Here is a 144179-nt window from a genome sequence, read left to right on the forward strand (position 1 = left end):
GTGGGTAATATTGTCGTAGGTATGGAAATAACAATGATAATAATATTAATAATTATAATTAACTAATAATAATTAAAGAGCCGAATCCTATAAGTGGTATTCTTCAATCATTCGACGTGAGCATGCCATAGATGGCACTTGTGCCACAGGGTTGTGTATTCTCCTGTGTAACTACTTAATGACAGTCAGAAGGTAAGACCAAAGGCTGGTGCTGATGTAGATGATTGTAAACTTAATTTTTCAAAAGACAAAAGACGATGAATATATCAATGAAAACCCCATTAAATCTATTTTGATGACCACGTTGGCAAAGTTATTGTTGCCCCTCACAAAAGCAAATTGGTGGCTATATCACGGAGGTAGGAAATATATCCTCCTGTCAAATAAGTAAAGCAAATACAGATATACAACCCATCAATTAGCATATTAGGAGTAGAAGCTCACGATCCATTGGATGGATTGTCTACATAGCCACTGTAGTGTGTGTGTGTACACACCTAGTTGTACTCACCTTGTTGTGTTTGCAGGGGTTGAGCTCTGGCTCTTTGGTCCCGCCTCTCAACCGTCAATCAACTGATGTACAGATTCCTGAGCCTACTGGGCTCTGTCATATCTACATTTCAAACTGTGTATGGAGTCAGCCTCCACCACATCACTTCTTAGTGCATTCCATTTACTAACTTCTCTGACACTGAAAAAGTTCTTTCTAATGTCTCTGTGGCTCATTTGGGTACTCAGCTTCCACCTGTGTCCCCTTGTTTGAGTCCCGCCAGTGTTGAATAGTTTATCTTTATTTACCCGGTCGATTCCCCTGAGGATTTTGAAAGGTTGTGATCATGTCTCCCCCTGCTCTTCTGTCTTCCAGTGTCGTAAGGTGCATTTACCGCAGCCTTTCCTCATAACTCATGCCTCTTAGTTCTGGGACTAGTCTAGTAGCACACCTTTGGACTTTTTCCAGCTTCGTCTTGTGCTTGACTAGGTACGGGCTCCATGCTAGGGCCGCATACTCCAGGATGGGTCTAACATATGTGGTGTACAAGATTCTGAATGATTCCTTACACAGGTTTCTGAACGCTGTTCTGATGTTAGCCAGCCTCGCATATGCCGCAGACGTTATTCTCTTTATGTGGGCTTCAGGAGACAGGTTTGGTGTAATATCAACTCCTAGATATTTCTCTCTGTCTGTTTCATTAAGTACTTCATCTCCTATTCTGTATCCTGTGTCTGGCCTCCTGTTTCCATTGCCTAGTTTCATTACTTTGCATTTACTCGGGTTGAACTTCTGCAGCCATTTGTTGGACCATTCACTCAGTCTGTCTAGGTCATCTTGTAGCCTCCTACTATCATCTTCTGTTTTAATCCTCCTCATAATTTTTGCATCGTCGGTAAACATTGAGAGGAACGAACCTATACCCTCTGGGAGATCATTTAAATATACCAGAAACAGTATAGGTCCAAGGACTGACCCCTGCGGGACTCTACTCGTAACGTCTCGCCAATCTGAGACCTCACCCCTCACAAAGACTCGTTGTCTCCTGTTGCTTAGGTACTCCTTTATCCAATGGAGTACCTTCCCTTTCACTCCAGCCTGCATCTCCAGCTTTCTCACTATCCTCTTGTGTGGCACTGTATCAAAGGCTTTCTGACAATCCAAAAATATGCAGTCTGCCCACCCTTCTCTTTCTTGCCTTATATTTGTTGCCTGGTCGTATAATTCAAGTAACCCTGTGAGGCAGGACCTGCCATCCCTGAATCCATGTTGATGCTGTGTTACAAAGTTCTTTCGCTCCAGGTGCTCCACTAGCTTTCTTCGTACAATCTTCTCCATCAGCTTGCATGGTATGCAGGTTAGGGACACTGGCCTGTAGTTCAGTGCCTCCTGTCTATCCCCTTGTATATCGGGACTACTTTAGCTGCTTTCCAAATATCTGACAGTTCCCCTGTTGCCAGTGATTTGTTATACACTATGGAGAGTGGTAGGCACAGTTCTTTTGCTCCTTCCTTTAGTATCCAAGAGGGGGGGATTCCATCTAGGCCTATAGCATTTGTCACATCCAACAATAGTAAACACTTCCTTACTTCCCCGCTGGTAATCTCAAATTCTTCCAGTGGTTCCTGGTTAGCTATTCCCTCCCTTATTCTGGAATTTCTCCTTGCTCTAAGGTGAAGACCTCCTGGAATTTTATATTCAGTTCCTCACACACTTCCTTGTCATTTGTAATAAATCCTTCCGCCCCTATCCTTAATTTCATAACCTGTTCCTTTACTGTTGTTTTTCTCCTGATGTGGCTATGCAACAATTTAAGCTGAGTCTTTGTCTTGCTTGCGCTGTCATTTTCGTGTTGTCTTTCTGCCTCTCTTCTCATCCTGACATATTCATTCCTGGCATTCTGGTATCTTTCTCTGCTCTTCAGTGTCCTGTTATTCCTATAGTTTCTCCATGCCCTTTTACTTTGCTGCTTAGCTAGCCTACATCTCTGATTAAACCATGGGTTTCTCATCTTCATTTCTGTTTTCCTTTTGGACTGGGACAAACTTGTTTGCTGCGTCTTTGCACTTCTGCGTGATGTAATCCATCATATCTTGGGCCGTCTTTCCCCTGAGCTCTTTCCCATGCTATATCTGTTAGGTATTTTCTTATCCCCTCATAGTTTCCCTTTTGGTATGCTAACCTTTTGGTTTCGGTATCCCTCCTCGAGTTCAATAACCCTTCTTCAATCAGGAACTCAAACACCAGTACACTGTGGTCGCTCATTCCTACTGGGTCCTCAAAACCGATTTCTCTTATGTCGGAGTCGTTCAGAGTGAAGACTAGGTCGAGTCTCGCTGGTTCGTTATTGCCTGTCATCCTTGTGGGTTCTCTGACATGCTGGGTTAAAAAGTTTCTTGTCACCACCTCCAATAGTTTGGCTATCCACGTATCCTCGCCTCCATGCAGTTCCTTGTTCTCCCAGTCAATCCTTCCGTGATTGAAGTCGCACATGATGAGCAGGTGGGATCTATTTCTACAGGCAGCAGCGGTTGCCCTCTCTATTATAGTGTTAACTGCCATGTTGTTGTTTTCATACTCTTGACTGGGTCTTCTGTTATTTGGTGGAGGGTTGTATATTACTGCTACTACTATTCTTGTTCCTCTCATTGTCATGATGCTTGCTACGTAGTCTCTGAACCCCTCACAGCCCGGAATGGCCATCTCCTTAAAACTCCATTCCCTTCTCATGAGTAGGGTCACTCCACCTCCTCCCCTACCTTCCCTCTCTTTCCTTATTAATGTGTCTCCTGGGGAACACGGCATTCGTTATGATTCCAGAGAGTTTTGTTTCAGTGAGTCCGATTACATCTGAGTTCACTTCTTGTGCTCTTTCCCTTAGTTTACTTATCTTGCTTGTTTTCCCATCTATATTCGAGTACATCACCCTGAAACTGACTCTCTTCTGCTTCTCCTCTGCGGGGGAGGGGACCTTTGGGATCTGGGGTGAGTGGGATCTGGCACGGGGAGACTGGTCGAGGAGGGAGGGCTGGGGGGGGGGGGAGAGGGGGAGGGTAGTGGGTGGGTAAGAGGGGGAGGGTAGGGGGGGAGAGTGAGAGGGGGAGGGTTGGGGGAGAGTGAGAGGGGGAGGATTGGGGGGGGGGGTTGGAGAGGGAGGGTTGGGGGAGCATGGGGGGAGGAGAGGCTTTGGGGGATAGGGGAGATGGGAGGGGGGCTTGGGGGGACAAAAAGGGGGGAGGGCGTGGGGGAAAAAGGAGGGCTGAGGTAGGTGAGAAAGAGGGGAGGGGTTAGGGGAGTGGTGGAGAGGAGAAGACTTAGGTGGGGTGGGGGAGAGTGGGGGCTTAGGGGGCGGGGGAGAAGGGAGGGCTTGAGGGTGGGAGAGACGGGAAGACATGTGGGAAAAGGGAGGGCTTGAGGGATCGGGGAGAAGGGAGATCCTGGTGAGAGGGGAGAGTGGGAGGAGGGGGGTGGGTGGGGAGAGGGTGCCCTAGGTGGGTACTTAGTGGGGGGCTGACAGGGCATGGGGCAGGTTGGGTGTGTGTGTGTGTACTAGTTGTGTTTTTACGGGGGTTGAGCTTTGCTCTTTCGGCCCGCCTCTCAACTGTCAATCAACTGTTTACTAACTACTAACTTACTAACTACTTTTTTTTTCCCCACACCACACACACACACCCCAGGAAGTAGCCCGTGACAGCTGACTAACTCCCAGGTACCTATTTACTGCTAGGTAACAAGGGCACTTAGGGTGAAAGAAACTTTGCCCATTTGTTTCTGCCTCGTGCGGGAATCGAACCCGCGCCACAGAATTACGAGTCCTGCGCGCTATCCACCAGGCTACGAGGCCCCTGTGAACGTGTGTGTGTGTGTGTGTGTGTGTGTGTGTGTGTGTGTGTGTGTGTGTGTGTGTGTGTGTGTGTGTGTGTGTGTGTGTGTGTGATGTTATTGAATACGACAGAAGGACCAGATCAATGATTCTCAAAATTTGTTTTCTCACTTATATATATATGGTCTGTCATTGTGATAGTCATTTCATTGATCCTGTCAACATTTTCCAAAGCAAGGTTGAAATGAATATAAGTTAGTTATGTATACGATTGCTCAAGTTAAGATGGTTGAGGAGAAGCATAGTGACCCTTGAGATAGCGAGCCTTCTGCAGATTCCTTCCTTCCTATGTTCTTATGGTAGTTGGGGCTAAGTGCTACATGTTCCTTCGTGGTCTTCAAGATGGTAGAATGTATGAGTGACAGCTGGTTGGTAACAGTAGGTTTAAGATTGTTTGAGATGAATTGCTTCGCCGATGTCTAAACTTTGATGAATTGTCTTTGTATCATTATATTTTTTTTGTTTTTTTCGGCGTTGGTGGTTCAGCCCGTCCTGTCCAGTTGTCACGAACTTCAGAAAAATTTTATACAAAATTGCCTGAACCTAACCTAACACCAAGAAGAAGACAGAGTTGATCATCTACTTGCAACATGAAGACCTCGGACTTGTTTAAGAACTCTTCCGACACCAGCTAAGCGTCTTGAAGGGGACTAATGTTGTCTATGCCTTCACAAGACCACTTGGGAGCTGTCAGTCTCCTCCCCAAAGATCTCACTTTATAAGCCAGACAAAAATCTCTCTTTCAAGACGCCTGAGAATGCAAAACATATGCTCCACAAAAACATATAATTTCTATACACAGCCAGATCGCCACCAGAGATATCCCGACACAACCTCTACTCATCGTGTTGTTATGATGTTCTTGATGTTATAACAGCTCGCAAAAATAACAGGCTGCTGGGTTTTCTTTTTATGAGTCCATCACACCATTGGTGAGGTTCCTCCCACTCCTAATACCTTTCCCCACACGTCTAAACCCTCCGCACCACTTCCACACATATACCCCACACCACCAGTACCTTGTACCACACTCTCAACACCTGCCCATGCATCCTCCTCACACTCATAACACCTTCCCTCCACACACACTCCTACACTCAAAATACCTTAACAAACCTTCCTCTCACACTCCCACAACACCTCCCCCCACACTCCCACAACACCTCCCCCCACACTCCCACAACACCTCCCCCACACTCCCACAACACCTTCCCCCACACTCCCACAACACCTTCCCCCACACTCCCACAACACCTCCCCCCACACTCCCACAACACCTCCCCCCACACTCCCACAACACCTTCCCCCACAGCGTCAACAAACCACCAATGGCTAACTGCACAAGGCTTGTAAGTCAACACACCGGCCCCAGAGCTCACAGAATTAGACAATATTAGTAATCAGCTTTTCTCCTGTTCTAATTTAGACATTTCAAGGCCATCAAGCTGCTGGGGCTAATGACTAAATATTTCTTGGGAAATGTTTACAGTGTGAGAGATTGATGTGACTACTCTGGCAGTCTCATCAATTGTCCATTCTACCCAAATATCTTCTACCATCTGGAGGGTGAAGAAACACTAGATCATTTAATCTCTCCATTTTAATAGTTCGACTTTTTGTCATCAATGTGACATCTTCAGGAGTACACTGTTGCACTATACTGAGCTTACAAGGTTGTTGTTGTTTTAGATTAAACAACTTGGAACATAACGTTCCAAGTAGCACGGGCTACGGTGAGCCCGTAGTGGACTTACTTGGCACAGGAACAGGACTGTAACTAGACACTTATAAATGTCTACATTTTTCCTTGTAAGTGTAGAGTACACCTCAAACTACGATTCACCTAACCCCCTTAATCCTATGGAGCGGCGAAGGATAGTGTGAGGATGATTGTTGCCTGACTCCGGCTTCTAGCTGTCCACCAGGTCTTACATCTTCCCTTTGGGTCAATCGGAGGACCATCAAACAGTTGTATGCTTCGAAGTCGAATTCATCTGGATGTTGATTACTGGTGTCAGCTCCTGAATGAACACAGCCTCAAGCATACGAAGCCTCCTACGATAGTCAGTGTGTGTGATTAGTTGGATCGTAGGAGGCAATCGGCAGCTGACACCAGTAATCAACATCCAGATTAATTCCACCGTGTGTAATTACCTAAGTGTAGTTACAGGATGAGAGCTACGCTCGTGGTGTCCCGTCTTCCCAGCACTCTTTGTCATATAACGCTTTGAAACTACTGACGGTCTTGGCCTCCACCACCTTCTCACCTAACTTGTTCCAACTGTCTACGACTCTGTTTGCGAAAGTGAATTTTCTTATATTTCTTCGGCATCTGTGTTTCGTTAGTTTAAATCTATGACCTCTTGTTCTTAAAGTTCCAGGTCTCAGGAAATCTTCCCTATCGATTTTATCAATTCCTGTTACTATTATGTGTGTGTTTATTTTTTGTTGCTTACAGAGAGACAGACAAATTAAGAGAGAGATAACGGAGAGAACGAGAGAAAGTAACGGACCAACTCACTCAGATATGGTGAAAACTGTTTGATGAAACAGGAAACAAATACCATTTGTTCTTAAAATTTTAGTAACAATTTCGACGACAATAATAATACCAATTTACGACGATAATAATAATTATAATAACAATAATGATACAATTATCTGAATTATATTTTTACAGGAGCAATGATAACAAACAGCAATAACCCAAATATTACTTAGTAAAGCCTTAAACTTACATAAACAAACTTACACGAGACACGCAAGTAAGTCATCAGTCAAAACACTGCCAGAAGTCCCTGATGACAAGGGCGGCGACCTGTACCGCGGGACTGACAAAATGGTCCTAATAGTGAACACTTACTGCTATGAGCTCCTGTTGGGGCTCTGGACCCCCGCCCCCCCCCCCCTAGAGGCTAGTGCTCTCTCTCTCTCTCTCTCTCTCTCTCTCTCTCTCTCTCTCACTCTCTCTCTCTCTCTCTCTCTCTCTCTCTCTCTCTCTCTCTCTCTCTCACACTCTCTCTCTCTCTCTCTCTCTCTCTCTCTCTCTCTCTCTCTCTCTCTCTCTCTCTCACGCTCTCTCTCTCTCTCTCTCTCTCTCTCTCTCTCTCTCTCTCTCTCTCTCTCTCTCTCTCTCTCTCTCTCTCACAATCTCTCTCTCATGCGGAGCGTGAAGTAACTCCAATTTTATCTTGGTGATTACAGAGCCAATCACTGATTAATATGGACACTAAGGGAGATTTTCGCACGCACACGCCACCACTTGTACACGCACATGGGACAGTACACGCACACGCTACTACGCAAGGTTAGGAGATGGTCCCATGAACGGAAGCTCAACCTTGAAAAGTATACACACACACACACACACACACACACACACACACACACACACACACACACACACACACACACACACACACACACTCAACCACATCAAGTTTATGCGAACTCTTAAAATTCAGAGGGATTATGGATCTAAACATATCCAGGGGAGGGTGTACCATGTAGGATCAGGGAGGGTGTGTATCAGGGGTGAGAGGGGGGGGTGTAGGGAGAGGGGGGTGTCAGGGGAGGGGTTGGGAGAAGTGGGGTGTCAAGGTAGGGGGGTGTCAAGGGAGGGGGAGGTGTGGTGTCGTCAGGGAAGGTGTACTGTGTTTGACGGTAATAAGCAGTGCGGGTGAGGTGATAATCCAAGGTTGTTGTCGTTTTAGACTCAGCAACTGGGAATCAAACCTTCCAAGCAGCACGGGCTATGGTGATCCCGTAGTGGGACTTACCCGGCACAGGAGCGGGGCTGTAATTCTGATGGCATAATCCAGGTGGGAAGTGAACCCTCTTACATGGTAATAAGCACTGTAGGTACACCGATAATCACAGCACATATATTAAACGTTTTAAAAACATATTAAACATTTAAACATTATCGTTTCTAAAACGTCACTACACCGTCAAGCAGGCCCGTGAGGGCTCCAGGGGACAGGAGGCGTTTAGTATCATATCAAAGTCTTACAATTAACCGATAAAACCTTTGATTTAAGGGAACAAAAGGAGAGAATCCAAAGGTAGCTTACAGTAGTGTTTACATTAATGTGAAGTGTTTGAATACATGTATATAGGAGCACTGAGCGACTGAGTTTAATATCAGCTTCGGTCTCTGTAGGTTAGGGAAGTAATTGTTCTCAAATCGGAAGCATTAACGAATCTTATCACTGAGATAGACCTTTAACACGAGAGAGAATAATCTATTCCTCTTTATATACTTTATCAAATTCTGGATACACAAATTATTGCCAACAGAACCAAAACATCTAACATAACATAACTTAGGTATAAATATGCCAAACATTATAGTTGACCAGACCACACACTAGAAGGTGAAGGGACGACGACGTTTCGGTCCGTCCTGGACCATTCTCAAGTCGACAATCGTCTTGAGAATGGTCCAGGACGGACCGACACATCGTCGTCCCTTCACCTTGAGGAACAATCAAGTCTCAAGGAACAATCTCAAGGAACAATCTCAAGGAACAGTCTCAAGGAACAGTTTCAGTCTCACGTCTGAATCAAGTTGTGTAGTGAAGTGTGGGCTGAGAGAGGGGGGAGGGGGAATGTGGGGAAATGGGGAGAGTGGGGGGGAGGGGGGGGGTTATGGCACAGGTGCTGAGACGGTCAACTGTAGTAATGGTGATGTTGCTCACCATGCAACATGGTGAAAGGTTAAATTTATCTTCACTTGTTGCAAGGGTGGACTGGGATGCTCTCTCTCTCTTTATCTCTCTCTCTCTCTCTCTCTCTCTCTCTCTCTCTCTCTCTCTCTCTCTCTCTCTCTCTCTCTCTCTCTCTCTCTCTCTCTCTCTCTTTCTCTCTCTCTCACTACTCACATGCCACAGAGGTGCACAAGACAATTATCTCCAGCTAAACTGAGCTTAGCAACAATGCTTTGATGTTTTCTATATTTTATGTAAGGCATCTTGCCAGTGTTTACCTTGTGTGTGTGTGTGTGTGTGTGTGTGTGTGTGTGTGTGTGTGTGTCTGTGTGTGTGTGTGTGTGTGTGTGTGTGTGTGTGTGTGTGTGTGTGTGTGTGTGTGTGTGTGTGTGTGTATCCCATCCGACCTTGCCCCCCCTCTCTAGTCTTCTTCCAAACACCCCTATTAGACCACACTAATTGGCTTCCCATTGTTATAACACCCCACCAACCCCCTTCTTTTCCCCCATTCTCTCTCTCTCACACCTCTCCCCCCATCACTACCTCCTATCCCTCCCCCTCTCCTTCCCCCTACCAATCAGCTCCACACTCACACCGTACACAGGAGAGGGGAGCCACGCTATTTTACCAACGTATGTACTAAGCAAACCAATTCGAGGAGCAATCATGCCACATTTTCTTGACATTTTCCGCGCCAGGAGGCAGGGCGTCCCCCAAACGAGACCATGGAGAAGTGGGCAGGAATAAACTTCATTTCATGGACACCGGTTCGAGCCTCTGGCAAGCCTAGAAGAGGCCTTTGAAGCCTGTGGCAGCGTTTGCAAGATCCCTGGCGCCTGGGGGGTATAGTGGCCCTATCCATTGCTACCTCCTGTAAGGGGGAATATTGGCCAACATACTGGGATATGTTGGCCCACCTATGTGGGGCACATGTTGGCTCGCCTATTGGCGAGGTTATCCCACATACTGGGGGGATATTGGCTCACATATTGGTGATATTGATCCACATTTTAAGGATTTTAGCAAACATGTTGGGAATATTGGCACATATTTTGGGGCATGCTGCCTCACATATTGGGAATATTGTACCCCCCACATATTGGGATTATTGCCTCACATATTAGGAATATTGTCCTGCATATCGGGTTATATATATATTGACCCACATATTGGAAATATTGGCCCACATATCGTGTTATATTTCGCATTTTTGGTTACACTGAACTTTCAGATTTTCTGGTAATAATTATAGTGACTCCCCCCCCCCTCCCCTCACACTTGTAGTGAGCCACATTCCCTTCCATTTCCTGCCCCTTTCCATCATGGTTATGTCACGTTTCCATTCCATTTCTCCTCGTAGTTCCCTTCCCTTCATAATGGGATGTTTGTCCATTTCCCTTCCCATCTCCCTTCAATCTCTTTCAGTTCTCCTAACTGCGGGGTTTAGTAAGGTAAAGAGGCACAAATAGGTTAATAGGAGGGGTTGAAAGAAATGGGTTTATTGGTTTAAAGAAATAAGGGTTATGTAGTTTAAAGAAATGGGGGGGGGGGATTATATGTAGTTTAAAGAAATAAGGGTTATGTGGTTTTAAAGAAATAGGTTGATAGTAATGAAAAAAAATTGGTTTCTGGGGTTTAATGAAATAGGCTTTATGGTGTTGAAATAAATGGGTTAATGGGACTGAAAAGAGGATTCAGTGACAGATCTTCAAAAGACTGAGTCCTTAGCGTAATTAAACACCTGTGAAGCCGTGTACTAATTAAAAGTATTTGGGTCGTATCACACAGTCGTAGACTGACCCAGCCCGGACTCTTCAGTTGTCACAACGTACAAAAAATGATGTACTAAGCTGGCAGAACCCAACCAGACCGAAACCGTTGGAAGACCTTTTGCGTAGGAAACGTGATTGTGAGCCGCTATGTTTTATAGTACATTATATTTGGCCCGATGGCGATTTTGATGTCGAAATAAGAAGGATTGGGAGGGGATTATTCAGGGGAAAGCGACAAGCCATTACGACTTTATAGCATTTGGAAGGGATCAGGACCAGGATTTGGGATGGAACGGGAGGAAGGAATGGTGCCCAACCACTTGTGGACAGTCGGGGAGGGGGGGGGGTTGAATGCCGTCCTGCATGAAGCGACACCGTCGCTCTACCGTCCAGCCCAAGTGGTTAGACAAGAGGGGATTCGGGAGGGAGGGAAAGGGAGTTCGATGTTCGTAGATGAAAGGTGTCGATGGGGCTGACTAATACATCATTCACGAATGGATGTTTGACGTTTGGATAACAAAGCACATGGATATAGGAGAATATTCCTTGTGTGTGTTTGGACTTAAACCCAAATATGCATGAAGTAGAGTGTGTGGACAGGTGTAAATATTAAGAAAGAAAGAGGAAGAGGAACACAAGAGAAGGTTTAAATTTAATTCACGTGTATTAGAGGTAGAGAGAATGGTAGACATAGGAAGCAACAACTAAAATGGAAATATAAAAATAAAATCATATATACGTAAAATTCGTGGAAACTTTTGATGGATTTTAGGATTATTCTCAATGACTCAACGTAGTAGGAAACAAAATATATATATATATATATATATATATATATATATATATATATATATATATATATATATATATATATATATATATATATATATATATATATATATATAAGCGGATAACTGGGTAAACAGAGAAACAAGCCAGAATCAAAATGTTACGGACGAATGCTATAGTGCAAATTTTCAACTCCCTTTCGTACCCATAAAAATAAACACACCAATATAACCTGAATTCCTCAGGCCAACCTGTGTGTGTGTGTGTGTGTGTGTGTGTGTGTGTGTGTGTGTGTGTGTGTGTGTGTGTGTGTGTGTGTGTGTGTGTGTGTGTGTGTGTGTTTTCACCTACTTGTACTCACCTAGTTGTGCTTGCGAGGCTTGAGCTCTGCTCTTTGGGCACACCTCTCAACTGTCAATCAACTGATTATGTTTTTTTTATTTGTGTGTGTGTGTGTGTGTGTGTGTGTGTAACAGCAACAACAGCAACAACAATAACAACAACTGTACCCGAAAATACAACAGCAGCAACCAACTAAAACAAAAAAAATTACGGAATAACATATAACAAAAACAGAGAGACAAATCAAACCAAAGCAATAAAACCCAAACAACAAATAAAGTAAAAAAGCAACGAAAACATAACAAATAAATCCAAAGCAACAAATAAAGCCAAAACAACGAAAACAATGACATCAGTAGAAGTAATAAAAGACGGAATAGCAAGAACAACAAAAAAAACATTTAAAGGAGAAGCAGTGACTGAGCACAGCTTGAGAGGCTCCTCGCAGGAGGAGAGAAGGAGGAAGAGGAAGGAAGAGGAGGAAGAGGAAGAAGAAGAGAAGGAGGCAGAACAAAAAGGAGGAAAAGGAATAGAGGGACACATCAACAGCAACACCTCGTGGCCACAATATTGGAAACATCACAAACAGAAGAAATATGGGGTATAGGAGACAGAGGAGGAGAACAAGAAGGGGAACACACGTCGTGCAAGCGAAGGAGGCAAAGGGTATAAAAGGGGGTAGAGGAGAGAGAGAGAGGAGGAGGAGGAGACAGTGAAGAAAGAGAGATGGAAAAGAGAGGAAGAGGGCAGGGAAAGAGATAGAGGGAGTTAAAGAAGAGGGACTTAAGAGATCCTGGAAGGTTCTTCGAGACATACACAAAGGAGGGAGAGTACGGGGTAGATAGAAGGATGGAAGGGGAGAGGGAAGAAGAGAGAGGGAGAGGGAGAGAGAGAGAGGGAGAGGACCAGTGGGAGAGGGTGTCGCCGTGGCCCTGCCGAGTGTGTCAGTAATGAATAATTCTTGGTTGATGCGTCTCACAGTCTTCCGGTCCCGCCTCTATTACTCCTCTTGGAGATGAGAAAAGAGGGGTGGTGAGGAGGAAGAGGCGAGTAAGAGATTCCAGTGAAGAGAGAGAGAGAGAGAGAGAGAGAGAGAGAGAGAGAGAGAGAGAGAGAGAGAGAGAGAGAGAGAGAGAGAGAGAGAGAGAGAGAGAGAGAGATAGTCTCTCTTATAGAGAGGTATATGATTCTCCTTATTTAACTACAAACTCAAAGCTGTTATCGTACAGCATCTCATCTCTCTCTCTCTCTCTCTCTCTCTCTCTCTCTCTCTCTCTCTCTCTCTCTCTCTCTCTCTCTCTCTCTCTCTCTCTCTCTCTCTCTCTCTCTCTCTCTCTCTCTCTCTCTCTCTCTCTCTCTCTCTCTCTCTCTCTCTCTCTCTCTCTCTCTCTCTTCCTTTTTCCTTCTTTCTCCCGCAAGCTCTCCCTTCCCATCGTTTCGCTCTCCCTCCCTTATCGCATCAATCATCTTTATCCATCTCACCCCCCTTCCCTTCCTCTAGCCCTTTATCTTCTCCACCTTCCCTCTATTTCACCTCTTGAACCCTCTACTTTCTGTCCTCTTTTATCACGTGTCTCTCTCTATGCTTGCTTTCTCGCTTTCTTTCTTCCTCTATTACTTTCTTCTGTTTGTTCTCTTTTTCTTGTAGTTGCTCTCCATCATTTCGTAATTCATGTTTTTATTCATTGTTTCCTGGGTATTCTCTCTTCTTTTTGTCACGCCTCTTCCACCCTTCTTCCATTCCATCTTTTTCCCTCTCCCACCTCTCACACCCAATCTCTCCCTTCCCTCCTCTCCCTTTTTCTCCATTTAATTAGACACCCCTCACCTTTCCCTACCCTCCCTCCCATCCCTCAGTCCCCATCCCTTCACCCTCTCCTCTCCCTACCTATCCAGAACCCTACCATCCCCTCACAATCTATCTATCCCACCACTTCCTTTCATATCTCCTGTCCTCTTCATCTTAATACCGTCCCATCAACCCCCCCCCCCATTAGTCCCTCTCCTATGAAGCTCCTCCCCTCCCTCCCCTCCCTCCCTCCTTGAGCCCTTCCAGCGCATCATCCCTCTTCCATCCCCCCTCCCATGGACAGCACTATGGGAGGGGGTGGGAGAGAAACAAGCACAATGAGTTATTGCCAGCATACATCGGGGCTTAAGCACCTTGGCCAGAGTAAAAATAGAGTGGCTATTGAGCAGGGGGGGAGGGGGGAGATGGGTAGGGGGGATTGGGGGAGGGCAGGGCAGGGGGGAGAGGGGAAAGAGTCAGGGGGGGTTAGTGGGGGATGGGCACAAGGGGTAATGGAACAGTAAGGGAGGGGGGTACATTGTGAGAAAGGGGGTGAGGTAAGATTGGTGGGAAAGTGAGGGGTAGTGGGGAAAGTAGGGGGGGGGGGAAGAAGTTAAAGGAGGTGTCTGTGGGGGGAGGGGAGGGAAGGTAAGATTCGGGAAGCCAAGATTGGGGAAAGGGAGATGGGTGGTGGGGAAGAGGAGGGTAGTGGGAAAGGGCATAGGCGTGGGTAGATGAGGACGGTAAATAGGTAACAGGAAAGGAGTGAGGATAAGGGAAAGTGGAGGATAGGGAGAAGGGAGGGAGGCAGGATGGAAGAGATGACAGAGAGGACTAAAGTGAAGGGACGACGACGTTTCGGTCCGTCCTTTACCATTCTCAAGTCGATTGTGGCTTTCCTTCTAAACACTTTCTCAACGTCAAAAAAAACTGTGGTACTAAAGTGCCCCCTTATCCTAACCTACCAGAGGAACCAAAACAGAAAACGAGACAGTACGTCCATTTCGCGAGCCGCTACCAGTATCTAGTACGACAATTTTTGGCCGTAGGTAGAGTGTTCGTCAAAATGTGACCTATTAGGAGGACGGGTTGGATTACAAACGACTGCTGCGAACTCAGTGAGTACTTTATTTACTCCAAGAAGGATAATATTTTCACAAAGTATATATCTTAAAAGAAATTCAGGAACACAAAGTTCGAATTCTTTCTGAAAATATAACTGTCTTCATTCAAGTAATCAAACTGGAATTTGCTTCAACAATAAATTCTGATCCACTCAATGGATTCATAACGAACGCGGAATTTTCTGGTTTTCTGGCGTTGAGAGAGAGAGAGAGAGAGAGAGAGAGAGAGAGAGAGAGAGAGAGAGAGAGAGAGAGAGAGAGAGAGAGAGAGAGAGAGAGAGAGAGAGAGAGAGAGACCAAGCAGGGTCCTCGTGTAATTTATACAGAGGAGAAAATCCATCATACAGAAACTGAGTGCCGGATCAGATTTACACACACACACACACACACATCTGAGACGGTGATCGCTTCTCCGTCGAGTGATTTATAAAATTTGTAACACAAACTTCAGATTTTCTTCTGCACCTTCAGGTCAGGTCAGGTCAGACGACATGCTGGCAAGACTAAAACGCTCACTTGGACCGAAAATCACAATATAACTTAACATTATGATAACCTATCCCCTGAGGGAGAGGGGATATGTTATCATAATATCTCAAGGGGTGGCCCGGGGGGGGGGGGGGGAGTGGGGATGATGGGGGAATAATTGTATTTTATTTCATGTTTGTTTCATTTGGTCTCTGTCAGAAGGTTTGCAACAGCTTCGGGGGGGGGGGGGCAGTGTCGTTAGCGTCAGTCTGTCAAGTTAGGCATTACTGCGTCTGGCGAGTCAATGGATTGGGTGATCTTATTATCCCCTCTCTCCACCGGCTGCTATTTACCTCTGGGAGTAACTTGATAAGAAAACCAGCTTTCATTTCTACTCAAATTTCTTCCTAGGCTCAGGAATATGTACATCGGTTGAGTGACAGTTGAGAGGCAGGACCAAAGAGCTGAAGCTCAATCCCCCCGCAAGCACAACTAGGTGAGTACACACATTCACGCACACCCACACACACACTCCCTGATCTGAGCTTTCACAGGTGTGTACATGTGGTCTTCCACAGGTGTGTACAGGTGTTCTTCCACAGGTGTGTACAGGTGTCCTTCCACAGGTGTGTACAGGTGTCCTTCCACAGGTGTGTACAGGTGTCCTTCCAACGACGCGTCATGATATCTTAAAATTAAAATTTAAGTAAACATTCGAGTTGACAAATTTCACTTTATAAGAGATGTCTTCCTCGTAGACTCTTCAGTACTTCTGTGTGTTTCTTCATAGAGGATGTGCTACGACAGCCAAGATTAATGTGAGGGAGAGTAATAAATCAGAGAGAGAGAGAGAGAGAGAGAGAGAGAGAGAGAGAACGAGGGGGGGGGAGTGTAGAGAGGGCGCCATGGGCAAGCGATGAACCATCGATACGAAACCGAAAATCACGTTTTCGAATCTCTTTCGGAGCAGAAACAGTTTCACAACCCGTGCCATCAATGCAGGGGAGAGCATTGATGGCACGGGTAGGATACGAATGAGGCTCTGATCTGTCTAATCTACTGTAGCGAAATCCATCCAGTACACCCACCCACACACACACCCTGACACACACGCACACGTAACTAGAGCCAACCAACACTGCACCTAGACAGCTCAACGCTCTCTAAAACTCACCTGTAATCCTGTAGAGGTGAGACCATACGACAAGACGGTGGAGATCACGGAGCTGGAGGTGCCTGAGTCGCCCAGAGATGGAGACGACGTCACCCTCACCTGTCGCTTCAAGCTGCACGGCAGCGGACACAACCTCTACACCGTCAACTGGTGGCGGGGCAAGGACCAGTTCTACACCTACAAGGGCACCAACTACGACCCCAAACATGCCTTCACCTTTCGCGGTATACAGGTGAAAGTGAGTAGTGCAACTTTGCTGTCTTGCCAACCATGTTGTCTTGTAACCATGCTGGCTGACAACCATGATTCTTGTAACCATGTTGGCTGGCAGCCATGCTGTCTTACAACCATGCTGTCTAGAAACTCCCTATCATCCTCCATTAAAACGACGACACTCCTTATAAACCATCACATATCGACCACATAAGGCGACTACACCCCTATAATCAACCAATAAGTTAAGAAAATACTCAGAATCTTATATATTGTTAGATAACGAGATCTGATCTCATTCCATTGCTTGCGGGGATCGCTTTCACGAAACTAATATTTAGTGTTTTGATAACACTCAATATCGCTATTATTATTCTGTTCCCAATGTTTTCCTTGATATCAGGTCATGTATTTATATACAGAAATTGAATATGCTTAATAGATAAGGCACATGTTTGTTTGTCAATAATTTAGATATACTGTCTTTCACATTCTCTCTCTCTCTGTCTCACTAGAAGGAGGAGTCGACGCGGGAGTCAGTTGTACTCAAGAATGTATCTGAAGACACTTCAGGGGTCTTCAAGTGCGAAGTGATGGGTGAGGGTCCATCCTTCAGGACAGCCGTCGAGACCAAGGTCATGAATGTCATAGGTGAGTGATGGGGGATGGAAAGGGGAGGGGGATATAGGGATGGGAAAGGTGATGATATAATGGAAGGGACAGTATATTAAAACAAATGAAACAAGAAATATGGCGCACACGACAAAACGTGTTAAAGTAGAATTATATACTTTAACAATTATATACTGCAAAATACCCACATGACCAATGGGAACACTGTTGTATAACAGTATCTTGAGAACAAAATCTCTCAATTTAAGACAATATGGCACAAAATAAGCCAACTTGGCCCTCTTCTCTAACATTGCAACATAAAATGCAATTACTAAAGGTGACCGCTTCCCCCCTATCAAAAGAAGGAAACTGAATTAATACCAACCCGGCCCCACACAGTCAAGCAGCCTCAGTCTGTGTCCCACTGGAACGACCCAATACAGCAAAATGACCGAGGGACGAGAAGCCCCTATACGGCCGGGAACTGGCCAATTCCAGAGTCCGGCTCGGCACCGACCTTGGCACTCACATACATAGTTGGCATTGTTCATTTAAGCTGGTAGATTGGCACTCAGGGCAGGCCACTCTGTGCTATGGCTATCGTTAGGCTTGGCTCCCCTGTTTCTACGTGTTTATGGAAGTCGGTCTGTACGTCTGTTTATAATGGTGTTACTGATCCGGCCGTCTGTCTGTCTGTCTCTGTCTGTCTGTCTTTGTCGCTCTGGGAGACGGGGAGGAGTTAGGCAGAGAGAAGGGCGTGAGGAAGATGACTGACGTGCAGTAAACAAAGGAAAGTGTGAGCGAGTGTTGGGAGAGTGGAGTGTGTCGGGGAGAGAGTGGAGTGTGTCAGAGACAGAGTGGAGTGTGTCAGAGAGATAGTGGAGTGAGCAGTTGGTGAGAGAATGAAATGTATCGGAGAGAGCTTGGTGTGTGTCAGTGAGAGAGAGTGAAGTGTGTCAGAGAGTTGAGTGTATCAGAAAGAGTGGAGAGTATCAGAGAAAGAGTCGAATGTGTATTAAAGAAAGAGAAAAAACATGTCGTTACTTCAGAGAAGGATAAATGTTTAGGATTAGAACCACAGAACCACGTAGGAATAAAGAGATTAATGTGTGCAGTAGTGGAGAGGGGAGTATGTGAGTGTAAATTTGTAGTGGCAGAGATTGGGGGAGAGGGAGGGGGATTACATGAGTGGGGGGGGGGGGGCAAGGGGAATACAGGTATAAGAGTGGGAGTTATAGAGGTATATAGAGTGAGGTATGTACGTGTAAGGTGAGGGGTAGAGCCCGTGGGGTATATGAGCTGGGGTGTGAAAGAGAGGTGTAAACTGACAAAAGACTGAGAGAGAGAGACAGAGAGAGAGATATTGATTGATTGATAGATTAGTTTATTAACAACTGACGTGTTCATACTCTTACAATAGCACTTAGAGGGCAAGTGCTTTCGTTTTGCCCTCTAAGGACGGAGCTGAAAACCTGCTTCACTACTTCAAGTGTTGCGGGTTAATGAGCTCTCAACCATAAATGGTAATTTAGGGCAGGATTATAAAAAGGACACTTCAGAAATAATACTAACCAGCCTATATTATTTTTATCTTTAATCCATAGACAGAATTAGTGCACTTTGGGACTCTCAACCACAGAGAGCAATAGATGTTCTTTTACAAGTTCAAGCTGTAATTGCATTTCAAATTACATGGTAAATCTTGGGTACAGCTTCAGTATATCAAGTCTTCAAGTATTCAGATGATATTTACAGAGTTCAGCATATTTCAACCCACGGGGGAGGGGGCGAAGGCGGAAGTTAGCCAATATGGGATATATTCTACGATATAATGTTCAGAACATATTTTTTTTTTAAATTTTCACAACGTTGATACTGAAAGAGAGGGATGAGGAGGATTATACAGGTGAGAGGGATATGGTGAGGGGGGGAGAGGCGACGCTGGAGAAAGGGGGGTGTAAAGTGTGAGAAGGGTGTATGGGTGTAGAGAGAGAGAAGGGTGTGTGTGTGAGTGTAGGACAAAAAAGGTCCATTGGGTGTAGAGATGGGTGTGAAGCGATAGAGAAAAGGGTGCGAGAGGCGTTGAAAGGGCCACTGTAGGAAGGTACAGAATAGTTCATCAATTAACCTCTGACTCCATAATAACAAAACGAGCAACAGCACACACACAGTACACCCAAACACGGAGATACATCACAATGAACAAATCCACAAGGGCCGTGACGAGGATTCGAACTTACGTCCGAGATCATCCCAGACGCTGCCTTAATCGACTGAGCTACGACATGGTCAAAATCTCTGTGTAACAGAGATATTCCACTCCGGGATTAATTTCCCATTCATAACCCTTACCTTGAAACCTTTATGAATGATTTTTGTTTGGGGGGGGGCATGAACATCTAGTTACACCTAAATGAATAAACTAGCATTATTATTCATCCCCCTGTTGTGTAATCTCCCATGATTATAGCTCAGTGATCTAGATAATACAACCAGCATTTCATGATAACTACTGTGTGTAGCCTCTCCGTTTATTAAGATATTTTAGCAAATTCATTTCGCAAATTAATCAAATACCAAAAGGGCCTCGTTAGCGCCCACCTAATCACCAAGAGTGCCACTGAAATCTTACCTAAACCATCAGGAATGACAGTTTAAAAACCTTGCTGTATAGCCACCTAGCCTTAAATTATCTTACCGAGCCATATGGCTGACCCCTTAAATCTTAAACCATTCATGCAGAAAGGCCTTCTAACTACCTATCCCCTTCACCCATCCATCCCCAGTGCCGCCGAAGACTGTGGAGGTACACTCCTGGGCCGACCCCGACCCGCCCACCTACCGTGCGGGTGAAACTATCCAGATTAACTGCATGGCTAGAGGCGCCAAGCCCAGAGCTCACATTATGTGGGAGATCAACGGAAGACCGGTGAGTTGTGGTGAGTTGGCGGCCATGGTTGTGGTGAGTTGGCGGGCCATGGTTGTGGTGAGTTGGTGGGCCATGGTTGTGGTGAGTTGGCGGCCATGGTTGTGGTGAGTTGCTGGCCATGGTTGTGGTGAGTTGGCGGCCATGGTTGTGGTGAGTTGGCGGGCCATGGTTGTGGTGAGTTGGCGGGTCATGGTTGTGGTGAGTTGGCGGCCATGGTTGTGGTGAGTTGGCGGGCCATGGTTGTGGTGAGTTGGTGGGCCATGGTTGTGGTGAGTTGGCGGGTCATGATTGTGGTGAGTTGGCGGCCATGGTTGTGGTGAGTTGGCGGGCCATGGTTGTGGTGAGTTGGCGGCCATGGTTGTGGTGAGTTGGCGGGCCATGGTTGTGGTGAGTTGGCGGGTCATGGTTGTGGTGAGTTGGCGGGTCATGATTGTGGTGAGTTGGTGGGCCATGGTTGTGGTGAGTTGGCGGGTCATGATTGTGGTGAGTTGGCGGCCATGGTTGTGGTGAGTTGGCGGCCATGGTTGTGGTGAGTTGGCGGGTCATGGTTGTGGTGAGTTGGCGGCCATGGTTGTGATGAGTTGGCGGGTCATGGTTGTGGTGAGTTGGCGGGTCATGGTTGTGATGAGTTGGCGGGTCATGGTTGTGGTGAGTTGGCGGGTCATGGTTGTGGTGAGTTGGCGGCCATGGTTGTGGTGAGTTGGCGGCCATGGTTGTGGTGAGTTGGCGGCCATGGTTGTGGTGAGTTGGCGGCCATGGTTGTGGTGAGTTGGCGGCCATGGTTGTGGTGAGTTGGCGGCCATGGTTGTGGTGAATGGATGGGGAAATGTAAACCGCATTGAGCGATTCGATATTGAATTCCGGTTGTTATCCATTTGGAGATTGAGTGTTATGTGTTACTCATCCTCTTCACGGTGAGTAAACATAGCAGTTTTAAAGCGTTACTCAGCCCCTTCCCTGTGATTTACTCATAGGTGAGTACCTGTGTGTGGATGATGAGAGACACATAATGTGAGTCTGTTGAGTAAATGTATTATGGAAGGACTGTGTACTCACCTAATTGTACTCACCTAATTGTGCTTGCGGGGGTTGAGCTCTGGCTCTTTGGTCCCGCCTCTCAACCGTCAATCAACTGGTGTACAGATTCCTGAGCCTATTGGGCTCTATCATATCTACATTTGAAACTGTGTATGGAGTCAGCCTCCACCACATCACTTCCTAATGCATTCCATTTACTAACTACTCTGACACTGAAAAAGTTCTTTCTAACGTCTCTGTGGCTCATTTGGGTACTCAGCTTCCATCTGTGTCCCCTTGTTCGCGTCCCACCAGTGTTGAATAGTTCATCCTTGTTTACCCGGTCGATTCCCCTGAGGATTTTGTAGGTTGTGATCATGTCCCCCCTTACTCTTCTGTCTTCCAGTGTCGTGAGGTGCATTTCCCGCAGCCTTTCCTCATAACTCATGCCTCTTAGTTCTGGGACTAGTCTAGTAGCATACCTTTGGACTTTTTCCAGCTTCGTCTTGTGCTTGACAAGGTACGGGCTCCATGCTGGGGCCGCATACTCCAGGATTGGTCTTACATATGTGGTGTACAAGATTCTGAATGATTCCTTACACAGGTTCCTGAACGCCGTTCTGATGTTAGCCAGCCTCGCATATGCCGCAGACGTTATTCTCTTTATGTGGGCTTCAGGAGACAGGTTTGGTGTGATATCAACTCCTAGATCTTTCTCTCTGTCTGTTTCATTAAGTACTTCATCTCCTATTCTGTATCCTGTGCCTGGCCTCCTGTTTCCACTGCCTAGTTTCATTACTTTGCATTTACTCGGGTTGAACTTCAACAGCCATTTGTTGGACCATTCACTCAGTCTATCCAGGTCATCTTGTAGCCTCCTACTATCATCCTCTGTTTCAATCCTCCTCATAATTTTTGCATCGTCGGCAAACATTGAGAGGAACGAATCTATACCCTCTGGGAGATCATTTACATATACCAGAAACAGTATAGGTCCAAGGACTGACCCCTGCGGGACTCCACTTGTGACGTCTCGCCAATCTGAGGCCTCACCCCTCACACAGACTCGTTGTCTCCTGTTGCTTAGGTATTCCTCTATCCACCGGAGTACCTTCCCTCTCACTCCAGCCTGCATCTCCAACTTTCGCATTAGCCTCTTGTGTGGTACTGTATCAAAGGCTTTCTGACAATCCAAAAATATGCAGTCTGCCCACCCTTCTCTTTCTTGCCTTATTTTTCTTGCCTGGTCGTAGAATTCAAGTAACCCTGTGAGGCAGGACCTGCCATCCCTGAACCCATGTTGATGCTGTGTTACAAAGTTCCTTCGCTCCAGATGCTCCACTAGTTTTTTTCGCACAATCTTCTCCATCAGCTTGCATGGTATGCAGGTTAGGGACACTGGCCTGTAGTTGAGTGCCTCCTGTCTATCCCCTTTCTTGTATATCGGGACTACGTTAGCTGCTTTCCAAATATCTGGCAGTTCCCCTGTTGCCAGTGATTTGTTATACACTATGGAGAGTGGTAGGCTCAGTTCTCTTGCTCCTTCCTTTAGAACCCAAGGGGAGATTCCATCTGGGCCTATAGCCTTCGTCACGTCCAACTCTAGTAAACACTTCCTTACTTCCCCACTGGTAATCTCAAACTCTTCCAGTGGTTCCTGGTTAGCTATTCCCTCACTTACCTCTGGAATTTCTCCTTGTTCTAAGGTGAAGACCTCCTGGAATTTCTTATTCAATTCCTCACACACTTCCTTGTCATTTGTAGTGAATCCTTCCGCCCCTATCCTTAGTCTCATAACCTGTTCCTTTACTGTTGTTTTTCTCCTAATGTGGCTATGCAACAATTTAGGCTGAGTCTTTGCCTTGCTTGCGATGTCATTTTCGTATTGTCTTTCTGCCTCTCTTCTCATCCTGACATATTCATTCCTGGCATTCTGGTATCTTTCTCTGCTCTCCAGTGTCCTGTTATTCCTATAGTTTCTCCATGCCCTTTTACTTTGCTGCTTAGCTAGCCTACATCTTTGATTAAACCATGGGTTTCTCATCTTAATTTCTCTGTTTTCCTTTTGGACTGGGACAAACTTGTTTGCTGCGTCCTTGCACTTCTGCGTGATGTAATCCATCATATCTTGGGCCGTCTTTCCCCTGAGCTCTGTTTCCCATGCTATATCTGTTAGGAATTTTCTTATCCCCTCATAGTTTCCCTTTCGGTATGCTAACCTTTTGGTTTCGGTATCCCTCCTCGAGTTCAATAACCCTTCTTCAATCAAGTACTCAAACACCAGTACACTGTGGTCGCTCATTCCTACTGGGTCCTCAAAACCGATTTCTCTTATGTCGGAGTCGTTCAGAGTGAAGACTAGGTCGAGTCTTGCTGGTTCGTCATTTCCTCTCATCCTTGTGGGTTCTCCGACATGCTGGGTTAAAAAGTTGCTTGTCACTACCTCCAATAGTTTGGCTCTCCACGTATCCTCGCCTCCATGCGGTTCCTTGTTCTCCCAGTCAATCTTTCCGTGATTGAAGTCGCCCATGATGAGCAGGTGGGATCTATTTCTACAGGCAGCAGAGGCTGCCCTCTCAATTATAGTGTTAACTGCCTTGTTGTTGTTTTCATACTCTTGACTGGGTCTCCTGTCATTTGGTGGAGGGTTGTATATTACTGCTACTACTATTCTTGGTCCTCCCATTGTTATGGTGCCTGTGTGCCTGCCTGTGTGTGTGTGTGTGTGTGTGTGTGTGTGTGTGTGTGTGTGTGTGTGTGTGTGTGTGTTTGCAACAAGTGTGAATAATATATGTAAATGAGTAAATCATGTGCTTATACACTTTATAACATTATGTCTCTCCATCCCATTGATCCTCTTAACCTTCCCACTCTCCCTTCTATCCCTCCATGACCCCCTTCCCTCTCCTCCTGTCCCTCCCCTGACCCATCCCTTCCTCACTCCTCCCTCCCTACCTCCCTACCTCAGGTGAGAGATCTCAACGTGGTGAAGTATGCAGACTTCGAGGACCACCGAGGGAGAGTGACGAGCACTCTGGGCCTCCGCTGGATGGCCCCAGAGTACTTCCACAACAACATGACCCAGGTCACATGTCGGGCAGCTGTGGCCGGCCACTCCACCACAGCATCCAAAGATATTTATCTCGACCCAGCATCCAGCGCCGCCTTCAACCATCCGTACGGCTCCGCAGGTGGGTGAGAGGTGGGTATGGGTTCCCAGGGTGGGTATGGGTTGCCAGGGTGGGTATGGGAGGAGAGTGTGTGTGTGTGTGTGCTTTGGTCCAGAGGAGAGGTGTGGAGGGTAGTCCACTGGACGGGTGGAGGCTAGCTCAGAGGGATTGAATAGGTTGACGAGGGTTGATGGATGGAGCTCTGATGGGGTTTTCACCTGGTATTGAATGTATTGTGTAGTGTGATTGGTCGTAGATACATTGCGATTGGAGGTTGCTTTACTGTGATTAAAGTTGTATTTTAATGATTAGAAGCTGTTTTACTATGATTAATTCATAGATTAATCCTAAGAAAATGTTTTACTGTGATTAGTGGTGGTTTTACTTTGGTTAAGAGGTAGTTTCACTGTGATTGGAGGTAGTTCCACTGTTACTTTAGCTAACTTTGCTGTCACTGGAGTCTGTTTTGGTGAGTTTCAATTGTTTTCTGTAGGAAATTTAAGCCTTGTGTAAGTTTAGATAATTTTTATGAGCAATATTTCCATCATTAGTGCCGTAAACATTATGTTAATACAATGACTGTAGTCACAGCTGTCAACATCATAATACAATGACTGTAGTCGCAGCTGTCAACATCATAATACAATGACTGTAGTCACAGCTGTCAACATCATAATACAATGACTGTAGTCACAGCTGTCAACATCATAATACAATGACTGTAGTCACAGCTGTCAACATCATAATACAATGACTGTACTCACAGCTGTCAACATCATAATACAATGACTGTAGTCACAGCTGTCAACATCATAATACAATGACTGTACTCACAGCTGTCAACATCATAATACAATGACTGTAGTCACAGCTTTCAACATCATAATACAATGACTGTAGTCACAGTTGTCAACATCATAATACAATGACTGTAGTCACAGCTGTCAACATCATAATACAATGACTGTAGTCACAGCTGTCAACATCATAATACAGTGACTGTAGTCACAGCTGTCAACATCATAATACAATGACTGTAGTCACAGCTGTCAACATCATAATACAATGACTGTACTCACAGCTGTCAACATCATAATACAATGACTGTAGTCACAGCTGTCAACATCATAATACAATGACTGTAGTCAAAGCTGTCAACATCATAATACAATGACTGTAGTCACAGCTGTCAACATCATAATACAATGACTGTAGTCACAGCTGTCAACATCATAATACAATGACTGTAGTCACAGCTGTCAACATCATAATACAATGACTGTAGTCACAGCTGTCAACATCATATTACAATGACTGTAGTCACAGCTGTCAACATCATAATACAATGACTGTAGTCACAGCTGTCAACATCATAATACAATGACTGTAGTTACAGTTGTCAACATCATAATACAATGACTGTAGTCACAGCTGTCAACATCATAATACGATGACTGTAGTCACAGCTGTCAACATCATAATACAATGACTGTAGTCACAGCTGTCAACATCATAATACAATGACTGTAGTCACAGCTGTCAACATCATAATACAATGACTGTAGTTACAGTTGTCAACATCATAATACAATGACTGTAGTCACAGCTGTCAACATCATATTACAATGACTGTAGTCACAGCTGTCAACATCATAATACAATGACTGTAGTCACAGCTGTCAACATCATAATACAATGACTGTAGTTACAGTTGTCAACATCATAATACATTGACTGTAGTCACAGCTGTCAACATCATAATACGATGACTGTAGTCACAACAGCCTTCACTATCATCACCTTCATGCCCATTGTCATATTCATCATTTATTGCTTCATTTCTTCGTAAATCCTTCAACACCTCTTCACTTCAACGTCAATAAACAATTGCATCACCCAGGATAGTCTAGGTGTGGCAGGTTAATTAGAGTAATCAACCCTGGGAAACGTAACGTCTCCAGGCACTGAAAATAGAGTATTTCGCTAATTACTCTCCTCCCTCCCCCTCTCCCCCCTCTCAATGTAGGCTCGCTTATTAGGTCATTATCTAGCTGGTAATTAGGCCTCACAAACACACCTCCACGTGGTTTATATCAAACGTTTTCCAGATATGCAACGAGACTTGATATGCAAAATATTATTCAAGATGCATTAATAATAATTGACGGAGTGATAACACTATTTCATCATCATGGGTGATTTCCACTATGAATAAGTAGACTGGGACGAAAGGAACACTTGTGGTGAGACTGATACATGGAGAGGAAGGCTTTTGCTGCTATTGGTTAGATTAGATGCTCCCGGACGCAGGTTCGAATCCTCGTCACGGCCCCTTGTGGATTTGTTCATTGATTAGATTGTTTTCTAAACCAATGTGTCAAAGAGGAAACAGTTGGCACTCAAGGGGTGAGAACGAATAGAGGCGTGGGTCAAGGTAAGGCAGCCTAATTATCAGGAGAAACCGCTAAGCCAGTGTGACCACATAGCACTTGGTAGGAATATAGCACATATAGAAGAGATGATATAATATCCAGTCACTCGAACCACTATATGTCACACTCGGACTCTGAACAAAAAGAAAAAAAGTAATGTCGTCGCTCTACCGACCAGTCAATGTAGATTGACAATGTTGAACTGGGTAAAGGAATTCCAATCCTTCAAGTGCAAGAGAGAAAAAAAATAGATTAGCGAAAGAGATCAGAATTGAAAGTCAACCAGAGTACTTAAGTCGTACAGTGCACGACTGAGACCTGCACCAGTCCTCTTAAATATCAAAGATTAACTGAGCAATCAAGATGCAACATGTCAATATTACTCAAAAGGCGGGAATATGATGTGATAAGTTATAACAGAAGAGTGTTACGAAGTGCTTGAGAAGGACCTGACATAACTCTAAGAGGTGGTGAAAAGTGGCTGCTTGAATCTAATCCAAGCAACTGGAAGGTGATGCGATTGGGAAAGAAAGTGAGAAGGATTTAATGACATTTCACACGATGAGGGGAGATGACTGCCTGAGGAAGACAAGGGGGGAACAAATCGAGGAACTAGCGACCTGTTCAATCCTCTAAGAACATCAGTCCTCTAACCAGAGGATCAACAAATTTACACTATAAAATTATCAGCACTCGCGAAGCTGTCGAACATTCATGGAGGTTTCAGGCACGTTGACAAGGTCCCTGAAACATAGTCCTGAATCATAGTCGTGATTCAGGACTATGTTTGAGCCACGCTAGCTAGTCTATGTCGCCCCAGCCTACAATCCTCACCATAAAACACAGGCCGGAATTATATATATATATATATATATATATATATATATATATATATATATATATATATATATATATATATATATATATTTTATACATATATTCTTAAGTAAGTCTAAGAATAATGCCTGTGGCAGGTGTGTGATGTTGGCTGACATGTGCAGGTGTGTGATGCTCACACACACCATCACACACACATAACAAACGCAGTGTTTCCACAGGGCTACTATGTAGTGAGGAAAGAGAGAGAAGGGAGAGGAGGAGGTGGTGTAGCTTTGCTACAAAGAGAAGGTTGGAGTTTCGAAGAGATGGTAATTCAGAACTGTGAAGGTTTCAGTGACTACATATCAGGCACCATAGCAACTGGAGGACAAAAAATTATAATAGTAGTCATATATAACCCACCACCGAATGTCAGAAGACCCAGACAGGAATATGATAGAAACAACTTGGCCACCATCAATATAATAGAGAGAGCAGCTTCTGTGGCTAGCAGGAACGGATCCAGGCTACTAATAATGGGAGACTTCAACCATGGAAAGATAGATTGGGGGAACAGAGACCCATATGGAGGCCCAGACACATGGAGAGCTAAGCTGCTGGATGTGGCAACAAGAAACTTTCCAAGTCAACACGTCAAGGGACCGACAAGAATGAGAGGAGGGGATGAACCAGCCTTGCTTGATCTGATATTTACCCTAAATGAGTCGGATATAAGGGAAGTTAAGTTGGAAGCCCCCTTGGGAATGAGTGATCATAGTGTATTGAGCTTAGAGTTCCTGGTTGAGCTAGGAATTATCACCCCCAAAAAAGAACTGGGAAACAAAGGGCTGGCGTACCGAGAGGGAAACTATGAGGAGATGAATAAATTCCTATGGGATATACATTGAGACACAGAACTCGGAACCAAGTCCGTACAAGACATGATGGACTATGTCACCCAAAAATGTCAGGAGGCTGTAAGCAGGTTTGTCCCAGCCCAACAGGAAAAAACAGAGAAGCAAAGGAAGAATCCGTGGTTTAATAGGGAATGTATGAAAGCAAAGGAGCTGAACAAAAGGGCATGGAGGAACTTCCGTAATAACAGAACACCAGAAAGTAGAGAGAGATACCAGAGAACCAGGAACGAGTATGTTAGTGTGAAAAGAGCAGCTGAGAAAAGGTATGAAAATGATATAGCTAATAAAGCCAAGACCGAACCAAAGCTACTACACAGTCACATCAGGAGGAAGGCAACAGTGAAGGAACAGGTGATGAAACTTAGTGTGGGCGAGGACAGGTACACAGAGAATGACAAAGAGGTGTGTGAAGAACTCAACAAAAGGTTCCAGGAGGTCTTTACAATAGAACAGGGAGAAGTCACGGCGCTAGGAGAGGTGGCAGGAAACCAGGTGACCTTGGAAAGGTTCGAAATTACAAGAAATGAGGTCAAGAAGCACCTATTGGAGCTGGATGTGAGAAACGCTGTTGGGCTGGATGGAATCTCACCATGGGTATTGAAGGAGTGTGCAGGAGCACTTTGCTTGCCACTCTTCATAGTGTATAGTAGGTCACTGGAAACGGGAGACCTACCAGAAGTATGGAAGACTGCTAATGTAGTACCAATATACAAAAAGGGAGACAGACAAGAGGCACTGAATTACAGGCCAGTGTCTTTAACTTGTATACCATGCAAGGTGATGGAGAAGATTGTGAGAAAAAACCTATTAACACATCTGGAGAGAGGAGACTTCGTGACAACCCATCAACATGGGTTCAGGGAGGGTAAATCTTGCCTTACAGGTTTGATAGAATTCTATGATCAGGTGACAAAGATTAAGCAAGAAAGAGAAGGATGGGCGGACTGCATTTTTTTGGACTGTCGGAAAGCCTTTGACACAGTACCCCATAAAAGGTTGATGCATAAGCTGGAGAAACAGGCAGGAGTAACTGGTAGGGCGCTCCAGTGGATAAGGGGGTACCTAAGCAATAGGAAGCAGAGAGATATAGTGAGGGGTGAGACCTCAGAATGGCGTGAAGTCACCAGTGGAGTCCCACAGGGCTCTGTGCTTGGACCTATCCTGTTTCTGATATACGTAAATGATCTCCCAGAGGGTATAGACTCATTCCTCTCAATGTTTGCTGACGACGCCAAAATTATGAGAAGGATTAAGACAGAGGAGGACAGCTTGAAGCTTCAAGAAGACCTGGACAAGCTGCAGGAATGGTCGAACAAATGGATGTTAGAGTTTAACCCAAGCAAATGTAATGTAATGAAGATAAGGGTAGGAAGCAGGAGACCAGATACAAGGTATCACTTGGGAGATGAAATACTTCAAGAGTCAGAGAGAGAGAAAGACGTGGGGGTTGATATCACGCCAGACCTGTCCCCTGAAGCTCATATCAAGAGGATAACATCAGCAGCATATGCCAGGTTGGCTAACATAAGAACGGCCTTTAGAAACTTGTGTAAGGAATCTTTCAGAACATTATATACCACATATGTCAGACCAATCCTGGAGTATGCGGCTCCAGCATGGAGTCCATATCTAGTCAAGCATAAGACTATACTGGAAAAGGTTCAAAGGTTTGCCACCAGACTAGAACCCGAGCTGAGAGGTATGAGCTACGAGGAGAGACTACGGGAATTGAACCTCACTTCGTTGGAAGACAGAAGAGTTAGAGGGGACATGATCACCACATTCAAGATTGTCAAGGGAATCGACAGGGTTGATAAAGACAGGCTATTTAACACAAGGGGCACACGCACTAGGGGACACAGGTGGAAACTGAGTGCCCAAATGAGCCACAGATATATTAGAAAGAACTTTTTTAGTGTCAGAGTGGTTGACAAATGGAATGCATTAGGAAGCAATGTGGTGGAGGCTGACTCCATACACAGTTTCAAGTGTTGATATGATAGAGCCCAATAGGCTCAGGAACCTGTATACCTGTTGATTGACGGTTGAGAGGCGGGACCAAAGAGCCAGAGCTCATCCCCCGCAAGCACAACTAGGTGAGTACAACTAGTTGAGTACGCACACACACACAGCTAGCTGCTCAGGCTCCAGCGCTCACCACAAACTAAAAAAAACTTATAGAACCCAAAAAATAAAAAAAATAAAAAAATAAAAACGGAACTTTGTAACATTCTTCTGTGTCTTTTATTTACCTCCTGTTTATCTGTTGTTACCTTCTGTTTACTGATAACTTAGCCCCCGAAAAAACCCACCCACCCCCCTCCGCTGTGTTTTAAATGCCGTGAGAAATGGACAAAACCAATTTATATGAGGAGCAAAAACAGGAAAAAATCTATTTGAAAACAAAATGATTTTCTTATCCACAATCTACACCAAAACGATTGTGTGACAAAGACTAAGCCTGGCCAGACAAGTTAAAACTTCAAACCAGAACTAGAAATCGCGTCACGAGACTCTAGGGTGACGTGACTTCCTGGGCAATGAACAGGCATAACGGGTGACATCCTGTCTGTCTGTGTGGCAGCCGACATCCGTCAGACTTTCCCCCCCCCCCCCCCTGTCACTTTCCTCTTTGGAGGCAGTGACCTATTGGAGGTCATTCACTACCCACGTGAGGGAGATTAGTCCCCCACTCACCTGAGGGACTAATTACTCACACCAGCTGGAGTCATTATACACCAGATTATAATCCCCAATCTCACTGATTAGGAAGAATCCGCTTTCAAAATACTGCCATTGGGTCAATTAGTCTCGCTAATGATCTTTCACGCTATTACTTCAAATAGCAATTAAGAATGTTTTCAATCATATCAAAATTAGTAATAATTCTGATTACGTTGCCGATGATAACGATGGTAATAATGAGGACACTGATAACGATGGTGATAATGCAGAAATAATTCAAAATAATTACAAGAGAAGTTAATTTTCCTTTCACAACGTCCTTAAACGGAGCATGCGCGCGCGCGCGTGTCTGTATATGTGTATGTGTGTATATGTGTCTATGTGTATGTGTGTGTATATATATATATATATATGTGTGTGTACTTATCTAGTTGTGCTTGCGGGGGTTGAGCTCTGGCTCTTTGGTCGTGTGTGTGTGTGTGTGTGTGTGTGTGTGTGTGTGCATGTGTGTTTACTAGTTGTGTTTTTACGGGGGTTGAGCTTTGCTCTTTCGGCCCGCCTCTCAACTGTCAATCAACTGTTTACTAACTACTTTTTTTTTTTTCCAAACCACACCACACACCACCACACACCACGTGTGTGTGTGTGTGTGTGTGTGTGTGTGTATGTGTGTGTGTGTGTGTGTGTGTGTGTGTGTGTGTGTGTGTGTGTGTGTGTGTGTATGTGTGTGTACTCACCTAGTTGTGTCTGCAGGTTCGAGCATTGACTCTTGGATCCCGCCTTTCGAGCATCGGTTGTTTTCAGCAATGACTCCTGTCCTATTTCCCTATCATACCTGGTTTTAAAATTATGAATAGTATTTGCTTCCACAACCTGTTCCTGAAGTGCATTCCATTTCCCCACTACTCTCACGCTAAAAGAAAACTTCCTAACATCTCTGTGACTCATCTGAGTTTCAAGCTTCCATCCATGTCCTCTCGTTCTGTTACTATTCCGTGTGAACATTTCGTCTATGTCCACTCTGTCAATTCCTCTGAGTATCTTATACGTTCCTATCATGTCCCCCCTCTCCCTTCTTCTTTCTAGTGTCGTAAGGCACAGTTCCCTCAGGCGCTCTTCATACCCCATCCCTCGTAGCTCTGGGACGAGTCTCGTTGCAAACCTCTGAACCTTTTCCAGTTTCATTATATGCTTCTTCAGATGGGGACTCCATGATGAGGCGGCATACTCTAAGACTGGCCTTACGTAGGCAGTGTAAAGCGCCCTAAATGCCTCCTTACTTAGGTTTCTGAATGATGTTCTAACTTTTGCCAGTGTAGAGTACGCTGCTGTCGTTATCCTATTAATATGTGCCTCAGGAGATAGATTAGGTGTTACGTCCACCCCCAGGTCTCTTTCACGCGTCGTTACAGGTAGGCTGTTCCCCTTCATTGTGTACTGTCCCTTTGGTCTCCTATCTCCTAGTCCCATTTCCATAACTTTACATTTGCTCGTGTTGAATTCTAGTAACCATTTCTCTGACCATCTCTGCAATCTGTTCAGGTCCTCTTGGAGGATCCTGCAATCCTCATCTGTCACAACTCTGTCACAATCCAACATCTGTCACAATCCTCATCTGTGTGTGTGTGTGTGTGTGTGTGTGTGTGTGTGTGTGTGTGTGTGTGTGTGTGTGTGTGTGTGTGTGTGTGTGTGTGTGTGTGTGTGCGGGAGGTTAGTTAGTTAGGTTAGCTCATTCACGTAATAACACCCTCAGTTCACTGGCCAACAGCGTTATCAATTCTGATGAGCTCAACCTTTTCTTATCAGTACTGAAACACCATTATGTGTTGTATTTATACAGCCCGGTAGATGATGTATTTTGTCCTCTACTATCTACATCCCCGTCATCTACAACCCGGTAAATGATGTATTTTGTAACGGGAGGGCTGTTTATGTTCACTGTTTACAAAAATATATATAGTTAGCCATGATCCATCTTCTCTTGTCCCAGCCATATTCATCACTTTTCTGTAGCAAACACATTCATCACTCGTCGTTCTTTAGCAGGCATATTCATCACCTGTCTTTTTGTAGCAGCCATATGCATCACCTGTCAACCAGCCAGTCAACCAGCCAACCAGTCAAGTTAGCCGCCACCTGAACAACACCTTACGGTTGTGCAATTATGCGTGACTGCATCTTAGTGAAGATCAGCGTCAAATATCTTCGAAACATCAGAACCAGAAAAACCAGTATAATAGACGTAGTATAATAGACGCAGTATAATAGACGTAGTATAATAGACGCAGTATAATAGACGCAGTATAATAGACGCAGTATAATAGACGCAGTATAATAGACCAAAGAGCCAAAGCTCAACCCCCGCAAGCACAACTTGGTAAGTACACCTTCCTAGATGAAGATGCTTCATAAATAGTACTATTAGTACTAATAATACTAAGTAATGGTTATGTCTACACTCACACATAATAACATGGGATAAAAAACCTACACTTGTGTATTTGTGAGATTTAGGTCAAGAAATTATACTTTTCGGTTTACTAATAACGGCGTCAATTCATTTAGTAAAAAAATAATATATGGCGATAGAGGCCAAATAGAAATAAATTGCATGAAATGGAAAATAATTAAACGAAATCGCAAGATAAATATCGAGCCATTAACGACCATAAATACATATTAAAACAAGAAAAATAAGAAAAAAGTTAAGTATATGAAGAAAAACCAAGAAAATATATAAAAAAATTGCAATAATATAGAACATTTCACATTTTTTTTTAAACATTTAATTTACAGAGAGTAAAAAGTCAGAGAAACATCCACACGTAAGGAATTCTAGGCATATCTTCCTCGGCGCTGTAAATGGTGTAAATCTCGAGGAAAAAAATATTATATATGAACGTGTTTACAAAGCAGTTCCCGGTGGTGAGCCGGAGTGAATAGCAGAAGATGGAGCCACGAGTGAGAGAAGCTCTGGCAGGCTTTTGTTTCTCAGAGTCACGACTGATGCTTTTGTGGGTGTGGGGTGTGTGTGTGTGGGGTGTAGGGGGTGTGTGGGGGTGTGTGTGTGTGGGTGGGGGGTGTGTGGGTGTGGTGTGTGTGTGTGTGTGTGTGTGTGTGTGTGTGTGTGTGTGTGTGTGTGTGTGTGTGTGTGTGTGAGTGTGAGTGTGTGTGGGTGTGGGTGTGGGTGTGGGTGTGTGTGGGTGTGGGTGTGGGTGTGGGTGTGGGTGTGGGGTGTGTTTGGGTGTGTGTAGGTGTGTCGGGTGTGTGTGTGTGTCTGTGTATGTGTGTGGGTGTGAGTGTGTGTGTAGGTGTGAGTGTGGGATGTGTGTGTGTGGGTGTGGGTGTGAGGGTGTGAGAATGTGTGTGTATTCACCTAGTTGTATTCACCTAGTTGTGCTTGCGGGGATTCAGCTCTGCACTTTCAACCCGCCTCTCAACTGTCAATCAATCAACTGATACTAACTACTATTTTTTTCACACACATCCCCAGGAAGCAGCCCGTAACAGCTGTCTAACTCCCAGGTACCAATTTACTGCTAGGTAACAAGAGCATCAGGATGAAAGAAAATCTTCCCATTTTCTTTCTGCCATCAACTGAGTTCGAACCCGGACCCTAGGATTACGAGTCCAGAGCGCTGTCCACTCAGCTATCAGGCCCACACTTAACCATCTACTAGAACAAACAGTCAAGTCCAACAAAGTCCGAGAGACCGTGGTTTCAGAAGCCCCCAGAGCTTTCCCCTGATACCCCCCCCCCTCCCAGGGGAAATTTATAGGTCATGTATGTGCTTTAGTGAAAGGGGGGGGGGTGTAGAACGGATGGGGTGAGGATAGGGGGGGATGAGTCTGGGGAGGGAATGGTGGATAGTAAGAGAGGGACTGAGTGAAAGGAGAAATAGGAGAAACGTTTGGGGTGCAGATGGGATAGGTTTAAGGTTGTAAAGAGTGGGAGGGGGTCCTTTGGTAGAGTGGACTTCGTTCTCCACTCCCAATCCGACTTCCTGGGTTTGATCCCCGGAAGGAACAGAAATGCCTGAGGATGCTTCCTTTCACCTAATGCTTCGTTGGTAATTCACCTAGGTAACGCGTTGATATCATATGGATAACACAGATAGATACGATCTGGATATCAAACGCATAACACCTGATTAGCACTTGGGTAAAAGATGGATATCACCTGAATAAAACCTGGATATCACCTGGATCACACATTAATCATACCTGGATAATTCCTGATTAACGCATGGATAACATTTGGATATCACCTGCATAACACATGAATTATACCTAGATATCACTTTAATAGCACTTTGATGACGCCTGAATATCACCTGGATAATTCCTGGGGTAATAGAACCCATTATCTGATTTTTTTTTTATTGGGGGGGGGGAGGGTAGGTTGGTCAAAGTTTACCAAAAACACGTTAATTAAAGTTTCCCCTTAACCTTTTTTCCCCAACTTTCTTGCAAGTTTCTTTCAAGTTCTTTCTCCAAGTTTCCAACACATTCACTTAATTTTAATGTGGTCATTTGGCGTTCCCAAATCACTTTGAACCTCAAAAAACTTTCCATTTTATCATCTTGTGCTTCAGTGCCTTCTGAACTTGTACTGTCTCCCCATCGTAGTGTGTATGTGTGTGTGTTTTGTTCCCTTGTAGTGTGTTTGTTAGGTGGTCTCGTAGTGTACTTGTCAGGTGCTCTCGTAGTGTGTGTTAGGTAGTGTGCACGAATATTAGATAGTGAAGCAGTGTTCGCCTCGTAGCACAACAGACTCATAACATCAGAGGAGTGTGGAAGAACAGGAGCGAAAAATAATAACAAAGTATGAAAATAAGATACGATAGAGCAATGGGGGATAATGGAAAGGAAGAAGGGGAGATGGAGGAGGAGGAGGAGAGGAGGAATGATGATAAGAAAGAAGGGTAGGAGAGAGACGCGCTTATATATGAACACAAGAGTCGTCTCTACCTCTCCTCTCCCCTCTCGCTTGACCGTCTTTCCCTCTACACGCCTCCCCTCCCTATACGCCTCGTCTTCCTATACACCTTAACTCCACACACATCCCCTGCACATGCTCCCCTCCCCCCACACACCTGTCCCCCCTCCACCTGACACCTGTGTGAGCCACTAAACCCTCACCTGTCCACACTTAAGCTCACCAACATCTACACACAAGTGTCCGCTAGTGATGACACAATTGTCAAGAGGGAAGAGAGGAAATGTGGCAATGAAAAGGAGGAGAGGTGGAAGGGATGAAAGAGAGGGGGGAAGTAGAGGAGGAAGGAGAGGATAGCAAGGGACAGGAAGAGAGAGGGTAGGTTCCACAGGGGGAATAAGCTACCATTTGGAACATTCGGAGAGCACATTTGCATTACCTCCGTCGGGCCCAACAGGAGAATGCATAAAGGCATCGTTAATTCTCCAGTTCTTCTGTTTTACCCCAGATAGTATTTTTGGTCACTGTGTCTCACGCTGGTCTGAGGTCTTCTCCTCTTGTCTGTTGATATTATTATTGTTAATATTAATATTAATTTACAAAGATTAATCACACTAACGTGACTGTATCAATCGGCGTTCAATCCCCGATTGTCCAAGTGGTTGGGGCACCATTCGTTCCCCCCGTCCCATCCCAAATTCTTATCCTGGCTCCTTCCCAGTGTTATATAGTCGTGATGGCCTGGAGCTTCCTTCTGATAGTTCCCTTCCCTTCCTCTGCCATTTGTGCATATGCATGGCAGACTCACTCCCTCTTTTCGGGCTATTCATGCCCGTACCACCTCTTGGGTGGCTTAATCTTCATCAATCATTCTCTCATTTTATTCAATTCCAGCTCTTTCTCTTTTCCTCTCCCACTTTCTATCAGTCTCATTGTCTCTCACCCACACTTTCTCTTCCCTACTCTCCTCCCTCATTCTCTCTCTCCATCACTAAAGAACATATACCAGGACAGACAAAAACAAATTCTAACGTTTTTCTACAAATATTAAAAAGTAGAAAGTGGGCTGTTAAAAACCGGGACAGGTCAGGTATCTGGTAACATATATGAAATTAGTATTTTAAAACCATTATTTATCTGTATTCACTACACAATGGGATACAAATTCACTTGATAAGGATGATTTCGGGGCTTAATTTACATTCTCTACAAAGAGAAAGAGACTGTAAATAAGAGTTTACAAATATCAACACAATATAGAAAGAAACAGTGGATTTGAATTGGATTATTTTAGATTCATCAAAGAACTGGGTAAATATTGGATTGAAAAGCAGGCGGTTAAATTATGGAACAAATTACTGAGTGCCATAATAGGTGATGTCATCACAGCGTAATTTCAAGCGTAATTTAGACATATTTTAAGCGTGTGTGTGTTTTAAGCGTAGTGTTTCTAACGTAATTTAGACATGTTCATGGGTTTTGGGTGGATGTAAATAGAAGCTGTGAAGGATGAGCCAATTGGTTGTCTGTAGTTTCTTTATTAATGATTTTATATTATCTCCTGTCGCTTAATCTCATTCACTATCACATCTCTCTCTCATCTTCTCTCTCATCTTCTCTCTCTCTCTCACCCTCTCTTGTCTCCATCTCTGGGCGTCATTACTGCCCCATTGTCTTACCATTTTCCAAGCAATCATGTTCCATTCATCTTTCCTTATATCAGTCTAATGGCAATCCTGACGCGAGGTAAAATATTAGCTCAGTGGAGAGAGTCTGTCTATGAGAGAGCAAAGTTTGCATCTTTCTCTCTCTCCTTAGTATGCCAAAAGTGTGACAAATGAAGATTGTGAAATAAGAAAATTTAAAGAGGAATTATAATGCCTTTTTAAATCTTAATGGTTCCTACAAAAATTGAAATAGGAAAATTTAAAGAGGAATCACTGAGTCACCAGAAGGCGAAGACTCAACGTACATCTGGTAAAATACGTTGGGTCTAACACCCTCACCTGAGTACCAAAATGGGTGATGATAATGCCGTAGAGTTTCGAAGGAATTGGGTCATGTTTAGCTCATTGTATTCCATTTACTTGTAATATATTAGTGGATGCAGTGGACCTGCTCCCTTGCCCCCATTTGGCTCTCTGATTTGGATTAATTTTAATAGTGGTGGTAGAGTGGATCAACTTTTTTTACTGGAAAATCCACTTAATTCAGGCTGAATTCTCACTCGTACCCTGGATTTAATTTCTGTTATTTTTTTAGCTATATATAAAATAATGTTTGTTCGAAGTTGTGGGCCTGCCGCTTGGGGCTAATCTCTCCAAACTTTGCAGGGTGACTGGTCGATGTTCGGGGATGGTCATAAGCGAGTCAGAGTCCACCTCTATACTCCTAACTTTGCATGAAATGGCAAATGATACTAATTTCCAATCAAGCCAAAAGAAAGACACAATCCTCACTAGGATCATAAGGATGATGAGAAAGTGGTGAAGAACAGAGAAGGGAGTGAAGGGTAGCGATGATGGAGAGGCGTTAGGAAGTCTGTGATGGGTAGGGAAGGAGGGGAAAAGGAAGGGGTAGTTAGTGATGAATAGCGAAGGTGATGGGCAAAGATGATGGTGATGATGGGCATTCAGCAGGTCGCGAGTTCAAGTCACCCCCACTGCCTCAAAAAGAGTTTCATTTATATATCACGAAATTGTGATTTCCTTATATATATTATATACATGCATTTATTTCTAAAAACTTTCCCCTTTCGAAGTGGTAAACAGCAAATTGGTAGTCAGTTGGCGCTATTGGACGGCCACAGGTGCAATAGACACTTAATTACTGACCTGCTGACGTGCCATTAAACCTGAGATAATGAGCCAATTTGCACCTCTCACAACATCTTCCCTCTCCTCTCCCTTTCTGTTTCTCTCTCCCTCCTTACCTCCTTCCTCTCTCTCTCCCTCCTTACCTCCTTCCTCTCTCCCTCTCTCTCACTTCCCGGTAAAGAACACTCTGAGATACTTATACCAAACAAACGGGTCGTCACCCAGTTAGGATCACTCGCTGTCGCATGGACAACGAGGAGAATATTAAGTGAGATAACAAGAAATAAAAATTAATGTGAATTTAAGAGAGTGAATGTGAAACTTCTCCAGTGTTCGCGCCGTCAGTTACTGCATCGTGGTAGTTGACGTAGTCGTTGAAGCTGTTTCAGTACTATATATATATATATATATATATATATATATATATATATATATATATATATATATATATATATATATATATATATATATATATAAAATAGGAAGGGAGTACCACCTCTAGCTGGAAGAAGGGGGACCCATAGCCTCGGAGGAAACCACGCATAACGCATTAGAGGGAATGTTTAGATCCCCTCCAATACAGTTTCTGTGTGCTTTTCTCCTACCACCCCCTTCCTTGAATATTTTTTGTGCTTTATTATGCATTTGATGGTTACAAGATATACATGGGTTGATACAAAAATAATAATGCAAAAAGGTGCTTAAAGGTTATGGATCTCTTGAAGAACACAACAATGGGAAACATTGATGAATGTCACAGACGGGTTCGATCATTGTTGCAAGTCAAACACTTCTTCGAATTCCTCTGAAGTTGGACTAGTGCCCAAGACGCAACAGGCATTTCCCCTCTGAATCGCAACACTGAGGCGCTATATATATATATATATATATATATATATATATATATATATATATATATATATATATATATATATATATATATATATATATATAAACGTTCAGAATGCAGGGCTACGAAACTAAACTCGTGCCTGCAAGTACATCCAGTTGAGTATCCACTTACACACACACACACACACACACACACACACACACACACACACACACACAGCTCAGGAAGCTGTACACCAGTTCTGGGAAGACGAGACACCACGAGCGTAGCTCTCATCCTGTAACAACACATAGGTAATTACACTTAGGTAATTACCAGTAGATTGACGGTTGAGAGGCGGGACCAAAGAGTCAAAGCTCAACCCCCCCCGCAAGCACAACTAGCCGAGTGCACACACACACACACATTAAACAACCCACACTTTCCAGCCACGAATCAAGACGAAAAAATAAATCATGCTTAAATATGCAGCCCCCCCCCCCCGGCTCGCCTGAGGCCCGACCCCCTCTTACAATCACCTCTGGAGGGTATTTAGCTCGCTGCGTTTGTCTGTGGCTTTCGTTATGAATTAGTCTCCATCTTGTCCCCGGAGAGATCGCGTCGCGTTATTGCTAATGTGAAGCTCTTGCAGCACGGCTGTCATATTACTGCATATGTATTGAGGAGAGAGAGAGAGAGAGAGAGAGAGAGAGAGAGAGAGAGAGAGAGAGAGAGAGAGAGAGAGAGAGAGAGAGAGAGAGAGAGAGAGAGAGAGAGAATGTGTAGACTGTTTATGCACATATATCAGGCCATGAAAAACATATCACTTCCCCCATTTGGCCTTTGAGAATTGAAGAGAACAGGATATTAAAGTTGACCAGACCACACACTAGAAGGTGAAGGGATGACGACGTTTCGGTCCATCCTGGACCATTCTCAAGTCGATTGTGGTGTTATTAGAGCACATTAAGGCTCTCTCCATATACTGCCAGACTGAGAATCCCGGTAGATAATTCGACTGTTATGGAGTAATGGTGAACCTAATCTTGCTATTTCCACTAATATATTGCTACTTCCACTATGACCACAACTACATCAACTGCCACCAACGCATCATCCACAACTAACTCTTTCACCTACCACCGTCATCATACCATCTGCTAGCACCAACAAGCTTCTAAATCTTAAGTTTCATATCACTTAATAGTAATTCTCCTAACACCTACCACCGTCACTATAGTATCTGCAAGCAGATTGTCACTAATATGTCACTAACTACATGTCACAACATGTAACTACATATCAGATTGTCACAACATGTCACTAACTCACCACAACACAATCACAACCTACTCCCCCCCCCCCCCTCGAGTAGGTTCCCATTGTTAGCATTTATATAACGGAACATTATGCCTGTTCAGAACATTATACACATTGAGAGCATTATATGCATTATGTACATTAGTATCATTATACACAGAACATTACAGGCAAAATATTCTAATGGAAGACTGTAATCTAGCATACACGATCAGAATATTATCGGCAGTTTACACAATCAAACATTATAAGTACTATGCTCACTCAGAACATTACAGGCAGCATACACATTCAGAACACACAGAACAGTCTTGGAGCCCCAGTATCAGTGAAAGCAATAGTCAAGATGCCCAACCCTGACTTGACGTCAGAGATGAGATGACAAATTATGAGAACTTATCCTCAATACACTACAAGAAACAAGGATCAAATGTGACATGTTCACGACATACAAGACAAAACTAGGAATAGATGAGTTGAATATAGGATACTGTTTTGTTCATGCAACTCAAAATTTTCAGAACGTCTATTATAGACCCATTCAACCTTGTAATCCCCCCCCCCCCTTAAAAAAATGAGGGAAAATAATCTCAGTGTCAAATATGACACTGAAATTATAATTATAGACGTGTCAGCCTAAACCATGACACTGGGGGGGGGGGTGAGAAATGACACTGTTGACAGTCTGTGTCAAGCAGTGACCTGACACAGTCACGTTTGGGCTATAACTTGGTGTTTCATCTTGGAACTTGACACTTTGGGGATTTAAGTGTTGACACCCTACCACCGTGGCAGTTAGCACGGCAGGATCCATGTCATTTCGGAAGGGGATGACACGACGTGATTGGAGTGCCACCTGACACTTCGCATGTGACAGACACTGAGGCAAGGAGAGAGGAAAATGAGTCACATCAGTAACTAGATAAGTCCGTTCACTGCCTCAACAAACATCACTTTGTCGGCTGCTTGTTGTGTTCCACATCACCAAAAATGTTTTCATTGCAGTCGCCTCGCTAAAGAGACATGAGTCTGTTATTACATTTTTGTTTACAATAACAATCCTCGAACTAGTGAGAGAGAATATTTTTTTCCGTATCTACATCATATTGGGTTTCAAAATTTGTTTGGAGGGGATTCCGATTTCGTGTTTTTTTCGTATTTTATTTGGTGCTGCAATTTGTTTGAGAATATATTTGTGTGTTGTGTTATAGAAAAGGAATACACTTCTCCCACTATCTCTCTCTCTTCATCTCTCCCCCCCCCCCCTCTCTCTCTCTCTCTCTCTCTCTCTCTCTCTCTCTCTCTCTCTCTCTCTCTCTCTCTCTCTCTCTCTCTCTCTCTCTCTCTCTCTCTCACATCACACACATACACATCATCTGAAAAAATAATAAAATTATATATATATGAATGAATGAATTTATATGAAGGACAATTTTTAAGACTCAAGTGAAGGAGTAATATATCTAGCCAGTTTTGGAGCATGGCGCTGCTACCTGTACCTCACATCTTAGGAAACACGAAGATAAACATAAAAATGTTCTATCACTCTGCTAATCACTATTTAATAACTACAATAACTCAGCAGCCTTAAAGATCCTTCCATAGGAGACACAAGCCGAAATCATTGAAGACGGTGAGTCGTTAACCCATAATAAACCATGAACTAGCCATAAACCATCACAATCCACTTATTATATCCTATTCTGGCTATATTATAACGCCAGAATGCGTAACTGCTTTAATTAAATTCACCGTTGCTTTAAAGTTTGGAATTAACGTATAGAAATATATAGACCACTCTACGTTTTCTTTAATCACGAGCTGGTGACTTCTTAAGTAAATGCAGAGAAAGCGACCCACAACACTGTGGGAGCTGAAGCCGCCGGCGTCAGTACACAAAGAGACTCACTCACATGTACATTATTACCTAAAGTGCACTTACTCGTGCCTTTGTTTGTGCTTATAATAAGCTAAAACCTGAGTAATAAGTGTAAACTTAGAGGAAATGTTCAATCCCATAATTTGGACTTGAAAGTATTCAAGTGCGTTAAGGAAAGTAGAATGAACTTCACCACATCACCGCCAAGACTAAGTTTCTGACTCTGACACATCACAACAATAGCTAAGTAATTTGTAGTTCTGAAGGTACACACATTGTCTCAGTATAATTACTTAGCCACAAACTACACGAGAAGAAACAACTAATCAGACCTGGTTAAGACATAGAACCACGTCTTTGAATTTTACTAGATTTATATTTAAAGAATATAAATTAAATATTCACAATTATATAACAGTTATGATTCATATTTTATATAAATTAAGTTAGACTATTAGTGAAGTAATTATAACAGTCGAATCAGTACAAAATAATGGAAATACTGATGTGTAATTATTATTATGTAATTATTTTAAGTTACTTATGACAGATGTACATGAGAGAAGATCAAGATGTAACCATCGCTTGTTGCATCTTGATCATTCCCTTTAGAATCATTCAGAGGCTTAGAATCATCTAAGATTATAAGATTCTAAGATGACAGAATCCTCTTAATCATGTCTGGACACCTGTCGACTCAACAGGACCAGGTAAGGCCTTTTAATTGAGTTCTTCGTCAAATTATTAAATAATATAGTTTAATTTCGATCAATGGTGGAATTTCTAACATCACACACAAACTCAAACTAACCATGACTAACAAGCTAACTAACCATGACTGATTATGGCTAACATCGCCCCATTGTTGCAGACACACACCCACACGAGTGTGTGTGATCCCCCAATGGTGGATACACCAGATCCAAACTACTCTGGGTCAAGTTTAGATTTGGGCTTTAAGTCTATTATTGGAGGGAATGCTATTAAAACCACCACAATACCATAAATAAATTTGTAAGAAATCTTATCAACATAATCAGTTCGTTTCAGCAAAATCTACCTTTTTTGGGACTGCATAAAATGATAATCTGAAGCACCGTGAATGTCTCCGAAGAATAGTGAGAACTCTGGCTTTATTGGGAAGATCTGTGAAAAACTCGGTAATTCACTGTCCTTCTCTACAGGTGAGTCCAGGAGAAGAGGACTTCTGACTCATGTCAACAGGCTGAGGGGCTTTTCCATCCCATAGATCATGGAAAGCCTTACCACTGACAGTTTCCCCCAGAATACAACCGAGGAAAAATACTAACAACCAGATACCTAATTACTGTCCGGTAAACATGAGCGATAAGCTAAGGACTGGTGCCAAGTCGATTCCCCCGCTCCCTGGCCAGGCCTCGATCCTGGACGACATCACCCTCGGGGCGAGTGTGCTGCCATTACTCCATCAGTGTCCTATATAGAGCTTAACATCTAATCTGTAACCTTCATACCTATGTTACGAAAATTTTCACACTCGCTCAGGTCCGAAATTTTCTCATTTTCAGCTAACAGGAAAATGACCCTTGTCTCGTCTCCGACAAATTCCTCACTTCCTCAACTTAACATCATATTTGAACAATCTAAATTCAAGCCAAGAAAAAAAGGAGGGGATTTGTGTGCTATTTTTTGTGATGCATGAGAATGCTGGAGCGTGTAAATTGGGATTTTACATGGAAAAATAATGAAAACTGAAACACGAAACTACCAAAATGTTTGTGTACGTATGTGTTTGGGTGAGATTATATATATATATTTATATATATATATATATATATATATATATATATATATATATATATATATATATATATATATATATATATATATATAACTGAAAACTCACACCCCAGAAGTGACTCGAACCCATACTCCCAGAAGCAACGCAACTGGTATGTACAAGACGCCTTAATCCACTTGACCATCACGACCGGACATAATGAGGTGATAGCCGAGGCTATTTGAACCACCCCACCGCCGGCACTCGGATAGTTATCTTGGGCATAGCATTTTACCAAATCACCTCATTCTTTGGGGCAACACGTGAGGAACACAAATGTGAACAAGCCTGAATGGTCCCCAGGACATATGCAACTGAAAACTCACACCCCAGAAGTGACTCGAACCCATACTCCCAGAAGCAACGCAACTGGTATGTACAAGACGCCTTAATCCACTTGACCATCACGACCGGACATAATGAGGTGATAGCCGAGGCTATTTGAACCACCCCACCGCCGGCACTCGGATAGTTATCTTGGGCATAGCATTTTACCAAATCACCTCATTCTTTGGGGCAACACGTGAGGAACACAAATGCGAACAAGCCTGAATGGTCCCCAGGACATATGCAACTGAAAACTCACACCCCAGAAGTGACTCGAACCCATACTCCCAGAAGCAACGCAACTGGTATGTACAAGACGCCTTAATCCACTTGACCATCACGACCGGACATAATGAGGTGATAGCCGAGGCTATTTGAACCACCCCACCGCCGGCACTCGGATAGTTATCTTGGGCATAGCATTTTACCAAATCACCGCATTTGTGTTCCTCACGTGTTGCCCCAAAGAATGAGGTGATTTGGTAAAATGCTATGCCCAAGATAACTATCCGAGTGCCGGCGGTGGGGTGGTTCAAATAGCCTCGGCTATCACCTCATTATGTCCGGTCGTGATGGTCAAGTGGATTAAGGCGTCTTGTACATACCAGTTGCGTTGCTTCTGGGAGTATGGGTTCGAGTCACTTCTGGGGTGTGAGTTTTCAGTTGCATATGTCCTGGGGACCATTCAGGCTTGTTCGCATATATATATATATATATATATATATATATATATATATATATATATATATATATATATATATATATATATATGTCGTACCTAATAGCCAGAACGCACTTCTCAGCCTACTATGCAAGGCCCAATTTGCCTAATAAGCCAAGTTTTCATGAAATAATTGTTTTTCGACTACCTAACCTACTTAACCTAACCTAACCTAACTTTTTCGGCTACCTAACCTAACCTAACCTAACCTATAAAGACAGGTTAGGTTAGGTTAGGTAGGGTTGGTTAGGTTCGGTCATATATCTACGTTAATTTTAACTCCAATAAAAAAAAATGACCTCATACATAATGAAATGGGTAGCTTTATCATTTCATAAGAAAAAAAATAGAGAAAATATAATAATTCATGAAAACTTGGCTTATTAGGCAAATCCGGCCTTGCATAGTAGGCTGAGAAGTGCGTTCTGGCTACAAAGTACGACATATATATATATGAATATATATATATATATATATATATATATATATATATATATGTCGTACCTAGTAGCCAGAATGCACTTCTCAGCCTACTATGCAAGGCCCGATTTGCCTAATAAGCCAAGTTTTCCTGAATTAATAAATTTTCTCTAATTTTTTTCTTATGAAATGATAAAGATACCCATTTCATTATGTATCAGGTCAATTTTTTTTTATTGGAGTTAAAATAAACGTAGATATAGGACCGAACCTAACCAACCCTACCTAACCTAACCTGACCTATCTTTATAGGTTAGGTTAGGTTAGGTAGCCGAAAAAGTTAGGTTAGGTTAGGTTAGGTAGGTTAGGTAGTCGAAAAACAATTAATTCATGAAAACTTGGCTTATTAGGCAAATTGGGCCTTGCATAGTAGGCTGAGAAGTGCGTTCTGGCTACTAGGTACGACATATATATATATATATATATATATATATATATATATATATATATATATATATATATATATTATATATATGTCGTACCTAGTAGCCAGAACTCACTTCTCTGCCTACTATGCAAGGCCCGATTTGCCTAATAAGCCAAGTTTTCATGAATTAATGTTTTTCGTCTACCTAACCTACCTAACCTAACCTAACCTAGCTTTTTTTGGCTACCTAACCTAACCTTACCTATAAAGATAGGTTAGATTAGGTTAGGTAGGGTTGGTTAGGTTCGGTCATATATCTACGTTAATTTTAACTCCAAAAAAAAAAAATTGACCTCATACATAATGAAATGGGAAGCTTTATCATTTCATAAGAAAAAAATTATATAAAATATATTAATTCAGGAAAACTTGGCTTATTAGGCAAATCGGGCCTTGCATAGTAGGCTGAGAAGTGAGTTCTGGCTACTAGGTACGACATATATATATATATATATATATATATATATATATATATATATATATATATATATATATATATATATATATATATATATATTAGTATATTTTGGTAGCAGTCTTTCCTGTAGACATATATTATTAAATTTGACCGAAAATGTAAGATTAATAATTCTAACACGAATTTTCTCGATCTTTCTTACGTTTCTTTTCACTGTTGATGGTAATTCATAAATCAATTCTCCAAAATTCATTTGTATTTCTAGTCTGATGCGACACTTAAGCGCGTTTCGTAAAATTTATTACATTTTCAAAGACTTTAGTTTACACACACACACACAACTCTAACTGAATAGAGCTTAAACATTTTCGAGTTTTATACCTACATTTGGGTGAGGTGACATGTTACAATAGTTTTGGATGAGGTGAAAATAAACTTTTAACACAAGACAGGACACGAAACAATGGGTATTAAAGGTAGGTAACTGCAGAAGGCCTATTTTTATTGACCCATATTTCTTGATGCTTATATATTGGAGCGGAGTCTTGAAGTGGGTAGAATATAGTTGTGCATTAATTGGCTGTTGATTGCTGGTGTTGACTTCTTGATGTGTAGTGCCTCGCAGATGTCAAGCCGCCTGCTATCGCTGTATCTATCGATGATTTCTGTGTTGTTTGCTAAGATTTCTCTGGTGATGGTTTGGTTGTGGGAAGAGACTATATATTCCTTAATGGAGCCCTGTTGCTTATGCATCGTTCAACGCCTGGAAAGAGATGTTGTTGTCTTGCCTATATACTGAGTTTTTTGAGGCTTACTGTCCCCAAGAGGGCATTTGAAGGCATAGACGACGTTGGTCTCTTTTAAAGCGTTCTGCTTTGTGTCTGGAGGGTTTCTCATGAGTAGGCTGGCCGTTTTTTTGGTTTTATAGTAAATTGTCAGTGGTATCTTCTGATTTTTGTCTGTAGGGATAACATTTCTACTAACAATATCTTTCAGGATCCTTTCCTCCGTTTTATATGCTGTGGAAAAGAAGTTCCTGTAAAATAGTCTAATAGGGGGTATAGGTGTTGTGTTAGTTGTCTCTTCAGAGGTTGCATTGCGTTTCACTTTCCTTCTTATGATGTCTTCCACGAAACCATTGGAGAAGCCGTTGTTGACTAAGACCTGCCTTACCCTACAGAGTTCTTCGTTGACTTGCTTCCATTCTGACTCCTTATGTCCCTTGCGCCTTCAGCCTGAAGTCTCCAAAGGAATTTGTTGACTTACTTCGGGGAACATGGGCCACAGGGATAAGAGCCTCGTTGGACGTAGAATCACTGTTTACCAACGTACCTGTGGATGAAACAATCGGGATGATAAGAGTGTATCGTGATCCTGTACTGCTCTTGACATACCAGAAAACATTCTAAGGAAACTACTCCAAGCTTGTACTAAAGAGGCACCCTTCTTGAGCCCGGATGGACACATGTATAAGCAAGTAGATGCGGTCGCCATGCGTTCTCCCCTAGGTGTCCTGTTTGCAAACTTCTACATGGGTACCATCGATCAAAAAGTCTTAGTCGACATGACCTTGAAACCGGCCACATACTGCAGTTATGTTGACGACATTTTTAAACAGGTACCTGATGTCAGACATCTGCAGGAGCTGAAGGAGGCATTTGAGCAGAATTCTGTGTTGCGTTTCACTTACGAGATGGAGAAGGATGGGAAGCTGCCCTTTCTAGATGTAACAGTCATGGAAAAGAGCGGAGTTTTCCACACCCCAGTCTACACTAAGGAAACAAACATAGGAATGTGCCTGAATGCCAACAGTGACTGCCCAGACAGGTACAAGAGAAGTGTTGTTAACGCCTATGTCGACCGTGCTCTCAGCCACAGCTCAGAATGGAAGCAAGTCGACGAAGAACTCTGTAGGGTAAGGCAGGTCTTTGTCAACAACGGCTTCTCCAATGGTTTCGTGAAAGACATCATAAGAAGGAAAGTGAAACGCCATGCAACCTCTGAAGAGACAACCAACACAACACCTATACCCCCTATTAGACTATTTTACAGGAACTTCTTTTCCACAGCCCATAAAACGGAGAAAAGGGTCCTGAAAGATATTGTTAGTAGAAACGTTATCCCTACAGACAAAAATCAGAAGATACAACTGATAATTTACTATAAAATAAAAAAAACGGCCAGCCTACTCATGAGAAACTCTGCAGACACAAAGCAGAACGCTTTAAAAGAGACCAACGTCGTCTATGCCTTCAATTGCCCTCTTGGGGACTGTAAGCCTCAAAAAACTCAGTATATAGGCAAGACAACAACATCTCTTTCCAAGCGTTTAACGATGCATAAGCAACAGGGCTCCATTAAGGAACATATAGTCTCTTCCCACAACCAAACCATCACCAGAGAAATCTTAGCAAACAACACAGAAATCATCGATAGATACAGCGATAGCAGGCGGTTTGACATCTTCGAGGCACTACACATCAAGAAGTCAACACCAGCAATCAACAGCCAATTAATGCACAATTATATTCTACCCACTTCAAGACTCCGCTCCAATATAGAAGCATCAAGAAATATGGGCCAATAAAAATAGGCCTTCTGCAGTGACCTACCTTTAATACCCATTGTTTCGTGTCCTGTCTTGTGTTAAAAGTTTATTTTCACCTCATCCAAAACTATTGTAACATGTCACCTCACCCAAATGTAGGTATAAAAACTAAAAGATGTTTAGGCTCTATTCAGTTAAAGTTGTGTGTGTGTGTGTAAACTAAAGTCTATGAAAATGTTGTCGGAAAATCCGACACCATTTAATAATATCATACAGGCAGATAATTTTGCTGTGTTGTATAAACAAGTTAACCATAGAAAATGTATCTTGTAGTGGAATTTCCGTCTATAGAAAACGGGATATCATTACCACATACTATTATAAATTCACCACCTATTATGGTGGGAATTATTCTTAAATACATTAGTCTTTGAACTTTACCATCATAAAAACATCTCATATAAATTAACTTAATTATCAGAATTAAAATAGAGTAAATGTGACCCTTCTATCACTTACTGTCATCTGGACAATGTAGGCCAGTAGGGTCAGTGAGGAGGGAGTGGTCAGCCATTGTTATTGTACTTAGACCAGAGGCACGGGAGCAATTCGGCCCCTGTTAATTTTACTTGGACAAAGTGTTATGGAAGCCAAAGGTGTACTATCATCAACACGCTGTCAACAAATACAAGTTAAGTGTTCTGCCGAAACCCATTTATCTATCATTTATGGCCATTAATGTCATTCGATAGGGGCGAGCCGGTTAGAATACGAACTGCCTCTTAATAAAAGGTAATTAAGCCTAGGTCTTTATGGTTCCTTGTACAGTGTTTTCTCTGATATAGCTGTCATATATTAGGATTCTGGCTTCATAGCTAGCGCCCTTTTGAGAGGTCAAGACCAGGAAGCATGCTTTGTGTACCAGTTACTGGGTGATGGAAGCTACCTCAAAGAGGATAATTTGGTGTCTACATCCTGGTTATACCTGGTGGACTAAGGCCTGCTGTACAATAAGATAAGGAACCTCTTCAATGTAAACTAATGTGTAGTTAATACTGTAGTTTGATTGGCTGCATATATAAATTCAATATAAACCCCCCCCCTAATGTGTAGAGGATCGATTTGTGAGATTATTGCAGAAATACAATCCACTTATCATCATACAAATTGCTATCGAAGTATATAAATTAACGTAAATATAAATTTATATAAATTAAATAAATATAAATCTCACAGGTTGGTTCCCACATTATTTGGTCATCTTCGAACCGGATGACAGATTATTGGTCCTATGAACCCACATTATTGGTCATCTGCGAGTCGGATGACAGATTATTTGGTCATCTTAGTACCGGATGAACCAGTTAACCAGTGGATTCATTAAATATACTAGTGCAGTGTGATTTATACAAAGCCAGCAGTCAAAGACGGCGGCGTTGCCTTGTGCGAGCTCAGGAGCCCCCTCAGTTCAGTTCAGCCTCATCAGTGGTTTCTGGGTCACCCACAGATATTTGGTGGCGTGTTATTTCGTGAAATGTCAGTGCTAATATTGAAGCCAGCCAAATTAGTGGCTGTGTCTTCGCGAGATTGTTCACGGATTTCGTGGTAATAAATTTCGCGAGAGATTATCCACGAATTTTGTGGAGTTTATTTCGCGAGGTCACTAATAATATTTAATACTTCTTGATAATATTAGAAGTTTTATAGAGGCAATTAAGAGGCTATTATCAATAATTGTGTATATTATTTCTCCAAAATAGAGAATTATTTAATATATTGCCTAGTGTTCACAATATAATATTTACTAATTGCCAACCCACAACAGGGTAGGATATTACCATTGACTGGTTGAACTATTTATTGTTCATCCTAGTCCCATTACCATAGTCTAGTTGTACTATATTAAACAACCTAGCACCATTAATGAATGATGCAGACCTTATTTTGGGTGTAAATTTTATCAACTCGAGTTGAGTTGTGTATATATAATAATTTACTTATGATCATTACACCTTTGAGTGATTAAATAGTGTCTATACCATCCTAGGGTGATATAGAAGAGCTAACCTAAAGGTACTTCCATGACACTGGTTTATCACTCAAATCATTAGTGTGTATGATTGTATATATATAATGTGTATTAATTTTAAGTGCTAACCTCTAGTAGAGGTAGGATTACAGCCTAGTGAGTGCAGAAATTTTACCCTAGGCTACCATCAGTGCTTGTTCAGTATTATGAGCGACCCAAGTACAAGTCCCACAAGGCTTCACCAACTAGCCAGTATGGATAATGCAGGGAGAATGAAAAGAACCCTTGCAGGTCTTAAAGGCCACTTAACAAGACAGATCAAGAAATGTGAAGATTTGTCACAACAATCTCAAGTTGATAATGCTGACCTGGAAAGCTATTATCAAGCAGCTGCAGGTAAATTTGAGCAAATCAAATGCCAAATAGCAACATATGTGGCTGAACTTGCCAACACCAATTTATCAGAAACAGAAATAGACGACATTATGGTTGATCTTGCGAATTATGAAGATCACACTCAGGCCACGTTACAGCCTTATGTCAAATTAATTGCCCAGAACAAGGCAACAGCAACAACAACAACAGTTGCATCTAACACGAGTCAAGCAGAAGCTCGACTCCCTCCAATTAATTTACCCACTTTCTCAGGAAAAGATGAGGAAGATTGGGACGAATTTTGGAACAAATTCGTTGACCTTGTGGACTCAAAACAATCTTTACCAAAGAGTAGTAAATTCTCTTATTTGCAAGGCCAATAATCAGGTGAGGCTAAAACAGTAGTATCCCATCTGAGATTAACAAATGACGGCTATGATCTGGCAGTACAACTCCTCAAGGATAATTATGCTGATCCAGAAGTAAGAACATCACATTTAGTTCATGAGCTGTTGCATTTACCCCCACCAGAGGCTTCAGCTGATTCACTCCAAGTCTTCAAGCTGGAGGTAGAATCATTGATCAATGCCCTCAGCCTGACAGCAGATACAAACGGGGCAGAGTGGGTCTTGAAAATAATTGTCCAGGAGAAAATACCTAGGGACATATTGAGACAAATGAGTGCTCATTACAATAAAAGTATCTTATCCATGAATGAAATATCTGAGGGTTTAAAGTCAGTAGTTCATCAATTACGAACACATGACAAATTAAAACCACCAAGTAAACCCTCAGAAACCAATAATAGTAAACCACAGAGTACCAAAGGTACTCCAAATCAATCTAGACAATATAATTCAACACCAAAGTGGAACAGTAGCAGTGTGGGCGTATATGCAGTGGGACCCTCCAAGCCTATAGTTACTGTGTCACCCAAGAACGTGACACCAAAGGGTACTGGAAGCTATGGAACATGTTTGTTTTGCAATGAGAAACATTTAATGTACCACTGCTCTAAATTTCCTGATAGTGACGCCCGTGTTGAGCGACTCAAAGATTTGCAACATTGCACGAGGTGCCTCAGGAAACATAACATCAACGACTGTGATACCCAATTACACACCTGTAATAGGTGTAACAAAGGTCAGCACCATGCAGCATTGTGCAGAGACACCAAAACAACGTCTCCAAACCCCAAGGTGGAAGATAGCATTCCCACCACAGTACAGTACTGCAAGGTGCAACAAACAAAGAGTGTCCAATCGGCAAAGTCTAAAGGTAATACGACTTTGCCTACTGCCCAAATAACCATCCTGAATAAGAGGGCCAAGGTCCATACCCGTGGGTTGTTTGACCAAGGGTCCCAGAGAACATATGTCACTAAAACGTTGGCAGATGAACTACAATTAAGGCCTGTAGCCCAGATGTCATTCAATATCTCAGGGTTTGTAACAGATGAAGGACCTCAAGTCTACCAGGTGGTACAACCATCAGTACGTTTAGGCAGGTACGTCTGTAGAGTACAAGCCATTGTGGTGGACAAAATACCAGTAGACCTACAAGTTCAAGATCTGAGAGCAACAGCCAAATTCCTAAGAAATAGAGGAATAAAATTGGCAGATAATATTAAGTCTGATCACCTCACCGACTTCGGTCTCCTTGTTGGGACAGACTATTGCCATCGATTCATCGGTAGCCCTACTAAATATCAGGGTATAACCATGTTAAACTCTGCAGGAGGTAAATTACTCTCAGGCCCAGTATCAAGCCTGAGGAGACCTATGGCTGCAGATAAACAATACCAATAGAAATCTAAATTTGTCAGCTGATTATATTTCTCCAGTAGCATTATACTAAGGAGAGTACAGCTGACTATACCAACAGAGGTTAATGTTAGTATCATCATTTAAAGCTGAAGATGTGTTCATGAGGCCTCAGTGGCAAATCAGTGAACAGTAGCCTAAACAGCTACAAGTCACTGCGACCAATGTCACTGAACCCACTGCAGTCTCAGAACCATACTTTACTTTAATGATGAGCTATTCAATCTTCTGAATCAATTAACTAAATTAAACCCCAATAAATCTGATGACTGATTTGATACATTTATTATTTAATCAAGATGTATTCCATGGGCCTCAGTGTTTATATATCAGTGACCAGTTACCTGAACAAACTTCAAGTTATATCTAATGTCACTGATCTCACTGCAGTCCCTGAATCATACTTCACTGTAGTACTTGATCACATTCAGTCTTCTGGGTTAAATAATATGTAATTAGGCTTGAGTTTTTGCCTTTCAAGAGTTAACAGGGAAATGAAATCGCATTAGACTTCTAACCCCTGCAACTCTAGTACGGGACATCCGTCCTGTACGAACAGATGCACAAATGTGTGATTACTAACTACTAACATCAAATTAATCTAATAATTTGAAGGAGGAGTATCGGTGTTCGTCTGTTCTAAATAGGACTACGACCCGTGAGCAGCCCCCGGGGAATTATGTTGGAAAATCCGACACCACTTAATAATATCATACAGGCAGATAATATTGCTGTGTTGTATAAACAAGTTAACCCATATAAAATGTAACTTGTAGTGGAATTTCCGTCTATAGAAAACAGGATATCATTACCACATACTATTATAAATTCACCACCTATTATGGTGGGAATTATTCTTAAATACATTAGTCTTTGGACTTTACCATCATAAAAACATCTCATATAAATTTACTTAATTATCAGAATTAAAATAGAGTAAATGTGACCCTTCTATCACTTACTGTCATCTGGACAATGTAGGCCAGTAGCGTCAGTGAGGAGGGAGTAGTCAGCCATTGTTATTGTACTTAGACCAGAGGCACGGGAGCAATTCGGCCCCTGTTAATTTTACTTGGACGAAGTGTTATGGAAGCCAAAGGTGTACCATCATCAACATGCTGTCAACAAATACAAGTTAAGTGGTCTGCCGAAACCCATTTATCTTTCATTTATGGCCATTAATGTCATTAGATAGGGGCAAACCGGTTAGAATACGAACTGCCTCTTAATAAAAGGTAATTAAGCCTAGGTCTTTATGGTTCCTTGTACAGTGTTTTCTCTGATATAGCTGTCATATATTAGGATTCTGGCTTCATAGCTAGCGCCCTTTTGACAGGTCAAGACGAGGAAGCATGCTTTGTGTACCAGTTACTGGGTGATGGAAGCTACCTCAAAGAGGATAATTTGGTGTCTACATCCTGGTTATACCTGGTGGACTAAGGCCTGCTGTACAATAAGATAAGGAACCTCTTCAATGTAAACTAATGTGTAGTTAATACTGTAGTTTGATTGGCTGCATATATAAATTCAATATAACCTCCCCCCCTAATGTGTAGAGGATCGATTTGTGAGATTATTGCAGAAATACAGTCCACTTATCATCATACAAATTGTTATCGAAGTATATAAATTAACGTAAATATAAATTCATATAAATTAAATAAATATAAATCTCACAGGTTGGTTCCCACAAATGTAATAAGTTTTACGAAACGCGCTCAAGTGTCGCGTCAGACTAGAAATAGAAATGAATTTTGGAGAATTGATTTTTGAATTACCATCAACAGTGAAAAGAAACGTAAGAAAGATCAAGAAAATTCGTGTTAGAATTATTTATGTTACTTTTTCGGTCATATTTAATAATATATATATATATATATATATATATATATATATATATATATATATATATATATATATATATATATATATATATATATATATATATATATTTATATATGACAGTGTCAGAGAAGGAGGGAAGATTTGAAACAGGAATTTCCTTAAGTACTTTCGTTTATTAATACATCTTCAGCAGGAATGATGTGATTCCTTCTGAAGATGTATTAATATAAGAAAGTACTTAAGGAAATTCATGATTCAATTCTTCCTTCGGGGTCTGACACTGTCACATTTTTCATCACCTGTTAATTTTCGTGAATTAAACACACACACACACACTGGAGGGACGCGAACAAGGAGACACAGGTGGAAGCTGAGTACCCAAATGAGTCACAGAGACATTAGAAAGAACTTTTTCAGTGTCAGAGTAGTTAGTAAATGGAATGCACTAGGAAGTGATGTGGTGGAGGCTGACTCCATACACAGTTTCAAATGTAGATATGATAGAGCCCAGTAGGCTCAGGAATCTGTACAGCAGTTGATTGACGGTTGAGAGGCGGGACCAAAGAGCCAGAGCTCAACCCCCGCAAGCACAATTAGGTGAGTACAATTAGGTGAGTACACACACACCCACACACACAATATTATATATACATATATAAGGAGTACCACCTCTGGTGCAAGTATAGGGACCCATAGCCTCGGAGAAGAAAATAAAGAGTACTCAGAGAAGACCTTGTGGATCCTCACTGAACACTTTGATATTTTCTTCTATATATATATTAGTAAAGGTGGAAGTTTGTGTTAGTTTGTGTTAGTGAATGAGTAAGTGTGCGAAAGTGAGTGAGTGCGTGTGTCAACGTTTGCGCGTGCTTGCACTCAGCTAGTGATCAAATGGAAGCTTTACGGCCTCACCAGAAAGCCTCTAAGGACCGGAACCCTTTCTAAGACTCATTATAAGGAAAGTTTTAAGGGAAGGTAAAGTTCCAGAGGTCACAACTTTCACTATAGATGTTGTACGTGTTCTTTAAGCTTTAACTTTGTGTATGTCCGTGTCCGCGTGTTCGCACCTGTTTGTACTCATTTGTGCCGGCAGGGTGGGGCGCTAGCTCTTGGACCCCGCTTTTCTAGCCGCCATTTGTCTAATGCAAGGACTTGTGACCTATTGCCCTGTCATTCATGCTTTTAAAGTTGTGAATTATGTTTGCCTCTACAACCTGCTCCTTTAGGTTATTTTCATTTACGTATCCCACTTATGCTGAAAGCAAGCTTTCTAGCTTCTGTATGACACATCAGATTCCCAATCTTCCACCCGTGCGCCCTTGATCTACTGGTATGCATTGCATTGATCAATTGGTATTAATTTTCTGGCTCATCTGTGCCTCCAGCATCCCCCTTCCCCGTGTCATCTGGGCCTGCAGCTCCTGATACTGAACATTGCCTCTTTGTCCTACACTGTCAATTCCTCTTAACAGCTTGTACGTCGTTATCATGTCCCCCACCCTCTCTGATTCGTCATTTCCTGCAAGGTGGTGAGAGTCAATGCCCGCTCAGCCTGCCACTGGATATGAGTTCCAGCAACTCAGGGACAAGTCTAGACGCGTATCTTTCTGCTTTCTACAACTTTAATCGTCTTGTTTCCTAGCTGTCTGGAATAACATTCAATATTATTAAAGTTTATATGTAATTATAAGTATATAAATAAGTATAAAATAAGCTTAATGAGATTATTTATATATTATAAATAAGCTCATTAAGTAGATAAGTTTCTAGGCCCAGGCTTCAGATAAGCTAATGTAAGATAACGCTTGAGAGAGAGAGAGAGAGAGAGAGAGAGAGAGAGAGAGAGAGAGAGAGACCAATGAGTGGATGGGGGAAATGAATACTAGAGGAGAGAGAGACAGAAAGAGACGGAGAAAGCACCATAGGATAGCAGTAAATTGATAAATGACGGTAAATTGATAAATGACGGTAAATTGATAAATGACGGTAAATTTCATGCAGAGCCGAGGACAGGCAACCTGCCGCAGGGAGCAGGTGTCCCCGGGACGGTAAGCCTGACCTGGTGAGTGGGGGACGGTGCCCTTAAGTCTGCTGCTCATCCCTGTTCAGAAGCAACACTCCACCATCCCGGACCTCAGCCGGTGGTCGACTGCCTGCCCCAGACTGAGGGAGACAGAACACAACATGTAGCAATCATGTTAACACTTGTAACTGACCCCTGGGTCAACGAAGTTATTGTTCCAGTGATCAACAAGACTATTAGGGGAGGCACAAAGGTGTTACATCTTACTTATTCTCCATAGTCACACTCTTAGGTAATCACTGTCACGTTGGTGCTCGCATCATGTGGAGGAAATGGAGGTGTAGAGGGAGTAGAAGGAGTAGATGGAGGGGGTAGATGGAGGGGTAGATGGAAGGGTAGATGAAGTCACTTCGGTACAATCTTCCGGTTCAGGTTCACTAAGACGTCCCGAGAATAATGGCATAGAAGGATATAGACGAAATAGATGAAGAGAAAGACCCACAGAGGAAGGAAAGGGAAGAGAAGAAAAACAAGAGGCGCCAGTTTACAAGGAGACAAGAGAAAATAGCAGAGTAAAGGGAAGGTAAAAACACTTGATTATGATACGGAGGTGTTATGGAGAACGATGGAAAGGAGACAAAAGGAAAGGGAAGACACACACACACACACACATATAAATATATATATATATATATATATATATATATATATATATATATATATATATATATATATATATATATATATATATATATATATATATATTAGTACATTTTGGTAGCAGTCTTTCCTGTAGACATATATTATTAAATATGACCGAAAAAGTAAGATTAATAATTCTAACACGAATTTTCTCGATCATTCTTATGTTTCTTTTCACTGTTGATGGTAATTGAAAAATCAATTCTCCAAAATTCATTTTTATTTCTAGTCTGACGCGACACTTGAGCGCGTTTCGTAAAACTTATTACATTTTCAAAGACTTTAGTTTACACACACACACACAACTATAACTGAATAGAGCTTAAACATCTTCGATTTTTTATACATGTATTTGGGTGAGGTGATATGTTACAACAGTTTTGGAAGAGGTGAAAACAAACTTTCAACACAAGACAGAACACGAAACAATGGGTATTGAACGTAAGAATGGAAGTAATTGCATAGGGCCTATTGGCCCATATTTCTTAATGCTTCTATACTGGAGCGGAGTCTTGAAGTGGGTAGAATATAGTTGTGCATTAATTGGCTGTTGATTGCTGGTGACGACTTCTTGATGTGTAGTGCCTCGCAGATGTCAAGCCGCCTGCTATCGCTGTATCTATCGATGATTTCAGTGTTGTTTGCTAAGATTTCTCTGGTGATGGTTTGGTTGTGGGAAGAGATTATATGTTCCTTAATGGAGCCCTGTTGCTTATGCATCGTTCAACGCCTGGAAAGAGATGTTGCTGTCTTGCCTATATACTGAGTTTTTTGAGGCTTACAGTCCCCAAGAGAGCATTTGAAGGCATAGACGACGTTGGTCTCTTTTAAAGCGTTCTGTTTTGTGTCTGGAGAGTTTCTCATGAGTAGGTTGGCCGTTTTCTTGGTTTTATAGTAAATCGTCAGTTGTATCTTCTGTTTTTTGTCTGTAGGGATAACGTTTCTATTAACAATATCTTTCAGGACCCTTTCCTCCATTTTATGAGCTGTGGAAAAGAAGTTCCTGTAAAATAGTCTAATAGGGGCTATAGGTGTTGTGTTAGTTGTCTCTTCAGAGATTGCATGGCGTTTCACTTTCCTTCTTATGATGTCTTCAACGAAACCATTGGAGAAGCCGTTGTTGACTAAGACCTGCCTTACCCTACAGAGTTCTTCGTCGACTTGCTTCCATCCTGAGCTGTGGCTGACAGCACGGTCGACATAAGCGTTAACAACACTCCTCTTGAACCTGTCTGGGCAGTCACTGTTGGCATTTAGGCACATTCCTATGTTTGTTTCCTTAGTGTAGACTGCAGTGTGAAAACCTCCGCTCCTTTCCATGACTGTTACATCTAGAAAGGGCAGCTTCCCATCCTTCTCCATCTCGTAAGTGAAACGCAACACTGAATTCTGCTCAAATGCCTCCTTCAGCTCCTGCAGATGTCAGACATCAGGTACCTGTGTAAAAATATCGTCCACATACCTGCAGTATATGGCCAGTTTCAAGTTCATGTCGACTAAGACTTTATGCTCGATGGTAACCCATGTAGAAGTTCGCAAACAGGACACCTAGGGGAGAACCCATGGCGACCCCATCTACTTGCTTATACATGTGCCCATCCGGGCGAAAGAAGGGTGCCTCTTTAGTACAAACTTGGAGCAGTTTCCTTAGAATGTTTTCTGGTACGTCAAGAGGAGTACAGGCCGGATCACGATACACTCTGTCCACTATCATACCGATTGTTTCATCCACAGGTACGTTGGTAAACAGTGATTCTACGTCCAACGAGGCTCTTATCCCTGTGGCCCGTGTTCCTCGCAGTAAGTCAACAAATTCCTTTGGAGACTTCAGGCTGAAGGCGCAAGGGACATAAGGAGTCAACAAGTCGTTGAGTCGTTTCGCCAGTCCATATATATATATATATATATATATATATATATATATATATATATATATATATATATATATATATATATATATATATATATATATGTATATATATATATATATATATATATATATTTATATATATATATATATATATAATATATATATATATATATATAATATATATATATAAATATATAAATATATATAAATATATATATTTAAAAAAAAAATATATATATATATATATATATATATATATATATAAATATATATATATATATATATATATATATATATATATATATATATATATATATATAAATATATATATATATTTATATATATATATATATATATATATATATATATATATATAATATATTTAATATATATATATATATATATATATTTATAAATATATATATATATATATATATATATATATATATATATATATATATATATATAAATATAATATATATATATAAATATATATATATATATATATATATATATATATATATATATATATATATATATATATATATATATATATCCATAAAATATCCATAAAATATCCAAATATCCCAAAACTCCATGAAACTGAACCTGAAGACAGCACACTCCTAGGAGCTCCCCTGGGGTTGAAAGCCATCGATGAGGTCCTTGATAACAAAATCGCCGACCTTAAGACGATGGATGGGAGGATTGAGGATATTGATGCTCATGATGCACTCTACCTCATCACCAGATGTCTGTCCCTCCCCAGGTTAACCTACTTTCTGAGGTGTTCACCATCTTACAGTAGGCAAAAACTAAGTGAGTATGACCGGTTACTGAAATCAATGCTAGAAAAAGCCCTTAGCCTCTCTTCCCGTAAGACTTGGGGGCCTCGGACTTCGAACAGCAACGCAAATCGCTGTTCCAGCCTTCCTGTCCTCCTTATCAGCATCCGACGACCTTGTGAAGGAAATTCTACCTGCCCACTTACATCAGCTGGCATGTGTACATGATCCCAATTTTACACGCTTTGCCACAGAGTGGGCCTCTCGTGCTGGCCCATCACCTCAACCACCATCCCCAAAAGCCCACAAGCAATCCAGCTGGGATGGCCCCATTGTAGACCAAGTTGCTGCAGAGTGCCTGGGTGCTGCAACAACACAACACGACATTGCTCGCCTCACAGCAGTTGCAGCCCCACATGCAGGGGATTTCCTGTTAGCAACCCCAATGTCGGCAACTGGCACGCGTCTCACACCACACGCCCTCCGAATTGCTGTGGCCCTCCGTCTTGCTGCCCCAATCCACACCAGATATATGTGTATTTGCGGCGAGGTGGTGGCTGACAGGTACGGCCACCATGGCCTACTCTGCCAAAGCACAGGGGGATGGCACTCGAGGCACAATGAAGTTAACGACATCATCAAGAGGAGCCTCACCACAGCTGGATGCCCAGCTGAAAGAGAGCCCCGTTACCTAACGCCCCATAACTCTGATGCTCTTATTGGTCGCCCGGATGGTATCACAGTGAACCCCTGGAAGAATGGCAAGCAGTTGGTATGGGACTACACGTGCGTATCAACCCTGGCTAACACCTACATTAACCTCAGTGTTGCACAACCAGGTGGCGCTGCCACCCACAGGGAAGCAGCCAAATCCCGTAAGTATAGAGAACTGGATCACCACTACAATTTTGTCCTCATTGCTTCTGAGACACTCGGCGCCTGGGGTAAAAGTGCTACCAGTTTTTTGAAGGAACTGGATTCTAGGCTCATTGAAACAACAAGGGACCCTAGAACTGCCAGCTTTCTTTTCCAGCGCCTCAGCGTGGCGATACAGAGGGGAAATGCGCACTGCATCCAGGGTTCCTGCCCGCCATCTGAGGAGCTGGAGGAACTCGACAACCTATGATAACCATCTTTGTAACCTATATGTAACTCCTTTTTTGTAACAAAGTTCAAATAAAGCAAATATATATGTGTACATACAAAAGAATGGGGGTGGTAGGAGAAGATAATATTAGTGTTCAGTGAGAAACCACAAGGTCTCCTCTGAATACTTTTTATTTTCTTCTCCGAGGCTATGGGTCCCCACATTAGCACCAGAGGTGGTGCCATGTAAAAATATATATATATATATATATATATATATATATATATATATATATATATATATATATATATATATATATATATATATATATATATATATATATGTCGTACCTAGTAGCCAGAACGCACTTTTCAGCCTACTATGCAAGGCCCGATTTGCCTAATAAGTCAAGTTTTCCTGAATTAATATATTTTCTCTATTTTTTTCTTATGAAATGATAAAGCTACCCATTTCATTATGTATGAGGTAATTTTTTTTTTATTGGAGTTAAAATTAACATAGATACATGACCGAACCTAACCAACCCTACCTAACCTAACCTAACCTATCTTTATAGGTTAGGTTAGGTTAGGTAACCGAAAACGTTAGGTTAGGTTAGGTTAGGTAGGTTAGGTAGTCGAAAAACAATTAATTCATGAAAACGTGGCTTATTAGGCAAATCGGGCCTTGCATAGTAGGCTGAAAAGTGCGTTCTGGCTACTAGGTACGACATATATATATATATATATATATATATATATATATATATATATATATATATATATATATATATATATATATAATGTGTGTGTGTGTGTGTAAATCACGTAAATTAACACGTGATGAAGAATGTGACAATGTCAGACCACGGAGGAGGAATTGAAACAGAAATTTCCTTAATTACTTTCGCATATTAATACATCTTCAGAAGGAACGAAGAATGTATTAATATATATGTTGTACCTAGTAGCCAGAACGTCATACTCGGCCTAGAATGCAAGGCCCGATTTGCCTAATAAGCCAAGTTTTCCTGAAATTATATTATTTTTCAATATTTTTTTCTTTTGAAATGATAAAGCTATCCATTTCATTATGTATGAGTTAATTTTTTTTTAAATTTGAGTTACAACTAACGTAAATATATGACCGAACCTAACCAACCCTACCTAACCTAACCTAACCTAACCTATCTTTATAGGTTAGGTTAGGTTAGGTAGCCGAAAAAGTTATGTTAGGTTACGTTAGGTAGGTTAGGTAGTCGAAAAACAATTAATTCATGAAAACTTGGCAAATCGGGCCTTGCATAGTAGGCAGAGAAGTGCGTTCTGGCTAATAGGTATGACATTATATATATATATATATATATATATATATATATATATATATATATATATATATATATATATATATATATATATATATATATATATATATATCAAATCATTTATGCAAGGAGAATAAAAAGTCATTTATGCAAGGAGAATAAATAGTCATTTATGCAAGGAGAATAAAATGTCCTTTATGCAAGGAGAATAGAAGTGGAGAGAGGGGAGGACAGGAGACTGCAGGCCGCCTGGGAAGTTATGAAGGGCAAGAATGTGAGTTTGTGAGCTTGGAACTCTCCCAGTCAGATAATTTTCAGACTCTTTTGATTAAATGAAAGTGTGGAATAGGTATGAGGCAAAAAAGAGGAGTGGAAGAGATAAAGGGAAAGAGACATGGAGAAATAACGAGAGGTAAAGACTGACAGAAAACGGGCAGACACTCGGTAATAACTTAATTAACACATAATTAACTTTTTTTTAAATATTCCAGATAAGCAAAGTCATGATCACGACATAAATGATACCAAAATCGACAAGGCTGCAGTGGACCTTCAAAGGCCACGATATTACAAATAAAAACTATCTATTACTAATTTTTGACCAATTAGTTCTCTCTCCCTAGCACACACACAGTCAAGCAGAGACGCTCGCATTCCTAAGCTGTAGATATTTTCCTTCAAACAACAATGAGAGGCAAGAACCAACACTAACTACACACGGATTACTAATACCACTGACCTCAGCATCATATATTAGGCCCATTACATGAAGAGCTTTCCATTACCAAACAAATACCATTTTAAACAGAAAGGGAAGTGTTTATTGATCAAATATAATGACCTTTTTATTTTATCAGCATACCCTTGCTCCAGTATACCCCTGCACCAGTATACTCCTGCACCAGTATACCCCTGCACCAGTATACCCCTGCACCAGTATACCCCTGCACCAGTGTACCCTGCACCTTTATACCCTGCACCAGTGTACCCTGCACCAGTATACCCCTGCACCAGTATACCCCTGCAGTAAGAGCTCACATATGTGTCTGGTCACAGGTGGTATAAGTAACACTTGGGGGCGGTATACCCAATGATGCATCCGGGGCTGAGAGCGGCTATTTTCACCCAGTGTCTTGTGAAGAATATTAACGTGTGTGTGTGTGTGTGTGTGTGTGTGTGTGTGTGTGTGTGTGTGTGTGTGTGTGTGTGTGTGTTTGTGTGTGTGTGTGTGTGTGTGTGTGTGTGTACTCACCTATTCACCTATTTGTGCTTGCAGGATCCCGCCTTTCTAGCTATCGGTTGTTTACAGCAATGACTCCTGTCCCATTTCCCTATCATACCTAGTTTTAAAAGTATGAATAGTATTTGCTTCCACAACCTGTTCCCCAAGTGCATTCCATTCTTCCACTACTCTCACGCTAAAAAAAAAACTTCCTAACATCTCTGTGACTCATCTGAGTTTCCAGTTTCCACCCATGTCCCCTCGTTCTGTTATTATTACGTGTGAACATTTCATCTATTTCCACTTTGTCAATTCCCCTGAGTATTTTATATGTCCCTATCATATCTCCTCTCTCCCTTCTTTTCTCTAGTGTCGTAAGGTTCAGTTCCTTCAGCCGCTCTTCATATCCCATCTCTCGTAACTCTGGGACAAGCCTCGTCGCAAACCTCTGAACCTTCTCCAGTTTCTTTATGTGTTTCTTCAGGTGGGGGCTCCATGATGGCGCGGCATACTCTAAGACGGGTCTCACGTAGGCAGTGTAAAGCGCCCTAAAAGCCTCCTCATTTAGGTTTCTGAATGAAGTTCTAATTTTCGCCAGTGTAGAGTACGCTGCTGTCGTTATCCTATTTATATGTGCCTCAGGAGTTAGATTAGGTGTCACATCCACTCCCAGGTCTCTTTCTCGAATCGTTACAGGTAGGCTGTTCCCCTTCATTGTGTACTGTCCCTTTGGTCTCCTATCATCTGATTCCATTTCCATAACTTTACATTTACTGGTGTTAAACTCCAGTAGCCATTTCCCTGACCATCTCTGCAGCCTGTTTAAGTCTTCTTGGAGGATCCTACAATCCTCGTCTGTCACAACTCTTCTCATTAATTTTGCGTCATCCGCAAACATTGACATGTATGATTCCACTCCTGTAAACATATCATTTACGTAAATTAGAAAGAGGATTGGTCCCAGCACCGATCCTTGAGGTACTTCACTTGTTACTGTTCGCCAGTCCGACTTTTCGCCCCTTACCATTACCCTCTGGCTCCTTCCTGTTAGGTAGTTCTTCACCCATACTAGGGCCTTTCCGCTTACTCCTGCCTGCCTCTCAAGTTTGTATAGCAGTCTCATGTGCGGTACCGTATCAAAGGCCTTTTGGCAGTCAAGAAATATGCAGTCTGCCCAGCCTTCTCTGTCCTGCCTTATCCTTGTTACTTTATCATAGAATTCTAAAAGGTTTGTTAGGCATGATTTCCCTGTCCAGAACCCATGTTGGTGCTTGTTTACAAACCCAATGCTCTCCAGGTGCTCAACAAGTCTTAGCCTAATTATTCTTTCAAGTATTTTGCAGGGGATGCTTGTCAGTGATACGGGTCTGTAGTAAAGTGCCTCCTCCCTATCACCTTTTTTGAAAATCGGTACGACATTTGCCTCCTTCCAGCAACTGGGCAATTCTCCCAACATAAGTGACTCATTAAAGATCATTGCCAGAGGCAAGCTGAGAGCCTGCGCTGCCTCTTTAAGTATCCACGGTGATACTTTGTCTGGTCCAACAGCTTTATTTGCATCCAGTGTTGTCAACTGTTTCATTACATCCTCTGCTGTCACCTCTATTTCTGATAGTCTTTCATCTTGGGTAATCTCTTCTAACAATGGGAGCTGCTCAGGCTCGGTTGTGAACACTCCATGGAATTTTGCATTCAGTACTGTCATGTTCACAGAAAATGGTACCATCCGTTTTCTATGTGCGGCGGCTGAGACGCCAGAGAGAGATTGGAGGTAAACAAGAGAGCGTACAGGACGCCCGCCAAGCTTGGTAGCTACTAGTCATGTAATCATATTAAGTATTAAAGTCAGTAACCAAGTCATGACTTTACATCAACCCTACAACCAAGACTTCCTTAGTAACACACAAACACCACATTGGCGACGAGGATAAACTGTGAACGCAGGTATTTGTTCAGTTTCAAACACAAGGGTGAAGCATGCTGCCTGGAGGAGGAAGAGAAGCTGTGAGCGCCATACCCGATGCTGTATGCTAACCGATGCTGTGTGCTAACCAATGCTGTGTGCTAAACGATGCTGTGTGCTAACCAATGCTGTGTGCTACCCAAGCTGTGTGCTACCCAAGCTATGCTGAAGAAACTGTGTACTGAGGAATCTGCCGACGTTGTGTACGAAACGACGCTTTGATGTGTACAAAACCTGATGTTTTGGTTACGAAACGACGCTTCGTGCTACAAAATTCATCACACTGAACTGACTGCTGTAACAACTGCTGTACCAACTGCTGCACCAACTGCTGTACCAACTGCTGTACCAACTGCTGTACCAACTGCTGTACCAACTGCTGCTGTACCAACTGCTGTGACAACTGCTGTGCTGCTGCTGTGAGTAGGAACAACACATGTACACAAGGGCTAGGTAAGAAGTCAGTTGCTGCTATATTGTGCACTGTTGTGAACTTTTGCATTAAAATGCTTGTGTGCTTTGCAAAATTAAAGTAATTACAGTGAATTCTTGACTAACATATACAGTGCAGTAAGTGTTTAATATTCTGAGGAACATTTAAGTGATAAGTTACATTTATTCAGTAAAAATGGCAAATATACCTCAGTTTCCTGCATTTGATCCTGACTGTGACCAGACAAACCTGTCACAGAGGTGGGTCAAATGGCTTAAAAGGTTTGAAAATTTGTTGATAGTTTCTGACATCAAAAGTGCTGAAAGAAAGCGTGCCTTTCTACTTCATTATGCAGGTGATAGAGTTTGTGACATCTTTGACACACTGAAAGACACTGGTGGTGCCAAAGATTATGACACTGCCAAAGCCAAACTAACAGAGCATTTCAAACCAAGGCAAAATACTGCAATGGAAATTATGCATTTCAGGAGAGCAAAACAACTCTCTAATGAAACTGTGGATCAATACCACACACGTCTGCATGGTTTAGCAGCCCATTGTGAGTTTGCTGATGTTGACAAAGAAATCAAACAGCAAATAATTGAAACATGCACATCTACACGTCTCCGTCGAAGAGCTCTAGAACTTGTTGATGATGAAAGTTCTCTTACCAAGATACTGGATATTGCTCGTCGAATGGAAGATGCTGCACGTGATGCTCGTGTCATGGAGTGCAGTGCCAATAACGGTTCTGACACTGTTACTAACAGTGATGAGGTACGTAAGGTTCAGGGAGGACACCGTGATCAAAGAAGATATCATGGCAAACCTAACAGTAAATTTAGCCGAGAACCACGTCACAACTGGGGTCAAGGAACAAGGCTCAAGCAGTCACAACGACCCACATCAGAGGGTGTCAACAATAAATGTTACAATTGTGGAGGAGACTACCCACACCAAGATAATGTTTGTCCTGCTCAAGGTAAGAAGTGCTATGAGTGTGGAAAACTAGGTCATTTTGGTGCTATGTGTCGTTCTGCACTAAAGAAACCACAGTCAATGAATAAAAGCACTGTACGAGGATCAGGTCATAGGGGTCGAGGTGGTAAACACAATATTGCACCTCAAATCAAGAATGTTAACAATGTACAAGACAACATTTCATTACAACCAGTCTCAGATGACAGTGAATGTGATTATACTTATGGAGTACAAGCAATCACAGAATGGAATGATCTTCCAAACAACCCAGAGACATGTGTATACATTGCTGGTATTTGTCTCAAGGTTCTCATTGACACTGGATCAAACATTGACACCATTGCTGAGTGCCACTATGAAAAATTTAAAAAACAGTTCCCAAAGCTAGAAAAATACAATGGTAAAGCCACTGCCTATGCTTCGAAGTTAGCCTTGCCAGTGATTGGAACTTTCACTGCAGAGATTAAGTCAAAGAATGCAATGCTCATTACTACATTCCATGTTGTTAGGAATGCAAAGGATTCTTTACTCAGTTACAAGACTTCAACCAAATTGGGGCTACTTCAGCTTTCTAATGCTGTAGCAGTGGAATCTGCAAACAATGTTGATGGTATTGTTGCTGAATTTTCTGATCGATTTAAATCCATAGGTTGTTATACTGATAGCAAAGTACATCTGCATATCAACCCAGATGTAATTCCAGTTTCCCAACCACATCGCCGACAACCATTCCATACTCGCAAGAAAGTCGATGCCGAACTGGATAGGCTGATAGAACTAGATATCATTGAACCAGTAACAGGCCCAACACCATGGGTAAGCCCAATTGTCACTCCACCAAAGCCGAAGAATCCAGATGAGATACGCATTTGTGTGGACATGCGTGTTCCCAACAAGGCAATAATGCGTGAACGCCATCCTACACCGACTGTAGATGATATGATCTACCGCTTGAATGGTGCAACTGTATTCAGCAAGTTAGATTTAAACAAGGGCTATCATCAGCTTGAACTTGATGAGGAGAGTCGATTCATCACAACGTTTACGACACATCGAGGTCTGTATAGGTACAAGCGCCTGAGTTTTGGTATTAACAGTGCTGCCGAGGTATTCCAGCACATCATCAGCCAGGTATTGCAAGACATACCTAATGCTGACAACATGTCTGATGACATCATTGTTTATGGCCGTACCCAAGCTGAACACGACAAAGCTCTTCGTGCAACATTGCAACGCTTACGAGAAAAGAATTTGACGCTAAGCCGAGCAAAGTGTGAGTTCAATCAACATAAAATTGAATTCTTTGGACATGTACTTAGTGACAAAGGTCTGTCTCCAGATCCTAAGAAAGTTGCAGATATCAAGAATGCTGCACCTCCTTCAACGTCCACTGAAGTACATAGTTTTCTGGGAATGGCAAACTACTGTTCTCGCTTCATTCCAGATTTTGCTACCATTACGAAGCCTCTACGTGAGCTCCTGAAGAAAAACGCATCATGGTACTGGAGCGATATCGAGCAAAATGCATTTGATGCTGTGAAAGATGCACTAGTAGAGAATGCGACTGCTGCATACTTTGATCCATCAATGGACACTGAATTAACGGTGGATGCTAGTCCTGTTGGATTAGGTGCTGTTTTAGCCCAACACAAACCTGGTCAACCAGATTCCCGAGTAGTAATTGCCTACGCCAGCCGTTCTCTCACAGATGTTGAGCAACGATACAGTCAGACAGAGAAGGAAGCTCTTGCTCTTGTATGGGGCTGTGAACACTTCAATGTGTATCTGCTTGGTGCACCCTTCACCACGATAGTCACTGACCACAAACCGTTGGAGACCATCTTCAATAATCCAAAGTCCAAACCACCAGCTCGCATTGAGAGATGGGCTCTTCGTCTGCAACCATACAACTTTACGGTGAAATACAAGCCGGGTGCAGGCAATCCCGCTGATTACATCAGTCGACATCCTGCAAACAGTTTCACCATCACCAAGCATCAGCAAGTTGCCGAGGAATATGTACACTCTGTAACCTGTGATGCAGTCCCTAAGGCTCTTACTCTTGATGAAATCCGTACTGCAACCCTAGAGGACCCAACTCTGCAAGCAACAGTGGATGCATTGACTAAGAAAAAGTTTCCACGCATCCCACCCTCAGGAGTTGACCAAGATGCATTCAAAGCACTTGAACGCATCCAGACAGAATTAAGTGTTACGCAACAACGCGACACTGTGCTGCGAGGTACTCGTATCGTGATTCCAGCTGTTCTCCAGCAACGTGCTCTGAAGCTTGCACATCAAGGACACCAAGGTCTTGTTAGGACCAAACAGCTGCTACGAGAAAAGGTGTGGTTTCCTGGCATTGATCGTCAAGCAAAGGATATGCATGATGCCTGTGTCCCTTGCCAAGCTGCAGTGGATACTTCAAGACCAACACCTCTACAACCTTCACCACTACCTGCTGCACCATGGACGGAAGTATCAATGGACTTCTGCGGACCACTACCAACTGGAGAGTACTTGATGGTAGTCATTGATGATCACTCACGTTATCCAGAAGTAGAAATCATCAATTCCACATCTGCAAAGGCCGTCATCCCGAAACTTGACAAGATCTTTTCAAACTTTGGCATTCCTGAAGTTGTCAAGACGGACAATGGACCGCCATTCAATGGACAAGACTTTGTCAACTTTGCTGAGCATATTGGATTCAAACACCGCCGTGTGATGCCACTACATCCCCAAGCAAATGGAGAAGTTGAGAGATTCATGCAACCTCTCATGAAAGCGGTACGCTGTGCTCATGCCGAAGGACGATCCTGGAAACAAGCTATGTATGCTTTTCTCAGGAACTACCGTGCAACACCACATGGAACACTGGGCAAGTCGCCTGGCGAACTTTTATTTGGACGTCCTATGAGAATCGCACTACCCGTCATGCCAGCCGAGGTAACGGATAAACGTCTCGCTCAGAAGGATGCACTAGCCAAGGGCAAAATGAAAATTGCTCATGATCAACGTGCAAAGGAACAGTTCATAAAGGTTGGAGACACTGTTCTCGTTAAAAAGAAAAAAGAGGGAAAGTTAGATATGCCGTATGATACAAAACCATATAAAGTGATTAGTGTAAAAGGAACTATGGTAACAGCTAGTAATAGAGATCATAGTATAACACGTAATATGGCTTATTTCAAAGTGATTCCAACTAGTGTAGAAAATGATGAAGTGCAAAGTCGTGCAAAAGAAAAAGAAAAAAATAGTTATAACCCGACAAACAATTCATCAAGGGATGTTATTGCATTTAAGGACTCTCGTCCTAAACGTCATGTTAAACGCCCTACACGATTTGATGATTAATTGTGTTCCTATGTAATGAAAAGTATTTACTTATTGTGCTAAACTAAATTTAATATTGTTTGAATAATGCAGATATCTCATTCAATATTTTGTAACTTTGTATTACAGTTTCTTTCATGTTTGTTTAACATTGCATATGTATTTTTAACATTGAAATCCTTTGTGGAAAAGATTAAGTTGTTTAAATTCTTTGTGTGCTTAATTAATGTTAAATGTATGCAGTATCTCTTGATATGTTAATAACTTACTCTGTGTCAATAACTTTGCTTTGTGCTACAAGCATGGTAGACATCCTGTATTCATTCTTTTTAAAGAAAAGGAGGGATGTCATGTTCACAGAAAATGGTACCATCCGTTTTCTATGTGCGGCGGCTGAGACGCCAGAGAGAGATTGGAGGTAAACAAGAGAGCGTACAGGACGCCCGCCAAGCTTGGTAGCTACTAGTCATGTAATCATATTAAGTATTAAAGTCAGTAACCAAGTCATGACTTTACATCAACTTGGTCCCCCATGACCAAGACTTCCTCAGTAACACACAAACACCACAAGTACCTCGCAGATTTCCTTGTCGCTTTCTGTATATGCCCCTTCTGTTTTCCTCAGTCTTGTCACTTAGTCATTTACTGACATCTTCCTTCTTATATGGCTATGTAGTAATTTTGGTTGCTTTTTCGCTTTGACTGCAATATCATTCTCGTAATTTCTTTCCGACACTCGTCTTATGTTAATGTAATCATTCCTAGCTCTGTTACATCTAATCCTGTTGTCCTCTGTCCTTTGTCTTCTGTACTTCCTCCACTCCCTCCTGCTTCTCACCTTTGCTTCCTGACACTGTCTATTAAACCATGGGTTATTATATTCCCTCCTGCTGTTTTTCCTTTATTGTTGGAATAAATCTCTCTTCAGCCTCCTTGCATTTCAATATGACTTGGTTCATCATACCTTGCACTGTTTTTCCTCTAAGTTCTTCCTCCCACTGCACTTCTCCCAGGTAGTCCCTTATCCTTCTGTAGTCCCCTTTTCTGTAATCAAGTCTCCTTTCCCGGACCTCTTGTCCTTTGGTCACAATTTTAAGCTCCATCTTGTAGTCAAAGACTAGGACACAATGGTCACTAGCTCCTAGTGGTATTTCATGTTCCAACTGCTCGATGTCTTCTACATTCTGAGTGAAAATGAGATCTAATAGGCTGGGCGTATCCCCTCCTCTTTCCCTAGTATCTTCTTTCACATGCTGTGTTAGGAAATTCCTGTCAATAACGTCTACCAGCTTCGCTCCCCAGGTCTCCTCCCCGCCATGGGGATTCCTCGTTTCCCAATCTATCTCTCCGTGATTTAGGTCCCCCATGACCAGCAGCTTCGCTCTCATTCTATGCGCTAAAGTTGCTGCCCTCTGCAGTTCATCTATACATGTCTTGTTGCTGTCCTCGTACTCCTGCCTGGGCCTTCTACTGTTTGGTGGGGGATTGTAGAGTATCAAGATTACAATCTTCTTCCCATCCACTGTCAGAGTTCCATGTATGAAGTTTGTGCTTTCATTGGAACCCGGATTTTCCAGCTCATCAAACTTCCATTTCCGCTTTATTAGTAGTGCCACTCCTCCTCCCTGTCTCTGTGTCCTTTCTTTTCTTATCACCTGGTACCCCTCTGGAAAGATTGCATCCGAGATCATGCCATTTATTTTAGTTTCCACTATTGCCACTATGTCTGGGTCTGCCTCACTAACTCTTTCTTTTATCTCTTCTGCTTTATTGGCTACCCCATCAGCATTGGTGTACCAAACCTTGAGACTCTTCTTGGAAACTCGGGTGTCAGAGTTCCCCCTTTCACCAGGGGTCTGGGGGGAACTGGGGGGTGTCTGGGGGGCAAGTGGGGGCTGTGGGGGTGAGTGGGGGGGTGCTAGGGGGGTGCCTGGGAGTGCCTGGTAGGCGAATGGGGTCTGGGCATCTAGGGGGGTAGGAAGGGCATAATGGGTCTGAAAGTTAGGGGTCTGAATAGCATAGGGGGGTTGAGAAATAGAGTGAGACTGAGAGTCAGATAGAGGTTGAGAGGTTGGGGGGGAGAGGGATACTGAGGGCGGAGGGCTGAGATGAGAATGGAGCATGGGTGCTGGGAGTGGAAGAGAGGGTATATTAGTTAGGGGGGAATTGGGGGTAGGTGGGGGTTTTGGGGTAGAAGAGGGGAAGAGGGAGATGGGGGAAGGTGTTAGGGGGTCACAAGGTGAGGGGGTTAAATGTGGGCTGGAGGTACATAGGAGGGGTGAGGGTTGGGTGGGGTTTGGGGGTGAGTGGAAGAGGGATGCAGTGGAAGCTGGGATGGAGTAGATGGAATTGAAGTCAATGGGGTAGAAGGGGCAGGGGAGTAGGAAGGGGTAGTTGGGGAGGGGGGATGGGAAGGTGGATTTGGGGAGGGCATGGCTTGACCCACTGGGGTCGTTGACAGGTGTGATCTAGCAGGGGCAGGGGAATCGTTGGGGAGGTGCAAATGTGGAAGGGACAGGGGGGTTTTGGGAGGCTGAGGCAGGGGGGAGGTATAGGAGGGCTGAGTTGGGGAGGATGCGACCTGGGAGGTGACCTGGGAGGTGGCCTGGGAGGTGACCTGGGATGTGACCTGGGAGGTGAGTCTACCTGAGAGGCTAGTTCGGTGTCGTTGTTGCCATCTATTCTTGTGGGCTATTTGCTCATCTTTCGTCATAAACCTCTCTATAAACACATTGTAATGGGTTTCACTTCCTCTGAGTAAATGCTTGGTCCTCATTATGTACTCCACAGCCTCCTCATTGGAGAATTGCACCAGAACAGGTCTATTCTTGGTACAATTGTAAGGTCCAACCCGGCGGCTGATATCCACCTCGTGTTCTGCCATTCCTGCTCCAATACATCTCAATATCTCGTGCAATTCGTATTTTTCCGTTTCTATTCTCTCTTGTCTTGTTGGTGCCCCAGATTCGAATAATCCATGTATTATAATAGACCGTCTCCTCAGTAATTCATTGTCATGCTGGTAGCCTGTCCCCTGGGGATTCTCCATCCCAACCGCAGTCACTAACCCATTCCCCACTAATCCTCTGTCCTTAGCCATGCTGTTAATCCTTCCTAATTCGTTTGTGATACGAGCACATTCCCTCTCCTATTCCTCTCTTCCCTTCCTAATCTCTTCCTGAACATAGAGCATAAGTTCTTGTTTCTGCCTCTCTACCGCATGCTGTATTTGCTGAAATACCTCACTTTTAATCCCCTGGATTAGATCCTCCAACCAATCACTCCTTCTCTCTACAAATTTCCCTATTAATTTGTCTATAAATCTGTCCTCCTCCTCATCCCTGCTGGTGATTGACCTTGAACCCCTTCTAGTCATTGCAGTAACAATCTAGCCAAAAAGGCGCTCCTCAATACCTTGCACAATCTGCAGCACAAACAGGCGAGAAAGTACTCCACGCGGCTGGTCCAGATGTGAGGTCGCTGCGTCCCGCGTCACAGCTGGTGAGGTCACTAGTGGTGAGGTCACTCCGGCTCCACAATTTCACAATACCACGATGTACTCGACACTTATTTTCAGTGGTGGTGTTTGTACTGTTTTTCTTCACTTTCTTGTGGTTTGAGTGAGCTTACTAGTTATTCAATCACTCATATACACTCATATACGCATATACACTGATTATTCCTCCCAATTCACTAGCTACGCAAGAGCTTCCCAGACCCTTCTGACCTCCGCGGCTGTCTGACCTCAACTGTGTGTAGGTGTGTGTAGGTGGGTGTGTGTGTACTCACCTAATTGTGCTTGCGGGAGTTGAGCTTTGGCTCTTTGGTCCCGCCTCTCAACTGTCAATCAAGTGGTACCAGTGTACCACATACAACTGTGTATGTGTGTGTTGTGTGTGTGTGGGTGTATGTGTGTGTGTGTGTGTGTGTGTGTGTGTGTGTGTGTGTGTGTGTGTGTGTGTGTGTGTGTGTGTGTGTGTGTTTACTAGTTGTGTTTTTACGGGGGTTGAGCTTTGCTCTTTCGGCCTGCCTCTCAACTGTCAATCAACTGTTTACTAACTACTTTTTTTTTTTTTCCACACCACACACACACACACACCCCAGGAAGCAGCCCGTGACAGCTGACTAACTCCCAGGTACCTATTTACTGCTAGGTAACAGGGGCATTCAGGGTGAAAGAAACTTTGCCCATTTGTTTCTGCCTCGTGCGGGAATCGAACCCGCGCCACAGAATTACGAATCCTGCGCGCTATCCACCAGGCTACGAGGCCCCCCTACACACACGAGGTGTGTGTGTGTGTGTGTGTGTGTGTGTGTGTGTGTGTGTGTGTGTGTGTGGGTGTGTGTGTGTTGGTGTGTGTGTGTGTGTGTGTGTGTGTGTGTGTGTGTGTGTGTACTTACCTATTTGTGCTTGTGGGGGTTGAGCTTTGGCTCTTTGGTCCCGCCTCTCAACTGTCAATCAACTGATGTACAGATTCCTGAGCCTACTGGGCTCTATCATATCTACACTTGAAACTGTGTATGGAGTCAGCCTCCACCACATCACTGCCTAATGCATTCCATCTGTTAACTACTCTGACACTGAAAAAATTATTTCTAATGTCTCTGTGGCTCATGTGGGTACTCTGTTTCCACCTGTGTCCTTTTGATCGTGTTCCACCCGTGCTAAATAGTTAAGTAAAGTTAAGCGTGCCCAGCCAACGGGAATACAAAATACAGCACTTCCCTCGGGCTCACCATAGCCCGTGCTACATGAACATTTCGTTCTGAGTAGCTAAATCTAAAACAACAACAACAACAACACAGTCCATGCAAAGCATTTCCCCTCGTGTAATACCTGCTAGAGGAAGCATCTATTTCGAATACACCTGCCATGGGTTCAGTAGCTTAGTAGTCTACGTCTTGGGTTTACAACCGAGTGTACAATCCCCGGGCCAGGAGAGAAACGGTTGGGCACGTTTCCTTTCACCTAATATCCGGCAGTTAGGCAACTGGTGTGAGTTGTATCTTAAATGAGGTCAGTAGTTGACCGCGGAGGACCTCCTTAAGTCCAAACAGAGGTTTCTTGTTCCCTGATAACGGGAATTAACAGTAACTCTGGTCCACCGTTTAAAGTCTCTTACCTGTCTCGGTCCTGATACACAGTTACTACATGTGCCGTTTTCTAACTCTCGGGCAGCTCTCCACATTCAAGCGACGAAGTAGGGAATAATGCTAATAGCTTTGACACTGTCCCAGCTCCTTAGTTTAGTCCACATTGACAGATTCTTTCGAGACCTTTTGATTTGGTTCAGTCCAGTTCCTCCATTTTCTTGACAAAGTCTCTCCTAATTCTACTCACCTAATTGTTCTTGTGTGTCTCTGATTGACAGCTGCACCTGTCAACTGTCAATCAACTATGTAGGGAGTCTAACTCCACTGCCTGACGCTTCTGTTCATCTCAGATGGTGGAGATCTTCCGTCAGCATCTGGGAGCTGATCAATGTCTAGAACCTTTGTAGTTTATATATCTGGAACCTTTCACTGAGGGAGCCGGATATTTCCTGGCTTCAGTCTGTTCTCCGGGGAGAAGGTGAGGGGAGAAGAGGAGGGGTGAGAGGGGAGTAGAGGAGGGGGTGAGAGGGGAGTAGAGGAGGGGGTGAGAGGGGAGAGAGATGGGTCAGGAGGGGAGACAACACAGAAAACGGAGAGGAGGTGATGTATTGTGTTTGTTAGACGCGACTGTTGTAATACCAGGCCACGGGGATGGCCAGGAGGTGGATCCCCTTTCTGGGCGCCATCACGAGGAGGAAGAGGAGGAGGAGGAAGAAGAGGTGCAGGAGGAGGAGAAGGTCCAGGAGGAGGTGCAGGAGGAGGAGGGTGGAAGGAAGAGTAGTGTGGAGGGAACAGGACAGAGAGAGAGGTTCGGTGGAAAGAAGAATCCTACCTGGACAGAGTTCTAGGAGTTGTTCTACTCCCCAAACCTGGCCAAGAGCCAGGCTCGACTTGTGAGAGCTTGGTCCAACAGGCTGTTGCTTGGCGCGGCTCGCAGGCCCACATACCCACCACAGCGCCTAGTTGGTCCGGCACTTCTTGTACAAAACTGTCCAGTTTTTATCTTGAAGACTTTAACTTTTGTTCCGGTAATATTTCTTATACTGGGAGGATGTCGAACAACTGTGGACCTCTGATGTTCATACAGTGTTCTCTTGTTATGCCTATGGCACCTCTACTGGTTCTGTTCTGCACTTCCTTCCATATCGTTCGCTACAGTATGTTGTTATGTGACTGTGAAAATTTGGGACCTGACCCTACAGCATTTTCCATGTGTATATATTATTTGATATCTCTCTCGTCTCCTTTCCAGGGAGTACATTTTGAAAGATGTAGAGGTTTCGCAAGTGGTTGCAAAATTTCTTGTTCAATCATGGCCCATAATTGATATCTCTTGTTGGAAATTTCCAACACTAATACAATACTGTTGTATTATTATTAATTATTACTAAAATCTACTAATTACTGTAGTAACTAAAATTAACTAACAGTAGTGTTTATTTGAACTAATAATTGTATCTGTACAATAATGCTGGAATTCTTACGTAACCAAGCGCTAGTATTGCGTCAGATTCTACCAAGCTAAACACATTTATATCCAGTGTGTTAGAGAATTGAGTGTGATTCTCTAAAAACAACAGTATTCCGTGTCATAATTATTTACCGATAACATAACTCCCAAATAATGCCAAATCGAGAGTTTTTAGTTATAATTGTTATTAGGTAATAAATTTACCGTCACGCGTGAATGCCATGGAGAAAACTAAAATCATCTCCATTTCTCGTTTACCATCGTAAGACGAGAAAATAATAATATTTAGCTCCCTAGAATTACAACCCAGTCTTTATCAAAGCATTTTAGCCACAACTGCGCGAAATAATATTATTCGTGATAAATAATTTCTGTGGCGAATGCGAGACGCCGGGGAGTGGGAGACGCCATTGTTGTGGTAGACGCCAGCTCGAGGAGAAGTCGCCTGTGTGCGGCGTGAAGACTTGTTGTGGAATTGAGCAACTCGTTTGGTGTCAGAGTCTAGGATACGTTGTGGTGAATCGTCAGCAAGATTTAACCTGACATTCAGCCCGGAACTAGTTAATTTGTTCTACGTGATCCATCGTGACCGGCCAAATAAGCGCGTCGACATCCAAGCCAAGCTAGCCACCATGTGTTCGCCATTGTGACGCTAGAGCCTGGGACGCGAGTTTCGGCAAGCTTCAACTTATACAGTGCCCTATTAACTAAGTACTTATATAACTCCCTTTTGATGCATCATTAGAGATTGTATATAGCAGGGTAGCTTGTCGTCACGTCGAGCGACATAAATAAACCACATGTTAGTATTCTAAATTAATTTTATTCCCAATTTCTTGAATACAGATATTTAGTAGCCTAGTACATTGCTACGTAATATCCCTTAATTTACAGCTAGCGTGTGAGGAATTCCACGAGCTGTTACTTTAGCCGTGTTATTCATCTCCCAGTGTTCTACGAGGAATTCCGGAGATCCCGAGGATGATTCGTAACTGATGTCTTTGAAAACGTCTTCAAGATAAGACTTTTCGTATTTCTTTGATTATTGAAATTATCAGTATTTTAGTTATCATTTATAGAATGCTGTACACTGGAGATAATACGTGTTTATTATAATGATTAATTTCTGATATTCATGATCTATATTCTTATTGGTGACAAATTTCTATTGATTCTCTAATTGGTCATAAGATTAGGTTATTACACAATGAACTGGTGTACGAACCACACTAGTTCCTAGACATATATGAAGTTCTAGCAATAACCTCCCAATGTAGGTGTTTGAGGCTTTGATTCAAGTAAATTGTTTATACAGCCCATTAATTACTCAAGTGATTATATTTCCTAGTATTTATCCTTAGTCACTGGTTCTTACAGGAATTTCTAATGATCACATTTTATTAGTTTCCCTCTTTACTATAAAAGCGGGTGGTCCTTCGTAATTGATTTCATTACTTTAATAATTAAATAAATAGATTCAAGCCCCAAATGTCCCTCATCTCTGACTGGGCCCCTGCAGCAGGTGTCAAACCGGAGGGGACAACACCATGCGCCCAGAACTGTACCAACTATCCACTATAACATATCTATAGCCTCTCTCTCTTATCCTTATCAACAAAAGAACGATAAGAACAGAAGAAGGAAAACGAAGTTAGTTTTTTTTTAGTTTAGTTCATTTATTATGCACCCCATACCCATCTTGTGGGCGGTAGTGGAAAGGGTTACAGAGGCACATAATGGGCTCTGGGACTGAACCCCACAATTCATTTAGCTAAGCAAGTTACAATCTTGATGAGCTAGTTACAAAATTCAATATAAGTCATCACATCAACAATGGGTTCGAGATCGACCTCAAGTACAGGTTCTAAATTAAGCAACTGACATATGTGGAGAGCTTGTGTCAAAATTTATATGTTTGTCCTGCACACCGCCCCCCATCCAGTGGGCAGCGGTGGATAGGTTACAATCACTTAGTTACTACCTACAGTTAGCAAACTGGGGAAAACGAAGGAAATAAGACAGTATAAAGCAAGGAAGAGAGTGGAAGTAGAGAGAAATAAGGAAGAAGAAGAGACAGCAGTAACAGAGGAGGGGAGGAAGACGCAGACAAGAACTCCAACACAAGGCATAACAAAAAGGTTGTTTCCTAACCCTGAAATATGAGTACCACACTTGCGGCTCTGTATATGGGTTGTGTAATCATGCTAACAGTGTGGAGATGGGGTTTGGTTGATAAATATGGTGGTGATGGTTGGCGAGGAGTGCACTTCATGCTCTGTTTGTACTCGTGTATGTGTGTGTGTTTGCTGGGAATGAGCTCCAGCTGCTCCCCCTCCCCTTCCCCCCACCACCACCACCACTCAAAAAACAATTATCAAATCGTTTTTTTAATGTACATTTAAAACTGTGGATGGAGTTTGCATCCAATGCCGTCAGTTTGGGTGCGTTAGGAGGCATTTTTTTTTAATATTCAATGTGTTTCAATCCTGGTGTCTCCTTGTTGTGCTCAAGGTGTTTGAGTCATTAGACAGTCATTCCCAAGGTGTTTGTGTCATTAGACAGTCATTCTCCAGGTGTTTGAGTCAATAGACAGTCATTCTCCAGTTGTTTGTGTCATTAGACAGTCATTTTCAATTTGTTTGAGTCATTAGACAGTCAAAGCAAGTGTGTGATAAATTGGACTCGACACGATTCGAAAGAGCCTGTTTTCCGCCTGTTAAACCCGTATATATTAATGTTAGTTTATGATATATGGTCTTCTGTTGGGCTATTCTCGGTTAAGTTAAATAAGGATAGGTGAGGTTACGTAGGTTTTAGTTCATGTTAAGTTAAATTGGATAAGTTGGGGAAGGTTGTGTAGGTTTTAAAGTCCATTGGTAAACCGTCTTGGATACGATGTGTATCTGATTGATGTTGTTGTTGTTAAAGACTCGCTACCTGGAACTTTGTTCCAAGTAGCACGGGCTATGGTGAGCCCGTAGATCTGATGGAATTACCTTATTCTCTATGTGATGCAATACCTCCAGGTTAGTCATGAGAGAAGGAAGCATAGTGAAGCCAACTGGTAATCCCCAGGATGTGCATTTATTGTTTTAAATATAATTATTATATTAATGTTCAATGTACCTATTGTTATTACTGTTATTCCTATACTAATGTTTATTATTTATATATTTATATCATTATTATTATTGTTATTATAGAGGTATTGTTATAATTATTTGTATTTATATTATTTGCATTAATGTTATTTCTAATTCAAATATTATTAATTATATTACTATTTTTAAACAATATTATAATAGGGGATGGTTAATATAATTATAGCTAATTAATAAATTATCTCATTAGAAAGTAATCGTCCTCTCTCTCTCTCTCTCTGTCTACTGGAGCAACATCAACACACAACTCACTATCGCCCCCAGAACCACCTCTACGACCTGACCCTCTACGACCTGGCCCTCCACGACCTGGCCCTCTACGACCTGGCCCCCTACGACCTGGCCCTCCACGACATCGTCCTCTTGAGCCAACCTCGACCTACTGCCCTCAACATAAGCCTCCCTCATATCGTTCCTTCAATGTCTCTCTCCTTCCTGTCACTCACTCTCTCTCTCTCTTTTTATCTCTCTCATTCCCCATTCTCTCCTCTTCCTCCCCATTTATCAACCTCCCTCTGCGATCCTCCTCTTAACTTTCATCCACCTACTCCTCCCCCCCCCTTCTCTCCCCCTCCCTTTCCTCCATCCTCCTCCATCCCACACAATCACAATTCGTCAAGCACAACATGCTCCCCGCCTCCCTAGAGAGTGCTGGGCGGGGCGCTGAAGAAAATAGCTGGTGTAGAAGGCGCAGAAGAGTCGGCCCGTGGTGGTCGTTGTCTGTCTATCTGTCTGTATGTCTGTCTATCGGGATCGTATTTACCTAATTCTGTGGTACAAGGTCTCGTAACGACCTCTCGTTCTGACTACAAGTGGTAGTTAGCACGGTACGCTGGTGACCGTAACGTATTATATAGTTAAGGGGTTGGGTTAACAGCCCTGTCTTACATTTCTGGTACAGTTAATGGTTACAGCTCTCTGGGAACCTCTTGCGTCGTTAATATACCCTAGCAACCCGTTCTCGCACTTGCTTATAGTCAATATTGGCTTATTTAATAAGTGCATAAGTGGCATACTAATTGATTGTGAATATTTTAGTTTACCTTGAAAACGTTATGCGTGCTAGTGGGTGTACTAGAATGTAAGAACTCTTGTATATAGATAAAATAAATCAATAACTGGAGGGCGAGTAACTGAAATGTGGCTGTGTTTGTCCGCAGACTTGTCCTCTGCTCACTTGCCGCCCGGCCCTCCCACTCCTACATCATCTCTTGCACCTTGGGAGTCTTGCTAACTTTAGTCTCCGCCAACTGCATGAACAATATGCCAAACGTGTCACAAAAAATCTTCAATTGCTCACGTGGAATCTTGAGAAGTGTTTAATGTTTGACCTATTGATGTACACTGGTGCCAACAGTATTGATGTACACTGGTGCCAATAGTATTGATGTACACTGGTGCCAACAGTATTGATGTACACTGGTGCCAACAGTATTGATGTACTGTGGCCTGCAGGAACTAGACTTGAACTTGACAGGATCTTTTAACTTGTTTTTAAACAAGTTAAAAACCGCAATGTATACTATGAATACATATTCTATGACTTCATAACTATGGCGCCTTCTCTTCATAATTACCCTAATAAACCACCACTTCTCACCCACTTGCTGTTATTGTGCTACACAGACCCAATCCAGCTACTTTCGATAGTACCGTGACTTTGATGTTCTGTATCAGTCTTCCTGGTTACACTCTACGCTCCTACTTTGGTTTCAGGTCCCTCTTTAGGTAAATCTGGTGCACGCAGGTCCCTCTTTTGGTAAATCTAGGGCAACCAGGTCCCTCTTTTGCTAGCCTTAGGACTATAATGATCGTCTTTAGCTAATACAGAGATTGCTAGACCCTTCTTCAGTTTGTTCTGGGACATCCAGATACCAGTGCCTAACTCAGGGAACACTGTGACTCTCTCTAGCTACCTCAGGAACTACCAGATCCCTGTGTAGTTGACTTATCGGTCACTGGAACTACTTTCTAGATAATTATATACTCAGCTTCTCTAGCTACCTCTAGGACAACATAGGACCTTCGCAAACTATATTAACACTAGAATGCTCTTTCTGAAAACTCTAGTACGTCTATAACCCGCTTAAGCTATCTCTATGACTCTTAGACCGTCTCTAGCTAACACAAGGATGCAGAAACATTCGTCCACACAGTAATTAGAGCAATATGCATATATAGAGTCACTCCCACCCAGAGTTTGGTTAATATGCATATATTATGTCGCTTCTGAGGCGTCGTATCTCCTTCAGTATTGGTCAAACTCTCCTTTGACTTGGCCAAAACTCCCGCTCGCGCTGGCCAAAACTCTCACTAGCATCGTCAGTTGAGATCGAAAGTTTTTTGTCACATGTCAATAAGAGAATGAAGAAATATCCTAAACTAACAAATACTGAACAAGGTTTGGATAAGATTTTCAATATATCCAGAGAGTGGCGTTTACAAGAGGAGGAAATAGCTCTGGCTTAACTAACCTGACCCTAAACCTAACTTAACATAGCATAACTTAACCTACCCTAACCTAACCTACCGTGAGGTTTCCACATTTAGGGGCGACCAGTAGCCGCCATGTTGAATTGAGGTTAACGACTCCCAGGACATGCGCAGTAGCCTAATTACCGTTAATATAGCCACTAAAAGATACTGAATATACGTGCAATACGTAATTTATAACTACAGCATGATAGGGGAATACAAAATGTTTTGTAAAATTAAAATAATTATTTTAAATTTCCTTTGCTTTTGTTGTTACATTGGAACTGAATCCGATAACATCACCCCAATACCCTACAGGACCACCCCCCCCAACACCCTACAGGACCCTTCCCCCCTCCCAACACCCTACAGGACCCCTCCCCCCCAACACCCTACAGGACCCCCTTCCCCTCCAACACCCTACGGGACCCCCTTCCCCCCCCCAACACCCTACAGGACCCCCTTCCCCTCCAACACCCTACAGGTCCCCCTTCCCCCCCCAACACCCTACAGGACCCCCTTCCCCCCCCCCCTCCACCAAACACCATGAAAGTGATAGCGAAGGAAAATTCGACAGAGCGAAGGTCATATCGAGACATCAAATTTGGAAAGTTGTATACAAGCCATTCGAGATGGTCGGCCAGTTATTGCTTAGGAGGGGGGTCCCCCTACTCCGTGGGGGCGGGGGTTCTGGGCCCCATGGGGGGGCGTGGATTCTAAGATCCTTGGAGGGGTTATGGGGGGGGTGTTCTTGATCCGTTGGGGGGTGGTGGAAGAACAGTTCTGGGGTGTTCATGGTGGGACGGATTCTTAGTTCCCTCTTCTATTTTATCTCATTTATTCTCTACCTCAATCCCGTATTCTCATGCCTTTTTTTTCTCTCTCTCTCTCTCTCTCTCTCTCTCTCTCTCTCTCTCTCTCTCTCTCTCTCTCTCTCTCTCTCTCTCTCTCTCTCTCTCTCTCTCTCCTCCCCGTCCACTCCTCTCTTATAGCTTCTCCTCTGACTCCTCGTATCTTCATTTGCACTCCTGTTTATTCTTCATTTCCATTTCTCATATATTCTCTCTTTAAACTCTTCCCATATTTCTTCCAATATTTGACTCTTGTCGCCTTTAAACCCTTCCCCCTCTTTTATCCTTCATTCTTTCCCCCTGCTTGTCTACCCCCCCTCCCTCCCTCCCTCTCTCCCTTCCCTCACACCTCTTCTGTCCTCCCCCCCCCCCCCCACCTTCCCTCCCCTCGGTAGCCTGCATGACGTCCAATTTACCTTACTGATAAATTCCCCAGTTTTTTGTGAGTGTTCACAGTTAAGATTCAGCCCAACACCTTCACACACGCGAACCATCCCAGAGCCTCGACCACAGCCCCGGAACGACCTCCCTGTCAGCCGAGATCAATCCGCGTCCAGCACAGCATCCGACTAGCAAACTAAAAACCAAAACAGCAAAATCACGAAACAATCGAGGGTTTACGAATGCGTCAAGGGCGTCTGGATTCGAACGAGGGTCTCCGAGACAAGAACACTGGAGGGAGGGAGGCATAGGTAAGTAGGTAGCAGGGTAGGGAGGTATGTAGGTAAGGGGTGAGTGGCCCTTCCAACTAGAGGAGCAAAGATCGCGCCAAACACGACTCCAGCTCTGGGTCCTGCATACAAACGCCCAGGATGAAGAAAATTTAATTTCACGCTTCCAAAATGACTTGTCCCTCCGTGGTTTGACTACCAGATGCAGGGAGAGGGAGAGTGAGAGGAGGCAAGGTACGCAGGGAGGGAGGGGTGAGAGAGGGAGAGGGGAGAGAGGGAGAGGTGAGAGAGGGAGAGGGAAGGAGAGACTTGCAAGGAGTGTGACAGGAATAACGAGGAATAAAATGCTCATGAGGTAATTGTTGATAGTCCTAATGATTCTTGAGAGGTAGTTGATAGTCCTAATGTTTCCCTAAAAGGCAGTTTAAATCCCGTCGTCTGACCTTATCTTTCAATCTCTTTTTATAAAAACTTTATTGAAAAAAACAACAAAAATTATACATCCCTATGAATACTTTGTATCTATAATTTTCATGTGTTCTCTCTGGTTCAATTCTTTCACACATGGTAAATATTGTGCCCTGGTGTCGATTGTCTGTATGTAAATACCTTGCATGTCGCAATCAGGTCTCCTCTGGGTGTCCTTTTATGTCGCCATATGAGGTGCAACGTCATTTGCTTAATTTAATATTTCGTTCCATTTATTTCTGGCGCGAACCTTGTGGCACACCCTGGGGTTAATGGCGCTCCTTTCCTCTGTGGCACACCCTGGGGTTAATGGCGCTCCTTTCCTCTGTGGCACACCCTGGGGTTTATGGCGCTCCTTTCCTCTGTGGCACACCCTGGGGTTAATGGCGCTCCTTTCCTCTGTGGCACACCCTGGGGTTTATGGCGCACCTTTCCTCTGTGGCACACCCTGGGGTTATGGCGCTCCTTTCCTCTGTGGCACACCCTGGGGTTTATGGCGCTCCTTTCCTCTGTGGCACACCCTGGGGTTTATGGCGCTCCTTTCCTCTGTGGCACACCCTGGGGTTAATGGCGCTCCTTTCCTCTCTGGCACACCTTCGGGTTTATGGCGCTCCTTTCCTCTGTGGCACACCCTGGGGTTAATGGCGCTCCTTTCCTCTGTGGCACACCCTGGGGTTAATGGCGCACCTTTCCTCTGTGGCACACCCTGGGGTTATGGCGCTCCTTTCCTCTGTGGCACACCCTGGGGTTTATGGCGCTCCTTTCCTTTGTGGCGCACACTGGGGTTTATGGCGCTCCTTTCCTCTGTGGCACACCCTGGGGTTTATGGCGCTCCTTTCCTCTGTGGCACACCCTGGGGTTAATGGCGCTCCTTTCCTCTGTGGCACACCCTGGGGTTTATGGTGCTCCTTTCCTCTGTGGCACACCCTGGGGTTAATGGCGCCCATTTCCTCTGTGGTACACCCTGGGGTTAATGGCGCTCCTTTCCTCTGTGGCACACCCTGGGGTTTATGGCGCTCCTTTCCCCTGTGGCACACCCTGGGGTTTATGGCGCTCCTTTCCTCTGTGGCACACCCTGGGGTTTATGGCGCTCCTTTCCTCTGTGGCACACCCTGGGGTTAATGGCGCTCCTTTCCTCTGTGGCACACCCTGGGGTTAATGGCGCACCTTTCCTCTGTGGCACACCCTGGGGTTTATGGCGCACCTTTCCTCTGTGGCACACCCTTGGGTTATGGTGCTCCTTTCCTCTGTGGCACACCCTGGGGTTTATGGCGCTCCTTTCCTCTGTGGCACACCCTGGGGTTAATGGCGCTCCTTTCCTCTGCTTTATTAGCTGTGTGTGTGTGTGTGTAAGTGTATGTGTGTGTGTGTGTGTGTGTGTGTGTGTGTGTGTGTGTGTGTGTGTGTGTGTGTGTGTGTGTGTGTGTGTGTGCGTGTGTTTGTGTGTGTGTGTGTGTGTGTGTGTGTGTGTGTGCGTGTGTGTGTGTATGTGTGTGTGTGTGTGTGTGTGTCTATGTGTGTACTCACCTAGTTGTACTTACCTAGTTGTGTTTGCGGGGGTTGAGCTCTGGCTCTTTGGTCCCGCCTCTCAACCGTCAATCAACAGGTGTACAGGTTCCTGAGCCTATTGGGCTCTATCATATCTACACTTGAAACTGTGTATGGAGTCAGCCTCCACCACATCACTTCCTAATGCATTCCATTTGTCAACCACTCTGACACTAAAAAAGTTCTTTCTAATATCTCTGTGGCTCATTTGGGCACTCAGTTTCCACCTGTGTCCCCTTGTGCGTGTTCCCCTTGTGTTAAATAGACTGTCTTTATCAACCCTTGTCGATTCCCTTCAGAATCTTGAACGTGGTGATCATGTCCCCCCTAACTCTTCTGTCTTCCAGCGAAGTGAGGTTTAATTCCCGTAGTCTCTCCTCGTAGCTCATACCTCTCAGCTCAGATACTAGTCTGGTGGCAAACCTTTGAACCTTTTCCAGTTTAGTCTTATCCTTGACTAGATATGGACTCCATGCTGGGGCTGCATACTCCAGGATTGGCCTGACATATGTGGATTACAAAGTTCTGAGTGATTCTTTACACAAGTTCCTGAATGCCGTTCGTATGTTGGGCCAGCCTGGCATATGCCGCTGATGTTATCCGCTTGATATGTGCTGCAGGAGACAGGTCTGGCGTGATGTCAACCCCCAAGTCTTTTTCCTTCTCTGACTCCTGAAGAATTTCCTCTCCCAGATGATACCTTGTATCTGGCCTCCTGCTCCCTACACCTATCTTCATTACATTACATTTGGTTGGGTTAAACTCTAACAACCATTTGTTCGACCATTCCTTCAACTTGTCTAGGTCTTCTTGAAGCCTCAAACAGTCCTCTTCTGTTTTAATCCTTCTCATAATTTTAGCATCGTCTGCAAACATAGAGAGAAATGAATCGATACCCTCTGGGAGATCATTTACATATATCAGAAACAAGATAGGACCGAGTACAGAGCCCTGTGGGACTCCACTGGTGACTTCACGCCAATCGGAGGTTTCACCCCTCACCGTAACTCTCTGCTTCCTATTGCTTAGATACTCCCTTATCCACTAGAGCATCTTACCAGCTACACCTGCCTGTCTCTCCACCTTATGTACCAGCCTCTTATGCGGTACTGTGTCAAAGGCTTTCCGACAATCCAAGAAAATGCAGTCCGCTCAGCCCTCTCTTTCTTGCTTAATCTTTGTCACCTGATCGTAGAATTCTATCAAGCCTGTAAGGCAAGATTTACCCTCCCTGAACCCATGTTGGCGATTTGTCACGAAGTCCCTTCTCTCCAGATGTGTTACCAGGTTTTTTCTCACGATCTACTCCATCACCTTGCATGGTATACAAGTCAAGGACACTGGCCTGTAGTTAAGTGCCTCTTGCCTGTCGCCCTTTTTGTATATTGGGACCACATTCGCCGTCTTCCATATTTCTGGTAGGTCTCCCGTCTCCAGTGACATACTATACACTATGGAGAGTGGCAAGCAAAGTGCCTCTGCACACTCTTTCAGTATCCATGGTGAGATCCCATCTGGACCAACAGCCTTTCTAACATCCAGACCCAGCAGGTGTCTCTTGACCTCCTATCTCGTAATTTTGAACTCTTACAAGGTCGCCTGGTTTACCTCCCTTTCTCCTAGCACAGTGACCTCACCTTGTTCTATTGTGAAGACCTCCTGGAACCTCTTGTTGAAGTTCTTCACACACCTCTCTGTCATTCTCTGTATACCTGTCCTCGCCTGTTCGAAGTTTCAATACCTGTTCTTTCACTGTTGTTTTCCTTCTGATGTGACTGTGGAGTAGCTTTGGTTCGGTCTTGGCTTTGTTTGCTATATCATTTTCAAAAGTTTTCTCTGCTTCTCTTCTCACCCTGACGTACTCATTCCTGGTTCTCTGGTATATCTCTCTGCTTTCTGGTGTTCTGTTATTCCGGAAGTTCCTCCACGCCCTTTTGTTCAGTTTCTTCGCTTCCATACATGCCCTATTATACCATGGATTCTTCTGTTGCTTCTCGGATTTTTCCCGTTGGGCCGGGATGAACCTGTTTACTGCCTCCTGACACTTTTGGGTAACATAGTCCATCATACCCTGTACAGACTTATCTCTGAGGTCTGTGTCCCAAGGTATTTCACTTAGGAAACTTCTCATCTGTTCATAATTTCCCTTTCGGTATGCCAGCCTTTTGATTCCTAGTTCTTTTTTGGGGGAGATAAGTTCTAGCTCTACCAGGTACTCAAAGTTCAATACACTGTGGTCACTCATTCCCAAGGGCACTTCCATCTTAACTTCTCTTATATCCCACTCATTTAGGGTAAATATCAAATCAAGCATTGCTGGTTCATCTTCTCCTCTCTTTCTTGTTGGTTCTGTGATGTGCTGGCTTAGAAAGTTTCTTGTTGCCACGTCCAGCAGCTTAGCCCTCCATGTTTCTGGTCCTCCATGCGGGTCTCTGTTCTTCCAATCTATCTTCCCATGGTTGAAGTCTACCATAATTAGTAGTCCAGATCCATTCCTGCTAGCAACAGAAGCTGCTCTTTCTATTATGTTAATGGTGGCCATGTTATTTCTATCATATTCCTGTCTAGGTCTTCTGTCATTTGGTGGTGGATTATATATGACTACGACTATAATTTTTTCCCTCCATTTGTTACGGTACCTGCTATGTAGTCACTGAAACCTTCACTACCCTGAATATCCATCTCCTCAAAATCCCAGCCTTTTTCTTACCAGCAGAGCTACACCACCCCCACCTCTTCCTTCCCTCTCTTTCCTCATTACATAATAGTCCTGTGGGAACACTGCGTTTGTTATCGTTTTCGTGATCTTTGTTTCTGTGAGGGCTATTATGTCTGGGTTTTCCTCTAGTACCCGTTCTCCAAGCTCATTTGCTTTATTTGTAATTCCATCTATGTTAGTGTACATCGCTTTGAGGCTCACTTTCTTCTGTCCCTTCTCAAATCGCCTCCCTGGTGAATGTTCTGCTGGTGGGGGAGGCTGTTCCATGGGTGTGAGGACCTGTGAGGTGCATAACAGGGTCTCAGAGGATACTGGGATGAGGGGCGGGGGATCCACTGAAAGGGGAGGGACAGGGAGGGTATGGGGTGAAAGGGGAGGGAGGAGGGGAAGGAAAGGGGGGGAGGGAGGACTCGGGAGGAGGGGAGGGGTAGAAGGGTGGGGATTGGGTGTGGGGGGAGGGAGATTTGGCTGAACATTTGAGTGGGGGCAGGGAGGGTTTGGGGTAAGGGGGTTTTCTATGCAGAGGAGGGAGGCGGGGTTGTCCTCCCTTCAGGTGTTACTGGGTAGCTGGTTGTGGGTTCCCCTCTCGCTTCTGGGGGTGTTGTGTTGGGAGCTGTGACTTCCTGGTTTTTCCCTCTCGCCCTGCACCTCTTCCTTGCTTCTGCCGCCACGGCTCTCTCCTCCCTCTTCATGTCTCTCTGGAGGAATACATTTTTTAATTTTCCCACGTTTTTCAGGGAGCTCTTCCTTGATAGGATCTTCTCCTTTGTGATCTCGTTTGCAAACACTATCTTTATCATTCGGTCTCGGTCTTTGTTGTACCAGCCTAGAATGAAAACCATCTCAATGCTATGCTCATCCCCTTCCATGTCTAGTGCCTTTAGTACTTCATTCACTGCTGCTTTGTCCTTGTCATTCCACTCTGTCCTATTAGAGCCTTCCTGCTCTTTAATACCCACAGCAACCACTGATCTGTTCCTTTCCAGCAGTTGGCTAGTGGAGCGTGCCGCCTCCTGTGAGGTGGCTGCTTTCATGGCCACCTCCATCACTGCAGTCATTAATTCAGAGTTATTTTTTTTTTAGTATTTCCACAAATGTTGCTTTTATTGTGGCATTCTCATCCAAAAAACTATTACCACCTTCTCCCTGGATAGTTTTCTGATTCTCAGCCTCGATACCATTCTCTTTGAGGGCTCTAATCTCCTCCTTTGCTGCTGTCAGCTCTCTTTTCAGGTTGCTTATTTCTTTCTTCATTTCCTGCATCATTGTGTGTGTGTGTGTGTGTGTGTGTGTGTGTGTGTGTGTGTGTGTGTGTGTGTGTGTGTCTGTGTGTGTGTGTGTGTGTCTGTGTGTGTGTGTGTGTGTCTGTGTGTGTGTGTGTGTGTACTCACCTAATTGTACTCACCTAATTGTGCTTGCGGGGGTTGAGCTTTGGCTCTTTGGTCCCGCCTCTCAACTGTCAATCAACTGGTGTACAGATTCCTGAGCCTACTGGGCTCTATCATATCTACATTTGAAACTGTGTATGGAGTCAGCCTCCACCACATCACTTCCTAGTGCATTCCATTTATTAACTACTCTGACACTGAAAAAATTCTTTCTAGCATCTCTGTGGCTCATCTGGGTACTAAGTTTCCACCTGTGTCCCCTTGTTCGTGTCCCACCCGTGCTGAAGAGTTTGTCTTTGACCACCCTGTCAATTCCCCTGAGAATTTTGTAGGTGGTTATCATGTCTCCCCTTACTCTTCTGTTTTCCAGGGATGTGAGGTTCAGCTCCTTTAGCCTTTCCTCGTAGCTCAATCCTCTCAGTTCCGGGACGAGCCTGGTGGCATACCGCTGAATCTTCTCTAACTTTGTCTTTTTGTTTAACTAGGTATGGACTCCAAGCTGGAGCTGCATACTCCAGGATTGGTCTTACATAAGTGGTATACAGGGTTCTGAAAGATTCCTTACACAAGTTTCTGAATGCAGTTCTTATGTTGGCCAGTCTAGCATATGCCGCTGTTGATATTTTTTTGATGTGGGCCTCTGGGGACAGGTTCGGTGTGATATCAACCCCCAGATCCTTCTCTCTATTTGACTCTTGCAGGATTTCCCCTCCTTGATGAGACCTTGTGTTCAGCCTCCTGCTCCCTTCGCCTAATTTCATCACCTTACACTTTCCCGAATTGAACTTTAGCAGCCATTTTCTAGACCATTCCTCCAGTTTATCCAGGTCTTCCTGTAGTCTCTGTCTATCTTCATCCGTCTTGATTCTTCTCATAATTTTTGCATCATCAGCAAACATCGAGAGGAATGAGTCTATAACCTCTGGAAGATCGTTCACATATATTAGAAACAGGATGGGTCCAAGTACTGAGCCCTGTGGGACTCCGCTGGTGACATCTCGCCACTCTGATGTCTCCCCCCTCACCGTTACTCGCTCTTTCCTGTTGCTTAAGTACTCCCTTATCCACTGGAGCACCTTCCCTTTTACTCCTGCCTGTTGCTCCAACTTTTTTAACAGCCTTTTATGGGGTACTGTGTCAAAGGCTTTTTGGCAATCCAGGAAAATGCAGTCGGCCCACCCTTCTCTTTCCTGCCTAATTTTCGTTGCCTGGTCATAAATTTCTATTAAACCTGTGAGGCACGATTTACCATCTCTGAACCCATGTTGGTGGTGCATTACAAAGTTATTTCCCTCCAGATGCTCTACGATCCTTTTCCTCACAATCTTCTCCATCACCTTGCATGGTATACAAGTTAAGGAAACTGGCCTGTAATTCAGTGCCTCTTGCCTGTCACCCTTTTTGTATATTGGGACCACGTTAGCTCTCTTCCAACTTTCTGGTAAGTCTCCTGTTTCCAGTGACCTGTTATACACCATAGACAGTGGCACACTTAGTGCTTCTGCACCTTCCTTTAGTATCCATGGTGAGATTCTATCAGGCCCAACAGCCTTTGTCACATCTAGCTCCAGCAGACACCTTTTGACCTCATCACTGGTGAGGTCAAATTCCTCCAAGGTTTGGAGGAACGGTGTGTGTGTGTGTGTGTGTGTGTGTGTGTGTGTGTGTGTGTGTGTGTGTGTGTGTGTGTGTGTCTGTTTGTGTGTGTGTGTGTGTGTGTGTGTGTGTGTGTGTGTGTGTGTGTGTGTCTGTGTGTACTCACCTATATGTACTCACCTATATGTGCTTGCAGGATCGAGCATTGACTCTTGGATCCCGCCTTTCCAGCTATCGGTTGTTTACAGCAATGACTCCTGTCCCATTTCCCTATCATACCTAGTTTTAAAAGTATGAATAGTATTTGCTTCCACAACCTGTTCCCCAAGTGCATTCCATTTTTCTACTACTCTCACGCTAAAAGAAAACTTCCTAACATCTCTGTGACTCATCTGAGTTTCCAGTTTCCACCCATGTCCCCTCGTTCTGTTATTATTACGTGTGAACATTTCATCTATTTCCACTTTGTCAATTCCCCTGAGTATTTTATATGTCCCTATCATATCTCCTCTCTCCCTTCTTTTCTCTAGTGTCGTAAGGTTCAGTTCCTTCAGCCGCTCTTCATATCCCATCCCTCGTAGCTCTGGGACAAGCCTCGTCGCAAACCTCTGAACCTTCTCCAGTTTCTTTATGTGTTTCTTCAGGTGGGGGCTCCATGATGGCGCGGCATACTCTAAGACGGGTCTCACGTAGGCAGTGTAAAGCGCCCTAAAAGCTTCCTCATTTAGGTTTCTGAATGAAGTTCTAATTTTCGCCAGTGTAGAGTACGCTGCTGTCGTTATCCTATTTATATGTGCCTCAGGAGTTAGATTAGGTGTCACATCCACTCCCAGGTCTCTTTCTCGAATCGTTACAGGTAGGCTGTTCCCCTTCATTGTGTACTGTCACTTTGGTCTCCTGTCACCTGATCCCATTTCCATAACTTTACATTTACTGGTGTTAAACTCCAGTAGCCATTTCCCTGACCATCTCTGCAGCCTGTTTAAGTCCTCTTGGAGGATCCTACAATCCTCGTCTGTCACAACTCTTCTCATTAATTTTGCGTCATCTGCAAACATTGACATGTATGATTCCACTCCTGTAAACATATCATTTACGTAAATTAGAAAGAGGATTGGTCCCAGCACCGATCCTTGAGGTACTCCACTTGTTACTGTTCGCCAGTCCGACTTTTCGCCCCTTACCATTACCCTCTGGCTCCATCCTGTTAGGTAGTTCTTCACCCATACTAGGGCCTTTCCGCTTACTCCTGCCTGCCTCTCAAGTTTGTATAGCAGTCTCATGTGCGGTACCGTATCAAAGGCCTTTTGGCAGTCAAGAAATATGCAGTCTGCCCAGCCTTCTCTGTCCTGCCTTATCCTTGTTACTTTATCATAGAATTCTAAAAGGTTTGTTAGGCATGATTTCCCTGTCCAGAACCCATGTTGGTGCTTGTTTACAAACCCAATGCTCTCCAGGTGCTCAACAAGTCTTAGCCTAATTATTCTTTCCAGTATTTTGCAGGGGATGCTTGTCAGTGATACGGGTCTGTAGTTAAGTGCCTCCTCCCTATCACCCTTTTTGAAAATCGGTACGACATTTGCCTCCTTCCAGCAACTGGGCAATTCTCCCGACATAAGTGACGCATTAAAGATCATTGCCAGAGGCACGCTGAGAGCCTGCGCTGCCTCTTTGAGTATCCACGGTGATACTTTGTCTGGTCCAACAGCTTTAATTGCATCCAGTGTTGTCAACTGTTTCATTACATCCTCTGCTGTCACCTCTATATCCGATAGTCTTTCATCTTGGGTAATCTCTTCTAACAATGGGAGCTGCTCAGGCTCGGTTGTGAACACTCCATGGAATTTTGCATTCAGTACCTCGCAGATTTCCTTGTCGCTTTCTGTATATGCCCCTTCTGTTTTCCTCAGTCTTGTCACTTGGTCATTTACCGACATCTTCCTTTTTATATGGCTATGTAGTAATTTTGGTTGCTTTTTCGCTTTGACTGCAATATCGTTCTCATAATTCCTTTCCGACACTCGTCTTATGTTAATGTAATCATTCCTAGCTCTGTTACATCTAATCCTGTTGTCCTCTGTCCTTTGTCTTCTGTACTTCCTCCACTCCCTCCTGCTTCTCACCTTTGCTTCCTGACACTGTCTATTAAACCATGGGTTATTATATTCCCTCCTGCTTTTTTCCTTTATTGTTGGAATAAATCTATCTTCAGCCTCCTTGCATTTCAATATGACTTGGTTCATCATACCTTGCACTGTTTTTCCTCTAAGTTCTTCCTCCCACTGCACTTCTCCCAGGTAGTCCCTTATCCTTCTGTAGTCCCCTTTTCTGTAATCAAGTCTCCATTCCCGGACCTCTTGTCCTTTGGTCACAATTTTAAGCTCCATCATGTAGTCAAAGACTAGGACACAATGGTCACTAGCTCCTAGTGGTATTTCATGTTCCAACTGCTCGATGTCTTCTACATTCTGAGTGATAATGAGATCTAATAGGCTATGCGTATCCCCTCCTCTTTCCCTAGTATCTTCTTTCACATGCTGTGTTAGGAAATTCCTGTCAATAACGTCTACCAGCTTCGCTCCCCAGGTCTCCTCCCCGCCATGGGGATTCCTCGTTTCCCAATTTATCTCTCTGTGATTTAGGTCCCCCATGACCAGCAGCTTCGCTCTCATTCTATGCGCTAAAGTTGCTGCCCTCTGCATTTCATCCATACATGTCTTGTTGCTGTCCTCGTACTCCTGCCTGGGCCTTCTACTGTTTGGTGGGGGATTGTAGAGTATCAAGATTACAATCTTCTTCCCATCCACTGTCAGAGTTCCATGTATGAAGCTTGTGCTTTCATTGGTACCCGGATTTTCCAGCTCATCAAACTTCCATTTCCGCTTTATTAGTAGTGCCACTCCTCCTCCCTGTCTCTGTGTCCTTTCTTTTCTTATCACCTGGTACCCCTCTGGAAAGATTGCATCCGAGATCATGCCATTTATTTTAGTTTCCACTATTGCCACTATGTCTGGGTTTGCCTCACTAACTCTTTCTTTTATCTCTTCTGCTTTATTGGCTACCCCATCAGCATTGGTGTACCAAACCTTGAGACTCTTCTTGGAAACTCGGGTGTCAGAGTTCCCCCTTTCACCAGGGGTCTGGGGGGAACTGGGGGGTGTCTGGGGGGCAAGTGGGGGCTGTGGGGGTGAGTGGGGGGGTGCTAGGGGGGTGCCTGGGAGTGCCTGGTAGGCGAATGGGGTCTGGGCATCTAGGGGGGTAGGAAGGGCATAATGGGTCTGAAAGTTAGGGGTCTGAATAGCATAGGGGGGTTGAGAAATAGAGTGAGACTGAGAGTCAGATAGAGGTTGAGAGGTTGGGGGGAAGAGGGATACTGAGGGCGGAGAGCTGAGATGAGAATGGAGCATGGGTGCTGGGAGTGGAAGAGAGGGTATATTAGTTAGGGGGGAATCGGGGGTAGGTGGGGGTTTTGGGGTAGAAGAGGGGAAGAGGGAGATGGGGGAAGGTGTTAGGGGGTCACAAGGTGAGGGGGTTAAATGTGGGCTGGAGGTGCATAGGAGGGGTGAGGGTTGGGTGGGGTTTGGGGGTGAGTGGAAGAGGGGTGCAGTGGAAGCTGGGATGGAGTAGATGGAATTGAAGTCAATGGGGTAGAAGGGGCAGGGGAGTAGGAAGGGGTATTTGGGGAGGGGGGATGGGAAGGTGGGTTTGGGGAGGGCATGGCTTGACCCACTGGGGTCGCTGACAAGTGTGATGTAGCAGGGGCAGGGGAATCGTTGTGGAGGTGCAAATGTGGAAGGGACAGGGGGGTTGTGGGAGGCTGTGGCAGGGGGGATGTATAGGAGGGCTGAGTTGGGGAGGATGCGACCTGGGAGGTGACCTGGGAGGTGCCCTGGGAGGTGACCTGGGATGTGACCTGGGAGGTGAGACTACCTGAGAGACTATTTCGGTGTCGTTGTTGCCATCTATTTTTGTGGGCTGTTTGCTCATCTTTCGTCATAAACCTCTCTATAAACACAGAGGAAGTGAAACCCATTACAATGTGCAGTAAATGCTTGCTCCTCATTATGTACTCCACTGCCTCCTCATTGGAGAATTGCACCAGAACAGGTCTATTCTTGGTACAATTGTAAGGTCCAACCCGTCGATTGATATCCACCTCGCGTTCTGCCATCTCTGCTCCAATACACCTCAATATCTCGTGCAATTCGTATTTTTCTGTTTCTATTCTCTCTTGTCTTGTTGGTGCCCTAGATTCGAATAATCCATGTATTATAATAGACCGTCTCCTCAGTAATTCATTGTCATGCTGGTAGCCTGTCCCCTGGGGATTCCCCATCCCAACCGCAGTCACTAACCCATCCCCCATTACTCCTCTATCCTTAGCCATGCTGCTAATCCTTCCTAATTCGTTTGTGATACGAGCACATTCCCTCTCCCAGTCCTCTCTTCCCTTCCTAATCTCTTCCTGAACATAGAGCATAAATTCTTGTTTCTGCCTCTCTACCGCATCCTGTATTTGCTGAAATACCTCACTTTTAATCCCCTGGATTAGATCCTCCAACCAATCACTCCTTCTCTCTACAAATTTCCCTATTAATTTGTCTATAAATCTGTCCTCCTCCTCATCCCTGCTGGTGATTGACCTTGAACCCCTTCTAGTCATTGCAGTAACAATCTAGCCAAAAAGTCGCTCCTCAATACCTTGCACAATCTGCCAACACAATAGGTGAGTGAATCTCCAATCGTCGTCCCACGTGGTGGTAGAAGGGTTGCTGCGAGGTGAGGTCACGTGGTCAGAGGTCGGTAATGTCTGCTGCTTCCACACTGCACAGTATTTCCTCAACTATTTTGAATTACGCTAATTAAACTGTTTTTCTTCACTACCTTATGGCTCTGGTCAAAACCCAAGGTTTTTTCATTCACTTGTACATTCACTTATAGTCTTTTTCACTTCGAAGTTGCCTGATTACCCCTCCCACTCCACTAGTGACCCAGGAGCTCCCAACCCACGTCCACCCAACACGATGGTCACAAGACATGTGTGTGTGTGTGTGTGTGTGTGTGTGTGTGTGTGTGTGTGTGTGTGTGTGTGTGTGTGTGCGTGCGCGTGTGTGTGTGCGCGCGTGTGTGTGTGTGTGTGTGTGTGTGTGTGTGTGTGTGTGTGTGTGTGTGTGTGTGTGTGTGTGTGTGTGTGTGTGTGTGTGTGTGTGTGTGTGTGTGTGTGTGTGTGTGTGTGTGTACTCACCTAATTGTACTCACCTAATTGTGCTTGCGGGGGTTGAGCTTTGGCTCTTTGGTCCTGCCTCTCAACTGTCAATCAACTGGTGTACAGATTCCTGAGCCTACTGGGCTCTATCATATCTACATTTGAATCTGTGTATGGAGTCAGCCTCCACCACATCACTTCCTAGTGCATTCCATTTATTAACTACTCTGACACTGAAAAAATTCTTTCTAACGTCTCTGTGGCTCATCTGGGTACAAAGTTTCCACCTGTGTCCCCTTGTTCGTGTCCCACCCGTGCTGAAGAGTTTGTCTTTGTCCACCCTGTCAGTTGCCCTGAGAATTTTGTAGGTGGTTATCATGTCTCCCCTTACTTTTCTGTTTTCCAGGGATGTGAGGTTCAGCTCCTTTAGCCCTTCCTCGTAGCTCAATCCTCTCAGTTCCGGGACGAGCCTGGTGGCATACCGCTGAATCTTCTCTAACTTTGTCTTGTGTTTAACTAGGTATGGACTCCAGGCTGGAGCTGCATACTCCAGGATTGGTCTTACATAAGTGGTATACAGGGTTCTGAAAGATTCCTTACACAAGTTTCTGAAGGCAGTTCTTATGTTGGCCAGTCTAGCATATGCCGCTGATGATATTCTTTTGATGTGGGCCTCTGGGGACAGGTTCGGTGTGATATCAACCCCCAGATCCTTCTCTCTATTTGATTCTTGCAGGATTTCCCCTCCCAGATGATACCTTGTGTTCAGCCTCCTGCTCCCTTCGCCTAATTTCATCACCTTACACTTTCCAGAGTTGAACTTCAGCAGCCATTTTCTAGACCATTCCTCCAGTTTATCCAGGTCATCCTGTAGTCTCTGTCTATCTTCATCCGTCTTGATTCTTCTCATAATTTTTGCATCATCAGCAAACATCGAGAGGAATGAGTCTATACCCTCTGGAAGATCGTTCACATATATTAGAAACAGGATGGGTCCAAGTACTGAGCCCTGTGGGACTCCGCTGGTGACATCTCGCCACTCTGATGTCTTCCCCCTCACCGTTACTCGCTGTTTCCTGTTGCATAAGTACTCCCTTATCCACTGGAGCACCTTCCCTTTTACTCCTGCATGTTGCTCCAACTTTTTTAACAGCCTTTTATGGGGTACTGTGTCAAAGGCTTTTTGGCAATCCAGGAAAATGCAGTCGGCCCACCCTTCTCTTTCCTGCCTAATTTTCGTTGCCTGGTCATAAAATTCTATTAAACCTGTGAGGCACGATTTACCATCTCTGAACCCATGTTGGTGGTGCGTTACAAAGTTATTTCCCTCCTGATGCTCTACGAGCCTTTTCTTCACGATCTTCTCCAGCACCTTGCATGGTATACAAGTTAAGGAAACTGGCCTGTAATTCAGTGCCTCTTGCCTGTCACCCTTTTTGTATATTAGGACCACGTTAGCTGTTTTCCAACTTTCTGGTAAGTCTCCTGTTTCCAGTGACCTGTTATACACCATAGAGAGTGGCACACTTAGTGCTTCTGCACCTTCCTTTAGTATCCATGGTGAGATTCTATCAGGCCCAACAGCCTTTGTCACATCTAGCTCCAGCAGACACCTTTTGACCTCATCACTGGTGAGGTCAAATTCCTCCAAGGTTGCTTGGTTTGCCGCCTCCTCATTTAGTGCAGGGGCTTCTCCTTGTTCTATTGTGAAGACCTCCTGGAATCTCTTGTTGAGTTCTTCACACACCTCCTTGTCATTCTCTGTGTATCTGTTCTCCCCTTTCCGCAGCTTCATCACTTGTTCCTTCACTGCTGTTTTCCTCCTGATATGGCTGTGGAGCAGCTTTGGTTGGGTCTTGGCTTTACTCGCGATGTCATTTTCAAACTGTCTCTCTGCTTCCCTCCTCACTCTGATGTACTCATTTCTGGCCCTCTGGTATCTCTCCCTGCTTTCTGGTGTTCTGTTATTTCTGTAGTTTCTCCATGTTCTTTTACTCAGTTGTTTCGCTACCTTACATTCCTGGTTGAACCATGGGTTTTTCTGTTGTTTTTCGTTTTTCTCCTTTTGGAGGGGGATAAACCTGTCTGCAGCTTCCTGGCACTTTTGGGTGACAATATCCATCATGACCTGCACATTCTTGTCTCTAAGTTCTGTTTCCCATGGTATTCCCCTGAGGAAGTTCCTCATCTCGTCATATTTTCCTCTTCGGTAATTCAGTCTTTTCCCCTCCACTCCCATCCTTGGATAGGTTATCCCTACCTCCACCAAGTACTCAAAGGTCAGTACACTGTGGTCACTCATTCCTATGGGGGCTTCAACTTTGACTTCCCTTATTTCTGACTCATTCAGAGTGAATATTAAGTCGAGTCTAGCTGGTTCATCATTGCCTCTCATTCTTGTGGGTTCCTTGACATGCTGGCTCAGAAAATTCCTTGTTGCCACTTCCAAGAGTTTAGCTCGCCACGTATCTGCACCACCATGTGGGTCCCCATTCTCCCAGTCTATCTTTCCATGGTTGAAATCACCCATGATTAAGAGCCATTCCTGCAGGCAACTGAAGCTGCTCTCTCTATTATATTAATGGTTGCCATGTTGTTCCTATCAAACTCCTGTCTAGGTCTTCTGTCATTTAGGGGAGGGTTGTAAATGACTGTCACTATTATCTTAGGTCCACCCATTGTTATAGTTCCTGTTATGTAATCTCTGAATCCGTCATAGCCCGGAATTTCCATCTCATCAAAACTCCAGTCCTTCCTTATCAGCAGGGCCACTCCTCCACCTCCTCTCCCTTCCCTCTCTTTCCTTACTATATAGTAGTCCTTTGGAAACACAGCATCTGTTATGACTCCTGACAATTTTGTTTCTGTTAGTCCTATTACATCAGGAGTTCACTTGCCAGTTCACTTGCTTCATTGGTAATCCCATCAATGTTTGAGTACATTACCTTGAAGCTCACTTTCTTATATCCAATTTCACCCACACTCCCTACATGTGTAGGAGGTTGTTCTATGGTCATTGCTACTTGTGTGTGTGTGTGTGCGTGCGCGTGTGTGTGTGCGCGCGTGTGTGTGTGTGTGGGTGTGTGTGTGTACTCACCTATTCACCTATTTGTGCTTGCAGGATCGAGCATTGACTCTTGGATCCCGCCTTTCCAGCAATCGGTTGTTTACAGCAATGATTCCTGTCCCATTTCCCTATCATACCTAGTTCTAAAAGTATGAATAGTATTTGCTTCCACAACCTGTTCCTCAAGTGCATTCCATTTTTCCACTACTCTCACGTTAAAAGAAAAATTCCTAACATCTCAGTGACTCATCTGAGTTTCCAGTTTCCACCCATGTCCCCTCGTTCTGTTATTATTACGGGTGAACATTTCATCTATTTCCACTTTGTCAATTCCTCTGAGTATTTTATATGTCCCTATCATATCTCCTCTCTCCCTTCTTTTCTCTAGTGTCGTAAGGTTCAGTTCCTTCAGACGCTCTTCATATCCCATCCCTCGTAACTCTGGGACAAGCCTCGTCGCAAACCTCTGAACCTTCTCCAGTTTCTTTATGTGTTTCTTCAGGTGGGGGCTCCATGATGGCGCGGCATACTCTAAGACGGGTCTCACGTAGGCAGTGTAAAGCGCCCTAAAAGCCTCCTCATTTAGGTTTCTGAATGAAGTTCTAATTTTCGCCAGTGTAGAGTACGCTGCTGTCGTTATCCTATTTATATGTGCCTCAGGAGTTAGATTAGGTGTCACATCCACTCCCAGGTCTCTTTCTCGAATCGTTACAGGTAGGCTGTTCCCCTTCATTGTGTACTGTCCCTTTGGTCTCCTATCACCTGATCCCATTTCCATAACTTTACATTTACTGGTATTAAACTCCAGTAGCCATTTCCCTGACCATCTCTGCAACCTGTTTAAGTCCTCTTGGAGGATCCTACAATCCTCGTCTGTCACAACTTTTCTCATTAATTTTGCGTCATCCGCAAACATTGACATGTATGATTTCACTCCTGTAAACATATCATTTACGTAAATTAGAAAGAGGATTGGTCCCAGCACCGATCCTTGAGGTACTCCACTTGTTACTGTTCGCCAGTCCGACTTCTCGCCCCTTACCATTACCCTCTGGCTCCTTCCTGTTAGGTAGTTCTTCACCCATACTAGGGCCTTTCCGCTTACTACTGCCTGCCTCTCAAGTTTGTATTGCAGTCTCATGTGCGGTACTGTATCAAAGGCCTTTTGGCAGTCAAGAAATATGCATTCTGCCCAGCCTTCTCTGTCCTGCCTTATCCTTGTTACTTTATCATAGAATTCTAAAAGGTTTGTTAGGCATGATTTCCCTGTCCACAACCCATGTTGGTGCTTGTTTACAAACCCAATGCTCTCCAGGTGCTCAACAAGTCTTAGCCTAATTATTCTGTCAAGTATTTTGCAGGGGATGCTTGTCAGTGATACGGGTCTGTAGTTAAGTGCCTCCTCCCTATCACCTTTCTTGAAAATCGGTACGACATTTGCCTCCTTCCAGCAACTGGGCAATTCTCCCGACATAAGTAACTCATTAAAGATCATTGCCAGAGGCACGCTGAGAGCCTGCGCTGCCTCTTTAAGTATCCACGGTGATACTTTGTCTGGTCCAACAGCTTTATTTGCATCCAGTGTTGTCAACTGTTTCATTACCTCCTCTGCTGTCACCTCTATATCTGATAGTCTTATATCTAGGGTAATCGCTTCTAACAATGGGAGCTGCTCAGGCTCGGTTGTGAACACTCCATGGAATTTTGCATTCAGTACCTCACAGATTTCCTTGTCGCTTTCTGTATATGCCCCTTCTGTTTTCCTCAGTCTTGTCACTTGGTCATTTACCGGCATCTTCCTTCTTATATGGCTATGTAGTAGTTTAGGTTGCTTTTTCGCTTTGACTGCAATATCATTCTCATAATTTCTTTCCGACACTCGTCTTATGTTAATGTAATCATTCCTAGCTCTGTTACATCTAATCCTGTTGTCCTGTGTCCTTTGTCTTCTGAACTTCCTCCACTCTCTCCTGCTTCTCACCTTTGCTTCCTGACACTGTCTATTAAACCATGTGTTATTATATTCCCTCCTGCTTTTTTCCTTTATTGTTGGAATAAATCTCTCTTCAGCCTCCTTGCATTTCAATATGACATGGTTCATCATACCTTGCACTGTTTTTCCTCTAAGTTCTTCCTCCCACTGCACTTCTCCCAGGTAGTCGCTTATCCTTCTGTAGTCCCCTTTTCTATAATCAAGTCTCCTTTCCCGGACCTCTTGTCCTTTGGTCACAATTTTAAGCTCCATCATGTAGTCAAAGACTAGGACACAATGGTCACTGGCTCCTAGTGGTATTTCATGTTCTAAATTCTCGATGTCTTCTACATTGTGAGTGAAAATGAGATCTAATAGGCTGGGCGTATCCCCTCCTCTTTCCCTAGTATCTTCCTTCACATGCTGTGTTAGGAAATTCCTGTCAATAACGTCTACCAGCTTAGCTCCCCAGGTCTCCTCCCCGCCATGGGGATTACTCGTTTCCCATTCTATCTCTCCGTGATTTAGGTCCCCCCTGACCAGCAGCTTCGCTCTCATTCTATGCGCTATAGTTGCTGCCCTCTGCAGTTCATCTATACATGTCTTCTTGTTGTCCTCGTACTCCTGCCTGGGCCATCTACTGTTTGGTGGGGGATTGTAGAGTATCAAGATTACAATCTTCTTCCCATCCACACTTCCCATATGTGTGTGTGTGTGTGTGTGTGTGTGTGTGTGTGTGTGTGTGTGTGTGTGTGTGTGTGTGTGTGTGTGTGTGTGTGTGTGTTTCATCAACAAGTTCATCAAACGACTCCCTTTCACCTAACATCTCCAATCCCCATTCCTCCCAATCCCATTCCCTCCAATCTCTCACCCGTGCCCCCCCTCCTCCTCCTCCTCTCTCTCCACAAACACTGCCACCCCCCCTCTATCCCTCCCCCTCCCCCACGACTCAATTGGCAGTTTAACTTGCGTTACGGAGAACTGTTTCCTGTCATCCTCTCGCTTGTTGAAGACTAAACTAAGAGACTTAACGTCGTGGTGGACGGCCAAGCTTGGCGACCCTGTGTCTCTCTCTCGCCTAAACAACTGTCATCATATGGAATAAATTTATCAAGAATTCGCGGCGTAGATTCTTTTTTTTTCTATTCTTAAAATGTTATCGGGGCTCCTGGCTGAGTAAGTTATTCAGGTCAGAGATAATAATGGGGCAATGGGTGTTGGTGATGGTGGTGATGGTGGTGATGGTGAAGGGTACAGGGTGGTGATGAGTGTGATGGTGAAGGTGTAAAGGGTGGTGATGATGGTGATGGTGAAGTGTACAGGGTGGTGATGGTGAAGTGTACAGGGTGGTGATGGTGAAGGGTACAGGGTGGTGAGGATGGTGATGGTGAAGTGTACAGGGTGGTGATGGTGAAGGTGATAAGGGTGGTGATGGTGAAGTGTACAGGGTGGTGATGGTGAAGTGTACAGGGTGGTGATGATGAAGTGTACAGGGTGGTGATGGTGAAGTGTACAGGGTGGTGATGGTGAAGTGTACAGGGTGGTGATGGTGAAGGGTGCAGGGTGGTGATGGTGAAGGGTACAGGGTGGTGATGGTGAAGGGTGCAGGGTGGTGATGGTGAAGTGTACAGGGTGGTGATGGTGGTGATGGTGAAGGGTACAGGGTGGTGATGGTGGTGATGGTGAAGGGTGCAGGGTGGTGATGGTGGTGATGGTGAAGGATACAAGGTGGTGATGGTGGTGATGATGGTGATGGTGAAGGGTACAGGGTGGTGATGGTGGTGATGGTGAAGGGTACAGGGTGGTGATGGTGGTGATGGTAAAGGGTACAGAGTGGTGATGGTGAAGGGTACAGGGTGGTGATGGTGAAGGTGTACAGGGTGGTGATGGTGAAGGGTACAGGGTGGTGATGGTGAAGGGTACAGGGTGGTGATGGTGGTGATGGTGAAGGGTACAGGGTGGTGATGGTGAAGGGTACAGGGTGGTGATGGTGAAGGGTACAGGGTGGTGATGGTGAAGGGTACAGGGTGGTGATGGTGAAGGGTACAGGGTGGTGATGGTGAAGGTGTACAGGGGTGGTGATGGTGAAGGGTACAGGGTGGTGATGGTGAAGGTGTACAGGGTGGTGATGGTAAAGGGTACAGGGTGGTGATGGTGAAGGTGTACAGGGATGGTGATGGTGAAGGGTACAGGGTGGTGATGGTGAAGGTGTACAGGGATGGTGATGGTGAAGGGTACAGGGTGGTGATGGTGAAGGGTACAGGGTGGTGATGGTGAAGGGTAAAGGGTGGTGATGGTGGTGATGGTGAAGGGTACAGGGACGTTAATGATGGTGAAGGGTACAGGGTGGTGATGGTGAAGGTGTACAGGGTGGTGATGGTGAAGGGTACAGGGTGGTGATGGTGAAGGTGTACAGGGTGGTTATGGTGAAGGGTACAGGGTGGTGATGGTGAAGGGTACAGGGTGGTGATGGTGAAGGTGTACAGGGTGGTGATGGTGAAGGGTACAGGGTGGTGATGGTGAAGGTGTACAGGGTGATGGTGAAGGGTACAGGGTGGTGATGGTAAAGGGTACAGGGTGGTGATGGTAAAGGGTACAGGGTGGTGATGGTGAAGGTGTACAGGGTGGTGATGGTGAAGGGTACAGGGGTGGTGATGGTGTAGGGTACAGGGTGGTGATGGTGAAGAGTACAGGGTGGTGATGGTGAAGGGTACAGGGTGGTGATGGTGAAGGGTACAGGGTGGTGATGGTGATGGTGGTGATGGTGAAGGGTACAGGTTGGTGATGGTGGTGATGGTGAAGGGTACAGGGTGGTGATGGTGGTGATGGTGAAGGGTACAGGGTGGTGATGGTGGTGATGGTGAAGGGTACAGGGTGGTGATGGTGGTGATGGTGAAGGTGTACAGGGTGGTGATGGTGGTGATGGTGAAGGGTACAGGGTGGTGATGGTGAAGGTGTACAGGGTGGTGATGGTGGTGATGGTGAAGGGTACAGGGTGGTGATGGTGGTGATGGTGAAGGGTACAGGGTGGTGATGGTGGTGATAGTGAAGGGTACAGGGTGGTGATGGTGGTGATGGTGAAGGGTACAGGGTGGTGATGGTGGTAATGGTGAAGGTGTACAGGGTGGTGATGGTGGTGATGGTGAAGGGTACAGGGTGGTGATGGTGAAGGTGTACAGGGTGGTGATGGTGAAGGGTACAGGGTGGTGATGGTGAAGGGTACAGGGTGGTGATGGTGAAGGGTGCAGGGTGGTGATGGTGAAGGGTGCAGGGTGGTGATGGTGGTTATGGTGATGGGTACAGGGTGGTGATGGTGAAGGGTACAGGGTGGTGATGGTGAAAGGTGCAGGGTGGTGATGGTGGTGATGGTGAAGAGTACAGGGTGGTGATGGTGGTGATGGTGATGGGTACAGGGTGGTGATGGTGGTGATGGTGAAGGGTACAGGGTGGTGATGGTGGTGATGGTGAAGGGTACAGGGTGGTGATGGTGAAGGGTACAGGGTGGTGATGGTGGTGATGGTGAAGGGTACAGGGTGGTGATGGTGGTGATGGTGAAGGGTACAGGGTGGTGATGGTGGTGATGGTGGTGTTGGTGAAGGGTACAGGGTGGTGATGGTGGTGATGGTGGTGTTGGTGAAGGGTACAGGGTGGTGATGGTGGTGATGGTGAAGGGTACAGGGTGGTGATGGTGGTGATGGTGAAGGGTACAGGGTGGTGATGGTGGTGATAGTGAAGGGTACAGGGTGGTGATGGTGGTGATGGTGAAGGGTACAGGGTGGTGATGGTGGTAATGGTGAAGGTGTACAGGGTGGTGATGGTGGTGATGGTGAAGGGTACAGGGTGGTGATGGTGAAGGTGTACAGGGTGGTGATGGTGAAGGGTACAGGGTGGTGATGGTGAAGGGTACAGGGTGGTGATAGTGAAGGGTGCAGGGTGGTGATGGTGAAGGGTGCAGGGTGGTGATGGTGGTTATGGTGATGGGTACAGGGTGGTGATGGTGAAGGGTACAGGGTGGTGATGGTGAAAGGTGCAGGGTGGTGATGGTGGTGATGGTGAAGAGTACAGGGTGGTGATGGTGGTGATGGTGATGGGTACAGGGTGGTGATGGTGGTGATGGTGAAGGGTACAGGGTGGTGATGGTGGTGATGGTGAAGGGTACAGGGTGGTGATGGTGAAGGGTACAGGGTGGTGATGGTGGTGATGGTGAAGGGTACAGGGTGGTGATGGTGGTGATGGTGAAGGGTACAGGGTGGTGATGGTGGTGATGGTGGTGTTGGTGAAGGGTACAGGGTGGTGATGGTGGTGATGGTGGTGTTGGTGAAGGGTGCAGGGTGGTGATGGTGGTGATGGTGAAGGGTACAGGGTGGTGATGATGAAGGGTGCAGGGTGGTGATGGTGGTGATGGTGAAGGGTACAGGGTGGTGATAGTGGTGATGGTGGTGATGGTGAAGGGTACAGGGTGGTGATGGTGAAGGGTACAGGGTGGTGATGGTGGTGATGGTGAAGGGTACAGGGTGGTGATGGTGGTGATGGTGGTGTTGGTGAAGGGTACAGGGTGGTGATGGTGGTGATGGTGGTGTTGGTGAAGGGTACAGGGTGGTGATGGTGGTGATGGTGAAGGGTACAGGGTGGTGATGATGAAGGGTGCAGGGTGGTGATGGTGGTGATGGTGAAGGGTACAGGGTGGTGATAGTGGTGATGGTGGTGATGGTGAAGGGTACAGGGTGGTGATGCTGGTGATGGTGAAGGGTACAGGGTGGTGATGGTGGTGATGGTGAAGGGTACAGGGTGGTGATGGTGAAGGGTACAGGGTGGTGATGGTGAAGGGTGCAGGGTGGTGATGGTGGTGATGGTGAAGGGTACAGGGTGGTGATAGTGAAGGGTACAGGGTGGTGATGGTGAAGGGTGCAGGGTGGTGATGGTGGTGATGGTGAATGGAACAGGGTGGTGATGGTGAAGGGTACAGGGTGGTGATGGTGAAGGGTACAGGGTGGTGATGGTGAAGGATACAGGGTGGTGATGGTGAAGGGTACAGGGTGGTGATGGTGAAGGGTACAGGGTGGTGATGGTGAAGGTGTACAGGGTGGTGATGGTGAAGGGTACAAAGTGGTGATGGTGAAGGTGTACAGGGTGGTTATGGTGAAGGGTACAGGGTGGTGATGGTGGTGATGGTGAAGGGTACATTGTGGTGATGGTGACGGGTACAGGGTGGTGATGGTGAAGGTGTACAAGGTGGTGATGGTGAAGGGTACAGGGTGGTGATGGTAAAGGGTACAGGGTGGTGATGGTGAAGGGTACAGGGGTGGTGATGGTGTAGGGTACAGGGTGGGGATGGTGAAGGGTACAGGATGGTCATGGTGAAGGGTACAGGGTGGTGATGGTAAAGGGTACAGGGTGGTGATGGTGACGGTGGTGATGGTGAAGGGTACAGGGTGGTGATGGTGGTGATGGTGAAGGGTACAGGGTCGTGATGGTGGTGATGGTGAAGGGTACAGGGTGGTGATGGTGAAGGTGTATAGGGTGGTGATGGTGAAGGGTACAAAGTGGTGATGGTGAAGGTGTACAGGGTGGTTATGGTGAAGGGTACAGGGTGGTGATGATGGTGATGGTGAAGGGTACAGGGTGGTGATGGTGACGGGTACAGGGTGGTGATGGTGAAGGTGTACAGGGTGGTGATGGTGAAGGGTACAGGGTGGTGATGGTGGTGATGGTAAAGGGTACAGGGTGGTGATGGTGAAGGGTACAGGGGTGGTGATGGTGTAGGGTACAGGGTGGTGATGGTGAAGGGTACAGGATGGTGATGGTGAAGGGTACAGGGTGGTGATGGTAAAGGGTACAGGGTGGTGATGGTGATGGTGGTGATGGTGAAGGGTACAGGGTGGTGATGGTGGTGATGGTGAAGGGTACAGGGTCGTGATGGTGGTGATGGTGAAGGGTACAGGGTGGTGATGGTGGTGATGGTGAAGGGTACAGGGTGGTGATGGTGGTGATGGTGAAGGTGTACAGGGTGGTGATAGTGAAGGGTACAGGGTGGTGATGGTGTAGGGTACAGGGTGGTGATGGTGAAGGGTGCAGGGTGGTGATGGTGGTTATGGTGATGGGTACAGGGTGGTGATGGTGAAGGGTACAGGGTGGTGATGGTGAAGGGTGCAGGGTGGTGATGGTGGTGATAGTGGTGATGGTGAAGGGTACAGGGTGGTGATGGTGAAGAGTACAGGGTGGTGATGGTGGTGATGGTGAAGGGTACAGGGTGGTGATGGTGAAGGGTGCAGGGTGGTGATGGTGGTGATGATGAAGGGTACAAGGTGGTGATGGTGAAGGGTACAGGGTGGTGATGGTGGTGGTGGTGAAGGGTACAGGGTGGTGATGGTGGTGATGGTGGTGATGGTGGTGTTGGTGAAGGGTACAGGGTGGTGATGGTGGTGATGGTGAAGGGTACAGGGTGGTGATGGTGAAGGGTGCAGGGTGGTGATGGTGAAGGGTACAGGGTGGTGATAGTGAAGGGTGCAGGGTGGTGATGGTGAAGTGTACAGGGTGGTGATAATGGTGATGGTGAAGGGTACAGGGTGGTGATGGTGGTGATGGTGAAGGGTGCAGGGTGGTGATGGTGGTGATGGTGAAGGATACAAGGTGGTGATGGTGGTGATGATGGTGATGGTGAAGGGTACAGGGTGGTGATGGTGGTGATGGTGAAGGGTACAGGGTGGTGATGGTGGTGATGGTAAAGGGTACAGGGTGGTGATGGTGGTGATGGTGAAGGGTACAGGGTGGTGATGGTGAAGGGTACAGGGTGGTGATGGTGAAGGGTACAGGGTGGTGATGGTGGTGATGGTGAAGGGTACAGGGTGGTGATAGTGGTGATGGTGAAGGGTACAGGGTGGTGATGGTGAAGGGTACAGGGTGGTGATGGTGAAGGTGTACAGGGTGATGATGGTGAAGGGTACAGGGTGGTGATGGTGAAGGGTACAGGGTGGTGATGGTGAAGGGTACAGGGTGGTGATGATGAAGGGTACAGGTTGGTGATGGTGAAGGGTACAGGGTGGTGATGGTGAAGGTGTACAGGGGTGGTGATGGTGAAGGGTACAGGGTGGTGATGGTGGGGATGGTGAAGGGTACAGGGTGGTGATGGTGGTGATGGTGAAGGGTACAGGGTGGTGATGGCGGTGATGGTGAAGGGTACAGGGTGGTGATGGTGGTGATGGTGAAGAGTACAGGGTGGTGATGGTGAAGGGTACAGGGTGGTGATGGTGGTGATGGTGAAGGGTACAGAGTGGTGATGGTGAAGGGTACAGGGTGGTGATGGTGAAGGTGTACAGGGTGGTGATGGTGAAGGGCACAGGGTGGTGATGGTGAAGGGTACAGGGTGGTGATGGTGGTGATGGTGAAGGGTACAGGGTGGTGATGGTGAAGGGTACAGGGTGGTGATGGTGAAGGGTACAGGGTGGTGATGGTGAAGGGTACAGGGTGGTGATGGTGAAGGGTACAGGGTGGTGATGGTGAAGGTGTACAGGGGTGGTGATGGTGAAGGTGTACAGGGTGATGGTGAAGGTGTACAGGGTGGTGATGGTGAAGGGTACAGGGTGGTGATGGTGAAGGTGTACAGGGATGGTGATGGTGAAGGGTACAGGGTGGTGATGGTGAAGGTGTACAGGGATGGTGATGGTGAAGGGTACAGGGTGGTGATGGTGAAGGGTACAGGGTGGTGATGGTGAAGGGTAAAGGGTGGTGATGGTGGTGATGGTGAAGGGTACAGGGATGGTGATGGTGAAGGGTACAGGGTGGTGATGGTGAAGGTGTACAGGGTGGTGATGGTGAAGGGTACAGGGTGGTGATGGTGAAGGTGTACAGGGTGGTTATGGCGAAGGGTACAGGGTGGTGATGGTGAAGGGTACAGGGTGGTGATGGTGAAGGTGTACAGGGTGGTGATGGTGAAGGGTACAGGGTGGTGATGGTGAAGGTGTACAGGGTGATGGTGAAGGGTACAGGGTGGTGATGGTGGTGATGGTAAAGGGTACAGGGTGGTGATGGTGAAGGTGTACAGGGTGGTGATGGTGAAGGGTACAGGGGTGGTGATGGTGTAGGGTACAGGGTGGTGATGGTGAAGGGTACAGGGTGGTGATGGTGAAGGGTACAGGGTGGTGATGGTGATGGGTACAGGGTGGTGATGGTGATGGTGGTGATGGTGAAGGGTACAGGTTGGTGATGGTGGTGATGGTGAAGGGTACAGGGTGGTGATGGTGGTGATGGTGAAGGGTACAGGGTGGTGATGGTGGTGATGGTGAAGGGTACAGGGTGGTGATGGTGGTGATGGTGAAGGTGTACAGGGTGGTGATGGTGGTGATGGTGAAGGGTACAGGGTGGTGATGGTGAAGGTGTACAGGGTGGTGATGGTGGTGATGGTGAAGGGTACAGGGTGGTGATGGTGGTGATGGTGAAGGGTACAGGGTGGTGATGGTGGTGATGGTGAAGGGTACAGGGTGGTGATGGTGGTGATGGTGAAGGGTACAGGGTGGTGATGGTGGTAATGGTGAAGGTGTACAGGGTGGTGATGGTGGTGATGGTGAAGGGTACAGGGTGGTGATGGTGAAGGTGTACAGGGTGGTGATGGTGAAGGGTACAGGGTGGTGATGGTGAAGGGTACAGGGTGGTGATGGTGAAGGGTGCAGGGTGGTGATGGTGGTTATGGTGATGGGTACAGGGTGTTGATGGTGAAGGGTACAGGGTGGTGATGGTGAAAGGTGCAGGGTGGTGATGGTGGTGATGGTGAAGAGTACAGGGTGGTGATGGTGAAGAGTACAGGGTGGTGATGGTGGTGATGGTGATGGGTACAGGGTGGTGATGGTGGTGATGGTGAAGGGTACAGGGTGGTGATGGTGGTGATGGTGAAGGGTACAGGGTGGTGATGGTGAAGGGTACAGGGTGGTGATGGTGGTGATGGTGAAGGGTACAGGGTGGTGATGGTGGTGATGGTGAAGGGTACAGGGTGGTGATGGTGGTGATGGTGGTGTTGGTGAAGGGTACAGGGTGGTGATGGTGGTGATGGTGGTGTTGGTGAAGGGTACAGGGTGGTGATGGTGGTGATGGTGAAGGGTACAGGGTGGTGATGATGAAGGGTGCAGGGTGGTGATGGTGGTGATGGTGAAGGGTACAGGGTGGTGATAGTGGTGATGGTGGTGATGGTGAAGGGTACAGGGTGGTGATGCTGGTGATGGTGAAGGGTACAGGGTGGTGATGGTGGTGATGGTGAAGGGTACAGGGGGGTGATGGTGAAGGGTACAGGGTGGTGATGGTGAAGGGTGCAGGGTGGTGATGGTGGTGATAGTGAAGGGTACAGGGTGGTGATAGTGAAGGGTACAGGGTGGTGATGGTGAAGGGTGCAGGGTGGTGATGGTGGTGATGGTGAATGGAACAGGGTGGTGATGGTGAAGGGTACAGGGTAGTGATGGTGAAGGGTACAGGGTGGTGATGGTGAAGGGTACAGGGTGGTGATGGTGAAGGGTACAGGGTGGTGATGGTGAAGGTGTACAGGGTGATGATGGTGAAGGGTACAGGGTGGTGATGGTGAAGGGTACAGGGTGGTGATGGTGAAGGGTACAGGGTGGTGATGATGAAGGGTACAGGGTGGTGATGGTGAAGGGTACTGGGTGGTGATGGTGAAGGTGTAAAGGGGTGGTGATGGTGAAGGGTACAGGGTGGTGATGGTGGTGATGGTGAAGGGTACAGGGTGGTGATGGTGGTGATGGTGAAGGGTACAGGGTGGTGATGGCGGTGATGGTGAAGGGTACAGGGTGGTGATGGTGGTGATGGTGAAGAGTACAGGGTGGTGATGGTGAAGGGTACAGGGTGGTGATGGTGGTGATGGTGAAGGGTACAGAGTGGTGATATTGAAGGGTACAGGGTGGTGATGGTGAAGGTGTACAGGGTGGTGATGGTGAAGGGTACAGGGTGGTGATGGTGAAGGGTACAGGGTGGTGATTGTGGTGATGGTGAAGGGTACAGGGTGGTGATGGTGAAGGGTACAAGGTGGTGATGGTGAAGGGTACAGGGTGGTGATGGTGAAAGGTACAGGGTGGTGATGGTGAAGGGTACAGGGTGGTGATGGTGAAGGTGTACAGGGGTGGTGATGGTGAAGGTGTACAGGGTGGTGATGGTGAAGGTGTACAGGGTGGTGATGGTGAAGGGTACAGGGTGGTGATGGTGAAGGTGTACAGGGATGGTGATGGTGAAGGGTACAGGGTGGTGATGGTGGTGATGGTGAAGGGTACAGGGTCGTGATGGTGGTGATGGTGAAGGGTACAGGGTGGTGATGGTGAAGGTGTATAGGGTGGTGATGGTGAAGGGTACAAAGTGGTGATGGTGAAGGTGTACAGGGTGGTTATGGTGAAGGGTACAGGGTGGTGATGGTGGTGATGGTGAAGGGTACAGGGTGGTGATGGTGACGGGTACAGGGTGGTGATGGTGAAGGTGTACAGGGTGGTGATGGTGAAGGGTACAGGGTGGTGATGGTGGTGATGGTAAAGGGTACAGGGTGGTGATGGTGAAGGGTACAGGGGTGGTGATGGTGTAGGGTACAGGGTGGTGATGGTGAAGGGTACAGGATGGTGATGGTGAAGGGTACAGGGTGGTGATGGTAAAGGGTACAGGGTGGTGATGGTGATGGTGGTGATGGTGAAGGGTACAGGGTGGTGATGGTGGTGATGGTGAAGGGTACAGGGTCGTGATGGTGGTGATGGTGAAGGGTACAGGGTGGTGATGGTGGTGATGGTGAAGGGTACAGGGTGGTGATGGTGGTGATGGTGAAGGTGTACAGGGTGGTGATAGTGAAGGGTACAGGGTGGTGATGGTGTAGGGTACAGGGTGGTGATGGTGAAGGGTGCAGGGTGGTGATGGTGGTTATGGTGATGGGTACAGGGTGGTGATGGTGAAGGGTACAGGGTGGTGATGGTGAAGGGTGCAGGGTGGTGATGGTGGTGATAGTGGTGATGGTGAAGGGTACAGGGTGGTGATGGTGAAGAGTACAGGGTGGTGATGGTGGTGATGGTGAAGGGTACAGGGTGGTGATGGTGAAGGGTGCAGGGTGGTGATGGTGGTGATGATGAAGGGTACAGGGTGGTGATGGTGAAGGGTACAGGGTGGTGATGGTGGTGGTGGTGAAGGGTACAGGGTGGTGATGGTGGTGATGGTGGTGATGGTGGTGTTGGTGAAGGGTACAGGGTGGTGATGGTGGTGATAGTGAAGGGTACAGGGTGGTGATGGTGAAGGGTGCAGGGTGGTGATGGTGAAGGGTACAGGGTGGTGATGGTGAAGGGTGCAGGGTGGTGATGGTGAAGTGTACAGGGTGGTGATGGTGAAGGGTACAGGGTGGTGATGGTGGTGATGGTGAAGGGTGCAGGGTGGTGATGGTGGTGATGGTGAAGGATACAAGGTGGTGATGGTGGTGATGATGGTGATGGTGAAGGGTACAGGGTGGTGATGGTGGTGATGGTGAAGGGTACAGGGTGGTGATGGTGGTGATGGTAAAGGGTACAGGGTGGTGATGGTGGTGATGGTGAAGGGTACAGGGTGGTGATGGTGAAGGGTACAGGGTGGTGATGGTGAAGGGTACAGGGTGGTGATGGTGGTGATGGTGAAGGGTACAGGGTGGTGATGGTGGTGATGGTGAAGGGTACAGGGTGGTGATGGTGAAGGGTACAGGGTGGTGATGGTGAAGGTGTACAGGGTGATGATGGTGAAGGGTACAGGGTGGTGATGGTGAAGGGTACAGGGTGGTGATGGTGAAGGGTACAGGGTGGTGATGATGAAGGGTACAGGGTGGTGATGGTGAAGGGTACAGGGTGGTGATGGTGAAGGTGTACAGGGGTGGTGATGGTGAAGGGTACAGGGTGGTGATGGTGGTGATGGTGAAGGGTACAGGGTGGTGATGGTGGTGATGGTGAAGGGTACAGGGTGGTGATGGCGGTGATGGTGAAGGGTACAGGGTGGTGATGGTGGTGATGGTGAAGAGTACAGGGTGGTGATGGTGAAGGGTACAGGGTGGTGATGGTGGTGATGGTGAAGGGTACAGAGTGGTGATGGTGAAGGGTACAGGGTGGTGATGGTGAAGGTGTACAGGGTGGTGATGGTGAAGGGTACAGGGTGGTGATGGTGAAGGGTACAGGGTGGTGATGGTGGTGATGGTGAAGGGTACAGGGTGGTGATGGTGAAGGGTACAGGGTGGTGATGGTGAAGGGTACAGGGTGGTGATGGTGAAGGGTACAGGGTGGTGATGGTGAAGGGTACAGGGTGGTGATGGTGAAGGTGTACAGGGGTGGTGATGGTGAAGGTGTACAGGGTGGTGATGGTGAAGGTGTACAGGGTGGTGATGGTGAAGGGTACAGGGTGGTGATGGTGAAGGTGTACAGGGATGGTGATGGTGAAGGGTACAGGGTAGTGATGGTGAAGGTGTACAGGGATGGTGATGGTGAAGGGTACAGGGTGGTGATGGTGAAGGGTACAGGGTGGTGATGGTGAAGGGTAAAGGGTGGTGATGGTGGTGATGGTGAAGGGTACAGGGATGGTGATGGTGAAGGGTACAGGGTGGTGATGGTGAAGGTGTACAGGGTGGTGATGGTGAAGGGTACAGGGTGGTGATGGTGAAGGTGTACAGGGTGGTTATGGTGAAGGGTACAGGGTGGTGATGGTGAAGGGTACAGGGTGGTGATGGTGAAGGTGTACAGGGTGGTGATGGTGAAGGGTACAGGGTGGTGATGGTGAAGGTGTACAGGGTGATGGTGAAGGGTACAGGGTGGTGATGGTGGTGATGGTAAAGGGTACAGGGTGGTGATGGTGAAGGTGTACAGGGTGGTGATGGTGAAGGGTACAGGGGTGGTGATGGTGTAGGGTACAGGGTGGTGATGGTGAAGGGTACAGGGTGGTGATGGTGAAGGGTACAGGGTGGTGATGGTGATGGGTACAGGGTGGTGATGGTGATGGTGGTGATGGTGAAGGGTACAGGTTGGTGATGGTGGTGATGGTGAAGGGTACAGGTTGGTGATGGTGGTGATGGTGAAGGGTACAGGGTGGTGATGGTGGTGATGGTGAAGGGTACAGGGTGGTGATGGTGGTGATGGTGAAGGGTACAGGGTGGTGATGGTGGTGATGGTGAAGGTGTACAGGGTGGTGATGGTGGTGATGGTGAAGGGTACAGGGTGGTGATGGTGAAGGTGTACAGGGTGGTGATGGTGGTGATGGTGAAGGGTACAGGGTGGTGATGGTGGTGATGGTGAAGTGTACAGGGTGGTGATGGTGGTGATGGTGAAGGGTACAGGGTGGTGATGGTGGTGATGGTGAAGGGTACAGGGTGGTGATGGTGGTAATGGTGAAGGTGTACCGGGTGGTGATGGTGGTGATGGTGAAGGGTACAGGGTGGTGATGGTGAAGGTGTACAGGGTGGTGATGGTGAAGGGTACAGGGTGGTGATGGTGAAGGGTACAGGGTGGTGATGGTAAAGGGTGCAGGGTGGTGATGGTGGTTATGGTGATGGGTACAGGGTGGTGATGGTGAAGGGTACAGGGTGGTGATGGTGAAAGGTGCAGGGTGGTGATGGTGGTGATGGTGAAGAGTACAGGGTGGTGATGGTGAAGAGTACAGGGTGGTGATGGTGGTGATGGTGATGGGTACAGGGTGGTGATGGTGGTGATGGTGAAGGGTACAGGGTGGTGATGGTGGTGATGGTGAAGGGTACAGGGTGGTGATGGTGAAGGGTACAGGGTGGTGATGGTGGTGATGGTGAAGGGTACAGGGTGGTGATGGTGGTGATGGTGAAGGGTACAGGGTGGTGATGGTGGTGATGGTGGTGTTGGTGAAGGGTACAGGGTGGTGATGGTGGTGATGGTGGTGTTGGTGAAGGGTACAGGGTGGTGATGGTGGTGATGGTGAAGGGTACAGGGTGGTGATGATGAAGGGTGCAGGGTGGTGATGGTGGTGATGGTGAAGGGTACAGGGTGGTGATAGTGGTGATGGTGGTGATGGTGAAGGGTACAGGGTGGTGATGCTGGTGATGGTGAAGGGTACAGGGTGGTGATGGTGGTGATGGTGAAGGGTACAGGGGGGTGATGGTGAAGGGTACAGGGTGGTGATGGTGAAGGGTGCAGGGTGGTGATGGTGGTGATGGTGAAGGGTACAGGGTGGTGATAGTGAAGGGTACAGGGTGGTGATGGTGAAGGGTGCAGGGTGGTGATGGTGGTGATGGTGAATGGAACAGGGTGGTGATGGTGAAGGGTACAGGGTAGTGATGGTGAAGGGTACAGGGTGGTGATGGTGAAGGGTACAGGGTGGTGATGGTGAAGGGTACAGGGTGGTGATGGTGAAGGTGTACAGGGTGATGATGGTGAAGGGTACAGGGTGGTGATGGTGAAGGGTACAGGGTGGTGATGGTGAAGGGTACAGGGTGGTGATGATGAAGGGTACAGGGTGGTGATGGTGAAGGTGTACAGGGGTGGTGATGGTGAAGGGTACAGGGTGGTGATGGTGGTGATGGTGAAGGGTACAGGGTGGTGATGGTGGTGATGGTGAAGGGTACAGGGTGGTGATGGCGGTGATGGTGAAGGGTACAGGGTGGTGATGGTGGTGATGGTGAAGAGTACAGGGTGGTGATGGTGAAGGGTACAGGGTGGTGATGGTGGTGATGGTGAAGGGTACAGAGTGGTGATAGTGAAGGGTACAGGGTGGTGATGGTGAAGGTGTACAGGGTGGTGATGGTGAAGGGTACAGGGTGGTGATGGTGAAGGGTACAGGGTGGTGATGGTGGTGATGGTGAAGGGTACAGGGTGGTGATGGTGAAGGGTACAGGGTGGTGATGGTGAAGGGTACAGGGTGGTGATGGTGAAGGGTACAGGGTGGTGATGGTGAAGGGTACAGGGTGGTGATGGTGAAGGTGTACAGGGGTGGTGATGGTGAAGGTGTACAGGGTGGTGATGGTGAAGGTGTACAGGGTGGTGATGGTGAAGGGTACAGGGTGGTGATGGTGAAGGTGTACAGGGATGGTGATGGTGAAGGGTACAGGGTGGTGATGGTGAAGGTGTACAGGGATGGTGATGGTGAAGGGTACAGGGTGGTGATAGTGAAGGGTACAGGGTGGTGATGGTGAAGGGTAAAGGGTGGTGATGGTGGTGATGGTGAAGGGTACAGGGATGGTGATGGTGAAGGGTACAGGGTGGTGATGGTGAAGGTGTACAGGGTGTTGATGGTGAAGGGTACAGGGTGGTGATGGTGAAGGTGTACAGGGTGGTTATGGTGAAGGGTACAGGGTGGTGATGGTGAAGGGTACAGGGTGGTGATGGTGAAGGTGTACAGGGTGGTGATGGTGAAGGGTACAGGGTGGTGATGGTGAAGGTGTACAGGGTGATGGTGAAGGGTACAGGGTGGTGATGGTGGTGATGGTAAAGGGTACAGGGTGGTGATGGTGAAGGTGTACAGGGTGGTGATGGTGAAGGGTACAGGGGTGGTGATGGTGTAGGGTACAGGGTGGTGATGGTGAAGGGTACAGGGTGGTGATGGTGAAGGGTACAGGGTGGTGATGGTGAAGGGTACAGGGTGGTGATGGTGATGGTGGTGATGGTGAAGGATACAGGTTGGTGATGGTGGTGATGGTGAAGGGTACAGGGTGGTGATGGTGGTGATGGTGAAGGGTACAGGGTGGTGATGGTGGTGATGGTGAAGGGTACAGGGTGGTGATGGTGGTGATGGTGAAGGTGTACAGGGTGGTGATGGTGGTGATGGTGAAGGGTACAGGGTGGTGATGGTGAAGGTGTACAGGGTGGTGATGGTGGTGATGGTGAAGGGTACAGGGTGGTGATGGTGGTGATGGTGAAGGGTACAGGGTGGTGATGGTGGTGATGGTGAAGGGTACAGGGTGGTGATGGTGGTGATGGTGAAGGTGTACAGGGTGGTGATGGTGGTGATGGTGAAGGGTACAGGGTGGTGATGGTGAAGGTGTACAGGGTGGTGATGGTGGTGATGGTGAAGGGTACAGGGTGGTGATGGTGGTGATGGTGAAGGGTACAGGGTGGTGATGGTGGTGATGGTGAAGGGTACAGGGTGGTGATGGTGGTGATGGTGAAGGGTACAGGGTGGTGATGGTGGTAATGGTGAAGGTGTACAGGGTGGTGATGGTGGTGATGGTGAAGGGTACAGGGTGGTGATGGTGAAGGTGTACAGGGTGGTGATGGTGAAGGGTACAGGGTGGTAATGGTGAAGGGTACAGGGTGGTGATAGTGAAGGGTGCAGGGTGGTGATGGTGGTTATGGTGATGGGTACAGGGTGGTGATGGTGAAGGGTACAGGGTGGTGATGGTGAAAGGTGCAGGGTGGTGATGGTGGTGATGGTGAAGAGTACAGGGTGGTGATGGTGAAGAGTACAGGGTGGTGATGGTGAAGAGTACAGGGTGGTGATGGTGGTGATAGTGAAGGGTACAGGGTGGTGATGGTGAAGGGTGCAGGGTGGTGATGGTGAAGGGTACAGGGTGGTGATGGTGAAGGGTGCAGGGTGGTGATGGTGAAGTGTACAGGGTGGTGATGGTGGTGATGGTGAAGGGTACAGGGTGGTGATGGTGGTGATGGTGAAGGGTGCAGGGTGGTGATGGTGGTGATGGTGAAGGATACAAGGTGGTGATGGTGGTGATGATGGTGATGGTGAAGGGTACAGGGTGGTGATGGTGGTGATGGTGAAGGGTACAGGGTGGTGATGGTGGTGATGGTAAAGGGTACAGGGTGGTGATGGTGGTGATGGTGAAGGGTACAGGGTGGTGATGGTGAAGGATACAGGGTGGTGATGGTGAAGGGTACAGGGTGGTGATGGTGGTGATGGTGAAGGGTACAGGGTGGTGATGGTGGTGATGGTGAAGGGTACAGGGTGGTGATGGTGAAGGGTACAGGGTGGTGATGGTGAAGGTGTACAGGGTGATGATGGTGAAGGGTACAGGGTGGTGATGGTGAAGGGTACAGGGTGGTGATGGTGAAGGGTACAGGGTGGTGATGATGAAGGGTACAGGGTGGTGATGGTGAAGGGTACAGGGTGGTGATGGTGAAGGTGTACAGGGGTGGTGATGGTGAAGGGTACAGGGTGGTGATGGTGGTGATGGTGAAGGGTACAGGGTGGTGATGGTGGTGATGGTGAAGGGTACAGGGTGGTGATGGCGGTGATGGTGAAGGGTACAGGGTGGTGATGGTGGTGATGGTGAAGAGTACAGGGTGGTGATGGTGAAGGGTACAGGGTGGTGATGGTGGTGATGGTGAAGGGTACAGAGTGGTGATGGTGAAGGGTACAGGGTGGTGATGGTGAAGGTGTACAGGGTGGTGATGGTGAAGGGTACAGGGTGGTGATGGTGAAGGGTACAGGGTGGTGATGGTGGTGATGGTGAAGGGTACAGGGTGGTGATGGTGAAGGGTACAGGGTGGTGATGGTGAAGGGTACAGGGTGGTGATGGTGAAGGGTACAGGGTGGTGATGGTGAAGGGTACAGGGTGGTGATGGTGAAGGTGTACAGGGGTGGTGATGGTGAAGGTGTACAGGGTGGTGATGGTGAAGGTGTACAGGGTGGTGATGGTGAAGGGTACTGGGTGGTGATGGTGAAGGTGTACAGGGATGGTGATGGTGAAGGGTACAGGGTGGTGATGGTGAAGGTGTACAGGGATGGTGATGGTGAAGGGTACAGGGTGGTGATGGTGAAGGGTACAGGGTGGTGATGGTGAAGGGTAAAGGGTGGTGATGGTGGTGATGGTGAAGGGTACAGGGATGGTGATGGTGAAGGGTACAGGGTGGTGATGGTGAAGGTGTACAGGGTGGTGATGGTGAAGGGTACAGGGTGGTGATGGTGAAGGTGTACAGGGTGGTTATGGTGAAGGGTACAGGGTGGTGATGGTGAAGGGTACAGGGTGGTGATGGTGAAGGTGTACAGGGTGGTGATGGTGAAGGGTACAGGGTGGTGATGGTGAAGGTGTACAGGGTGATGGTGAAGGGTACAGGGTGGTGATGGTGGTGATGGTAAAGGGTACAGGGTGGTGATGGTGAAGGTGTACAGGGTGGTGATGGTGAAGGGTACAGGGGTGGTGATGGTGTAGGGTACAGGGTGGTGATGGTGAAGGGTACAGGGTGGTGATGGTGAAGGGTACAGGGTGGTGATGGTGATGGGTACAGGGTGGTGATGGTGATGGTGGTGATGGTGAAGGGTACATGTTGGTGATGGTGGTGATGGTGAAGGGTACAGGGTGGTGATGGTGGTGATGGTGAAGGGTACAGGGTGGTGATGGTGGTGATGGTGAAGGGTACAGGGTGGTGATGGTGGTGATGGTGAAGGTGTACAGGGTGGTGATGGTGGTGATGGTGAAGGGTACAGGGTGGTGATGGTGAAGGTGTACAGGGTGGTGATGGTGGTGATGGTGAAGGGTACAGGGTGGTGATGGTGGTGATGGTGAAGGGTACAGGGTGGTGATGGTGGTGATGGTGAAGGGTACAGGGTGGTGATGGTGGTGATGGTGAAGGGTACAGGGTGGTGATGGTGGTAATGGTGAAGGTGTACAGGGTGGTGATGGTGGTGATGGTGAAGGGTACAGGGTGGTGATGGTGAAGGTGTACAGGGTGGTGATGGTGAAGGGTACAGGGTGGTGATGGTGAAGGGTACAGGGTGGTGATGGTGAAGGGTGCAGGGTGGTGATGGGTACAGGGTGGTGATGGTGAAGGGTACAGGGTGGTGATGGTGAAAGGTGCAGGGTGGTGATGGTGGTGATGGTGAAGAGTACAGGGTGGTGATGGTGAAGAGTACAGGGTGGTGATGGTGGTGATGGTGATGGGTACAGGGTGGTGATGGTGGTGATGGTGAAGGGTACAGGGTGGTGATGGTGGTGATGGTGAAGGGTACAGGGTGGTGATGGTGAAGGGTACAGGGTGGTGATGGTGGTGATGGTGAAGGGTACAGGGTGGTGATGGTGGTGATGGTGAAGGGTACAGGGTGGTGATGGTGGTGATGGTGGTGTTGGTGAAGGGTACAGGGTGGTGATGGTGGTGATGGTGGTGTTGGTGAAGGGTACAGGGTGGTGATGGTGGTGATGGTGAAGGGTACAGGGTGGTGATGATGAAGGGTGCAGGGTGGTGATGGTGGTGATGGTGAAGGGTACAGGGTGGTGATAGTGGTGATGGTGGTGATGGTGAAGGGTACAGGGTGGTGATGCTGGTGATGGTGAAGGGTACAGGGTGGTGATGGTGGTGATGGTGAAGGGTACAGGGGGGTGATGGTGAAGGGTACAGGGTGGTGATGGTGAAGGGTGCAGGGTGGTGATGGTGGTGATGGTGAAGGGTACAGGGTGGTGATAGTGAAGGGTACAGGGTGGTGATGGTGAAGGGTGCAGGGTGGTGATGGTGGTGATGGTGAATGGAACAGGGTGGTGATGGTGAAGGGTACAGGGTAGTGATGGTGAAGGGTACAGGGTGGTGATGGTGAAGGGTACAGGGTGGTGATGGTGAAGGGTACAGGGTGGTGATGGTGAAGGTGTACAGGGTGATGATGGTGAAGGGTACAGGGTGGTGATGGTGAAGGGTACAGGGTGGTGATGGTGAAGGGTACAGGGTGGTGATGATGAAGGGTACAGGGTGGTGATGGTGAAGGGTACAGGGTGGTGATGGTGAAGGTGTACTGGGGTGGTGATGGTGAAGGGTACAGGGTGGTGATGGTGGTGATGGTGAAGGGTACAGGGTGGTGATGGTGGTGATGGTGAAGGGTACAGGGTGGTGATGGCGGTGATGGTGAAGGGTACAGGGTGGTGATGGTGGTGATGGTGAAGAGTACAGGGTGGTGATGGTGAAGGGTACAGGGTGGTGATGGTGGTGATGGTGAAGGGTACAGAGTGGTGATAGTGAAGGTTTCAGGGTGGTGATGGTGAAGGTGTACAGGGTGGTGATGGTGAAGGGTACAGGGTGGTGATGGTGAAGGGTACAGAGTGGTGATGGTGGTGATGGTGAAGGGTACAGGGTGGTGATGGTGAAGGGTACAGGGTGGTGATGGTGAAGGGTACAGGGTGGTGATGGTGAAGGGTACAGGGTGGTGATGGTGAAGGGTACAGGGTGGTGATGGTGAAGGTGTACAGGGGTGGTGATGGTGAAGGTGTACAGGGTGGTGATGGTGAAGGTGTACAGGGTGGTGATGGTGAAGGGTACAGGGTGGTGATGGTGAAGGTGTACAGGGATGGTGATGGTGAAGGGTACAGGGTGGTGATGGTGAAGGTGTACAGGGATGGTGATGGTGAAGAATACAGGGTGGTGATGGTGAAGGGTACAGGGTGGTGATGGTGAAGGGTAAAGGGTGGTGATGGTGGTGATGGTGAAGGGTACAGGGATGGTGATGGTGAAGGGTACAGGGTGGTGATGGTGAAGGTGTACAGGGTGGTGATGGTGAAGGGTACAGGGTGGTGATGGTGAAGGTGTACAGGGTGGTTATGGTGAAGGGTACAGGGTGGTGATGGTGAAGGGTACAGGGTGGTGATGGTGAAGGTGTACAGGGTGGTGATGGTGAAGGGTACAGGGTGGTGATGGTGAAGGTGTACAGGGTGATGGTGAAGGGTACAGGGTGGTGATGGTGGTGATGGTAAAGGGTACAGGGTGGTGATGGTGAAGGTGTACAGGGTGGTGATGGTGAAGGGTACAGGGGTGGTGATGGTGTAGGGTACAGGGTGGTGATGGTGAAGGGTACAGGGTGGTGATGGTGAAGGGTACAGGGTGGTGATGGTGAAGGGTACAGGGTGGTGATGGTGATTGTGGTGATGGTGAAGGGTACAGGTTGGTGATGGTGGTGATGGTGAAGGGTACAGGGTGGTGATGGTGGTGATGGTGAAGGGTACAGGGTGGTGATGGTGGTGATGGTGAAGGGTACAGGGTGGTGATGGTGGTGATGGTGAAGGTGTACAGGGTGGTGATGGTGGTGATGGTGAAGGGTACAGGGTGGTGATGGTGAAGGTGTACAGGGTGGTGATGGTGGTGATGGTGAAGGGTACATGGGTGGTGATGGTGGTGATGGTGAAGGGTACAGGGTGGTGATGGTGGTGATGGTGAAGGGTACAGGGTGGTGATGGTGGTGATGGTGAAGGGTACAGGGTGGTGATGGTGGTAATGGTGAAGGTGTACAGGGTGGTGATGGTGGTGATGGTGAAGGGTACAGGGTGGTGATGGTGAAGGTGTACAGGGTGGTGATGGTGAAGGGTACAGGGTGGTGATGGTGAAGGGTACAGGGTGGTGATAGTGAAGGGTGCAGGGTGGTGATGGTGGTTATGGTGATGGGTACAGGGTGGTGATGGTGAAGGGTACAGGGTGGTGATGGTGAAAGGTGCAGGGTGGTGATGGTGGTGATGGTGAAGAGTACAGGGTGGTGATGGTGAAGAGTACAGGGTGGTGATGGTGGTGATGGTGATGGGTACAGGGTGGTGATGGTGGTGATGGTGAAGGGTACAGGGTGGTGATGGTGGTGATGGTGAAGGGTACAGGGTGGTGATGGTGAAGGGTACAGGGTGGTGATGGTGGTGATGGTGAAGGGTACAGGGTGGTGATGGTGGTGATGGTGAAGGGTACAGGGTGGTGATGGTGGTGATGGTGGTGTTGGTGAAGGGTACAGGGTGGTGATGGTGGTGATGGTGGTGTTGGTGAAGGGTACAGGGTGGTGATGGTGGTGATGGTGAAGGGTACAGGGTGGTGATGATGAAGGGTGCAGGGTGGTGATGGTGGTGATGGTGAAGGGTACAGGGTGGTGATAGTGGTGATGGTGGTGATGGTGAAGGGTACAGGGTGGTGATGCTGGTGATGGTGAAGGGTACAGGGTGGTGATGGTGGTGATGGTGAAGGGTACAGGGGGGTGATGGTGAAGGGTACAGGGTGGTGATGGTGAAGGGTGCAGGGTGGTGATGGTGGTGATGGTGAAGGGTACAGGGTGGTGATAGTGAAGGGTACAGGGTGGTGATGGTGAAGGGTGCAGGGTGGTGATGGTGGTGATGGTGAATGGAACAGGGTGGTGATGGTGAAGGGTACAGGGTAGTGATGGTGAAGGGTACAGGGTGGTGATGGTGAAGGGTACAGGGTGGTGATGGTGAAGGGTACAGGGTGGTGATGGTGAAGGGTACAGGGTGGTGATGGTGAAGGTGTACAGGGTGGTGATGGTGAAGGGTACAAAGTGGTGATGGTGAAGGTGTACAGGGTGGTTATGGTGAAGGGTACAGGGTGGTGATGGTGGTGATGGTGAAGGGTACAGGGTGGTGATGGTGACGGGTACAGGGTGGTGATGGTGAAGGTGTACAGGGTGGTGATGGTGAAGGGTACAGGGTGGTGATGGTGGTGATGGTAAAGGGTACAGGGTGGTGATGGTGAAGGGTACAGGGGTGGTGATGGTGTAGGGTACAGGGTGGTGATGGTGAAGGGTACAGGATGGTGATGGTGAAGGGTACAGGGTGGTGATGGTAAAGGGTACAGGGTTATCTTGAGGTTATCTTGAGATGATTTCGGGGCTTTAGTGTCCCCGCGGCCCGGTCCTCGACCAGGCCTCCACCCCCAGGAAGCAGCCCGTGACAGCTGACTAACACCCAGGTACCTATTTTACTGCTAGGTAACAGGGGCATAGGGTGAAAGAAACTCTGCCCAATGTTTCTCGCCGGCGCCTGGGATCGAACCCAGGACCACAGGATCACAAGTCCAGCGTGCTGTCCTAACCGGCCAACCGGTTAGGGTGGTGATGGTGATGGTGGTGATGGTGAAGGGTACAGGGTGGTGATGGTGGTGATGGTGAAGGGTACAGGGTCGTGATGGTGGTGATGGTGAAGGGTACAGGGTGGTGATGGTGGTGATGGTGAAGGGTACAGGGTGGTGATGGTGGTGATGGTGAAGGTGTACAGGGTGGTGATGGTGAAGGGTACAGGGTGGTGATGGTGTAGGGTACAGGGTGGTGATGGTGAAGGGTGCAGGGTGGTGATGGTGGTTATGGTGATGGGTACAGGGTGGTGATGGTGTTGGGTACAGGGTGGTGATGGTGAAGGGTGCAGGGTGGTGATGGTGGTGATAGTGGTGATGGTGAAGGGTACAGGGTGGTGATGGTGAAGAGTACAGGGTGGTGATGGTGGTGATGGTGAAGGGTACAGGGTGGTGATGGTGAAGGGTGCAGGGTGGTGATGGTGGTGATGATGAAGGGTACAGGGTGGTGATGGTGAAGGGTACAGGGTGGTGATGGTGGTGGTGGTGAAGGGTACAGGGTGGTGATGGTGGTGATGGTGGTGATGGTGGTGTTGGTGAAGGGTACAGGGTGGTGATGGTGGTGATGGTGAAGGGTACAGGGTGGTGATGGTGAAGGGTGCAGGGTGGTGATGGTGGTGATGGTGAAGGGTACAGGGTGGTGATAGTGGTGATGGTGGTGATGGTGAAGGGTACAGGGTGGTGATGGTGGTGATGGTGAAGGGTACAGGGTGATGGTGAAGGGTACAGGGATGTGACGGTGAAGGGTGCAGGGTGGTGATGGTGGTGATGGTCAAGGGTACAGGGTGATGGTGAAGGGTACAGGGTGGTGATGGTGAAGGGTGCAGGGTGGTGATGGTGGTGATGCTGAAGGGTACAGGGTGGTGATGGTGGTGATGGTGAAGGGTACAGGGTGGTGATGGTGGTGATGGTGAAGGGTACAGGGTGGTGATGGTGGTGATGGTGAAGGGTACAGGGTGGTGATGGTGGAAATGGTGAAGGTGTACAGGGTGGTGATGGTGGTGATGGTGAAGGGTACAGGGTGGTGATGGTGAAGGTGTACAGCGTGGTGATGGTGAAGGGTACAGGGTGGTGATGGTGAAGGGTACAGGGTGGTGATGGTGAAGGGTGCAGGGTGGTGATGGTGGTTATGGTGATGGGTACAGGGTGGTGATGGTGAAGGGTACAGGGTGGTGATGGTGAAAGGTGCAGGGTGGTGATGGTGGTGATGGTGAAGAGTACAGGGTGGTGATGGTGGTGATGGTGATGGGTACAGGGTGGTGATGGTGGTGATGGTGAAGGGTACAGGGTGGTGATGGTGGTGATGGTGAAGGGTACAGGGTGGTGATGGTGGTGATGGTGAAGGGTACAGGGTGGTGATGGTGGTGTTGGTGAAGGGTACAGGGTGGTGATGGTGGTGATGGTGGTGTTGGTGAAGGGTACAGGGTGGTGATGGTGGTGATGGTGAAGGGTACAGGGTGGTGATGATGAAGGGTGCAGGGTGGTGATGGTGGTGATGGTGAAGGGTACAGGGTGGTGATAGTGGTGATGGTGGTGATGGTGAAGGGTACAGGGTGGTGATGCTGGTGATGGTGAAGGGTACAGGGTGGTGATGGTGGTGATGGTGAAGGGTACAGGGTGGTGATGGTGAAGGGTACAGGGTGGTGATGGTGAAGGGTGCAGGGTGGTGATGGTGGTGATGGTGAAGGGTACAGGGTGGTGATGGTGAAGGGTACAGGGTGGTGATGGTGAAGGGTGCAGGGTGGTGATGGTGGTGATGGTGAATGGTACAGGGTGGTGATGGTGAAGGGTACAGGGTGGTGATGGTGAAGGGTACAGGGTGGTGATGGTGGTGATGGTGAAGGGTACAGGGTGGTGATGGTGGTGATGGTGAAGGGTACAGGGTGGTGATGGTGGAAATGGTGAAGGTGTACAGGGTGGTGATGGTGGTGATGGTGAAGGGTACAGGGTGGTGATGGTGAAGGTGTACAGCGTGGTGATGGTGAAGGGTACAGGGTGGTGATGGTGAAGGGTACAGGGTGGTGATGGTGAAGGGTGCAGGGTGGTGATGGTGGTTATGGTGATGGGTACAGGGTGGTGATGGTGAAGGGTACAGGGTGGTGATGGTGAAAGGTGCAGGGTGGTGATGGTGGTGATGGTGAAGAGTACAGGGTGGTGATGGTGGTGATGGTGATGGGTACAGGGTGGTGATGGTGGTGATGGTGAAGGGTACAGGGTGGTGATGGTGGTGATGGTGAAGGGTACAGGGTGGTGATGGTGGTGATGGTGAAGGGTACAGGGTGGTGATGGTGGTGTTGGTGAAGGGTACAGGGTGGTGATGGTGGTGATGGTGGTGTTGGTGAAGGGTACAGGGTGGTGATGGTGGTGATGGTGAAGGGTACAGGGTGGTGATGATGAAGGGTGCAGGGTGGTGATGGTGGTGATGGTGAAGGGTACAGGGTGGTGATAGTGGTGATGGTGGTGATGGTGAAGGGTACAGGGTGGTGATGCTGGTGATGGTGAAGGGTACAGGGTGGTGATGGTGGTGATGGTGAAGGGTACAGGGTGGTGATGGTGAAGGGTACAGGGTGGTGATGGTGAAGGGTGCAGGGTGGTGATGGTGGTGATGGTGAAGGGTACAGGGTGGTGATGGTGAAGGGTACAGGGTGGTGATGGTGAAGGGTGCAGGGTGGTGATGGTGGTGATGGTGAATGGTACAGGGTGGTGATGGTGAAGGGTACAGGGTGGTGATGGTGAAGGGTACAGGGTGGTGATGGTGAAGGGTACAGGGTGGTGATGGTGAAGGGTACAGGGTGGTGATGGTGAAGGGTACAGGGTGGTGATGGTGAAGGTGTACAGGGTGGTGATGGTGAAGGATACAAAGTGGTGATGGTGAAGGTGTACAGGGTGGTTATGGTGAAGGGTACAGGGTGGTGATGGTGGTGATGGTGAAGGGTACAGGGTGGTGATGGTGACGGGTACAGGGTGGTGATGGTGAAGGTGTACAGGGTGGTGATGGTGAAGGGTACAGGGTGGTGATGGTGGTGATGGTAAAGGGTACAGGGTGGTGATGGTGAAGGGTACAGGGGTGGTGATGGTGTAGGGTACAGGGTGGGGATGGTTAAGGGTACAGGATGGTGATGGTGAAGGGTACAGGGTGGTGATGGTAAAGGGTACAGGGTGGTGATGGTGACGGTTGTGATGGTGAAGGGTACAGGGGGGTGATGGTGGTGATGGTGAATGGTACAGGGTCGTGATGGTGGTGATGGTGAAGGGTACAGGGTGGTGATGGTGAAGGTGTACAGGGTGGTGATGGTGAAGGGTACAAAGTGGTGATGGTGAAGGTGTACAGGGTGGTTATGGTGAAGGGTACAGGGTGGTGATGGTGGTGATGGTGAAGGGTACAGGGTGGTGATGGTGACGTGTACAGGGTGGTGATGGTGAAGGTGTACAGGGTGGTGATGGTGAAGGGTACAGGGTGGTGATGGTGGTGATGGTAAAGGGTACAGGGTGGTGATGGTGAAGGGTACAGGGGTGGTGATGGTGTAGGGTACAGGGTGGTGATGGTGAAGGGTACAGGATGGTGATGGTGAAGGGTACAGGGTGGTGATGGTAAAGGGTACAGGGTGGTGATGGTGATGGTGGTGATGGTGAAGGGTACAGGGTGGTGATGGTGGTGATGGTGAAGGGTACTGGGTCGTGATGGTGGTGATGGTGAAGGGTACAGGGTGGTGATGGTGGTGATGGTGAAGGGTACAGGGTGGTGATGGTGGTGATGGTGAAGGTGTACAGGGTGGTGATGGTGAAGGGAACAGGGTGGTGATGGTGTAGGGTACAGGGTGGTGATGGTGAAGGGTGCAGGGTGGTGATGGTGGTTATGGTGATGGGTACAGGGTGGTGATGGTGAAGGGTACAGGGTGGTGATGGTGAAGGGTGCAGGGTGGTGATGGTGGTGATGGTGAAGGGTACAGGGTGGTGATGGTGAAGAGTACAGGGTGGTGATGGTGAAGGGTACAGGGTGGTGATGGTGAAGGGTGCAGGGTGGTGATGGTGGTGATGATGAAGGGTACAGGGTGGTAAATGGTGAAGGGTACAGGGTGGTGATGGTGGTGGTGGTGAAGGGTACAGGGTGGTGATGGTGGTGATGGTGGTGATGGTGGTGTTGGTGAAGGGTACAGGGTGGTGATGGTGGTGATGGTGAAGGGTACAGGGTGGTGATGGTGAAGGGTGCAGGGTGGTGATGGTGGTGATGGTGAAGGGTACAGGGTGGTGATAGTGGTGATAGTGGTAATGGTGAAGGGTACAGGGTGGTGATGGTGGTGATGGTGAAGGGAACAGGGTGATGGTGAAGGGTACAGGGTTGTGATGGTGAAGGGTGCAGGGTGGTGATGGTGGTGATGGTCAAGGGTACAGGGTGATGGTGAAGGGTACAGGGTGGTGATGGTGAAGGGTGCAGGGTGGTGATGGTGGTGATGCTGAAGGGTACAGGGTGGTGATGGTGAAGGGTACAGGGTGGTGACGGTGAAGGGTACAGGGTGGTGATGGTGAAGGGTACAGCGTGGTGATGGTGAAGTGTACAGGGTGGTGATGGTGGTGATGGTGAAGGGTACAGGGTGGTGATGGTGGTGATGGTGAAGGGTACAGGGTGGTGATGGTGGTGATGGTGAAGGGTACAGGGTGATGGTGAAGGGTACAGGGTGGTGATGGTGAAGGGTGCAGGGTGGTGATGGTGGTGATGGTGAAGGGTACAGGGTGGTGAAGGTGAAGGGTACAGGGTGGTGATGGTGAAGGGTGCAGGGTGGTGATGGTGGTGATGGTGAAGGGTACAGGGTGGTGATGGTGAAGGGTACAGGGTGGTGATGGTGAAGGGTGCAGGGTGGTGATGTTGGTGATGGTGAAGGGTACAGGGTGGTGATGGTGAAGGGTACAGGGTGGTGATGGTGAAGGATACAGGGTTGTGATGGTGAAGGGTACAGGGTGGTGATGGTGAAGTGTACAGGGTGGTGATGGTGGTGATGGTGAAGGGTACAGGGTGGTGATGGTGAAGGGTACAGGGTGGTGATGGTGAAGGGTGCAGGGTGGTGATGGTGGTGATGGTGAAGGGTACAAGGTGGTGATGGTGAAGGGTACAGGGTGGTGATGGTGAAGGATGCAGGGTGGTGATGGTGAAGGGTACAGGGTGGTGATGGTGGTGATGGTGAAGGGTACAGGGTGGTGATGGTGGTGATGGTGATGGGTACAGGGTGGTGATGGTGGTGATGGGGAAAGGTACAGAGTGGTGATGGTGAAGGGTACAGGGTGGTGATGGTGAAGTTGTACAGGGTGGTGATGGTGAAGGGTACAGGGTGGTGATGGTGAAGGGTACAGGGTGGTGATGGTGAAGGGTACAGGGTAGTTATGGTGGTGATGGGGAAGGGTACAGGGTGGTGGTGGTGAAGGGTACAGGGTGGTGATGGTGAAGGGTACAGGGTGGTGATGGTGAAGGGTACAGGGTGGTGATGGTGAAGGGTACAAGGTGGTGATGGTGAAGGTGTACAGGGGTGGTGATGGTGAAAGGTACAGGGTGGTGATGGTGAAGGTGTACAGGGTGGTGATGGTGAAGGGTACAGGGTGGTGATGGTAAAGGTGTACAGGGATGGTGATGGTGAAGGGTACAGGGTGATGGTGAAGGGTACAGGGTGGTGATGGTGAAGGGTACAGGGTGGTGATGGTGGTGATGGTGAAGGGTACAGGGATGGTGATGGTGAAGGGTACAGGGTGGTGATGGTGAAGGTGTACAGGGTGGTGATGGTGAAGGGTACAGGGTGGTGATGGTGAAGGTGTACAGGGTGGTTATGGTTAAGGGTATAGGGTGGTGATGGTGAAGGGTACAGGGTGGTGATGGTGATGCTGTACAGGGTGGTGATGGTGAAGGGTACAGGGTGGTGATGGTGAAGGTGTACAGGGTGGTGATGGTGAAGGGTACAGGGTGGTGATGGTGAAGGGTACAGGGTGGTGATGGTGAAGGGTACAGGGGTGGTGATGGTGTAGGGTACAGGGTGGTGATGGTGAAATGTACAGGGTGGTGATGGTGAAGGGTACAGGGTGGTGATGGTGAAGGGTACAGGGTGGTGATGGTGATGGTGGTGATGGTGAAGGGTACAGGTTGGTGATGGTGGTGATAATGAAGGGTACAGGGTGGTGATGGTGGTGATGGTGAAGGGTACAGGGTGGTGATGGTGAAGGGTACAGGGTGGTGATGGTGGTGATGGTGAAGGTGTACAGGGTGGTGATGGTGGTGATGGTGAAGGGTACAGGGTGGTGATGGTGGTTATGGTGATGGGTACAGGGTGGTGATGGTGAAGTGTACAGGGTGGTGATGGTGAAGGTGTACAGGGTGGTGATGGTGGTGATGGTGAAGGGTACAGGGTGGTGATGGTGGTGATGGTGAAGGGTACAGGGTGGTGATGGTGGTGATGGTGAAGGGTACAGGGTGGTGATGGTGGTGATGGTGAAGGGTACAGGGTGGTGATGGTGGTGATGGTGAAGGGTACAGGGTGGTGATGGTGGTGATGGTGAAGGTGTACAGTGTGGTGATGGTGGTGATGGTGAAGGGTACAGGGTGGTGATGGTGGTTATGGTGATGGGTACAGGGTGGAGATGGTGAAGGGTACAGGGTGGTGATGGTGAAGGTGTACAGAGTGGTGATGGTGAAGGGTACAGGGTGGTGATGGTGAAGGGTACAGGGTGGTGATGGTGAAGGGTGCAGGGTGGTGATGGTGGTTATGGTGATGGGTACAGGGTGGTGATGGTGAAGGGTACAGGGTGGTGATGGTGAAAGGTGCAGGGTGGTGATGGTGGTGATGGTGGTGATGGTGAAGAGTACAGGGTGGTGATGGTGAAGAGTACAGGGTGGTGATGGTGGTTATGGTGAAGGGTACAGGGTGGGGATGGTGGTGATGGTGAAGGGTACAGGGTGGTGATGGTGGTGATGGTGAAGGGTACAGGGTGGTGATGGTGAAGGGTACAGGGTGGTGATGGTGGTGATGGTGGTGTTGGTGAAGGGTACAGGGTGGTGATGGTGGTGATGGTGAAGGGTACAAGGTAGTGATGGTGAAGGGTGCAGGGTGGTGATGGTGGTGATGGTGAAGGGTACAGGGTGGTGATAGTGGTGATGGTGGTGATGGTGAAGGGTACAGGGTGGTGATGGTGGTGATGGTGGTGATGGTGAAGGGTACAGGGTGGTGATGGTGGTGATGGTGAAGGGTACAGGGTGGTGATGGTGAAGGGTACAGGGTGGTGATGGTGGTGATGGTGAAGGGTACAGGGTGGTGATGGTGGTGATGGTGAAGGGTACAGGGTGGTGATGGTGAAGGGTACAGGGTGGTGATGGTGAAGGGTGCAGGGTGGTGATGGTGGTGATGGTGAAGGGTACAGGGTGGTGATGGTGAAGGGTACAGGGTGGTGATGGTGAAGGGTGCAGGGTGGTGATGGTGAAGGTGTACAGGGTGGTTATGGTTAAGGGTATAGGGTGTTGATGGTGAAGGGTACAGGGTGGTGATGGTGATGGTGTACAGGGTAGTGATGGTGAAGGGTACGGGGTGGTGATGGTGAAGGTGTACAGGGTGGTGATGGTGAAGGGTACAGGGTGGTGATGGTGAAGGGTACAGGGTGGTGATGGTGAAGGGTACAGGGGTGGTGATGGTGTAGGGTACAGGGTGGTGATGGTGAAGGGTACAGGGTGGTGATGGTGAAGTGTACAGGGTGGTGATGGTGAAGGGTACAGGGTGGTGATGGTGATGGTGGTGATGGTGAAGGGTACAGGTTGGTGATGGTGGTGATGGTGAAGGGTACAGGGTGGTGATGGTGGTGATGAAGGGTACAGGGTGGTGATGGTGGTGATGGTGAAGGGTACAGGGTGGTGATGGTGGTGATGGTGAAGGTGTACAGGGTGGTGATGGTGGTGATGGTGAAGGGTACAGGGTGGTGATGGTGGTTATGGTGATGGATACAGGGTGGTGATGGTGAAGTGTACAGGGTGGTGATGGTGAAGGTGTACAGGGTGGTGATGGTGAAGGGTACAGGGTGGTGATGGTGGTGATGGTGAAGGGTACAGGGTGGTGATGGTGAAGGGTACAGGGTGGTGATGGTGGTGATGGTGAAGGGTACAGGGTGGTGATGGTGGTGATGGTGAAGGTGTACAGTGTGGTGATGGTGGTGATGGTGAAGGGTACAGGGTGGTGATGGTGGTTATGGTGATGGGTACAGGGTGGAGATGGTGAAGGGTACAGGGTGGTGATGGTGAAGGTGTACAGGGTGGTGATGGTGAAGGGTACAGGGTGGTGATGGTGAAGGGTACAGGGTGGTGATGGTGAAGGGTGCAGGGTGGTGATGGTGGTTATGGTGATGGGTACAGGGTGGTGATGGTGAAGGGTACAGGGTGGTGATGGTGAAAGGTGCAGGGTGGTGATGGTGGTGATAGTGGTGATGGTGAAGAGTACAGGGTGGTGATGGTGAAGAGTACAGGGGGGTGATGGTGGTTATGGTGAAGGGTACAGGGTGGGGATGGTGGTGATGGTGAAGGGTACAGGGTGGTGATGGTGGTGATGGTGAAGGGTACAGGGTGGTGATGGTGAAGGGTACAGGGTGGTGATGGTGGTGATGGTGGTGTTGGTGAAGGGTACAGGGTGTTGATGGTGGTGATGGTGAAGGGTACAGGGTGGTGATGGTGAAGGGTGCAGGGTGGTGATGGTGGTGATGGTGAAGGGTACAGGGTGGTGATTGTGGTGATGGTGGTGATGGTGAAGGGTACAGGGTGGTGATGGTGGTGATGGTGAAGGGTACAGGGTGGTGATGGTGGTGATGGTGAAGGGTACAGGGTGGTGATGGTGAAGGGTACAGGGTGGTGATGGTGAAGGGTGCAGGGTGGTGATGGTGGTGATGGTGAAGGGTACAGGGTGGTGATGGTGACGGGTACAGGGTGGTGATGGTGAAGGGTGCAGGGTGGTGATGGTGGTGATGGTGAATGGTACAGGGTGGTGATGGTGGTGATGGTGAAGGGTACAGGGTGGTGATTGTGGTGATGGTGAAGGTGTACAAGGTGGTGATGGTGAAGGGTACAGGGTGGTGATTGTGGTGATGGTGAAGGTGTACAGGGTGGTGATGGTGAAGGGTACAGGGTGGTGATGGTGAAGGGTACAGGGTGGTGATGGTGAAAGGTACAGGGTGGTGATGGTGAAGGGTGCAGGGTGGTGATGGTGGTGATGGTGAAGGGTACAGGGTGGTGATGGTGACGGGTACAGGGTGGTGATGGTGAAGGGTGCAGGGTGGTGATGGTGGTGATGGTGAATGGTACAGGGTGGTGATGGTGAAGGGTACAGGGTGGTGATGGTGAAGGGTACAGGGTGGTGATGGTGAAGGGTACAGGGTGGTGATGGTGAAGGGTACAGAGTGGTGATGGTGAAAGGTACAGGGTGGTGATGGTGAAGGTGTACAGGGTGGTGATATTGAAGGGTACAAAGTGGTGATGGTGAAGGTGTACAGGGTGGTTATGGTGAAGGGTACAGGGTGGTGATGGTGGTGATGGTGAAGGGTACAGGGTGGTGATGGTGACGGGTACAGGGTGGTGATGGTGAAGGTGTACAGGGTGGTGATGGTGAAGGGAACAGGGTGGTGATGGTGGTGATGGTAAAGGGTACAGGGTGGTGATGGTGAAGGGTACAGGGGTGGTGATGGTGTAGGGTACAGGGTGATGGTGAAGGGTACAGGATGGTGATGGTGAAGGGTACAGGGTGGTGATGGTAAAGGGTACAGGGTGGTGATGGTGATGGTGGTGATGGTGAAGGGTACAGGGTGGTGATGGTGGTGATGGTGAAGGGTACAGGGTCGTGATGGTGGTGATGGTGAAGGGTACAGGGTGGTGATTGTGGTGATGGTGAAGGTGTACAGGGTGGTGATGGTGAAGGGTACAGGGTGGTGATGGTGAAGGGTACAGGGTGGTGATGGTGAAGGGTGCAGGGTGGTGATGGTGGTTATGGTGATGGGTACAGGGTGGTGATGGTGAAGGGTACAGGGTGGTGATGGTGAAGGGTGCAGGGTGGTGATGGTGGTGATGGTGGTGATGGTGAAGGGTACAGGGTGGTGATGGTGAAGAGTACAGGGTGGTGATGGTGGTGATGGTGAAGGGTACAGGGTGGTGATGGTGGTGATGGTGAAGGGTGCAGGGTGGTGATGGTGGTGATGGTGAAGGGTACAGCTTGATGATGGTGAAGGGTACAGGGTGGTGATGGTGGTGGTGGTGAAGGGTACAGGGTGGTGATGGTGGTGATGGTGGTGATGGTGGTGATGGTGAAGGGTACAGGGTGGTGATGGTGAAGGGTACAGGGTGGTGATGGTGAAGGGTGCAGGGTGGTGATGGTGGTGATGGTGAAGGGTACAGGGTGGTGATAGTGGTGATGGTGAACGGTACAGGGTGGTGATGGTGGTGATGGTGAAGGGTACAGGGTGATGGTGAAGGGTACAGGGTTGTGATTGTGAAGGGTGCAGGGTGGTGATGGTGGTGATGCTGAAGGGTACAGGGTGGTGATGGTGAAGGGTACAGGGTGGTGATGGTGAAGGGTACAGGGTGGTGATGGTGAAGGGTACAGGGTGGTGATGGTGAAGTGTAGAGGGTGGTGATGGTGGTGATGGTGAAGGGTACAGGGTGGTGATGGTGGTGATGGTGAAGGGTACAGGGTGATGATGGTGGTGATGGTGAAGGGTACAGGGTGGTGATGGTGAAGGGTACAGGGTGGTGATGGTGAAGGGTGCAGGGTGGTGATGGTGGTGATGCTGAAGGGTACAGGGTGGTGATGGTGAAGGGTACAGGGTGGTGATGGTGAAGGGTACAGGGTGGTGATGGTGAAGTGTACAGGGTGGTGATGGTGAAGTGTAGAGGGTGGTGATGGTGGTGATGGTGAAGGGTACAGGGTGGTGATGGTGGTGATGGTGAAGGGTACAGGGTGATGATGGTGGTGATGGTGAAGGGTACAGGGTGGTGATGGTGAAGGGTACAGGGTGGTGATGGTGAAGGGTGCAGGGTGGTGATGGTGGTGATGGTGGTGATGGTGAAGGGTACAGGGTGGTGATGGTGAATGGTACAGGGTGGTGATGGTGAAGGGTGCAGGGTGGTGATGGTGGTGATGGTGAAGGGTACAGGGTGGTGATGGTGAAGGGTACAGGGTGGTGATGGTGAAGGGTGCAGGGTGGTGATGGTGGTGATGGTGAAGGGTACAGGGTGGTGATGGTGAAGGGTACAGGGTGGTGATGGTGAAGGATACAGGGTGGTGATGGTGAAGGGTACAGGGTGGTGATGGTGAAGTGTACAGGGTGGTGATGGTGGTGATGGTGAAGGGTACAGGGTGGTGATATTGAAGGGTACAGGGTGGTGATGGTGAAGGGTGCAGGGTGGTGATGGTGGTGATGGTGAAGGGTGCAGGGTGGTGATGGTGGTGATGGTGAAGGGTACAAGGTGGTGATGGTGAAGGGTACAGGGTGGTGATGGTAAAGGATGCAGGGTGGTGATGGTGAAGGGTACAGGGTGGTGATTGAGAAGGGTACAGGGTGGTGATGGTGGTGATGGTGAAGGGTACAGGGTGGTGATGGTGGTGATGGTGAAGGGTACAGGGTGGTGATGGTGGTGATGGTGACGCTCCTTCATAGTAGTGAGTCACTTCTCGACCTGTTACGTAACTTCCCGGATACACCAGACTGTTGTCACAGTTGGTAGATTTTCTGCCCCCGTGGGGCACTGTATCAAAGGAAATTAATTAACTGACAAAAAAAATCATGCCGATATATCTGGGAACTTGAGGAGGACTTGTCAAAAGTAAAGAGTCAGAACGAGAAGGTGTTTTGTGTGTGTTCACCTAGTTGTATTCACCAAGTTGTATTCACCAAGTTGTATTCACCTAGTTGTATTCACCAAGTTGTGTTCACCAAGTTGTATTCACCTAGTTGTATTCACCAAGTTGTATTCACCAAGTTGTGCTTGCGGGGGTTGAGCTCTGCTCTTTCGGCCTGCCTCTCGGCCTTCAATCAACTGTTACTAACTACTATTTTTTTCCACACACACACACACACACACACACACACACACACACACACACACACACACACACACACACACACACACACACACACACACACAAGAAGCAGCCCGTAACAGCTGTCTAACTCCCAGGTACCTATTTCTAGGTGAACTGGCGCATCAGGATGAAAGTAGCAACAGTGCTCATGCAATGCATCAACAAAACAAACCAACAAAAATATCAACAGGACCAGGAACATCCATTTAGCGAAGTTTATCACAAAAATATAAAATAAATCAATAAGAGAATAACCTACACAGAGATATTTTGTTTACGCCACATTTAGTTTTTAGTATTTTTTTTATCATTCGTAGACACGTAAGAAAATTTCCGCCAAATAATTTTGGGACCATTGTAGTGGTCTTCAATATTCGCGCCGCCGCCGCCACCACCGCCGCCACCACCGCCGCCGCCGCCGCCACCACCGCCGCCGCCGCCGCCGCCACCGCCGCCGCCGCCGCCACCGCCGCCGCCGCCATCGCCGCCGCCGCCGCCACCACCGCCGCCGCCACCGCCGCCGCCACCACCGCCGCCGCCGCCGCCGCCGCCGCCACCACCGCCGCCGCCGCCGCCACCGCCGCCGCCGCCACCGCCACCGCCGCCGCCGCCACCGCCGCCGCCGCCGCCACCACTGCCGCCGCCGCCACCGCCGCCGCCGCCACCGCCGCCGCCGCCACCGCCGCCGCCGCCTCCGCCACCACCGCCGCCGCCACCGCCGCCGCCACCACCGCCGCCGCCGCCGCCACCGCCGCCGCCGCCGGCGCCACCGCCGCCGCCGCCACCGCCGCCGCCGCCGCCGCCACCGCCGCCGCCGCCGCCGCCACCGCCGCCGCCGCCGCCACCACCGCCGCCGCCGCCGCCGCCGTCGCCACCGCCGCCGCCGCCGCCGCCACCGCCGCCGCCGCCACCGCCGCCGCCGCCGCCGCCGCCACCGCCGCCGCCACCGCCGCCGCCGCCGCCGCCGCCGCCGCCGCCACCGCCGCCGCCGCCGCCACCGCCGCCGCCGCCGCCGCCACCGCCGCCGCCGCCGCCGCTCCTAACCACAAAATGCACATTACCATCAGCTGACCATTCAAGAGCCATCGATTTTCTTGTAAAACTCTTCGTGATGGAATTTTGGTCTCGGGGGAGAGAGGGGGGCGTCTGGGGGGATAGGAGAGGGGGGGGGGTCTGGGGGGATAGGAGAGGGGGTCGTCTGGGGGGAGCACGGGAGCAGGGGATGAATCTATCGGAGGAGGAAGATGTAAGGAGGGGGGGGGGGGGTTGGAGAAGACGAGGAAGAAATAAAGGAATTTAGGAGAGGCTTAGGCTGAGAGGTATCGAATGGTGGGGGCCAGGGTGTACAGTTAAGGAATGGTGCCTAGTCAATTCCTCCCTGGCTAGGATACGAACCCAGGCCCAATCGCTCGTGATGCGCGGGGCGAGGGTGTAACCGCTGCGCCACGGGCACTGTTGTTGCCATGTCAGCCTTGACAGATGATGTGTCCGATTGATGGGTCCTGTGATGAATGGCCGCTCCTGTGTTCGAATGTTGGGCGAGTGTGTTCGAAATGCCTCTTGACCACACATTGCCACTGCCTGTTATATTTATTATTTTATTATCATTTTAATTAATATAATTACTGATTATTATTTTAAGTATTATAATTGCTTATTATTATTTAATTATTATAATTGCTTCTTATTTAATTCCTGTAAAACCATTTGATACGTGATTACAACATGTTGTTGATGCTGGTGATTGATGCTAATGGTTGTTATTAGTGTTGATGCTGACAATAATATAAGTCACCGGTGATTGAGATGTTTATCAACAACTCATAATAAACTGCCCTCGTTAACACTAGCACTGAGGAAGACACCATCAGATCACACAAGTGTAATAACCATGCAGTGTAAACCGCTCAGTCTACAAGGGTAAACAATCAAGTTTACGTAAGCAAAGTCAATAAGAAAAACTTAAGTCAAGCCAAAAGTATTTATACCCGTAAACATATCCGGGATCTGAGGAGGTGACAGAATCATATATAACTCTGGTTCGAATCCTCCTCGGCCGGCCCAGGTGGGGGGGGGGGGGTCGTACCTTCAGACCTTCTCACCTACGGAATAGTGGTGAGGATAATTCCAGAAATATTCACGAGGTTCGATGGGTGAAAGTTGAAGCGATTTGGGAAGCTTAAGAAGGGTGAGGTGATGGGGGGTAGGGGGGTGGTGGAGGTGGTGGGGGGGGGAGGCTGATTAGCCTGTCGTGTCCTGTCGGTGTTGGGGTTGCGTCATCGCGGTCACAAGGTAATTGCATTTTGCGTCACAGGTTTTTTTTGAGAAGTAAAAGGCTTGCGTCGTGGGCTGTCATTGGTTGTTCCTTCCTGCTTGATAAGTTGAGGCTTCCGTGTGGTATTACTGTGTGGCTCCTTCTTGCGTCATAGTTGCTTCAGAACTGCTTCCTTTGCCGGAGTTCATTTCAAGGGTTGCTTCTCATGGCATTGATGTGATTCAGCAAGTGGATAAGCATGACGAGAAGCAAGCACATGTTGCGTCAAAGGTGGAAACTGCGTCAGAAAATTGCGTCGTGACCCGTCATTTGTGATCACAGACAAACGCCATTCTTGACCTTGACCGGTGACCTTTGGCTTGACCTGTTGAGGGCTCCCTCTAACATTACTCCAGAGAAGTTAGAGGAGCAGAGAGCGTTTATTGGTCCCTTATATCATCGGGGTCTTTGTCTCCTGGTCGCTGGGCGCTCAAGCGGAACCATTCACTCTCACGGAGCGAGAGTAGTTGGGGCCCTCACGCACACACACACACACACACACACACACACACACACACACACACACACACACACACACACACACACACACACACACACATACACACACACACACACACATGGAGCATGGAGTCCATATCTAGTCAAGGATAAGACTAAACTGGAAAAGGTTCAAAGGTTTGCCACCAGACTAGTACCCGAGCTGAGAGGTATGAGCTACGAGGAGAGACTACGGGAATTAAACCTCACTTCGCTGGAAGACAGAAGAGTTAGGGGGGACATGATCACCACGTTCAAGATTCTGAAGGGAATTGATAGGGTAGATAAAGACAGTCTATTTAACACAAGGGGAACACGCACAAGGGGACACAGGTGGAAACTGAGTGCCCAAATGAGCCACAGAGATATTAGAAAGAACTTTTTTAGTGTCAGAGTGGTTGACAAATGGAATGCATTAGGGGGTGATGTGGTGGAGGCTGACTCCATACACAGTTTCAAATGTAGATATGACAGAGCCCGATAGGCTCAGGAATCTGTACACCTGTTGATTGACGGTTGAGAGGCGGTACCAAAGAGCCAGAGCTCAACCCCCGCAAACACAACTAGGTGAGTACAACTAGGTGAGTACACATACACACACACACACACACAGGGAAATAGGACAGGAGTCATTGCTGTAAACAACCGATAGCTGGAAAGGCGGGATCCAAGAGTCAATGCTCGATCCTGCAAGCACAAATAGGTGAATAGGTGAGTACACACACACACACGAACACACACACACACACACACACACACACACACACACACACACACACACACACACACACACACACACACACACACACACACACACACACACACACACACACACACACACACACACACACACACACACACACACACACACACGGGGGGGGGGGAAGGAGGGATGCCAAAACTAGCAATATAAGTTGATAAATCCGTGAACAAGTAACAGGAGATCAAAGAAACAGCACACAATGAAGGGAAACTATTTACCTGTGACGACTAGAGAAAGAGACCTGGGAGTGGACGTAACACCAAACCTCCCTCCAGCCTCCACACACACACACATATCCTTCCCCTAGCCATCACACCCTTCCCATCACCCATCTACCTAATATCCATCCCTTTTCCCTCACTCTTATATAACTCTCAACTCTCCATCCCATCAACTACTATTCTACAGCTTACCCATATCCATAGCCCAACAATCAAGCCTCTTCCCTACTCTTTTACCAATTACCTCACTAACAACCACTACTCACTGTCCTCCATTCCTAGGCTCTCTCCTTCAACCATTCCTGCCACCATTCCCATACCTTCTACCCTTGAACCAACCCCGTCCCCCCTACCCCAGGCTGGGAGCTGCCCATATAGAGAACAGAGCATCAATAAAGAGCCTAAAAATCTGGTACACAAATGCTGGTGGAATGATAAAGTTGATGAACTGAAAGAACTGATGAAACGAACTCCGATGTAATAACAGAAACTAGAATAACTCAAGTGATCAATAAAGCAATATTCCCCAGACGATGCCTGATTGCAAGATGGGGAATAAAGCAGAGGGAGAAGGGGAAGTGGTACTACTAGTCAAAAACAAGACAGCAGTTTTGAAGGGATCAGTTTTGAGGCTGATGCCAATAATGTCGACTATGTCGTAGGAATCATTTCAGTGGAAGGGGCCCAGATAAGAATACGAGAATGCAAACGAAGCTTGCATAAATATCATACAAAGGGGTGACTGTATTATCCAATACATTGAGAGCAAAGCTACTAGTAATGGGAGATCTCAATCACGGGCAGATTAACTGGGAATCGTTGGATCTGAAAGGGAGGAGATAAGATCATGGAGAGCAAATATGGTAGAAGTTGCAAAAAGAAACTTCTTTACACAAAATGTTAGGGAGAAAACACGAAGAACAATGAACATGAAATGAAATTATGGGGAAAGTGACCATCGTGAATTGTTCTTTGACTGTGTAATTATCACGATGGCTGTGGCCAGCGTAAGAGCAGACAGGAATGGAAGACTTGCTCTCCATAAGGCGAGTACCAGACTGTTAGGTCAATCTTAGAAACAATACCATGGGAAATATAACGAGGAGAAAAACCTACGCAAACCATGATGAACTACATAACTACCTTATGGAAAGAACCCCAATTTGCCCTTTGCGTTTGGCAATGGATTAGGTATGCAGGCGAGGAGTCACAATAACGTGGCTAAAGTATGTTGACCAGACCACACACTAGAAGGTGAAGGGACGACGACGTTTCTGTCCGTCCTGGACCATCCTCAAGTCGATTGTCGACTTGAGAATGTCACAATCGACTTGAGAATGGTCCAGGACGGACCGAAACGTCGTCGTCCCTTCATATTCTGGTGTGTGGTCTGGTCAACACGGGATAAGTAGCCATTAAGGCTTAAGGTGAACATGTTAACAGTGTGAAAGAGACCTTCCTGGCCGCACTCAACGATCTGAATAATCAATTTGTAGACCTTCCACCTCGGCCGAGCGGACAGCACACTGTACTTGTGATCCTGTGGTCCCGGGTTCGATCCCGGGGGCCGGTGAGAAACAATTGCCAGAGTTTCTTTCACCCTATGCCCCTGTTACCTAGCAGTAAAATAGGTACCTGGGAGTTAGTCAGCTGACACGGGCTGCTTCCTGGGGTGTGTGTGGTGTGGAAAAAAATAAAAAATAATAAATAAAATAAAAAAAATTGTAGTAGTAGTTAGAAACAATTGATTGACAGTTGAGAGGCGGGCCGAAAGAGCAGAGCTCAGCCCCTGCAAACACAACTAGGTGAATACAACTAGGTGAATATATACACATTTAGAGGCATTAAATATGCCAAAACTAGAAGATAGAAGAAAAAGAGGTGATATGATCACTACATACAAAATAGTAACGAGAATCGTTCAAAATTGACAGGGAAGAATTCCCGAAACCAGGAACTTCAAGAACAAGACGTCATAAATTTAAACTAACTAAACAAAACTGCCGAAGAAATATAACCAAATCACTTTCGCAAACAGAGTGGTAGACGGTTGGAACAAGTTAGGTGAGAAGGTGGTGGAGGCCAAGACCGTCAGTAGTGTCAAAGCGTTATACGACAAAGAGTGCTGGGAAGACGGGACACCACGAGCGTGGCTCTCATCCTGTAACTACACTTAGGTAATTACACTTAGGTAATTA

At 46.6% G+C, this 144179-nt stretch overlaps 1 protein-coding gene across 1 annotated transcript; it reads left to right on the forward strand.

The window, feature by feature from the left end:
- The first annotated feature begins 12331 nt into the window (after positions 1 to 12331).
- Positions 12332 to 77603, forward strand: LOC138372659 (uncharacterized). Its single transcript, XM_069338161.1, has 7 exons — positions 12332 to 12586; positions 15370 to 15379; positions 16555 to 16778; positions 17269 to 17404; positions 20155 to 20297; positions 24283 to 24505; positions 77398 to 77603. Exons 1-7 carry the CDS (start codon positions 12332 to 12334, stop codon positions 77601 to 77603), a joined length of 1197 nt encoding a protein of 398 aa, XP_069194262.1.
- Positions 77604 to 144179: the final 66576 nt, after the last annotated feature.

The sequence above is a fragment of the Procambarus clarkii genome, chromosome 39, assembly GCF_040958095.1.
Source record: "Procambarus clarkii isolate CNS0578487 chromosome 39, FALCON_Pclarkii_2.0, whole genome shotgun sequence".
Taxonomy (NCBI): Eukaryota; Metazoa; Arthropoda; class Malacostraca; order Decapoda; family Cambaridae; genus Procambarus; species Procambarus clarkii.

Coding starts and splice junctions, on each gene's coding strand:
- LOC138372659 (XM_069338161.1), top strand. CDS start 12,332: ATGACATCAGTAGAAGTAATAAAAGACGGAATAGCAAGAACAACAAAA. Junction 17,405..20,154: donor CAAGGTCATGAATGTCATAG/GTGAGTGATGGG, acceptor ATCCATCCCCAG/TGCCGCCGAAGACTGTGGAG. Junction 20,298..24,282: donor GGGAGATCAACGGAAGACCG/GTGAGTTGTGGT, acceptor TCCCTACCTCAG/GTGAGAGATCTCAACGTGGT.